Source organism: Archocentrus centrarchus, chromosome 2, assembly GCF_007364275.1.
Source record: "Archocentrus centrarchus isolate MPI-CPG fArcCen1 chromosome 2, fArcCen1, whole genome shotgun sequence".
Taxonomy (NCBI): domain Eukaryota; kingdom Metazoa; phylum Chordata; class Actinopteri; order Cichliformes; family Cichlidae; genus Archocentrus; species Archocentrus centrarchus.
Window position 1 is genome coordinate 26,632,555 of NC_044347.1, and position 144,179 is coordinate 26,776,733.

Here is a 144,179-nt window from a genome sequence, read left to right on the forward strand (position 1 = left end):
CTTTGGATGTGCGTGTCCTTCCTTTTTTCTTCCAGATCCTCGTTATCCCCTCATGACTGTTGGTTGCCAAAGAGTCTTCACGCTTGTGTGACCGGAGCCTTATTTCCTCGAGCCTACATCATCACCATGATAGTCATTCGGCCAAAGTGCCGGACAAGTTAACGCCACATGGTTAATGGTGTATGTCTATAAAACCTATAAAACCAGTTTTCTCTGTGTTTTTTGTCGAGATGTTTAATCTGTGTTTTTATTGTTTTCTACCTGCCCAGGGACCGCAGATGGAAATGAGCTGATAGCTAAATCTGGTACAATGCATCTTTTCCTTTTATGTGATTAATGTATTTTGTACTTGGTCCCTGAAAGAAATAAACTTAAAAAAAACATCTGTTATTTTCCCCTCTGTTTATGCGCCTGTCTGGTTTCTGGAATCTGGTTTTCATTGAACTTTGGTCTTTGGTATTTTGTTTGGGAGTTTTTATCAGCCACAGTAAAGGGCTTGGCTTTTGTTTATAAGTCTTATATTGGGATCCTCTCCACTCCACACATGACAATAGTTACACTTCAATCACATGCATCTTTCCAGTATATTACATTAATAAAAACATATTTGTTTTTCTCTACCTGACATAAACCAGCATCAGCTTAATATAGTGTCAGGACAGTCATTTAACATTAAGTCGGCTTAAAAAAATGATATCAAATTAGCTTACAGCAGTAAAATATTTTATACAAATGGGTAAAATGGTCAGACCCTGGGCAGAAATAACACCAAGTAGGCAAGATGTGGAATCTGCCGGTCTGCATCTATTGGTATTGACAACTACTAAAAAGAGAGTAGCTAAGGCTGCTTGAAAATGTCACGAGATCACTTTGTGTCATATTTGAAATCTGCGAAGTGTCAGCCCCAACTCTCTGCTTTCTTTTTCCCTACTGTCCCCCAAATGCTGCATTTTAATTCATCCAAATTGGATAAAGTTTGTTATTCTTCTCTGTGAAATATTGACCGAAGCCATTTCCAAGCTGCTTGTCTGGATTACTGGAACACTCCTTTTTATAACCGCAAAAATACACACAAGATTAAGAGAAGAGTTATGTGATTGTGATCTGATTTCAGCCATGTTTATATGTTTAGCTAACACTCAGAGAGAAAATTACAAGCAGAAATGGTGCTCCACTTTCAGGCCAAATCTGCTAAGGTTGTTCCAAAAACTCACTATAATTGTTCCTGGGGGTTTTTAGGGAATGAAAGGGTGCTAAAAGTTGTGAGCACTGATGTTAACGGCTAAATATATATTTTAAGTTTTTTGGCTAAAGTGTTAGCAAACAGTTTTTTTTTTTATACTTGAAGGAGATATGATGCAATATTTGAATGTGTGTTTCTGACTACCTAATAAATGCAAGTCTAGTATCCTCTTATCTTTCCTAGCCCCTTGGACTTTAAATGCTCCTCTGTCTGTGATCTTTGGTGATGAAGAGGCAGTGCACTATGGGTTTATTAGAGACTCTCTTGGTTGAAGATTGCTGCTGCCGTTGCATCTGATAATGACACAGGATGAAAGCATTGAGAGTACATTTCAAACAGGTAAATTACAGGGCCTAAAACTAAAACAGTGAGTTAGCCTGGGTCACTGGTGTGTATTCTAATAAAAACTCGTTAAATTCCACCTCTTTTTTTTTTTTTTTTTTTTTACAGACCTTTGTGATACATCTGCAGTAAATAACAGTATCTATTCAAGCAACAGCAAACCTATTCCGTCTAGTATAGTAGACGTGTTTAAGGCTGTAAGACCAAGATGGAAAAATACTAGAATTTGCCTTCAGAAAGTGCGTACATGCTGAGGTGAATCCATTATTACATCGTGGGCATTGTTTATGCTATGGTTGTAGAAAAGATCTGACTCCTCTAAAAAGCATGTAAAGACATGGGAAGCCGCTATTATATAAGCTCAAACTCGAAGACAGAGGATGTTTGATTATAACATTGATTTGGATGACTTGTTGTAATTACACTATAATTTATATAAAGCATTTGCTCTTTCAGTGTTTTTGAACATAACTACATGTCATTCTCCTGATTTTATTTTTTATTTTTTGTGGCAATTATAGAGATACCAAAAACTGCAGTACCTAGAGTGGCCACTTGAGTATAGCTCCAAAAATGCAGGGTTACTGTGGCTCCTCTGAAAAGAAAGCCTCAAATCAGAAGTGCCTGACTCCCTGGTATATCTTACAAAGGCAAATAGCCTGTAAGCTGCTCAGGGAATGACATCTTGCTAATTTAGAAGAAGTTCTTTTAGCCTGGAAAAAGAGTTTGTTGCCCTATAAAAAAAAAGCCCTCCATAAAGCTAGAACATCTTACTATTCATCACTAATTGAAGATAATGAGAACCACCCCTGGTTTGTTTTCAGCACTGTAGACAGGCTGACAAAAAGTCAGAGCTCTGTAGTATTCCTGTAACCTTAACTAGTGATGACTACATGAATTTCTCCACAAAAATTTTTTTTAACCATTAGAGAAAAGAAATATTGGTAAATGGACTAGTTCTTATATACTGCTCTTTTACTCTGTCTGAGCACTCAAAGCGCTTATACAACATGTTTACCCCATTCACACCAGCACTTTCACGATCAACTAAGCTAAGTGCTTTTACTATCTAACATTCACACTCTGACACTTGCGTCGGAGAGCAACTTAGGGTTCAGTATCTTGCCCAAGGAGACTTTGGCATGCAGCCTGGTGCAGCCAGGAGTCGAACCGCCGACCTTCCGAACAGCAGGTGACCTGGTCTAACCCCTGAGCTACAGCCACATATTCATGACCAACTCACAGACGTATCTTCATGTTGGGCTGCTTTCAGCACTGCTGGTATTTGTTCAGACTCTTTCTCTCTGATTGATCTTTCTGAGTTAACTTCAAACCAGCAACATGTTTATTAGACCCCATTCCTACTAGACTGCTCAAAGAAGTCCTTCTATTAATTAATGCTTCAATCTCAAATATGATCAGTCTGTCTTTATTAGTTGGCTATGTACCACAGGCTTTTAAGGTGGCTGTAATTAAACCATTACTTATTACTATCACTTGACCCAGCTGTCTTAGTTAATTATAGGCCAGTCTACAAACTTTTATGCCTGACAAACTGTTATCTTTGGCATATGTTCAACTAAAGAAATGGTAACAAATTAACTGAACTGTTTTTGCAACAGGTTGCCGGTAACAAAGTACCTAATGATGCAATTTAAAACTGGTTCGTTGCTAAGTTGTGTTTTATGTTGACACAACCCTGGTTCTTTCCTTGAGTTTAGGTGCTATTTTTATGTGTGAATGATTGATGGGTCAGTGTAAACTGGGTTAATAGACTAAAAAAGGAGGCATAAAAAATGGTCAGATACTAGGACCAGACTGAAAATGAGTGGAAAACGCAGCCACTTTCAGAAAGCCTGGAGAAATATTGCTCAAGACTAAGAAAAAAAGAAGAAAAAATCTGACTCCTTGGAAGCAAAATACAAAGAAATTGGGTTGTAAACATGCTTATTTGTGCTCTTAAATTTGGCATTTTAACATTAGTCTGCAGGGTTGACTCACGCTTGGAGCCAGCCTCAAGTGGCCACTAGAGGAAATGCAGTGTTTTGCACTTTTCAGCCTCAGAGGGAGCAGCTTGGTTAAACACTGAAGTATGTTAGAAAGAGAGCTCATCAAAAACAAAGCAGGCTGCCTTGGTGTGCGGTTTAAATGGAAAGATGTGACTCTATTCTCCACATCTGGAACCCATCCAGATATACTACATACAAGGGTGTGTGTGTGTGTCTGTGTGCGCAGGAAAACAGTTACAAAACTAGTTGGTCAGAATATTTGGTAGATGAGATGTTTATTTACACAAGCCATAAAACACATACATACACAGTTATGTGCTCAGTGCATTCAGTCTGATTTACAGTACAAAATTACAGACATCCAGTTAGGTAGCATTCTAATCTGACATTACATTTGCTGTCTGTCACACACAAAAGCTGGTACACATAATAGGATCATGGACGCACAGGCTATACACACACACACACACACACACACACACACACATGCTCGCACACACACACACCTCTTCTCAAAAACAACAGACCACAATAACATTGGCACACACAGAAAGCACACATACCCTGACAGGAAGCATTAAGTCTCTGTTGTAAACACTGAAAGTTTAGAGCCTGAGCTCAGAATCAGTAACAGATTAGCAGAGGCAATAAACTGCAGTTCTCACAACACAACAGCCAAAGCGCCTCTCCTTTCCCACACTGACACTTTCAAATTTATGTAATTCTTACTGAATCTCCTGCCCCCTACTTGTCACACATTCTTAGGAACATTTTCTTACATTTTACTCACATGAGGAACAAACTGTTTCCGTTAATAAACCCAGTCGTGCCAGTGAGTGTTTTTGAAAGGTTAACGGCTGGAGAGCACGCAGATGTTTGCAGTAGCTTTAGTTTCTTCCCAGATCCTTGATCCTTGTTTCATATTGACTCCTTTGAAAGACAGGGATGCAGTAAAAACTCCCCTAGGTGTTGTGTAATTTAACCAAGTGTAACGTTTTACCCTTAGAAAAACGGCAAAAACATAGTGGAGAAAACTACCTACTTTTTCCAGGAAACCCAGTAGTCATCTGATTTCAGCTGCTCAGTTAAAAGTGACGTCACTGTTGTGTAACAGTGGGTGGCTGATCACTAAAGCACATGACCTGTGAAAGCTAACCACACTATGACTAATGCAGTGTAACCTTTTTGAGAACCTCAAGGCAAACATGCATTGCAGATCTTTGCTTTAGCGACTATTTAAAGATTTATTTCATGATGGTCCCTTGTGAAAGTAATGTGGTTCAAATGGCATTTTACTCTTTATGTAAGTCTTTTCAGTTTTTCCAAATACCTTCAAGGTGAGTGTAATAAATCATGGGACACTTTAACCCCTTACATAGCACTCATTGAAATGCTAAGAAATTCAAATTTTCAACCATAATGTCACTGCAGGAAATTGTAGGACATTTTTTTTTTTTTTTTTTTTTTTATAGTTTAATTTTTATGATGCAAGCTACATATACAGTTCCTTAAGTTACAGGCAATTTTCAAACAATATTTCAGTCAGGATCATTATAGTCAAAAGAAAATTGACATTTCCATCTGCAATAATATACATCTGGCAGAATGGCTCAGTTCAGGGGCAGCCCTGCACACCGAACACAAAAGGTGAGGAAAGCACATGGACATGAATGTCATGGTAATTTGGGGCTTTTAATCATTTCTTTGAACTGTTCTTTCTCCAGCGTGGAATGATTGTTGAGCGTACATCTTTAAATGACTTCAAAAAACAAGAACTGGGTACATGAGTCTGAATTTATTTTGGGTTTCCTCTAATCCACACAGGGTTTAAAGCATACACACACCCCCACTTATATTTGGTTAAATGTTCCTTAGCAAGTTGAAGCTCAACCAGATGCTTCTAGTGTCCAGCAACAAGCTTCTAACATAACTGTGTCTGTATATTTGACCACTCTGGGCAGAATTGGTAGAGTTCATTTAAATTGGTTTCCTGGTCGAGGCATTCAGGAGGCCACTCCAGAAGCTTAATGTTAGCCTGCTTTATCCATCCCAAAACCAGTTTTCATGTGTGTTTGGGATCATTGTCCTGCTGGAAACCTCAACTGAGTCCAAGTTCCAACTGTCTAGATGTTGATTTGAGTTGAAGAATTCGGAGGTATCCATCCGCCTTTATTATTCCATCCATTTTGTGCAATGAACCAGCGTCACAGGCAGCGAAACAGCCCCAGAGCATGATGCTACCACCATGCTTGATAGTTGGCACAGTGTTCTTAGGTTTGAAATGCTCATCTTTACTCCTCCAAACAGAACTCTTGTCATTGTGGCCAAACAGTTCAGTCCATCTCATCTGTCTTTAACCCTTTAATGCCAGGCGATCGCCGCCAAAGCGCCCATTACTTGCCCTCAATAGCAGCGAACAGCTGATTGAGACATGGCTTATCAGCACGGAGTCGGCCGATGAAAGGACCATTGATCAGCTGGCTTTTTACCGTAACTCCACAACCGCTTGTCCTATAGAAAAAATGCAAACGGTTCCTGAAAGCCCAGAAATTGCACGTCACAGCCACATAGGGGGATTACAGTATTTGTTGCCAGAAGTCCACAAACGGCAGCACTTTTGAAGTATGTTGTGCCACGGCCGATGCATTTGGAGTAAAATGGTTAAAACCTTTCTCCGGTTTGTCCATGTGGGCAGCTGTAAATTTCAGTCAAGCGTGAAATTGTCCTTTTTGGAGAACGTCTTTTGTGGTCGGCACCCTCTCAGTCCATGGTGATGTAAAAATCATGTCACTGTGAACTGCGATGCTGGTGAACTTCCAGTTCATGGCAGGCTTGAGCCTCGGTGGTTCCTGAACATCCTAAATAATTTCCACTCATCTCAGGGTAACAGTTTGGGGGTTTTCTTCTAGACCATGCTAAGTGGTGACACATCTGAATAACTTGTACTGATGAACAATTGTTAGAAGTGATCTTTGAATCTGCAGATGTTTAAAAATGGTTCTAAGAGACCTTCCCAACTTGTGTAGCCCTACAATTCTCCTTAGATCTTTACTGAATTCCTGGGACTTTCCCATTGTACTGAGTATTGGTCAACCAATGAATCAATGAGTCTTTTTCTCCTCTTAAATAGAAACTACCAGTTGCAGTCAATCATCACAAATGAGAAGTTAATAAGCCTTGTCAAGTTAAAAGACATTGCAAAATCTTCAGCACTACTTATTAAAAGATGTGAGAATATTTATATATATTTGAGCCTTTACTTTTAGTTTTGACCCTGTGTGGATTTGAGAAAATCCAAAATAAATCCAAACTTGTGCATCCAGTGCTTGTTTAGTCATTAAAGATGTGTGCTGTGCAATTAAAAGCCCCCAAAAACCATGACATTCAAGTTCATGATGACTGTCTGTTAACTTCTGGCCACAACTGTATATGGAAAGCCGCAGCAAGACCCCAGATGGGACACATCAGGCAAAATTACAACAAATATGATACCATGTCTGATATAACACAGAAGGTGGAGCTGGGTAGAGGTGAGCTGCAAAGCAGCTTGCACATACATAGCCAGGCTAAAGTCCAATATATAGTACGGCATATTTCATATTTGCCAATTAGATGTGTTAAAGGGTCTCAAACTAGCTGATTACAGCTGGGATTACAGCTGCTAAGCTATATATATTCTTAGAGCTCAATAATTCAGATATTTATTGTATACATATATATAAAATGAAGATTAATGACGACTACTTGTTCTTTGTATTGTACACAAAGATGCATATGCGTGTATGTTTGACATAAAAAGTATTCCAAGTTCATAAAGTGCATCAAAAGCATTACAATAACCACATTTGATGAGAGCATTGATCCACTTTTACGTAACAATATAAGTAGCTTTAAATCAAAATGCAACCACAGGTGCATATGAAAACCTTTGTTAATAACATGGTGTATCCTGTATGCTACACATTCTACATATAAAATAAATACCATATCATTTTTTCGGGGTTGGCCACCCCTCTTCCTGAGTCAGTCTCTCCGGGCTTCCTGTCCTTTGACTTCTCCAACATGACTGCGGCAGCCCAGTTTAAAGTGTGGCACTCAGATTCGTAACCCAGACTTAATCTGTGTGCTACTGCAATCTTAAATCTACTCCTGACATTAAGATGCATCTGGTGGCTTTCCTCCAGCTATAAATGGCCCTCTCTATAGTAGCCATTGAATTTAAATACGGATCCCACCGCTGGATCTTTTACATGATCCCAGTTTATCAGAATGATCTCAGCTTTACATGAATTCCAGGCTTTGCTCTGACTCAGTACGTTGCCAGGTGAAAGTTATTCACCCCCTCATTATGTTTTTCCCCCTACTTTGTTCACATTCGCTGGCCCAGTAACGTGTTTTTGAATCAAGTGATAAATGAATACCTGACCCAACATCTCATTATAATATGGATAAAAGCACTTGTGGATTTTCTGTCACATCACTGTCACACCTGGGACACTGTCTTTCCCATCGGCAGCCTTTTCTGCTGGATTCATAAACTGACAATGCAAGCAGCAAAGGAGCCAAATGCTCCAGAGAAGTTAGTGTGCATTTAGCTGAAATGCAAGAAAAGTGTGGAAATGCCTGTAAATTGACAAGAGATGGCCCAAACTGACACAGCTGCTTTGAGGTTCTTATCAGTTGGACAGCATGGGCCATTACCCAGTGGAAACGCTGGTGTGGCCCGGCAACCCTCTGCAGCTTATGTGATCACACAGGAGAGCACACATTCGATTCTCATGTCCAATAAGAATAAATATCAAGTGACAACAAAGCACTGCTGCAGTCACACATTTTCTACAGAGTCGATATGCTCCATGTACAGTGTTGGCTGAGGCTGTTCTAGATAGGTGGCAGATTTCTCTTTAGCCAGCGGTGGGTTAAATACAGAAGCCCTCGAGGCTCCCAGCGGGGACCGGCACACAGAGGCCCAGCAAAAGTGCTGCACACCGGGGGAGAGAAGGATGAAGACCCAGGGGTCAACGATGGAGTTGATGGAGATGAAGCGGAGGGCATTCACCTCCAAGGTGTAATTCTCTTGGCCTGTGAGGTACACTCGGATCTGAGAGAAGAGAGAGGAGGCGGGGAGTGAGGACAGAGAGATTATGAAGATGATTAGCTTCCAAGGTACAGAGAAAGCCACATCCTAGCTAGCATCCTGGATCCAAATCAAACATTAAACCTTTCACAATAAAGCATCAGATAAAGAATGCAAACTGCTTACTGGAGCAGTAGGACAGTTTGATATGGGAGACTGAATTTAAGCCCATTTCAACTTAGTGCCGCCTGCTTATGACAATAAAAACAAATACACAAACACAGAGTACTGTGCAAAAGCCTTGAGCTCCCCTCATTTCTTTAAATTATTATTAACTATTAACTTAATCCCATTAAGTTCTAATTGTTTGGATTTCAGTCTGAATATATGACTGCTTAAAATAAGTTTTGCACACTAGATGTTAAAATAAAAGTTGCATAATCAACAACAAACACACTCCCTGACTTTATCCTCTTAAATGTAGATAACACTACCGTTCATCCCTGGTAATCTACACACAAGATATTTATAGTAACTCTAATGTTCTGCATCAGAGAGGATATCTGAATTACTCCCACACTGATAGCCATTAAGTCAGTTTACACACACAGACGGTAATAAAATTAAAGTCCAAAATGAGGATTGTATTCGCTATTGTTGTTCTACTGTCTGCACAGTAAATCCTTGCACTCATAGAAATGCCTGGCACTTTTAAGTAGTTTGATATAATCTCTTTTCAGTTGACCTGAGTGTGAGAGAAAGCTGAGCTTCATGTTTTGGACAGCTGATAAAGTCTGGAAAAAATCTGGACTAAAATCAGGGGTTAGCTAAAACTACATAAAGTAAGTTTTAAGTTAGCTAATTTGTGTTAGCCATCGAGTGCACATACTTTTTTAGCTCATCCCACTAATAATTCAAGAAATCTATCTACATCCATTTGTCTGTTCTTCGCCCATAGTGACAACCTTTAAATGCCACTATTTTTAGACAGGCAAAATATCCAAGTAATGCAGAGTTTAAGGTTGCCAGATGAGGATCTGTCTTATTTTTCCAAGGGTACTTAATGGCCTGTGAAGAACGCTGAAAATATTCACTGTTTGGATTTGGATCAACGGGCCAAATATTCAACACGAAAATCATTGCCTTCTTGTCTGAAAACAGTTCATGAAATCTTAATTCGTGTTTCAGGACAGAAGTTTCCCCCCTTTTATTTCTTTTCCATGTTCCTGGATGTGAATTCCCCTCCCTTATTTATTTTTGTTTGCATGAACACGATTTTCCATCAGACATGTCTAATATCTGCTTGGTTAGGTTTAGGTAATAAGTACTTCATTAGATTTAGACAGAACAAACCTGCACTGTTAGGTTCAGGCCATAAAACTACTCAGTTAAGTAATCACAGAGATCACAGTTTGGCTGTAATTCCATGGTTGCCAGTTTGGTGCATCCTCTTTGAAGAGTCTCAAGAACACACGATCCTTCCAAAGGATCATTTCAAGTACTGAGTCAGAAGACAAGAAGCCAAATTCAGAAATGCCTTTTCTGTTTTTGTAAGCTCACCAAATGGTTTTCATCTGCCACGGTCTGCAACCGCCAAACTTTTTCAAAGTATAAGGGAGTAAAAATCTGTGATGTGCCTTCTGGGCAATATTTGATAAATAACTGCTACACTACAAAGTCTTTGACCTCATGAGCTCTTAAATGCAGCTGCTTTTATTAGCACCCCTGAGGCCAAGAATGAGCGTTACACTGATGAGCTCCTCCTTTGCTACTGGAATACGCCGGTGAACTCGGCCACTGCCCTTATTGGCAGGAACGAGAAGCCGTAAATTCCCCCAGCAGATGGTCACGAGGTTGAGAACCAGCATGTTAATACAATCCGTGGAAGCTGTGACTAGTCTGCAGGTTTAAAAATGACTGCTGCTGGTCTCTCTGGGGGTCAGAGGGGAACAATAATACAGTTAAAACAGTCAAATAAAAAGGGAACATGACCTAACAGCATACATGCTCACAACATTCCCTGACACTGTTTCTATTATTCACTTCCTGCCCTCCACCCACTCTTTTCTCTTTCTCTGAAATTCTTTATCTCCATCATCTTTTAGTGCTTTCTCTTCTGCCCCAACATTTTTTTGTAAACTCCGTTCTTTGACATCTGTGAAAGGGCACATTTTTCAGAGAAAGTAAAAACGGCATCATTAGGCCAATTTCTTGCACCCTACACACACATAAGAACACCTGCTGCTGTGATGAAGCGTCCTCATGTTGTGATGTATGACATTCCTTCCTTAAGTATTAGTACAGATACTTGTGTTAAAAAAATACTCCAGTAAAAGTTGTAAAAAAAAAAAGAAAAAAAAAGAAAACACTGAATCGACTTTAATTTCCATTGCGAGCTTCAGGTTTTCTTTGTGTGCAGGCAGCTGACTGAGCTGCTGCTGCTGCTCCGAGGTTTACTGCTTTGTGTGGATTTACACAACTGAATTCAACAATCTGTAACTCATTATTTCCATCCCCTACACTGACGGTATACTGCTTATACTGTCTTTATGGTTGAATTCAGTTGATAAATCTAAGCATCATCAGCTTAAATTCCAACTCATCTCTGCTACACTTGACGTAACCTAACAATGAGCATGAACACCACAGCCATGTGCACCAGTCCAACACAGAGCTTAACTGTAAATTCACAGTACAACAATCTAACCTGCTTATCCCGCAATAAACTTCACATCATATACAGATTGAACATCCATCCATCCGTCCATCCGTCCATTCTCTTCCACTTATCCAGGGCAGGGTCGCGGGGGCAGCAGCCTAAGCAGAGAATCCCAGACCTCCCTCTAACTCGCCACCTCCTCCAGCTCACCTGGGGGGACACCAAGGCGTTCCCAGGGGAGCTGAGTGAGGTGCCCGGAACACCTCACACAAGAGGCGCCCAGGAGGCATCCTAGTTAGATGCCCAAACCACCTCAACTGGCTCCTTTTAATGTGGAGGAGCAGCGGCTCTACTTTGACCCTCTCCCAAATGGCTGCACTCCTCACTCTGTCTCTAGGATACTGCATGTAAGTTTTACATTTTTAGATTATCAAATACCACTGAGCAGTCCTTATCTTTTAAATATAACCCCTCTTTTTCCTCTCCTCTCCTCTCCTCTCCTGTCTTTCTTACATCTTTCTCCACCTCGGAGTGGAGTTATCTCACATTCTTTTCTCTCCCTGGGAAATGCATCAGCTTGACCTTTAGACACAAAACTGCACAGACACAGTTTGTGTGTTTGTTAATATCTGCTGAGCTGATAGAAACAATGCATTTGAAATTACCTGCCACTTTAAAAACATCGCTGTCTTTATGCTCTGAGTATAGCGCTATAAATGATGCATAAATTATATTTTGTATAAATTTCAACTCTTTATATGCAATAAGCCCAGTGATACACCAATAGGGTTGCATTTTGAGTGTTATTGTTCCCTCCATTTAGGCTCAAATCGGTTCGTTTGGAGGTGTGCAGTGATGGGAAATAAAAACATGCCGATGTGTTAAACCTAAAGTAATACGACCCTGTTTGGAAAATAAAAGGAGTAGAATGTACAGATACTTGTGTAAAAATGTAGGGAGTAAAAGAGAAATAAATACTGAAAGTACAGATACCAGTACTTCCCACCTCTGAAGAGAATACAAGATGCATGTTTTTTTTCTGTAAGTGAAAACACCAATACCATTTTAAACAAAGCTATATGGGATCATTACTGCTATTAGTGACAGATGTCACCATGTGTGAGAGACCGTGTTTGTCTCTCACAGCACCAACAGGAAATGTAATAAAAGTGTGAATGTGAAGCGTCTCTGATTGCTCGATGATCGGAGAACTGCTGTCATCTGTTTTGAGTTTCATTTCAAAGAGCAAATTGTTACACTGCCACAGTGTGCGCTGAGCATATACAGAGTGAGGCGATGACATTGTAATTTCTCCCTCATGTTGTCGTGCTGTTCTGTATTGTTTCTTTCGTTCTCTGCAAAAGGCTGCAGGCTGGCCTTTTCAGATTTTAAGACGATCATAGATAACCAGCGCCATATCACACACACACACATCTGTCCACAGTTTCACATCGGCAGAAAAATGTAATACGATCTCACCGTGTGGCTGTGTGTATGCGATATCCTGACTGTTGTCTCACATTGCCCGTTGGACATCCAACCAGTGAATATATACAGAAAGCACTTCATAAATTATGCATTTGTAGTATCATTGTGGCTTTGGGAATTTCACAACCATTTTGCAAATGTGAAAAATCTTAAATATTTATTCAAGCCCCACCCTCCCGAGCTAAAGCCACTACTAAAGAACTGCTCAGTGATTTCCATGATAAGCACTGACAATATCAGTGCTTATCAGTGAAAACGGTAGCAGTTTTATCACTTAAAATCCAGTGCAGTTGCTCAAACAAGGGATCTTTTATTTGAGAGCGAGACACACCAACTGCTGATTTTGAGCTTGCTACATTATTAAAGTTAACCCAGCCAGCCAAGTTAAAACAAAGTTAAGGAGTTTCTGCTAAAGAGCCGAGCCTTCAGCTCCAGGCCAAAGACTGTAAATAAAAGATGGTTACACGCAACACCGTGCCACCCATTTCAGGGTTTACACCAATGGATGGAGGCTTTGCAGACAGGTGACCACTAACCATGTGACGTTAACTCGTTCACCAGTTTGGACGTGTGAGGATCATAAGTCTTTTTTCACAACTAAAAGGAATAACAAAGCAGAACAATTTTAATGCCATTATACTTGCTGTGCACACATCCATCCACCTATGTCCAGTAATTATGGATTGTTTGCCATATGTCAAGAACACTAACAGTGATTAGGCCCTCTCTTGCTGGTAGAGGTGCATTTAAGGCCAACACAGTTCCACTATTCTGTCTGTGCATCACAATTTGGGGTTATAGCAGATTACTAGTGCTACATTAATTTGGTACAACATTAACAGCAGACTGCTACTGGTACAGCTCCCAAAATGGAAACTTTAAGACTCAATAAACTTTAAATGGGTCAGCTTTAGTGCTGGAGGACGGCACTTGGTGAAAGCACTGATTTTTTTTGACAGTACTTATAAACTGGTCTGTGTAGAAGACATGAAAAGAAGCAAAGTCTTTAGTATTGAACAGGCTCTTAAGAACCAGCTAAAGCAATGTGGGGAGGCAGACTGATATCAAATGTCTGCCTCTCCACAGATAGTTGTGTCTTCACATGCATCATAAAGAATGAATATAAAAAAGGAAATTATATTTGACACTGCACAAACTTTTAAAGGGACCATCTTGCTTTGCAAAATCACTTAGTGTGCCTCTGAACTGAAATATGGTAAAAGGTTTTCTACATCTTCCTGTGGATAGATTCATGTATGCCATTCATTTAAAGAATGATTTGATATATGGCTGAAACTAATGCTACGAAGACGTCAGCTTGCAATGGTAAAAGGTCTGGTGACTCACTGTCACATAAAGACGGCATAATAGCTGAACATGACTGGCACGACCATAACCACACAAGCTAACTAATCAGTCGAGGCAGCAGGAGTTGATCAACGTTTTGCATATTAAAATTTGTGTGTGTGTGTGTGTGTGTGTGTGTGTCTCTTTTGTTTTTTTTCCAATTGACTCTGAAGCTTGAGAGGCAGCAGGAAAAGCAGTAAACATGTTCTGCATACAGTGTAGACTTCAGGGTTCTGACTGCGTCCACAGCAGCGCACAAGTTTGCTTTCTGTGCTGGTCGGTGCTGCTGTGTGCTAACTACGGTAGTTAACACACTGCCTGAATCAGAGCCTCATACAACCCCACTTCATTAGAGTGAATTATCCCCAGCTGAGTGAGAACAATTTACTCAGAGAAGATCATCAAGTCATAAAATGTTTTTATAGATTAACACACACACACACACACACACACACACACACACACACACACACACACACACACACACACACACACACACACACAAACAAACAAACAGGTCACAGTGGTAAAAATACATTCTACTGTAGCCCAAGTACATTTTCTTCCTCTCTCGTGTCCTTGTTTAAGTAGAATTTTCAGGTATCTATACTAGTGTGTGGAAGGATGTGCTTCCCGGCTATTTTTACTATGCTGGATTGCGAGCCCGCAGCAGGTGATCGGTCAAAATCACACGGAGGTCCTTACTGGATTACTTTATTTGCCACCACCAGTGCAGCTACAGCTGTATTTAACTTTGCATGTGTGGTTTTGCAATAAATGCACACAACCAGATGACAGCTGCAACGTTAGCTCAATGAGTTGAGTTGATAATTCGTGCTATTACTCTGTGCTGCTCGTAGCGGACTCCGAAAGACTGCGACGGTGTGTTGCGTGCACCAAGGCAAATCCTGATTGCGCAACAGTCCGGGTGGAGTGAGGGGAAGCGAGTCAGGCAATACCTTAATGTGCCGGGCAGCCACAAGAGGGCCTTTTTTACAACTAGAGTATTTATTCTTCCGACAACTTTTTACTTTTACTCCCTAAATTTTTACACAAATATCTGTACTTTCTATCTTTTACATTTTCAGAGCACACTTGTTATTTTAGGTTTAACACGTATGAGGGGAATTATTATTTCACATCATTGCACACCTTCAGCTGCGGTGTTCATGGTCAGTTTGGTTACATCGAGTGTAGCAGAAATGAATTTGAATTTAAGCTGATGATGCTTATATTCATTCACTGAATTTAACCTTTATACTGTCAGTATAGAGGATGAAAATCAGCTAAGATAGCTTGTGAAATACTGGTTACATCTTGTTGAATTCAGTTCAACCACAAAGAGCAGTAAACCTCAGAGCAGCAGAAGCACATCAGCTGATCACAGCCTACACACAAAATCTACTGGAGCTCACAATAGAAAGTTGTGATTCTTTTCCCCAAGCAGATGCACTACAATGGATCCACCTGCTGAATCCCACTTTAACCCCTGATTCACTCATTTTTTTGTTTAGGTGTGGAGTCAGAGTCATCCTCTACAGTGTAGGCAACAAAAAAACTATTTTTAATTCCCTTTCACAGCTTGCATCCTACATAACAGATTCAAGCCGAGTACATTCATTAGAATTTGAATTTAGACTGGAGTAACATTTATATTTTCATATAATAATATTATTTTATTATTATATTAATATAGCACAAGGTTCAGTTATTTTTGCACAAAAATAGCTGGTAGAAATGTCCTCCAAAGAGCTACGTTTACTCTCTTACTTTTAGTACCTTCCTGAGCCTGTACTTTTTCACTTTTACTTGAGTAACAAAGTTGAATCAATACTTAAACTTTTAACCAGAGTATTTTTTTAAGCATAAGTGCTTCTACTTAAGTAAAGAATGTCTGCATATTTGCCACCTCTGTCTATTTCAAAGATTCGCCTGATGAGGCAGTGAAGAAAACTGATCCCAGTGTTCTTTACCTGCCTGCAGTAGCCTACACCTGGCACACAGTGTACAGCTGAGGACAGTTTGGTGAAGCAACAAAGTGAAAAAGATGCAAATGGGATGGAAGTTTGATATACAGCACCCCCGCTCCCACACTGTAAGGTGCTGTCTGATTGATTGATTCTCTGATTATTGATTCTCATCAGTACAGTTAGAGGTTGTGTTTCCATTTTTAAAGACAATAAAAAAAAGATAGTGTATGAATTGCTTGATGTCAATGGTTGCATGTGTGACTACTTGAGGGATGGACTTGATGATCACACAATGACTGCTAAAAGAATCAGACTCACTAAACACTCTCTGAAAGGCTCCGTTTGTGACAACACAGCACAGAAACTTGTTTCCGTTTTATATTGTAGCTCAAATTAAGTTAGCTACTCATATAATGCACAGTTTGGCAGATACTGAAGAGCTCAAGGCTATGACTCTGCATTTCAAGTCAGAGCTATAAGCAACAGCACACGGGACGGCGCTTTGTTGCATTACTGCTGTCTGCGACAAAGCGTGCATCATATCCTGCTGGGAAAGCTTCTGATTTCCCCTTCGAAGCTCAAAGAGACACTTAGAGAACCAATCTGGGCTTATTTGAATTAAAAACGTACTATCAAGGATTCTTACTACTCCCCAAATTAAAATTTTTATCTCATACGGCTAAATTGATTTTCACTTTCTAAGATAGTCAGAAATACAGCAGGCTTTATGCAAATGCATCATCGAACCAGAGGCTGTGCCAGATATTTGTCATATTTACTTGGGTGAGAGTGGCACGGTGGTGCAGTGGTTGGCGCTGTCATTTCACAGCAATATAGCCTGAGGTTAATTGGTGATTCTAAATTGCCTGTAGGTGTGAATGATTATCTGTCCCTGTTTGTTAACCCTGCAACAAACTGATCACCTGTGACAGGTGATAGCTTTGCCCCCCCCCCCTCACATTTGGAATTTGACATTTGGATGTTAAAAAGCAGCAGTCCTGCAAAAAAGCAAAAGCTGAGGACTGTATGATCACAACATCTAAAAATAATTTCCTGATCCTGATAGCACGTGCCCCCCGATTCTTCTGAGAATAGCCACAAAATACCATTCCAGTCCATTTGTGCATCTAACAGTCATAGTAAATGAGCATTACCTCCATCTTTTGAGCAATCATGGGTAATAGATGTCATATTTGTGTTGTTGTTGTTGATGTTGCAAATGAAATTCCTAATTACACTTGGAGAGCCAGACACCCCTCATTACAGCCTGAATCCAGATTGCTTCCTGATGACATTACTGATCAAATCCTGGAGGTCGCTTCCAGTTACACAGCATGCTGCATGTGAATCCTGAAAGGAGAACCTGCCTTTAAAACATAACTTCTGTTTGAAGAGGCACTTTGTGGCCTTGTACATTTGATTTGCTACTCACTGTTAAACTCAACAGGCTGAAATGTATATAAGACAAAAGATGACTTGAGTACAAATAGGTGAATCGGTATTGCAGAAATCATTAAAGTTTAACTTTATTTACAGTTTGTAAATATCTTAATACCTCAGACTTGTTTATTTTATCTCTCATTTTGTATTTCAGTCAGTGTTTTAGGTTTTTTTTATTTTTTTATTTCTACATTCCACCCATCTTCATAACTGCTTATCTAATTCAGAGTCACAGGGGTGCTGGAGCCTGTCCCAGCTGTAATAAGGCCCTTTCACATAGGAAGTGGCATGCACTGCGCTGTGCTTTATAACCCATTCTTTTCTATGGCTTGTACCACACAATAACGGCTTCCTGCTGCATCGAGCGAAGCATAGCGCATGCGTGCCAGCCGGGAAGCACTCGTGCAGGGGCGTGGTATTATGTACAGTTGCATGACCAGTAGAAGTGCAGAATAAAAGGGAGTGGGTGCATACAATACACATAAAGACCGCACAAGTACTGCCAGCAGCCATCTCAATATAAAATTTAGGCCGTTCACTGTTTAGGCTGTGAGAAAGAACCTTATTTGCCATTTTTAGGAATATCTGTAAGACAGTGATCGGATTTTCTTTTAAAGCCAAAGAACTGAAATCTCATCTGAATATCTGCATTTGAAAAACACAGAACTGTGCAAAAGCCACTTCTCATTTCTTTATATTCTGGTAGGAAAATGGGAAATAGGTGCAGCAGTTTATTGAAACATGCAGAACAAAAACAGATTTTGTACAATTCTAATGAGCTTGACGCTAAATATTTGGTAAGACAACCTTCATGTTTCAATACAGCCTGAACTCTCTTAGGCGAGCTTTCGTGTAGTTTCTTTAAGTAGTCTTGAGGAATAGCACTCCAGGCTTCTTGAAGGACAGCCCAAAGCTCTTCTTTGGATGTTGGCTGCCTTTTGTTCCACACTGCTTCACTAAGGTCCGGGCTCTGGGGAGGCCAATCCATGACTGACATCGTTCCATTGTGTGCTTGCTTTTACTACACCGATGATGCGTTCAGAATCATTGTCATGCTGAAGAGCGAAGCTGTTACAAATTAGATGTGTTCTAGGTGACTCAAAGGTTCTTGTGTAATCTGCCAACCCTCAGCCTTCCTCAATAATGGCTTTTTGATAGCCACCCTTCCAATGGGACCATTTCTGATGCGGTTTTGGTGAACAGCAAACAGATCAATCCAAGAGTCAGATGCATCTCTCACGTCTTTGGTGGGGTTTTTTTTCTCCTATTTCTGAAGGGTGTGACTTTCAGATACTGTTCATCTGCTGTAGAGGCCTGCTACTTCTTCTTTTGTCCTCCACATGCCAGTTTCCTCAAAATTTCCAAGGACACAGTGTACACCATGCTGAGGTATGCCAAGTTCTCAGCTAATAGCTCTTTGCAAATCACCTTGTTGACGCAAAAATATGTTATTTCTGATTAATTGTGATATCTTTGTTATTTTTCATAGATTTGTTTTCGTAGACTGAAAAAAAAAAGGTGAACAAATTGCGTTTTTGTGCACTTTAGGTGGATGTTAGGTGTAATTTGGTTCTTTGCTAAGTTGTCCATTATGTGTAGACACAACACTGGTTCATACCTCGAGTTAGGTACCTTTTTGTATGCTTGAATGATTCATAAGTCATATAAGGTCATGTTAAGCAGCTTAATATTCCTGTAAAAACAGTCAGGTACTGGGATTAGACTAAAAACGAGTGGGGAAGAGAAAAAAAAAGGCCAATAGTGAAAGACCTTCAGAGGCCTGGAGAACTATTGCTCAAGAACCCTATTAAAAATTACAAGAAAGTCTGACTCCCTGGAAGCAAAATATAAACACACGAGGAGTAGCTCAAGACTTCTGCACAGTACTATTAATGTTCAAAAAGACAAAAGATATGAATACTTTAGGAAGCCACTGTATGTCTACTATCATACAGTTAGTAAAACTATAGTTTAACATCTAGCGTTAAAATCTCTGGCTTTAAAATAGGCAGCTGCCTAAAATAGGCACCGATGCAACATTTCCTGTGTACAACTTAGCATCTCTGTAACCCACACTCTGTTACATTATTTATGAGAAGTTGCATTTCAGCAAAATGTGCACAGAGACAGTGTTACATATGTATCAGATTTCACACAATAACCCGTCGGTGGCATTTTGACACAGTTCTGATCAAATTTTCAGCAACTAGACTCAAAGCCGCAAAACAGTTTTATCTTTAAATCAGTAGCTTAGAGATTTCTAGATCAGACAGGCTGCAAAAGAGATGTTTACCTCAGTTCTATCAGTTATATCACTTCTCTAGTTGTCACTTTCCGTTAGTAAACATAGCTATAAAAAACTGGAAAATTGTTAATTTAGGTGGTGTACTGTTTCATGCTTGAAGAGGTGGTGCAGGGTGGTAGAGATTAGAAACAAAGTACTGTTAGCAAAATACATATCAGCGCCCCCCAAAAAAGTATCTAAAGGATATGAAAACATCCAGAAGGACCAGACTGTAAGCCATCATGAACTGTTGCTCAGGAGGTAGGAGCAGGTCATCTACTAATAATCAGAAGGTCCATGGTACGATCCCTGGCTCCTCCAGTCTGCATGCTAAAGTATCCTTGGACAAGATACTGAACCCCTTGATGTGTGAATGTTAGAACGCACTTAGGTGCAGAAAGTGTTTGCGTGAATGAGACGTGCTGCATAAAGCACTTTGAGTGCTCATGCAAAGTAGAAAAAAACGCTCTATAAGAACAAGTCGATTTACTATTTAACAACTCAGTAGCACAAAACTGCCTGATCAGGCCAGCCACACACAGTAGACAAGGGATGTTAAAGATGTGGCCTGGGGGCTGGAACCAGACAGCCAGAAGGATCAAATTCAGTCCAGTGGAGGGCTTTGCAAAGCGTGAAAATTTCAGTGAAGCCTTTAAAATAATAGTAATTTAAAATTTTTTAAATCAAACACAAACTATACAGGAGTACTATATAGTTACAGAAATTAAATAGTATTAAGTTTGTGGCTTTATAGACTCACTGCTAATCACAATCTGTTTTATAAACGGCCATTAAATGTGAAAGAGTCAAATGATATTTTTCCCTATAGGTTATCACACGTTAGTTTCATTGGTACGACACGCATAAAATCAAACTAGGACCTAAAGCATGTTTGACACCACTGCTGTAAACACACCTGGCAGTCAAGGCACAGAGTACAGCAGCACTTTTTTATGAGGCTGCAAGCATTTGTTAATTACATTTTAAGTGTGTAAATAAGCTAAAGCTGAAGTAAAGCAGTTATCGAAAGAGAAGAGATGTGCGATAAACTGGAACGTGTCAGTTATTGCTATTTATGATACTATCATGTGCATGTTTTAAACATAAACATACAAATTTTTCCCTAAATAGCACACTTATTGTGCTATTTATGTATATTGTGGCACAACTTAATAGCTGGAAAACTTTTTTTTTTTAAATGTGGTGATGCCATAATTTAGATCAAGTTGAAGTGCCACTCTGACAGAATCTTCCGTAACAGTAACATGTGACCAGCTGATCTGCAGATCAAATACTCCACATCAGAGGTGAACAGGTTGACCGGCCAGGGACCGAAATTGATTGATTTCCAGAGTTCTCAGCCTTGACCAATGACTGGCCAATCAGCTTCATGTATGTGCAATTACTACCTGCATGCGCCACAAGCACACGACGGTGCAAGCAAGTAGCCGCACGCACACTCAGTGTCACACATTTAGACGTCATTAGCATGGAAGAGCTTCACTGTGAGTGAAGACACAAAGTTTGCCAAAGTAGACCACCATAAAAATGTTTGTAACAACAAACCTACACACACTTAAATCACCTTCCCCCAGCTGAACACAGACATTTTAACTAAGCTAACAAAGACAAAATGGCTAAAGCTAAACATATCCAGAGCTCAGAGCCAGCAGCAAGCTAGCAGCCTCGGTATGAGCAAAGTTCCTGTAATGCAATGTCGTTTGAGGGAAATTGTAAAGTTTAATAATTTCTTAGAATATTTTAATTGAAGAAAAGCTGATTTGTGCTCATATATGGTGTGAGGTACAGTTGTGAGAGAAAATCTGAACTGGCTAAAATTGGTATCTGCAGGTCAGTAAATGAAATAAATCAGAATGGACCCTAGAAAATTGCAACTGCTGTATTTCTACTCTAAATCCAAAATTCTGTTGCATTGAGCTGGCTCTTATGGATTCAGCTCAACTAACTAAACTGATGCACCAAGGTTACCTGCAGAACAAGGCCACAGCATGCGTGTGTGTGTGTGTGTGTGTGTGTGTGTGTGTGTGTGTGTGTGTGTGTGTGTGTGTGTGTGTGTGTGTGTGTGCGTGTGTGTGTGTGTGTGTGTGTGAGAAATCTGCTCTCACTTACCACTAGGGGCAGTGTGCAGATACTAAAGATGACAGTCATGAAGACCAGCAGGATCAGGTGCTCCACCTCCTCAGCTATGGACATGACCTTGCGATCGCTGTTGGATCTCATGGCGACTGTCACTGAGCCATTTCTCTTCCGACGCTGGTACATCCTGTACAGCTGGTACATCACAAATCCGTTAAACACTATGATGGCCAGCACGAGCACCAGCATAATAGTGGCATACAGAATCGCATAGACTCGGTTGACTGGTGTCTCTGGGCTCATGTGAATGAAGCACCATGTGCCCGGGCAGTACTGCACATATTCACCAAATCCAGCAAAAGGGAGCAGACAGAATAAAGTAGACAGTAAAAACACCAGCAGGATTGCGATGTACGCACACTTCTTGGTGACATGCCGGTTGTACAGGTACGGGTAAGTGATGGCAAAGCATCTTTCTAGTGTTGTAGTGAAGAGGAGCAACATGGTAGCCAGGCTGAAGAAGGTCATACTGACACCAAAGTACCAACAAAAGCTCCAAGTTCCAGTAGACATACCAACCAAGGTTTGGTTGCGTGCATATGACACCTGCACTAACGGGGTTATCAAACAGGTCCCAGTCAGGTCCGTAATCACCAGTGACTTGATGAGAATGTGGAACAAGCCATGATAGCTCGTGCTCCCAGTCGTCATGTTCCTGCGTCGCCGGATTTCCAGGATCACCAGGGCAGCTACGTTGCCAATGATGCCTGCAGCAAACATGATGGCGCTGATGAGGGGGGTCTCATCAGGGCTAATGTGGCGAATGTCTTTGCATGTGATATTTGAGCCATTACATGCATCCATCCTGTTAATCCAAAAGGAAGAAAAGAGATCTGTGAGACTTGGACAACTAAAACATTCTTAACATGATCAAAGTGATTACTGAGAAATGTCTTGACAAAACAACCTACAGCTGAATTAATAATCAGCAAAATATTTAAATGGGAACTATTATCACTCTCTATTCCATTTTTTTTTTTTTTTTGTAAAAATAACAGTTTATATGATTGATTTTTAAGAAACCGGAAAGCCTTATAAAGCTTTAAATGCTCATTTCAACCTTTTATATTTTTAATACTGGACTTTACTAGAGTAACTTTGCATGATTTATAATTCCAAAGATTTCTCATTTATCTTATACTCGGTCAAGATACAATGTCTCAGTTCCTAATCTGTCTGAAGCAAGTTGTTTTAGCTCCCTTCTCTTTTAGCCCTGTATTGTTTTCTTCTGCTTATGCAGTTCAGGGTTGCAGTTGGGCTAGAGCCTATGTTAGCTGTCACATGGCAAGAGGCAGGATGCGATGCACCCTGGAAACATCTATCGCAGGACACAGAGAGAAAGGCAACCATTCACACATATGGCCAATTCAGAATTACCTATTAACCAAACATGCATGTCTTTGGACTGTGGAAGGAAGCCAGGGTACCCGGAGGGAACCCAAACAGGCATGAGGAGAACACACAAACCAGCCACTAGATTCAATCCCAGGACCTTCTCCTGGGAAACGACAGTCCTAACCACTGTATCACTGTGCCCCACATCAGGATCCAGCAGTATAGCAAAAAAAAAAAAAAAGCATTAATGATATTCCTGAAACTGCTAAAACGCTGTTCAAAACTGTCCAACACAATATTAAGACCTGGAAAGAGAGTCGTGAACCTCGATCTTTGAGGAAGAAATGTAGCTGGGGAAAAAAAATCTTGAAAGATTTCGAGCAGAGATTACCTAATCGTTTTGGGAAATCAGACTGTTAGAAAAAAAAACAAACTGACAACTGTATAATAGTGAAAGTAAAAACACTCCCACATGTTCACATGCACAATGCAAGAGAACTCAAGGGACTGAGTCTAAATTGCTACTTAGCCTTAAGAAGACCACTTATCAGTGACTATCAGTGATTATCAGTGATTATCAGGCTGAAATAGCGAGTGGTTCAAAGAACATGAGACATTATTTTCACACATTTTGATTGGCTACCCCAGAGTCTCCAGACTTTAACAACATTGAGAATCTTTGGGAAGACTTTTCATAGTGGTCCGACTTTCCCCACCATCAACACATCTTTGCAAAACAAATTACCGTATTTTCCGGAGTATAAGTCGCACTTTTTTTCATAGTTTGGCTGGGGGTGCGACCTATACTCCGGAGCGACGTATATGTGACATTTATAACACATGAACCAAAATACTCCAGCCACTTGACATCTCCATGAACTGCAGCTTTAAGGCAGTCTTGCGTAACCTGTGGGCGCAGTGGATGATGGACGGAGAGCACAGCTTAACGGCAACTGGGAGAATGCGCCACCCAACTTTCCTGGAAGTCATTGGATGGATCAAAAAAACATGGGCTTCAGTGACAACCAAACCATCCTGTTGGGATTCAGAAAGGCTGGAATAATTGGAACTGCAGCTGACGACGAGTCTGACTAACGCGACACAGAAGAGGAAGCGGCGCTTCGTCTACGGAGTGTACGGAATTGTTTAGAAGTGACACCGAGGATGAAGAATTCAATGGATTGATGGTTTGGTTAACTTGTTAGTATGTTCTTTATGCTATGGTTATCTGAATAACTTAATGTTACGTTAACATACCGAACACGTGTTCGTTGTGCGTCATGTAGCTGAATGTGCTACGTTAGCATAACGTAGGTGTAACCGTGTTCGTCCTGTTCTTTAATCCATTATTATTTTAAATTGCCGTTCAAGATGGAATTTCTGCTCTGGGTCTCGGATTCTATTAAGAGAAAAATACTTAAGTAAATGGCCTAGTTCTTATATATTATATATCTTTGAGTACTCAAAGTGCTTATACAGCAAGTTTGCATTCTGCTGCTCGCTTGGTTTTAATGTCCACTTTGACATCACGGGGGAGCTTGAAACTCTACAGCTCATCTGCTCTTAAACATGGGATCTTCACTGAAACGCTAATTCAATTCTGACTCAACTTCGGGGAATGCTGTATATGAGCGCCAAGTTCCAGTATTTTCAAATGGCTTTTGTTTGTTTATGTTCCACTCACAGGTCCAAGAAGATCTGGTGTCATTAGTCAAGGATGTTTACCATTCTCATCTCATTTCAGACTGTTTTGATTCAACGTCAATAATGCCAGTGACACATAGTGCACACTTGATGTTTGCACATCGCTATCTGACTTTATTGACCCCATACTTGCTGTGAACAGAGGAAGAAGACCCCCCCACCCTCATTACTCATTTTTAAGAAGTAAAGCATTTTTGCATATTTGCAAAAATTCCACTAGTGTGTGTATGTTTTGGAATTGTGAAACTCAATGTTGTTCCTCTTCTAGCCTCAGCAGTTATAACAGATATCAGCTGATACTGGACCAAAAAAAGAAAGAAAAATGCATCCCAAGCTCTCACACACGTCACAAATACGCACACAGTTACTTATATTTCGGCTTGCTAATTAAGGAGATATTACTGCGTTAAAAAACAAAAAAAAAAATAAATTGTTTCTCTGTCTGTGCAGCTGTCCCCTTAGAGAAACGTGGAATTCTCCTTAGTTTATGATTTTTTTTTTACTTTAGGCCTCCATAATAATATGACACATCATCTCCGTTTGCATGACTTTGTGTGAGTGCCTTCGCTTTTACTGGATGTGTAACAGACTCACTTGCTGTGACTGATGACGCCTGCTGGAGTTTAGGGCTGCAGATGCTCCTTAATCTTTTAAAGAGCCACAATAACAGTGTCATCTGTGTGCTCCAAAACACAGGTCAGGAGTCTGACAGATGTGCACAGATGTTGCTTCTTGCATCAAGTTCTTTGCAGATTTTTCATTAAGTCAGTTTTGCTGGAAAATTCTATAAAACTATATATAAAAAATATACATATAAACTTAGCACAGAAAGTGAGGAAATTTGCGTTTGGTCGATTATTATTCGATGATTATTTCCCCTTAAATGGAGCCACAATTTTCAGTTAAACCATAACAGGCCAGCTTACGTTTAAAATTCGATTATCTGGTTCTGGATAAGTTTCAAAGTTGGTATTTAACTGGCAAACTAAACTAATGTTTGCCACAGCCGACTACAGGCTCTCTGAAAGACTTCACCGCATTAACATTGTTCATTTCACGGGAAATTTTCACTCTGGCTAATTTTCCAGTTGTAGTTTTGCCGGAATGCCCCCAAACTAGAAAACAGCGCAACTCAGTAACTGTCACATCCGTGAACCTCCCTGCGGCAACACACATCCAACAAAATGAATTTCTCACCCGCTTTCTGAGCTGTCCTCACTAACGTAGAGATTTACCGTCTGTCAGCGTCCGGGTCGAGCCGTACTGCAGAAACAAACATAAACAGTATATCCCACTTTGTGGTGTGTTTCACTTAGAGCGCCGCTCTGGTTTTAAGGTGCTGCGAGGGCGAGGCGCGCGGCGCTGTGATGAGACGGGCATGAATGGACCCGGGAAAAGGGACTCGTTCGGTGACGTCACACCACATGGGTCCACCCACCCCGAGCGTACGTGTAGAGACGAGCCTTACCTTCACCTTCACCATCCCCTTCAGCTCAGCTGTAAAACAGACTTGGTTGTAACTTGTTTGGTTATCAAATTGCAGTTAAATGAAGGTAATTATGCTTTCGTATTTAAATTATGATAGAGATATTTATGGAAATGTCACCTTTGGAACACTTCATCGTTTTCTGTAACCAGAAGGTGGATCACTTCTTACCAGGGTGCATTGTCATGGTAATTTATGATGTAGATCTAACCTCCTCCGGAGCAGGTGAAGTTCCAGATTAGAGATCACCGCCTACTGACAATCACATCTCCGGGAAATAGCGTCGCCAATCTTGGGCGATCACCCCGATAGGCAACAGTAATGAATATAGATTCGTAGACAACTTTATTCCATTATTTATATTTTCTGCTGGCAGCAAATTTGATTGTTCTAAAAGTGTTAAAATATGGCAGGACACCTACATACTTCATATTACATGTATACGCAGACTAAGCCTATGTTGGAAATCTGTTTTTATATTTAATCTTTTCCCTCAAACCCTTGAACAGCACCGAGTCTGCAGCTGAGAGAACAAAAACTGAAACTGCTCAAAGTGTCAGTTTTAAATCTACAGGTCTTTTATTTACAGAGCGGCAGGGCAGTATAGATTCTCTGCTGGCGGGGGGATGAAGCGCAAACTGCGTCACAGGAATGTGCGTGTGTTAATTTTGTTGTTTAGAAAATGCATAAAATGTTGTTCCACTTGACTCTAATCTGCTGCTTAGTCTGCTTTACTCTGCTGGATTTGCAGCTGCTAGAACACACACAAAAATACCCGTTCAGTCAGATTTATTTCACTTTGTTCTGAAGGGACACACTGGAGGGATTTCCACGTCTCTTTGATCAGGCTGCGGGACAGTAAGATTTAATGATTAAATGGGCCCAGTTTAAAGTTTCAGAGCTTTAATGTCCTTAGAAATAATCACCAGATTAATGATCCACTCGGGCAGAAGGTGTCACTCATAGGGATCATTTTCTGTGGAAGAAAAGTCATACGACCCGTGAAACGCCCCTCTCAAATTGGCGAGATGCTGCCAACTCCACCCCATTCATGTGAACGAGCATGTGAACTCCCTGGATCCCTCCTGGCATCCTCCTCAGTTACCGATTCCCTCCTTTGTGTTCAATAAAGATTTTCAGAATCAGAATCAGAATTATTGACCAAGTATCGCTCACACATACAAGGAATTTGTTTTTGGTTACACAGATGCTCGCAGTGCACGAAAAATACAATAAAAACAATCTTATTCACACAGCTCACTCTCTCCTTACACACACATTCATACCCATAAATATAGAACACATTATAAACATTTAGCATGTGCAATTTACCTTGTAATTTTAAAAAGGTGCAGTTTGTGCAGTATAAATGGAATATAAATGATGGAGGCACTGAAACAGGTGATGGCCATTTTAAAACTTTATCTGATATCTTTGTGGGTCTGCATTCCAGTCCATTTGTAACAACTGGCCTGACCGACTCTTAGCACTGAGTACAGCAAGCTTCTTAAAATCCACACCTCATGATGACAAAAGGAAAAAAAATGCTTTACTGTCTTTTAAAAATTTTAAAAGACAATAAGCAGCTACTTTAGGGGGACATATTTTTTTAAAAATAATTGTATTTATTTATTCCTACTCTTTAAACAAGCGTACTACTACTGTGAAGTATTTATTTTAAAATGAAGCCTACACTTTTTTTTTTCCTGAAGTCCTTTAAATATTTCATTAAACAACTGAGAGAATCGCAGTCACATGACACTGAGTCCTGTTGTGTCTCCAAAAATGAGAACAGGGAAAAAAGTTATAATGTATCCTGCTTCCTGTGTGATAAAATGGCTTCATGAGATCGCCGGAATATCATGCATGTGTGTGTGTGTGTGTGTATCCTGCGTTTATCTGTCATGTACAATGTAACACCAAAACATTTAAAGCATGTGTTTAGACGGCAGCAATTAATGTTTGTTTTCCTATATTTGTTTTCTGTGTGGATTGCATCTTTTGGGTTTCTTTCCATAATCTCATAGACTTGAGGCTAATTCCTCAAAGATGAATATGAGTGTGTTTCTTTCTGGACTGTCCCTCATGACTCATAAAAACAGTGGACTTGTGGTGTTCTCTTGTTTTCTGAAGTGGCTATGACAGCTTTTGTGCAGGGAGGATGGCGCATAAAGGCACTGTGCAGCATCAGACTGTCTTTAGCAAAACTGATTTTTAAAAGCTCTATATTATAATAATAATATATAGAATAATAATGGTAGAATAAATGCCAAACAGGATCCTATAATGTGCAGCGATGGATGCTGAAAGAGTGCTTTCATAACCAGCCCTTTATTTTGTTATGGTGTTGCATTGTGCAGCATGGCAACACGTCAATGTAAGCACAATGGGGACATTCGGGTTCAGCAGGTGTGTGTGTGTGTGTGTGGGGGCGGGGGGTCTTTAGCCTTTGCTCTATATTTTATATTTCAGCAGGGCCTCTTTAACCTTGTCCTGGGCTCCCACTGAGAGCAAAATAACTTCCCCTTCTTCCTTTCATTTCCTGTAATATCTTTCACTTCCCTGACAACTTGTCTGTTCCCTTTTCATTTTCTGCCCTTCCTTCCTGTCCTCCTCTTCCTAGCTTTTTTCTATCAGTGCCTTTTCCATTATTTCCTTTTCCTTGTCATTTCCCCTGTCCTTCTGCTCTCGTCCCTTTACTTTGCACTCGCTTCTTTTCACCTTACCGCTCTAGATTACAACATTTAATCATAAATGTCAGTTTATAAACCTAATGATCCAGAGTTTTAAAGTAACTGACCCACCCGTGAGTTGACACTGATCCAGGTGAAGTGTTTTTTTTAAATGGTGCTGATCACTGTCTGTCTTTATTTAGAAGCAGTTCAGTTATTGATCGTCTTTATCCACAGGTTTTATGTCCTGCTGCTCTGGTAAACAGCCTTTGTTGAGAGCTTGGCATCAGTCAAAGTGCTGACAACTGCTGTACGTATTGTCGGGCTCTCATGATTTCTTTCATGCGCAGACACACAAATTCTGAGCCCCACTGCTGGGTGCGCTTTGCTGCGGCTCGCTAATGGCCCGTGTTTGAATCATTGATGAGTTCATATTTATTTTTTTGAATATTGAATGTCGCAGCTGAAGCCTGGGGAACCTGCATCCTGTAACTACACGCTGGAATAGTGAAAAGCAAAACTGAAGATGAAAACGGGATCAAACTTTCAAAATGACTCTGTTTATGTATTTATATTTATTTTATGGAGCACAGTTTTGTTTTGCTCTTACAGGGCAGACCGCAGCTTTAAAATATATTTGTACAAAGTGAGCCACAGTTAAAGCACGCTGAATAAATGAAATCTGTCACGCTCTGTGCCGGTTTCACTCTCTGTGCTTTGTCTTTGTCTCCACCTATAGGTTTCTTTGAGTAAGTACAAGCATCAACAGTGAGATTTCCTATCTGAAGAAAAGCTCGCTGATATGTACACTTAAAAAAATATTTCACTTTATAGACAATTTTGTTGTGTTACATCAGATTTAATTCAAATGAAACATCATTTATTTTTTGGCAGTTCTACACACAGCAACCTATACTAATGGTGAATAATAGGCTCCCCATCAGGTCTATGAAATTCACTTGATTATTGGACAGGGGCATTTCCATTTTAAAATGGGGGGCCACAATAACCCGTCAGTGGGAGCCACTGGTAGGACTTCACAGGAAAAGTAAGCTCGACACACACACACATCAGCACACAAGAGCATGAGGGGAGAGAGAAAGACAGAGGAAGAGAAAGGACAGCAAACCATACTAGAGGCTTGTGACCATGACAATAAATATTCTCATTAGCAAGCTGTTACTTTTTCTTGTTCTTTTTTCCCTTTATTTAATTTTTTTTTATCAGCTTGCCTGATATAATACTATGAATAGCCTGCAACGTTCCTTTAACACTGCATAAACCAGGGTGGTCAAAGTGTTTCATATTTTGTCAGCATTAAAAAAGTGGTTATTTTTCCTTAGGAGACCCTGACCTCTATCAGGAGCTCTGGGTCTTACATTCATGGATGGATGGATGGATGGATGGTGTTAACGACAGCTGACAGAGGTTAAGCTGATAGAAGCCAGATCATGCACAGAACCAGCAAAGAGAGAGATGAATGTTGATGCCAACAATAATATGTGGAAACGATCTGAGAGGCATGTCTGCTTTAAATTTATGTAATCTTTGTAGAATTGTGAGACAACCACTTGAGATTAGAATGATCCAAGTTATGTGTCCTGGAACATTTGTTTTCTTTCTTTTTCCGATGTAATATGTCACGAATGCTCAGTATGTTATTAATTTGATTGTATGCACGATCTGATACAAGTGTACGGTTTCATGTACAGGGAAAAATGTTTTGGTGTGTTTGTAAGATTTTGCAAGAAGGTTTTTTGTGAATGTAGGGTGTAAAAGTTCAAGAACTGTGATGGACTGGCAGCCTGCCCGGGTTGTACTCTGCCTTTCATCCTATGACAGCCAGGATAGGCTCCAGGCCCCCCAACACCCTGATGGATGGATGGATGGATGGATGGATGGATGGATGATGGATGGATGGATGGATGGATGGATGATGGATGGATGGATGGATGGATGGATGATGGATGGATGGATGGATGATGGATGGATGATGGATGATGGATGGATGGATGGATGGATGGATGGATGGATGGATGGATGGATGATGGATGGATGGATGGATGGATGGATGGATGATGGATGGATGGATGGATGGATGATGGATGATGGATGATGGATGGATGGATGATGGATGATGGATGGATGGATGATGGATGATTGATGGATGGATGATGGATGGATGATGGATGGATGGATGGATGGATGGATGGATGGATGGATGATGGATGGATGGATGGATGGATGATGGATGATGGATGGATGGATGATGGATGGATGATGGATGGATGGATGGATGGATGGATGGATGGATGGATGGATGGATGGATGATGGATGATGGATGATGGATGGATGGATGATGGATGATGGATGGATGGATGGGGTAGCGCGCACATGCTGCATTAAGCCTTTGCAAACAGCAGGTGGCACACCAGACTAAGTTTGTTAAGGCTTCACTCATGGCTTTCAGTGAGTGGATGATTTATTCTAAATATTTGTCCATGCAAAGAGTTACTGATTAAGACTGTATTCAAAAGGAGAATGGTTAAAGCAAATCAATAAAGTCTTCATCATAACTCCTCTAGTTACATTGTTATAGTCTCTGAAATATTCATAGACAGGGGTGTAGCAGCTCTAACTAAACTCAGGTAACTGGACCCAAAAACTTTTTTTTTTTTTTAGCATTTTAGGATTGGTGTGTGTTACTTGACACTCAGGAGCACATATGTGTGATAGTACAGCTGAGTTGCACCTGAGTTTATAAACGCACGTCACTAATCAAGTATCCCAGCTGATAATGTCACTTTCCACCCAAATGTTTCATCTCATCCAAAGTTGGCTTTATGTTTTCCTTTGCATAAACAAATGTGTTTCCATTACTAATGAATGCAGAACTGGCGCATATTTGTGCAGAAAACTGAAGAATTCAGGAAATACATTTCCCAGGGGAGGACCTCCAGATTTCTCACTTAATGTGTCTCCAAAAGCCTTAAATGAAACCTACGCCCATGAACCCCAAACTATTTAAGAATCCAGAACTTTTTTCTCACTTGTGTGTGTGTGTGTGTGTGTGTGTGTGTGTGTGTGTGTGAGAGAGAGAGAGAGAGAGAGAGAGCAATTGTGTGTAAAAAAAAAAAAAAAAAAAAAAAATACAGCATTTCTTTTTCAGTGTTGTGAAACAGATAGAGTTACATCCGGATTAAAAATGCTGTATTTGTCTATTCTTTAATATGAGCCAGATGTTTCCTCCAGCCCCAGCCTGCTGTCACTCACCCCGCCTTTGACCAATCACAGTGGGCATAAACTCCTCCCTCCTTCCCCGCGGAGTATGAGGGGGCTTGGTGGAGAGGAGGAGGAGGAGGAGTGAGCAAAGATCTCCTCTTTCTGAGTCCAGCTGTAGCTCTCTCCTTCTGCTCCCTCTCATAGCGGCAGCGCTGCGCGATCACTCAGGCTCTGCAATGGACAGAGGGGCGATGCTGGCTGCGTGCGTGCTGCTGTGCTGCAGCTGCACCGCGGTTACTGCCATCCAGAGGGCTGACATGTTTCCTTATGGCACCTCAAATGGAGATTCGGTTTTGGGAGAAGGCGACGATGAGACGTCCAAAGTGCTGTCTCTGCCAAAACCCTTATACTTCTACAACTCCCCTTTCTCCCAGCTATACGTAAGTATAAATATTCATTTGCATGCTGGTAATTAAATGCAGTTGAGTCTCTGAAGTTTCCGCTCCACATTTCTCAGGTGATATTTGCAGCTGTTGAATAATGTGAGCAGTAGAGCTGTGCTGCTGCTTCCACTGTGCTCAATGGAGCGATTCATTCACAGTTGAATGAAAAAGTCGGGACACTGACAAGAGCGGACATTGGGTTTATTATCATGTGCATTTTTTTTTTTTCCCCCATGAAGGACCACAAATTATTCCTGCTATGTTTGCGTAAGATTTCAACAATCCGCGCTCCTAATATTCCAATCTAAACTTTTCTCTGTGTGCGAATAAACACTTTCAACAGCTTTAATTTTCAGGCACTCAGCAGATGTCAGCAGATGCAGATGAACGGGCTGCTAAAACTGCTGCCAGCTCATTTTTCACTTTAACTGCTGCAGGAGCATCCAGATTCTTTGCTGAATAGAAACAGGTTGGAAATATCTATTACATGTAAAAGTGTTGCCAAATATGTACTTAATGCATCAGTAATTAAAGTAATTAATGTCCAGCGCCCCCTGCAAAGCAGCCTTCCTGTAAAGTAAGAGTAAACAGTGAAAATAAGTCGTTCCATCTTAAAAACAAAGCCCACTTTAAGCTCCTACTTGACTATATTTATTTGATAGCTTGCAGATCTGTATAAATAACACAAAACACAACCAATAATAAATAAATGATGTATTGTTATAGTTTGAGATCAGATAAAGTTTTTTTGATATCCAAGGAGAAACTCACAAACTGCTGTATTAAGAAAGTTGATGTTAAATTATCCTCATTTAAAATTGAACTCATTGCACTTGTACAGATATAAGGACTACTCTGAACTCTGACTCATTCAAGCTAGTCTAGGAGAGTCTGAGGTTAAAAGAAATATGGAGGTCAATATTTAGATTTTACTGTAAATCTAAAAGGATTAACCTTTATTTTTAATTAACAGCCTATTTGTAAACAGCCTGGTGCATGAGTAATAATAATTTGATAATGCCTACACGTTAGTTTAGCATCGTTAATAATCCATGCACATCGGTGTGGTGAGTACTTGGTCTCGTAGCTAAGTTTAAACAGCAGTATTGCACTATTTAAATAATACTGTCGCATGTAATAATACTCATCATGCATAATCAGTATTACCACTATTAATGCGTCCATCACTTTAATACAGCAGGTGGTTGGGACTTCTGTGCTCACAGTCAGGGATCTCCACTCTGACCGACATCACAGGAAGACAAGAGTTGAAAAAGCTGCTTGAAACTGATCCTTTGGCTGTGTACATATAGATATATATATATATATCTGCATATATACAGAATGGGGTCAAAAGTTAAAAAAAAAAAATCTATGCTTCTAAAAAGTTGTGAAATAGCATCAAATGGAAATACTCCACAACTTGAGTACATTTGTGGCTGTATGTGGTCAGAATTTTTCAAATGCATGATCGGGAGCCACACTGGGGCCCCCTGAGGAGTTTATGAGGAGAATAGGGGTTTATTATGTGGTTCCTGGAGTCCATGAAGGGGTTCTAGTGGTTTACAAGGGGATATGGGTTCATTAGAGGGTTTCTTGGGTTCTTGGTAGTATTCCAGATATTCCAAACTAAAGCTTTCTCTCCATTTAGGTGGCCACCAATGGCATTATATCAGCCCACGACTTGCCAATGGAGAAGCAATACGTTGATGACGGATTACCTACAGATTTCCCCGTGGTGGCTCCGTTCCTGGCTGACATTGACACGAGCGGAGGGCGAGGACAGATTTACTACCGAGCGACTGAAACGCCCAGCGTGCTCAACAGAATCACACAGGTGTGTCACGATTACAGCTTTAGGGCTGTGACCTCATAACAGGCTATAAAACACTGGCGAAAAAAAATACAGCTTGGGCCGTAATTAACTACAGATTTGGATTTGTCTCCATCCATCAGTTCAGCCCATTGTCTTTCATTCCTTTTTTTTTTAAATTTCTCCTCCTTTCCTCATTCATTCTTTCATCCATCTGCTCACCCAGGAAGTACAGCAGGGGTTCCCCGATGCAAAGTTCACACCCACACACGCTGTAGTGGCAACGTGGGAGAATGTCCCAGCGTACGAAGAACAAACACGACCCCCTAGCCCTCCAAACAAGGTAAGATATTTTGAGGAGACACCGGTAGTTTTATCATCGTGTAAACAGCCCATATATCCCCCACTAGTATGTTTTGGTTCTTGTGTGACACTTAATCCCAAATTCCTGGCAGTTGTGCATCACTTGTAATCACCCAGGAATGGTGGGGGTGATTTGTAATCCTCCTTCCCCTCCTAATTTGCCTCTTAACCTTTTTAAAGGGTCAGAGATCATCTTTAAGAGTCATCAAAGTGCCCCCCCCACCTCATTATCCCCTCCTCCAGTTCACACACAGGTAGACACAAACATGCCTCAACCATTACTCCCCTTCTTATTGTCAGCCAGTAATCATTTAACATTTGTTTGCCTGTTTCACTCTTTAACTCCTTTTGTTGTCTTTTGTGTGTGTGTGTGTGTGTGTGAGTGTGTGTGTGTGTGTGTGTGAGTGTGTGTGCATAATGTGAAATAACCACACTAACTTTTGGAAATAAAGGTCCCATAAAAGTCTCATTGCTGTCAAGAAGCTACAAATTGAGCCCTGGTTTTTTTTAATGCTGTATTTGTTGAAATTTTGGAAAGCTGACGCCATTAAAAGTATTGACCATCGACAGTTCCTGTTTGCTGTGCAATCATGAACTAAAGCATGATGACTGAGATTCACACAGGTTTAAAATGGTCAGTGTCAGAGCGGCAGAGGCTAAGAAATCCCGCCTCCCTGTATGGGACCAGAAACACTGACGGGGTTATTTGTTAACTTTGGAAAAATCCTCCACAGTCACAGATAGTACCAGGCTACCCAGGTCAAGTGCACTAAAATTGGTCGAATATCCCTTTAAATTGTGGCATATCTATTAAACATTTGTCTCTGTTTTCTTCATAATTAATGCCAATGATAATACTTTCTAAAAATCAGTCCAAGGAAATGATTCATAACTTAAAGACGTGTATTAAGAAGGGTTGCCTAGAGGAGCATTGGAGGCTTTGTTAAAATCCAACTTTGGGAGAGTAAAGCCAGACCTACTGTCAACTGTTGTTCCTGGTTTGTAGCAGTTGGGATGGAGGGATAAAGGGAGTGGTAGAGTTAAGGGAAAAGCCCAGGGGAGCTCTCCTTTTGTCAGCCCCTCTCATCTGTGTTTGTTCTCTTCATTACTCTCACAGTCTGGTTTCTTTTAGGCTTGTTCCTTCCTCCCTCCTTGATTGATGAAAAGCTCATCATGAAATAGTCTGATGGGGTGCCTGCAGCATTGAGCATCTCACCACATTTCTCAGGGAATGGTTGTGAGTGACCATTTCCCAAACGGAGAAGTGCTCTGAGCTTCAAAATTGGAATTTTGTCTTCAAGTCTCAGGTCAGCTGTTGACAAAATGCTAATTTAAGGTACCTCTTAAAGCACAAGAAGTGATGTGTTTTGTTATTCACGTGCTCTGTGTTGCTCTCAGATTGGAGTGCTCTGGGATTTGCTTCAGTGGGTCTCTCTTTAGGCTGATAGCATCTTCCTTTGAAGTGATTAGCCAGAGGTGCTGGGCGGGGTGTGCTGGGGGCAGACCGGTGTGTGTGTGTATGTGTATGTGTGTGTGTGAACTGATTAACCTGAAGTGTGTGATTGTCAGGGTGGGTATTGGGGGTGGGGGGTGGGTTAGGGTGCTGTTTCGGGGGGGAGGGGGCAGAATTTGTGGCGTCTGGAGGCCGGATGTGGGGGTGAAATAACAGGAAAGCAGAAGACAGAGTGAAGGCTCACACTCCTACTAAGCTGGGTTGTGTTTTCAAAGAAATCGGTCTTAGAGATACTATTATCAAAATTAGAAAAAATTACTTCTCTTAAAATACACACCCATACATCAACAAGCAGGGAGCTCAGTTTTGCTAACGAACAGAGTCTTTTCAGTAAAGACTGCTTTCAGTGTTGGGCTCCTTTAAGAAGTGTTGGCCAGGCTGCCTACATTATGAATATCATTAACACTAAGCAGCCTTTAGTTAGTAAATTGACTCAAAGTATTCATTAACTTAGTTTCATCCAAAGAATAAGAGCGCTAAAGTTATCCTGATGTTAAAGGAACAGGTTGACATTTGCAAAGAAACACCTGCTTACTGTCCGGCCATGAATTAGTTAAAAAAAATTTTAAAAAAAGATGGATCCATCTTATTTAAACTGGTAACCAGCAGATCTTAGCAACAGCAGCTAGACTCTGCAAGTTGCAACATCTACAGAGGCACAAGCGAACTAATTAACATGTTATAACTTGCTTCTGTATTAAAACCAAAGCAAAACACAGATCATCTTGATACTTTGTGCTGTACTGCTGTATAGAAGTCTTTATGAAAATGCTAAGATCTCATTACCTGGTGAGCTAATGATCTCTAACTTCAACTTTTATGACCCCCCCCCCCCCCCCCCCCCAAATCCCCCATTTAAAGTCAAAAGGATGATAAAGCAGATTAGGCTTTCTGGCCGACCTACCCCACGTTGACACGAGGCTGTGGTGTGACTCAGGCTGCTGAGGGCAAAGCAGGACTTCACTAACCAATGGGTGGTGTCCATCTTTTATATAGGTGCCGTTTACACGAGACGTTTTCATTTTGAAACGGTGTCGTTTTGATGCGTTTCGCCCTTCTGTTTACACGACAACAGAGTGAAAACGATGTGTTTCAGAAACGGAGTCCAGAGTGGAGCGTTTCAGAAACGCACCGGCTTGCGTTCTCGTGTAAACACTTGAAACCGGGGTGATCTGAAAACGGTCGACTCACACATGCGCACTATGGTTGCGACGGCCACAGTTTTTCGCGCACGTGCAAATTGATAAACAGTACTCGCGGATTCACGAGTGCTTCTTGTGCTTTTCTTGTGTTTTTACCGTTTTGTAATTCAGCGTTGTGTGCACCAGCGATCCAACCTCATCGTCAGTCCACACAAAACCTCTCACATTGGCCGTTTTGTAAGTAATGAACAATTTGCCGCACTACCTACTGTGTCACTCCACGCATGCGCGTCTTGCATAAATAAACTTTGCAAAGAGAAAACCAACGCCAACTTGTGGCCTGGCATGGGAACTACATCGTTTTCATCGTTTTCATCGTTTCCATCGTTTCACGTCATCGTGTAAACGCGGATCGTTTCTGAAACGCCATCGTGTAAACGAAAGGCTGAAACGCATCAAAACGACACCGTTTCCAGTGAAAACGGCTTCGTGTAAACGGCACCATAGAGAGTTATATATGGTTTTAGTCAGCTTCAATTCAAGGCTTAATTCATCAGTGTTACATAGATCAGCTCAGGCAGTGTGTGATGAGATGTGTAACATGACTTTCCTTAAAAGGACAACTTTTAAAAGTTATTGGTTAAAGAAAAATATTCCTTAGCAGCCGTCCTGACAGAGTTATTTCAGATGAAATATGAATTTACCATTACACTTCTTTCTTCGTTATAAATCTGTCCCCTGTAAGCTATTTGTGTGTTAAAAAAAACAGTTTGGAGGCTGAACGTTCTTGTTACTGCAGCACAATAGGAAGTGCTGTTGCCATTAGTGTTATTTATTATTTCTTGTGGCTCCTTGCAGTGACACAGGAGGCATCCTTGAAATATGTTCATCCCAGTCCAAAGCAGACTGACTGAACTTCACCTTTTATAACATGTTCTGCTTTCACGCCCTGGGATGGATTCTGTTTATTAGTGGACCAAAAGGGGGGGGGGGCTTGCCTCACTGTACTGCTCTGTAATGTCCAATAAAATGACTCAAAACGACTTGGGATCTCGTAACTAACAAGTACACATGCATAGCTGTCTGGTTTGTAGTTGCAGGTATTATGTTCACGTTGACAAACTTTTCAGGATCTAAAAAGCAGCTATGGTTAACCGCCATATGCTCTTGATTTGATCAATTAGGTTTGGAAATGCTTTGAGAAGCCCCAAAGCTGTACAGATATTTTTCATCTGTAAAAAAAAAAAAGAAAGAAGAAAAGAAAAAAGAATCCCTTTGACTACAAGTGGAGGTATAACACAAGTCACAAAAAGTAAAATTAGCGTAGAGATTTTCATAAAATAGTAAATCCTGACAGGAGTGCTCCTTGGCTTCAAGCCTGGGCTGTAGTGTGTGTGTGTGTCTGTGTGTGTGTGTGCCAGTTCCCACGCTGTGGGCAGTTCCGTTTCCAGCGCTCTGGTGAGGCTGGCAACTGGGCTGCAGCTGCTGTCTGTCTCACTCTGCCTGCTCGCAGCTGTGCTGCGGCCGACGAGCTAAAACACCAGCAACCAACAAACAAGTGTAGGACCTTTATCCTGACCTCGTTTCCTTGGGATGTTCCAGGCACAGCAGAGTGGGCTCCAGCTTTAAATAACTGTGACATGATTCAGAACATCAGCTACAGTGTGTTGAGTCATTGATTCAAAAGCCAGATGAGATGGAAAATCAACCAAACTGTCTTCAGTTTAATTTATGTGAGGCAAAGTAGACTCAACTGTCTCGAGAGTAGAGTAAATCAGACTACTAATAAATAAATAAAAAATAAATAAATACTAAACAAGCCTCGAAGTAGGATAAATTATTCTGAGTAAACTGAAAGAGTCACAAAATGAATTCTGTACAACTTGATAAGTGCGTGCAGCTTCTCTGGTTTATTCAAACTCTTATTAACTTAGTGTCAACCAGAGGTTATACACTGCTCAATAAAATGGTACTCAGTAGTTTGTGTGGCCCCCATATGCTTGTATGCATGCCTCACAATGAGACAACGGATGGTGTCCTGGAGGATCTCCTCCCAGATCTGGACAAGGGCATCACTGAACTCCTGGAAAGTCTGAAGAGCAACTTGGCAGCATTGGATGGACCAAAACATAATGTCCCAGAGGTGTCCTATTGGATTTAGGTCAGGAGAACATGGGGGTGGGTCAATAGTGTCAATTCCTTCATCCTCCAGGAAGTGTTGTGCACCAGGAGGAACCCAGGACCCACTGTCACAGCATCTGACAGCGGGTCCAAGGATTTCATCCTGATACCTAATGGCAGTCAGGGTGTTGTTGCCTAGCCCGTAGAGGTCTTTGTGTCCCTCCATGGATATGCCTCCCCAGACCATCACTGACCCACCACCAAACCGGTCATGCTGAACGATCTTACAGGCAGCATAACGTTCTCCACGGCTTCTTCAGACCCTTTCACGCCTGTCACATGTGCTCAGGATGAATCTGCTCTCATCTGTGAAAAGCACAGGGCACCAGTGGTTGACCTGCCAATTCTGGCATTCAAATGCCAATCAGGCTCCACTGTCATGGAACGGCGGTGTGGCAGGCAGGAAGTGGACCCCAACGCAGACGAGGTAGGTGAAATAAAAGTCTTTATTTGGGTGAGTGCAGAACGGAACCAGGAAGATAACCAGAACTGAAAACCAAGACTACAGGGAACTACAGAAGGGACAGGAAGTCAAACGGGGAAACAAGGACGCAGACCCGACACATGGAAACACAAGGAACTCGAAATAAACTGAGGACAAATACAAAAGATAACAAAAAACACTGGGCCACTGGCCCAGGACCATGACATCCACGGTGCCAGGCAGTGAGCACAGGGCCCACTAGAGGGTGTCTGGCCCTCAAGCCACCCTCATGAAGTCTGTTTCTGATTGTTTGGTCAGAGACATTCACACCAGTGGCTGCTGGAGGTCATTTTGTAGCTCTGGCAGAGCTCATCCTGTTCCTCCTTGCACAAAGGAGCAGATACCGGTCCTGCTGATGGGTTAAGGACCTTCTGCGGCCCTGTCCAGCTCTCCTAGAGTAACTGCCTGTCTCCTGGAATCTCCTCCATGCTCTTGAGACTGTGCTGGAAGACACAGCAAACATTCTGGCAACAGTGTTGCCAGAAACCTGAAATCCTCCGCTGTCGCTATGTTTTGTGTACATACAGAGCTCGTACCCTTTGTACACTTTGGCATCGCCCGGACCTTATTCTGGCACTGAGAGCCCCCCCACTTTTTTCCACTGAAAACGTTCTTGTGTAAACTTCGATTCAATTCAGTTGAATTCAATTTTATTTATATAGCGCCAAATCACAACAAACAGTTGCCTCAAGGCGCTTTGTAACGGGGCCTTAATGTTAAAAGGGAGTTCTTCCTTCCCACCATCGCCGTGTGTTCACTCATAGGGGATCGCGTGATTGTTGGGCTTCTCTCTATTCGAGTGCGCATGGGAGTTTGCCCAACCAGTCTACATGTGCTTTGTGGACTTGGAGAAGGCATTCAACCGTGTCCCTCGGGGTATCCTCTGGGAGGTCCTGCGGGAGTATGGAGTGTCTGGCCCGTTGTTGCGGGCCATTCAGTCTCTGTACAACCGCAGTGAGAGCTTGGTCCGTATAGCCGGTAATAAGTCGGATTCGTTTCCTGTGGGTGTTGGACTCAGTCAGGGCTGCCCTTTGTCACCGATTCTGTTCATAACTTTTATGGACAGAATTTCTAGGCGTAGCCAGGTGGCGGAAGGCTTCTTCCTTGGTGGCCTCAGAGTCTCATCTCTGCTCTTTGCAGATGATGCGGTCCTGTTGGCTTCATCGGGGGGGGCCTCCAGCTCGCAGTGGAACGGTTTGTAGCCGAGTGTGAAGCGGCCGGCATGAGAATCAGCACCTCTAAGTCTGAGGCCATGGTCCTCAGCCGGAAAAGGGTGGAGTGCCCTCTCCGGCTCAGGAATGAGTTCTTGCCCCAAGTGGAGGAGTTCAAGTATCTCGGGGTCTTGTTCACGAGTGACGGGAGAAGGGAGCGAGAGATCGACAGACGGATCTGGGCTGCTTCTGCAGTAATGCGGACGCTCCACCGGTCTGTCGTGGTGAAGAGGGAGCTTAGTGAAAAAGCGAAGCTCTCGATTTACTGGTCGATCTACGTTCCTACCCTCACCTATGGTCACGAGCTTTGGGTAGTGACCGAAAGAATAAGATCGCGAATACAAGCGGCAGAAATGAGTTTCCTTCGAAGGGTGGCTGGTTTCTCCCTTAGAGATAGGGTGAGGAGTGCAGCTATCCGGGAGGGGCTCAGAGTAGAGCCGCTGCTCCTCCACATCGAAAGGAGCCAGTTGAGGTGGCTCGGGCATCTGATTAGGATGCCTCCTGGCCGCCTCTTGGGTGAGGTGTTCCGGGCATGTCCCAGCGGGAGGAGGTCCCGCGGCAGACCCAGGACACGCTGGAGAGATTATATCTCTCGGCTGGCCTGGGAACGTCTTGGGGTCCCTCCGGATGAGCTAGAGGAGGTGGCTGGGGAGAGGGAAGCCTGGGCTTCTGTGCTTAGGCTCCTGCCCCCGCGACCCGGCTCCGGATAAGCGGAAGAAAATGGATGGATGGATGGATGGATGTAAGTGCTCATCACTATTTTTCTTTGAAGGTGTTTGCAAACTCTTTCACCCCCCCCTGCAGTGAAGCAGACAGACCTAACAGATGGATGATGTTACCACTTGCAAACCTTTCAGCAGTCAGCGTGGCCCTGAAAAGAAACATTTGTTGCTTTCAGAGACAGTTAAACGTCTGTGCTTGTGTCTGCTCAGTGTGAAGAGTGTGAGGAAACTCTTTAAGAAGGTGTGACACAATGTCTGCAGGGAGGGTGGACCCTGTGTGTGTGTGTGTGTGTGTGTGTGTGTGTGTGTGTGTGTGTGTGTGTGTGTGTGTGTGTGTGTGTGTCTGTGTGTGTGTGTGTGTGTAGAGAGAGGGGGACTTCTCACATTCTTACTGACCTCCATGGTCTTTGATGTGTGTTGGCTGCAATTTGTTGTTCTCCAGCTGTGAGTCTGTAAAGAACACAGAGACCTCTTTACACACTCGGTGAGACAGACAAACACACTCGCGCACAGAGTGGAGATGGGGAACAGCACAAACAACCGTACAGGACTGAGTTCAGCATTTTAGAAATGCACTTATTTGTTGTTGAAATGAGATCGTCTGTGCCACTCCAGCCGCTGTGAAGCTAGAGCAGGAGGCCAGTTAGCTTAGCTTAGCTTTTAGACAGCAAGCTGGGAAATCCAAATTCAAATCTACCATCCAGGCATTCTGCAGGTCACAGCTAATAACATGTCTGATGCAGTGTTTGTGTTTGTTTGTTTTTCTGATTATGAACACCTGTAGTTTAGGAGTAGACCACAGTGAGTCGAGCATGACTCGGGCCAGAGTATATATGGTTATGGGGTCTTCTTGCTTATATCAAAGAGCTGAAAGAAGCACAATTATTATGGTCATATGATGAGGCAGGAATATAATTTACATGCAGATATTTGTAGTTGGTGGTTTGTAAGCGAGGGTCTGACTACACCACAGTTGTATAATCCACTGCATTCAGTCTTTCAAACCTTTGTTGGAAATGGAGAAGGATGCATATGTGCTTGAGGAAAGGTCGTGAGACCGACAAAGTTATTGGGATTCAAAGTTTTTTTAAAATATAAAATACATTAAGATCTATCCAATATTCTTGAGATACTTCCATGTAAATACAAATGACTGTCACGTATAAAAATGGGCTCCCTCATGCTGCCAAAAAAGCTGGCACAGGACCTCTGGGGGTGTCTGCAATCCTGGGATGGATGATCTATCTGTTTTGGGATGTGGGGAACTTTGAGACCAGCTCTGGGAGAGACTGCTGCCACTGGGGGCCGTGATTTACAGCAATATTTAGGTGGACAGTACATATCAAAGCAACACCCACATGAATGTCAAGCCCCAAGGTTTCCTGTAGCACACACTTCATTGTTAAACAGGATGTTACTCAGCTGTCAGTGGTTTTAGTGTTGTGGTTATATGTGGACAGAGAAAAATAAAGTCTCTGAAGCAGGTTAAACTCCACCTTAAACTTACATTTTTTTGCCAACTTAACTTTGCGTCTTTGCTCTCCTTTTGCTTCTCGTCTTCTCCTTCCTCCCAAGGAGACGGCAAGAAAGCAGGAGAGAAAACTGCAGACATCTAGCTGGAGTATCCGGAAAGCAAAAAAAAAAAAAAAAGCATATCACGTCATGCTTCTCCAGCTTCTTCTCCTCCTTCCCTGAAGACAGAAAGCAGAAAAACACAAAGCCCCCTCCTCACTAATTACACAGAGGCCAGAGGCTACAAACTCCTCCCTGCCCACAAAGAACAAGGCTGTTTAAAGATGTTGATGTAAACAAGGAGGAGGACACACACATACATTCATGTGAGATGAATATAGGTGGAGGGACATCTGCACTTGTGTGTGTGTGTGTGGGGGGGGGAGGGGGGGGGGGGGGTGCACACATTGTAACTGGTGTCTGGATTGCATGTTGTAACATCATCCTGAAAAATGTTCAGACACACAGGAAGACAGCTGTGGAGATCAACATCTGGGCTGGGGGTTGAGAGCATGAGGTGTGTGCGTCTGTGTTGTTTTCTTTTTTTATGTGTGAGTCTATAGATAATCGGATTTTGTTCCAAAGGAAAACAACATGGGATCACTCACAGTGTTCCCTTCATTCACCAAATCTGTGTTTGTTCAACTGCGGTCGGGCAGTGGGCTCGGCCACCCCCGTACATGTGGGAGATGAGTTCTTCGAGTCTGATGTGCAAATGAAGTTCCCTCATTCATCAGTCCATGCGGATTCAATTCATCTTAATTCATCTTAATTTGTGTAAAATGGATGTTTTTAAAAAAACAGATTAAGTAGTTGTTGGTGGTGACCGCAAGAGGTGCTGGTGGTGGTTGTGTTGGGGAGGGGGTGGGGGGTGAAGGGTGAGAAATCTAAACGTGAAGCTCAGCAGACCAAAAATGAGAGAAGAGGAGGAGGAGGGGAGAGGTGTGAAGTTTAAACATGAGGAGTGAGTGGAAAAATAATGAATAATCTGAGGGAGGTTGAGCGATCAGCCATGGATCAGCCTCCCCTCAGCCTGGACCTCAGTATTACTGAAGCAGTGTGGGATTGTCCTGACAGACAGTGGAACAAAAGGCCCGAAGGCTACTTAAAAATTACAAGAAGGCTTGCCTGTCATACCAGATGTTGCCGTCCAAGCTTGTTAGAATTGCACAAACTCTGTATTTGCCTTGTATTTTCATTTGTGTCTGCACATGCTTTAATAAATCACTGCACCCATTTCCCATTTTTCTAGCAAAATATAAAGAAATGAGGGCTCGCTAAATATTTTTGCCACATTATCGCACACACACATAGAAATTTAACTACACATCACACCAACTCTGTTTTAATTCTCCGTTGCCTCCACAGGTCAATACATTCCAAGCTGTGATTGGTTATGATGAGGCAGACTCATATGTGCTCTTCCTCTACCCTGAAGGTGGTCTGAACTTCTTTGGCACACGGCCTAAGGTAAACTGGTTGTATCAGCATGGGTATTTTTCTACTGCAGCAGTTGTAGACATATTTAAAGTTACATTTATTTATATTACATAAAGCAGCTGTAAGAATTAGCCAGTTGTGCCAATCTCGCTTTTTCCTAGTTCCAGTAAGATACCATTATCTCGATTTCAGGTATCCACTGATACCAAGAACCAATCTGTTTTCTTTTTTCTTTATATTTAGATTAAGGGGGAGACTTCTTTGAGTATGAAATGCATAAACAGAGTTGTAAAAATAACAATAAATGGTATGAAGTTGCTACAAGAAAATGGTTATTGTGTTGTTTTATTTTCTAGGAGTCGTACAATGTTGAGATAGAGCTTCCAGCAAGAGTTGGCTTCAGCAGAGGAGAAATTGTGTATTTTTTCATCTCTCGAACTGAGGGACCTTATTACAGTCTCACCACTGATGAGCAGAGTGTTAAAAATCTCTACCAGTAAGTAAAAAAAACAAAACAAAACAGGTTAAGTCACAAAACTTTAATCTCAGAATCAAATGTGTGCAAATATTGACTTACTCCAGAATAGAAAAATATCTTAAAATACAGTTTTTTTTGTCAAAGAAATAAATAAAAATGAAAGTTTTTGTTAATGTGAATATTTCCAAATTGAGGACGTGACCAAAAAATCTTTTTTAATCTTCATTGTTTTTTATTTGCTTGTTTATTTTTGTAAAAAAAAAAAAGAAAGCGAATTAGCTTATTAGCAACTAGCTAACAGGCTAACAGAACAATGCAACAGTTTTCATTAGCTGTTAACTTTTTAGCAACAAACTTCATATATATATATATATATATATATATATATATATATATATATATATATATATATATATATATATATATATATATATACTTGCTAAATAAAATAAATGGTAAATGAATGTGTCTGTAGTAAGAGCTTGCAAATGTCAGCAGAGCTAAGACCGATCATAGCGTTTGCTAGCTGATAATGTACATCTTGCATTCTTGTCTTATTTGCCTTCACTTGCTTTGTTCCGCATATTTTCTTTAAAATGATGCTACAGGAAAAGCTTAGGACACTCGTAACAACAAAACGTGGGGTTTGGGGCGCACGTAAATGAACTGCATGCTTCTGTGTATGATATCGATGTCTGACTGGTTTCTTCTCCTCTAGGGTTGGTAACACTGGAGTTCCAGGCCTCTGGCTTTTCCACACCGGAAACCGTTATTCTTTTGACAACATTGTTCCCGCATCCATTAGAGGCCTTCCTGTTACTCCTCCACCTGCAGGATACGACTCCTATATGGTAATTTTGTTATTTGCTTGATTCACAACATATTTTTGTGAAATGTTCCTGTAGCACGTCTCTGCCACGACGGGTTCCCCACCACACACAGTCAGACACACCCCTGCTTTTTTTATTCTTTATGTTACACACTATGTTACACTCTCAAAGTTTTATTGTCATTTCAGATATATACAAATACATATTGAAAAAACAATGTTCCTCCAGGGAACATTGTGCAACATAAAACAAAAAGTGCAGGACAATACAGTACACAGGGCAGATACACAGTACAATAAATACAAAAAAACCCATATTAAATACAAAAAAGGTTCCTGTTCTAAAAAATTAATAAAAAAAAAGATGACAGGACTATGAACGAATGTTGGTCAGTACATGGTACGGAGTGAATGATAAGATAAGATAAAACTTTAATGATCCCACGACGGGGAAATTTGCGCATTACAGCAGCCCAATACAGAGAAAAAATGAAAAGGATGAGTAGGAACAAATAACTAAACTAAAAACTAAAATAGAATAGAATAAAATAAAATAGCAAAAATCTATACACATATACATAATCACTATATACATAAATATATATATATCAGTGTCAATACCCACATTTACATATACACACATATACACACACATCAAAACACTATATACAGATATCAAAATATTATATACATTTGTAGCCGGTAAGGTACACAGCATACACGGTATGCATTATATGGGTGAGTGTAATAAATAAAATGTATCTGACTATATGGATAAAGTGATGGCAGTGGAGGTAAAGTGTCCAAGTGACTCAAGACATTATGAAGTGTTGTACAGTCTAACTACTGTTGGGATGAATGACCTGCGAAAGCGCTCCTTCCTGCAGCGAGGATGTTTCAGTCTCTGACTGAAGGAGCTGCTCAGTTCACCCACGGTCTCATGCAGAGGGTGATGGGGGTTGTCCATGATGGCTGTCAGCTTTGCTAACATCCTCCTCTCACCCACCACCATCACAGACTCTAGAGGACATCCCAACACAGAGCTAGACCTCCACACCAGTTTGTCGATCCTGCTCCTGTCCCTTTCGGTGCATCCACCCCCCCAGCAGGCCATTGCGTAGAAAAGGGCAGATGCTACCACTGAGTCATAAAAAGTCTTTAACAGAGTCCTGCAGACACCAAAGGACCTCAGTCTTCTCAGCAGGTGTAGTCGACTCTGGCCCTTCTTATACAGGACGTCTGTGTTTGTACTCCAGTCCAGCTTGTTATTGAGATGAACACCCAGGTACTTGTAGGAGACCACTGTCTCAATGTCCTTTCCCTGGATGTTCACCAGTGCTGTAGGGGGTGGCTTCCTCCTGAAGTCTATGATCATCTCCTTCGTCTTGCTGGCGTTGATTTGGAGTGCGTTGTTCTCACACCAGCCGACAAAGTCACTGATGACCCCCCTGTATTCCTGGTCGTTCCCATCTGATACGCATCCGATGATGGCCGTAACATCTGAGAACTTCTGTAGGTGGCAATGGTCTGAATTGTACCTGAAATCTGAGGTGTACAGACTGAACAGGAAGGGTGAGAGGACAGTGCCCTGTGGCGCCCCCGTGCTGCAGACTACTACATCAGACACACAGTCATGGCACCTCACATACTGTGGTCTGTTGGTGAGGTAGTTGATGATCCATGCCATACATGATGTGTCTATGGAGGTTCTCAGTCATCCAGGTCATAGTAGTCCAGAGGTACATGATGTATGAAGCATTCTGATATACGTTTAGCAGTGTGGTTATAGTAGCAAGGTAAAGTGTAAACAGAGTTAAGCCCAAAATGTAAGAAGTTGTGCAAATTTCAATATTGTAAGGATACAGTAATACAGTCACAGTAATGCAATAAAGTAGCTGTATGCATTAAAGTTACATGTCATCTGTGTGCCTGTCAAGTCCATCATTGTGTGCTTGTATGTAGGTCTGAATCCATTAGTTCAGGTTAGAGTTCAAGAACCTGATGGCTCGTGGAATGAAGCTGTTGCACAGTCTGGTTGTGTTTGTGTGCTAACTCCGGTACTTCATCCCAGATGACAGCAGAGTAAAAAGTCCATGTGATGGATATTTCACAATGCTGAGAGCTTTTCAGATGCAGCAGTTGTTAAAAATGTCAGTGAGAGATGGATGAGAGACCCCGATGATCTTTTCAGCTGTTCTCACTACACACTGTTGAACCAGGCAGTGATGCAGCTACTCAGCATGCTCTTGATGGTTCCTCTGTAGAATGTGGTGTGGATGAGAGGTGGCAAGTGAGCTTTCCTCAGTCTTGTCAGAAAGTTGAGATGATGCCCGGCTTTCTTGGTTAAGGCAGTGGTGTTGAGGGACCAGGTGAGGTTCTCCGCCAGGTGAATTGGTGTGCTTGATGATCTCCACACCAGAGCCGTCAATGTTCAGTGGAGAGCGGTCACTCTGTGTTCTTCTAAAGCAGTAGTTCTCAAATCCAGGCCTCGTGGCCCAGTGTCCTGCAGGTTTTAGATGTGTCCCTGATCCAACACACCTGAATCAAATGGCTGAATTACCTCCTCAGTTCTCCAGAGTCCTCCTAATGACTTCTATATTTGACTCAGGTGTCTTGAAGCAGAGACACATCTAAAACCTGCAGGACACTGGGCCACGAGGCCTGGATTTGAGAACCACTGTTCTAAAGTCAGTGACCATCTCTTTCGTTTTGTCCATATTAAGAGACAGGTTGCTGACGTCTGTTAACGTTGCATCTCCTCCCTGCACTTTGACTCTTTGTTTTTGCTGATGAGACCAGCCACAGTTGTGTTATCTGCAAAATTTACGATGTTATTAGGTCTGTGCATTGCTAGACAGTCATGAGTCAGTAGTGTGAACAGCAGTGTACTGAGAACACAGCCCTGTGGAGCTCCTTTGCTCAGTGTGGTGGTGCTGGAGGTGTTCTTGCTGATCTGGACAGACTGAGGTCTCCCAGTCAGGAGGTCCAGGATCAAGTTGCAAAGAGAGGTGTTCAGGCCCAGCAAGCTCAGCTTTCCAGTCACGTGCTGAGAAATGAACAACATCCTGACATGTGCGTTTTTTTCTGTCTAGGTGTGTGAAAACCAGATGAAGTGTGGTGGCTATTGCGTCGTCCGTTACGTATACAACTGATGCATACCACAGTCGACCCCCCTCACCTGGCGAGACAAAACGGCCCCTAGTCTTTTGTTCGAGTCAGTCTGCTAATCTTTACTCCTCTGACACTTCCATGGTTTCTCCTTCCAGGAAACCACCACCCCAGAATATGATGAGTTTGAAGATTATGAAGAGAATCCCTTTGACCCCAAGACCCAAGAGGGAGAAGATGATTATCCTTTAACAGGGAAGAATCCTGAATTCCAGCCAGCACCTGCTGGTGGTGACCAATCAATTTCCCTTCTACCTCGAAGTTCTGATGGCAGTGACAATATACTGTTGACCTCTGAACCTGGGTATGGTTTAGAGCCAGCAGACAGGCACTACACTCCCCCTAATCCTGCACAGACAGTCCCAGAGGAAGGTGCTCAGCAGCCCCAGGAACAGCAGCCACATGTATCACTGAAAAACAAGGCAAGCAATCCAAATGTTCAAAACAACTGTAATATACACTCACCAGCCACTTTATTAGACACAACTTGGTAGTACTAGGTTGGAGCCCATTTTTGCATTTAGAACTGCCTTAGTTAGATATGAAAAAGGGCAAATTGAACTGGCAGTGTTGCCAGGTGTTAAAATTATTTAAAACTGTGATCACCTAAAAAAAAAAAGCACTGTGGTCATATTGGAATGCTGTTTTGGAGTCAATGTCTTGTCAACAAAATGCTGACCAAACTGCAATCGTGATATCTACTGTATACAATATGTAAAGTATGCGCAGATCATAGCTTTCTGGATTATAGTATCTGGAGAGAATTACAGCTACAGGCTTGACTTTCATTGCTCTCAATTTATCTTCCTCTGCAGCCACCGCTGGAAGTGGTGAATGTGCACTCCCCACATAGAAATGCACCACCTCTTTCCCCTGGAGTCCATGTGGTCAGTGTGGATGAAGAGGTTAATCTTGACACAGGAGGTAAGACAAGAACAATAGCTATGTTTTTTTTTTTATCTTATCAGCTAACTTCATACTAAAAGAAATACACACAACAGTCAAATCAGTATTTGCTACCTTTAAATTTTCACTGGATCTCCTAGATGTACTTTCCCCACAGTTTTTCAAGTTACTTCACAGGTAGGTTGTTTCAAGCATCTTGGAGAACTTGCTGCAGTTCTGTGGATTTAGATTGATGCAGCATCCTCTGTCTTCACTAAACACAAGACTGACTCCATTATATTAAGACATGGGCTATGTGGGGACAAAACTATGTGTTGCAGCACTCCTTGTTCTTTGTGTGGGTAAAGATTGTTCATCATGATTCTGCTTAGGCTCCTTGTCATGCTGCAGATTCAAACTTATCCTTGAATGTATTATGTGATGGATAAGAAGCTAAATATGTAAAGCGACACTAACTGTTTAAAATGGTTATTATAGAGGAAAGGTATCTTGGGACCTAAGTAAGTGAGGTGTCCAGTTTGAATAGTTCTCATATTTTTGCTAAAAGTTGTTCTCACTTACAAGTAATTACACTAGAGTGACTGTTGCCTGCTCCACTCTGTGTGTAGGAGAGGTTTGCTCTGATACAAAGTTGTTTGGCTTTGTGAGCAATTCAGTTCAGTTCAACTCAGTTCAGTTCAGTTCAGTTCAATTCAATTCTGGTCCTGAAGAGGGGCCTGAAAGCTGAAGGCTCTGCCTCCCATTCTACTCTTAAGCATCCTAGGAACCACAAGTAAGCCAGCAGTCTGAGAGCCAAATGCTCTATTGGGGTCCTATTGTACTGTGAGGTCTTTAAGATAAGATGGGGCCTGATTGTTCAGGATCTTGTATGTGAGGAGAAGGATTTTAAATTCTATTCTAGATTTAACAGGGAGCCAATGAAGAGAAGCCAATATGGGAGAAATCTGCTCTCTCTTTCTAGTCCCTGTCAGTACTCTAGCTGCAGCATTTTGAATCAGCTGAAGGTTTTTCAGAGGAGCTTTTGGGACAGCCTGATAATAATGAATTACAATAGTCCAGCCTAGAAGTAATAAATGCATGAAGTAGCTTTTCAGCATCACTCTGAGAAAGGATGTTTCTAGGCGCTTGGGTGGCTTGGTGGTGAAGCCGGCGACCACATGCATATGCAGCGCGAGTTTGAGTCCCGGCCTGTTGCCGGTTTGCCCCTGTGTCTTTCCCCCATTTCCTGTCTCTCTCTCCACTGCCAATGAAAAAAAAAAAAGCTGCTGTGGCCAAAAATGCAAAAAAAAAAAAAAAAAAAAAAGGATGTTTTAGAAATATTGTGCAAATGCAAAAAAGCGGTCCTACATATTTGTTTAATATGTGCATTGAAGGACATATCCTGGTCAAAAATGACTCCAAGATTTCTTACAATGTACCTGGAGGCCAAAGTAATGCCATCCAGAGTAAGTATCTGGTTAGACACCAAGTTTCTAAGGTTTGTGGGGCCGAGTACAAGAACTTCAGTTTTATCTGACTATAGAAGCAGGAAATCATCTGCATAACAATGAAAATGTGTGCAATTCCTTCTAATAATACTGCCTAAGGGAAATGTGTATTATATAAATAGAATTGGTCCTAGCACAGAACCCTGTGGAACTCCATATTTAGCCTTAGTGTGTGAAGAAGACTCCCCATTTACATGAACAAATGGGAATCTATTAGATAAATATGATTCAAACCACCTTTAATACCTATAGTATGCTCTAATCTCTGTAATAAAACAGTATCAAAAGCTGCACTGAGGTCCAACAGGACAAGTACAGAGATGAGTCCACTTTCAGAGGCTGCAAGAAGATCATTTGTAACCTTCACTAATGCTGTTTCTGTACTGTGATGAATTCTGAAACCTGACTGAAACTCTTCAGATAAACCGTTCCTCTGCAGATGATCAGTTAGCTGTTTTACAACTACTCTTTCAAGAGTCTTTGAGAGAAAAGGAAGGTTGGAGATTGGCCTAAACTTAGCTAAGACAGCTGGGTCAGTGATGGCTTTTAAAGAAATTACAGCCACCTTGAAAGCCTGTGGTACATAGCCAACTAATGAAGACAGATTGATCATTTTTAAGATTGAAGCATTAATTAATGGAAGGACTTCTTTGAGCAGTCTAGTAGAATTGGGATCTAATAAACATGTTGATGGTTTGGAGGAAGTGACTATTGAAGTTTACTCTAAAGGATTAATTGAGGAGACAGAGTCTAAACAAATACCAGCAGTGCTGAAAGCAGCCGAACATGAAGATAAATCTTTGAGACGGTTATGAATATTTTTTCCTCTAATGGTTAAAATGTTATTTTACATACATTAATGCATTCTCATACTTCTTATTAAGTTTAATTGTCACAGCAAAGTGCTAAACCCTTATACTAACCCTAACCTAAACCTAGCTTTAACCCTAAAACCAAGTCTGAACCCTGTTTTAAAGCCTTTTAAAGGTTGTCAGAAAAAAAGAGGGCTTCTCAAGATTTCTAACTAAACAGTCACAAAGACAGCTGGGAAAATACACACTATTGTTTTTCGATGTTTTAATGTAACTTTATTTATTTATTTCTCTTTGGATTCCTGTGACAGTGACTTCAGTCACACACACCGTGTTTTGATGAATCATTCTCAAGAAAACTGCAACCCAAAATGTGCCAATTCTACGCAGCCACATTTTGAACAGGCACAGTCAGCCACCCACACATTCAGAGGGCGTATTCTTATAGCTGTCCTCTTTTCATATCGGTAACTTTATGAATGCCTGCACGTGACATAATTAGAGGACATCTGTACATTGTAGCTATAACAAAATAACCTTGGGTACACTCTCCAAATGTGCGCTACACTATGAAATAACTTTCATGGAGCCATCAGGGCCAGCTGCTTAGCAGCAACCAGGACAATACTGCCGTTGTGCTGTGCAGCTACCAGGTGTGTGTGTTCACACTCCCTCCCCTTCAGCTACTCCCACAGGATTTTTGCCATAAATAAGAATGTGTTCTCAGACAACTTATGTAAGGGTCAAGAAATCTGTGTGTGTGTGTAAGTTCATCCTGTTAGGTCAGTTTGGGAAAAGAAACAGATTTTTGAAAGAAGGCTAAGAGATCTGTCAGCAAGGGTTTGTTCTATTAATAATTTTTTATGCATGTTTTTAGAAAAACAAGATATCTTTCTTTAGGCTGACTATTTTTAGGTTTTAGTATATAGAGTTGTAGTAAAGGTGGAAAACTACAGGACGGGACATGGAGCAAAGTCTTGAAGCAGCATCGCAGCTGCTGAGGCCATTTTAGGCCATGTCATGGATGGAAAAACGTTGTGATTTTGGAGAGTGGGTTTCCTTCAAAGAATTGTTAGTGCCCCTGTTAAAAATATCCTGTAATCCTGTTCTTTAACTGTGTGTGTGTGTGTGTGTGTGTGTGTGTGTGTGTGTGTGTGTGTGTGTGTGTGTGTGTGTGTGTGTGTGTGTGTGTGTGTGTGTGTGTGATGACAGACTGATGTATTTTTATCCCAAATCTGCCATTAGCCAAAAACAAAAGGAAGAAAGTTAATGCAGTCACTCAGCAGTTATGAAAGCTCCATGTGATGTTTTTTGTTAAGTTACTTAAGCATGTGAAGCTGTGGTCAAACATGAGCAGCTCTAATAAGAATAGGCAGTTAAAGTCTCATATGACCTTTGAGTTTGCACAATTTCACGGTTTTGAGAATTTTTATAGAAAACATCTGAAGTAATCAGCAGTTTTCTTGCTGACGCAGTTATTTTTTTTGTTCATTCAAAAAAAAATAAAATAAAAAGCAGAGCGCATTTTCCCTGTTTGTCATAGAGGCTTTTAAGAAATAAGCAGTCTTTTAGGTTAAAGTCTGTTTAGAGTCTTAGTCAGAACATGTATATATACTTGTCTCGTCCCGGCCACATCAAAGGACTGTTTATTACTTGGTATTGAGGTTTAAGTTAATATTTGGCTTAGGTTAGGGCTGAGGTTAGCCAGTGAGTGGTGAGGGTTATGGGACTGGACAATGTATCATGTCAATGAATGAAGATGTGCACACGTGCAGTTCAGTGGACTGCAGCAGCTTGGTTTTCTTCCCAAGTACTGTCTTGCTGTGTGTGTGTATGTATTTTTTTCTGTCTGTCTTTAATATTCTTCCTCATTTTCATGTTGTTTGTACAATGTATAGAGAGACAAATAAAAGACGATGTAAGTGTTTAAACAAGTCAAATTAGCTGACAGAAAGCACTCATTATCACTCATCTCATCATCTTACCATTACTGATTTCCACGTAGAAGTCATAAAAATAATATAAATTTATAATAAAGATCAATGTAAAATCTTTGGCATGACATTTGCAGACAACAGTTTTAGTCTGTATTTGCATCTTTCTGTTTCCTGCTATTGCTTTAAGGGCCCCTTTATCCCCGCCGTCCAGCACCTGGCAAATGGCGCTGTACGACAAAACTGAACGTCACATTTTTACCAACATTATGCTGATATCAGTACAGATATCAGAGGCGTCTTCATTAGGATAATGAGCTTAAATGCAGTGTATTATATGTGTATTACCTAATCTTATTTTCTCTCTCTTTCAGTGATTCAGTATACTACAGAGAATAAGGAAACATGTGCCAGGTTTGTAAAGAGTTGACATGACATTTAATCCTGATGTTGCAATTATCAGACCTTCTCATGCCTACGCTGACAGTAATAGCATAAGTGCATATCAAAATAAAAGCATTTCCAAAATTTGTCAAACACCGATGACATTTACAACTGGAGCAGTAAATGTATTTTCTCTCTTTCTCCTTCTCATCTAGATTCCAGCAGCAGTGCTCCCAGAATGCCTTTTGCTCCGACTACGCCACAGGCTTCTGCTGTCACTGCCGGCCAGGCTTTTATGGAAATGGACGCCAGTGTCTGCCTGACGGTTAGATCTTAACTGTTTCTAAATGCTGTGCACTTTGTTTGTCTTCATACATGAAAGTTGTTCTGCTCGTTCAGGCGCCCCCCAGCGTGTTAGCGGTAAGGTGAGCGGCACTGTGTCCGTGGGATCGACTCCAGTATCGCTGAACAACATTGATCTCCATGCCTACATCGTGGTGGGAGACGGGAGAGCCTACACTGCCATCAGTGAGGTACAACTTGAAAAACACCACCATTAATTGCATGCAGGTTATTCATGTAGATTGATGTAGAGTTTTAAAAAGCCTAATAGGAATATCATGAGCAAAATACGGTTTCACTTGGCCGAGCGCAGCAACAACAGTCTCAGAAGGGTGGATTCAGATAGCCAGTGCTTCTTATATAACAAACTTAAGAAACCGTTCTGGTCAACTTCCCGGGTGGGGCAAACTTATCAGAGCTGGAGATCAAGGCTTAACTTAGAGTCATGAAAAAGAAAGTTTTCACAGGACTCCTGTAATCCTGAGGAAAACTAAGCATACCCTTACTACTGCCAGAGGAGTTAAGAGGCTAATTTGTGGCCAGCTAATCAACCCAGCTATTCAAATGCACTTGATTCATTGACATCGGCGAGTATGAGCACCTCTGCAAAAGCAGGAGTGTTGGCAGTTTTCCACTCTGGAGCATTCAGATGTGTTAACACAGTGTCACAGTCTTCCCGGGAGTCGACATCCCAGCACATTCACCCCAAGAGCTACGTCTCAGACTCTACAGGCCTCATGTTAAAGTTCATGACAGTAGAATTATAAGTATGGCTTTTTTGGAAGTGCTGCCAGGAGAATACCTCTCCTTTCTAAAAAGAACATGGCATCTGAACAATTCACAACAATGTTCTTTAGACAGACAAGTTTGGTGAAAACCAAGGGCAGCATATCAGCACAAACACCTCATACCAACTGTCAAGCACGGCGGTGGAGGAGTGATTATTTGGTTGTTGTGCAGCTACAGGACCTGGGCACCTTACAGTCACAGAGTCGACCATGACCTCCTCTGTAAGCCAAAGTATTCTAGAGTGAAATGTGAGGCCATCTGTCTGTCAGCTGAAGCTTGGATGACATTCAGTCATGCACCAGGACAATGTTTCCAAGAACAGCAGCGAAACCTACGACGACGATGGCTGAAACAAATGAATCAAGGTGTTGCAATGGCCCAGTCAAAGACTGAAATGTTGTGGTGGGAAATTATGAGAGCTGTGCATAAATGAATGCCTGCAAATTTCAGTAACTAAAGTAAAGTTATGAGGATGAGTCAGCCAAAATTCCTCCACAACGATGCAAGAGACTAATAAAGCAATACAGAAACCAATTACTTCAAGTTATTGCTGCTAAAGGTGGTTCTACAAGCTATTAAATCATGGCATGTACTTAGTTTTTCTCAGGAATCTAAAAAAGTTCCTTTTCACATGACAACACACTATTAGGTGGTGAAGGGGTTAGCAGGGATCAGTTTACAGATACAAAGATCTACGCATGCTCAGAAAAGCAAAGATCTAGAGTTACATGTTAGCCTTGTAAAGAACTGAAAGGATTGTTTTTAATGGGAAAACTTCTAAATATGTATTTTTTTGATGAAAAGAGCAGTTAGTGCTAAATGACAGACTAATAACACACTAGAATTTTACTCACCAAAATGGAAGCACAAACTTTGGTCGGTATTGCACAGCAAACCTAATATTTGTGAGCTAATTCTAGTAAAACACCACAAACATGGTCAAGAGGTCCAGTTCAGTGACTCTAAGGCCCCGTTTACACGACACCGTTTCAAAATGAAAACGCCGTCGTTTTGATGCGTTTCGGCCTTCTGTTTACACGACGATGGAATGAAAACAATGTGTTTCGGAAACGGGGTCCAGAGTGGAGCGTTTCAGAAACGCACCGGCTTGCGTTCTCGTTGCTTGAAACCGGGGTGATTTGAAAACGGGTGACTCGCACATGCGCACTATGGTTGCGACGGCCACAGTTTTCCGCGCATGCGCAAATTGATAAACAGTACTCGTGGATTTACGAGTGCTTCTTGTGCTTTTCTTGTGTTTTTACCATTTTGTAATTCAGCGTTGTGTGCAGCAGCGATCCAACCTCATCGTCAGGCCACACAAAACCTCTCACATTGGCCGTTTTGTAAGTAATGAACAATTTGCCGCGCTTCCTACTGTGTCCCTCCCCGCATGTGCGTCTTGTGTAAACAAGCTTTGCAAAGAGAATACCAACGCCAACTTGTGGCCTGGCATGGGAACTACATCGTTTTCATTGTTTCGCGTGTCATCGTGTAAACGCGGATCGTTTCTGAAACGCTATCGTGTAAACGCGGCCTAATTAACAGCGATGAGGCCCAGCAGACACTGACTGGCTATAGCTGCCTGTGCACGCATTCCCCTAAAGTTAACCCATGCCAGTAATTAAATAGATGAGGTAGAAGAATCACTGACAGTATAGCTCTTATGAAGAGGAAAACTATTGTACAAACCATAACCTTTTTTGTATCAGGCTTTAAACCTCTCAGTGCTGTTCACATGGGCGTTTTGATATGGGGCCTTATGAGCACTGACTCACTTTTGCAGTCAGTCCATTAGGGGAACTGGAGGTTTTAGTGCTTCAGTACTTTTTTCAACCACAGATTGATGTCTTGCATTATCTACCTGAACTTAAAGTAAACTTTATGTCTATTGATCAGGTACCAGAACCACTGGGCTGGGCGCTGATGCCGGTTGCACCAATTGGAGAGCTGTTCGGATGGCTGTTTGCTTTGGAGCTGTTCGATAGCCAAGCAGGATTCAAAATCACAGGTAAACATGTTTGTCAGTGTACAGCTTATTGCCTTGTACATCTTGACGCTTCTGCAGAGACACGAGGGAACTCTTTTATGGCAAGGACATTGTGTGTCTGTTTCTTTGTATGTGTGCGTTTCTGGTCTCCCAACCAGATGTAGTGTCTCCAGGGATGTGATGTGATATCAGTCTTCCACCTCCCCTCACTAATGAGAAACAGCTGTGTGGATGTGTTAGTGTGTAACCACTGTAGACACTCCACTTTTTCTGAAATGTAGTTTCTGCATGTTTGTGTCATTTAGAAACCAGCAAATAAAAGCTGATTGAATATTTGTGTTGCAAGGTGCTGAGTTCACTCGCCACGCAGAGGTTGTGTTTCACCCTGGCAACCAGCGCTTGTCAATTATTCAGACTGGCCGTGGCCTAGATGACCACAACCACCTGACCGTGGATACTGTAGTCAGCGGCAGTGTGCCCTTCCTTCCTCCTGGTGCTGAAGTTAACATGGACCCCTTCAAAGAGACCTACCAGTACTACCCCTCTGGTAAAGCTACAAACCAAACAAGACAAAGGATGAACAGTAGAACATTTTATTGACCATTTTGTTACCTAAAACGACTCCCTCTCTCTTTTTGCAGTTGCAACCTCCACCTCTGTTAGGGAGTACTCAGTGGTTACAGCAGACCGAGGGTCAGAGTCCGTCTCTTTCCAGCTGAAACAGAATATCACATACCGCGACTGCCGGCACAGCAACCAAGCCACCAGCATTGAGACTTTGCAGATCTTGATGGACCGGGTGTTTGTCATGTATGTGAAGGAGGAGCGGATCCTGAGATACGCCATCACCAACAAAATCAGCCCAGTTGGAGGTGAGACAGACCAAGTCTGCAGAGATCGCACGCTCATTACAATTCAGAGTTGTTTGGTAATGTATTTACTATCCTGCTGTTCTCGTTAACCACCTTTGGACATAAAACCCAGCTTGATACAAGGTTAAGAAAAGGTATTTAAGAATAAGGGAGTCTCATAATATTTAATATCCATACAATTCCGGCCACTGTTGGCTAAATCAGCGTTATGTGACTGTGATTTGGTGCTGTCCCGCTGGAGTATTTCATGCTGGAAGTGGAAAATAAATTTCCCTGTGTCTCTCCTCCTGGATGCTCATTTGCAGCTCTGCTGTTCTGTCTGTGCCACTGCACGATTAGCACTTAACGTGGAGCTGTTGGATAGCTCTACATGGCTGCAACATTAAGTACCTGTGTACTCAACTCCAAATCTTAAGCAATGTATGAAGACAGAATACTGGTATTCACACTTAAGTACTCTTCTTAGTATTTATTGCCCGGCAATGAAGAAGAGTAACATTAAAATGTTAAACTGAAAATTGAAAGGATTGTGCTCGCTCCTGAGTGCCTTCAATCAATGCTTCTCGTTTACTCCCAGTGTGTAGGCTGAAATTTGGTCGCCATGGGAATACAATGGCCCACATCAGCAGATTCATGAAGGGATTGTTTGGTTTCAGGATCAAATCTCTGTCCCTGCCAACAGGGACAAATTGCAGGCTCACATTACAAAATACTGTCTTGAGTGGATAAGCTTGGCTGTTTTATCTTTATCCACCAACATTATGAACTACATTACAAGTGTAGCATAGTTAGAGCTAGCTAGCAAACATCTCTGTCATATCTGAGTGGAAACAACAGTTGGCTTAACAAATTACCTCATCAGCTAATTTAATCCATGATACTAAATCTGTCATTGGCTAGGATACTATTTCCCAGAAAGTATTCCACTCTCTCTCTCTGTCTCTGTCTCTCACACACACACACACACAGGCACACACACACACAATGTGTTAAAAAAGAAAAAAGGCCACACCCCTAACTCAGTTATCCAGGTGGATGGGTTTGAGGAAAATTAACCACACTCAGTTGTTACGAGGGGGGGAAACTATCTACAGAGGCCAAAGGCATTTTTTTTTATAGCAGGCTGTAAACGTGGTTCTTACTGCTGTAAAGTTACCCATTTTTTAGACTCTGTGGGCTTTAACTCCCTTTTGGAGCTAGCTGCAAATGGCACGTAGAGGAACTGCAGCCTGGGAGGTTGCCCTTTGTTATAATACCAAATGTTATAGATTTAACCATCAGTAAATCATCTAATCGCACAAATCAAAGACATAATTAACATTTGCTTTCTACAGTAATTGCCAGCATGAGGATGGCTAGCCAAACAGCCGTTATATCAGATACATGAGATATGGTATAATAGTGTAACAGTACAGTCTATTTTATGTGTCGCCACTGTTATGGCTGATATACACTTGCACATGGTGTGAAAATGCAGTTCAATAATAACGATGGTTTTCTGAGCTAATGCAGAGATTTTTTAAATTTCTTCTGATATACAAACTGTTTCCCAGCAAGGGGTCATAAAAACATGTACTATATACATGGACACAGTCCAGGACACAGTACACAGGCAGAATGCGCAGATTTAAAAGATTTGTAAAACATTTAAGAACTAATTTTTGTTCATCAGCATTCACAAACTGGCCTTGAACTGTTCTCAGTCCTGAAACAATTTGCAGCATCAACAAAAACATATGATTTGAATGGCTAAATCCATTCCAGACCATCCCTGTCATGCATATTTTATGGGCCTCCAATTGTGTCCATTTGGTACAGCTTTCCATATGGACAGTGTATGGAAAGCCGTTTTCACCCACCGCAAACGTGTTCCTGTGCAGTCCTCCAAAATCCCAACTGCTCATTGCTGAAGGTGGATGATATTATCTGCTGTCAAATGCTAACTGGTTGGCAAGTGGGCTGTAACGGGGAAGGCAGCTACAGTGGAGTTCACCGGGAATGGGAGAAGCATGAAATAAGAAAAAAAAAACAGTATGAAAAATACAGACAGTGACTGAGTGGATACTTGTCACTGTTTTCACTGCTCTCTGCAGGTAGACAGGCTGTCAGCATCTGTCGTTCATCTTCAGTCAGCGCTTACACTGACAAACGTGACTTTTTCCCTTCCAGAGCTCGTGACCAGACCACCTATTAATTGTTTCAGGGTTGCCACAAACCTCAGCCAAACCACAGTGCAGGGTTGGATAGAGCATACGTTTAAGGACACATGCTGCATTCTGTGGAAGGGGATGATTATAGCTTGAAACCATAGAAAACAATGTTATAATGTTGGCATTTCACTTCATTGTCTACCAAATTGTGCAAACACACTAGACCACTTTAAAGATCATTTTAACCGCAGTTTGCGTCACGGCTGGCTTTAAGTTTTTGATGAATGCAGCTGCAGATGAATCCGGACGCGTGTTAACACAGTTGTGTAAAGTGAGCTGGTCAAGCAGTGAAAACAGCAGAATTTAATGAGAGCTTAGCATGAGGGAAAAAAATCTAGAAGCGTGGAGAGAAAACATCCACCTTACTGCTGGACTCGGTGCTTAAAGGTACTTTATTTTTCCAGAGCACAAAACCAAAAACCACAAACTTTGCATTTTGACCAGATTGGTTTGGTTCTGCGGCATCAGGACTTGGACAGCGGTTTCTTAGTCGAGCGTCCCCAAGCTTGTATTCAGGATCACGTTTCTGTGGTGACCGCAAATTCCCACTGGCTTGGTTTGCAATCTAACATGAAGTGGCTGAGAATTAACAGCTCAGAGTCCATAGGTCTCAGCTGGTAAAGTGTGGATGCCTGCTCTAGGTTGGGGAGAAGTGGCTGCTTCAAATGGTAAATGGACTAACACTTTTTTACATTTTTTTATACAGTGCTTTCTATCTAACATTGGCACACACATTCACACTCCGCTAAATATATTGGGAGCAACTCAAGGTTCAGGATCTCCTTAAATTACAGGCTGTCTGAATGATGTTCAAAAAACCATGTGGGTTTTATTGATAATTTTTATTGATAATTAGGAAACATTCTGGGGGAAACCTGGTCTCCCTGAGATAACTGGCTGAGATGAACCAGGCTGAGGAGCCTGGTTCAGCCAGAGGTTTCTTCCTGTTACAAGGGAGTTTTTCCTTCCCACAGTCGCCATTGTTGGGGTTTTCTTTGTGTTATTGTAGTGTCTTTACCTTACAATATAAAGCAACCTTAAAGTGACTGTTTTTGTGATTTTATACAATAAAATAGATAAAACTGAAATGAATTGAATAATGTTGAGATGATGATGGTGATTTAATAGATTTCCCGCTCTTAGCTATGGCCACCAGCCGTGGGTTCTGACCAAAAGAATAAGTGGAAATTAGCTTCCTCTGAAGGATGTCTGGCAGATGGGGAGGAGATGGAGCTCATTTGTTTGGTAGAGCCACCTCTTCTCATTTAAAGAAGCTAATTGAGGTGGTTCAGAGACTCAAAACTGCAGACAGAGAAAGTGGTGGAGAGAAGATGTTTCTTTGGTGGCTTGGGAGCACCTCAGTGTCCCTCCAAAAAAGCTGAAGGTCATGGCCTGGGAGAAGGAGATTTGGGCATCTCTGCTTGGACTGCGGCCCTCATGACCAGGTATTAGATAAGTGTTACAAATTGAACTGATGGATGGAATTTAGGTACCAAAAGTTTTTGTTGTAAGTTAAATTGTCTTCTGCAGCTTTATATTTTATTCTATGACATTAATATAGTTTTACTAATACAGGGTGACCCTCACATTAGCTGCTGGTCAAAGTGGAGCTACCTTTGGCTGCTTTAGTCCCAGAATAGTTCTGTATGTAGTTAGGTCCAGTGGTATCCAAGTTGGATGTGTTAGGGGAGTATGTGTGTGGCTCTCAGGCGTACTCCTTCCTATTTAAGTTTTTATGGTTGTTAAAGCTTTACAGCACCCAAGTGAATGGTAAATCAAACACTTTAACCTGAGAATGAGAGGGTTCTCGTAGCTAGCTGAGCACAGGAAGAAAAACGCGGCTTTTAGGGGAGTTATGTTATATTAGACGAAAGGTTTCCTGCAGATTTCTCCAACAGCATTTAATTTTTATAGCCGTCACCATCTCTTTCTTCAAAATAACTGAAGAAAAGCTTTTACAGATAAAGAAATGTAGCACTGGACATGTGCCGTGCTCTCCTTCTGTCAACACGCAGCAGCTGTGCTGCCTTTACCCACTCCTATCTGATGAAAAGCCTGTAGTGACAGTTGGATACATGACCTTGTAAGATGACGGGAACAAGAAGCCTGAAAAAGAGTTTGAGACAGAGAGGATCCCCCCCCTCCTTCCTCCACTCACCCACCGCACACACACACACACACACACACACACACACACACACACACACACCACCCTGTTTTTGGATCCAGACCAGATTTCCATCATTTGGATGTCAGCACACTGCTTAAAAAGTTTATGATGACATATCTCACACATGTACGTGCTCACACACAGTGATACACCCAGACCACAGCTGGAAGAGCTTTTGGGGATGAGGGATTTTGTAAACATGGGTTAAGTGCGAGTCTGTTACACAGAGGACCTGTGGGTGTGTGTGTGTGGGTGTGTGTGTGTGTGTGTTGCACTTTCTTGGAAATAATATCCTAGCCAATGACAGATTTTCTTGAGTGGGGGTTGCCAGGCAGAATATCTGTCTGGTGATGTCATGAAAATTGTGGAAGAACAGACACTGAGCTGACAGGTAAAACAGTGGTTTTATAAGGTTATGTATACCAGGCACATCAATGTCAAGCCTAAACATCCAAAGGCACTTTTGACAGCTCACTTGCAGCAGCTGGGCTCAGCATGTGTCTCTACTCCACCAGCATATACCCCACCACCATCCCCTTATTCAGCATTTTAACTCAATCCAGCAGTCAGAATTGCTCCGTCTGTTCATAATGGCGTAATTATTTTAAAAGCTCAGACATTTCTTATAGCATGTTTGCCTCTACCGATAAAAATTTACTTGGAAAGCTGCCCTGCATTTCTGAGTTAAATGTGAAACTATTACTGAACTCTGACTGCTAACAGTAACTGAGTAAATCATCTGTGCTGTGGCTGTCAGAGAGCCGTCAGTAAAGGCTGATATCAGATCAAATTATGTAACACTGGGGAACATTAAAGAAAAGCTTTCTGTAATTCTCATAAAGGAGGCTGTTACAGGCCATCTGTACATCAACGGTTCACTGAACAAATACTGAAAAAAATGAAATGGTCATAAATCGTTGCATTTGTCCCGATCAGGCTGCAGCTGAATAATTAGGTTTAAAATTTTAGTGCAAAATTAGGAATGAACTGCCTGTTAATTGCCTTCATCTTTTAGACCCCATGGCTGCAGTTCATTTTTTGTTTCCAGCCTCACTCTGTTGACATCACTATGGATTCATCTGGGTGGTTTTCCCCTAAACTGAGTGCTGTTTTCAACTCGATCGCCCACTCAAATCCAGGTCTTGGTGCCTTAAATGCCGCACTGTCAGAACTTTCAGGCTTTTTGATTTGTCAGTAAAAGTCAGTGATGATAGAAAGATTATCCGATGCTGCTCGAGAGTGGGCCTTTGGATTTTAAAGTGTCTGGTGCACCTTCAAATACTCCCATGTAAACCCAGTTTGTTTGTGTATGTGTGTTCATGTGCATGTGGAGGAGTTTTGTGAAAAGCAGCAGGTGGGAAACTGCAGTCACCACTTTGATGGTGTGTGTGTGTGTGTGTGTGTGTGTGTGTGTGTGTGTGTGTGTGTGTGCGTGTGCACGCTCTTCTCTCAATCATTCTCTGTCTCTCTTTAATTATCCCTCAGTCCATGTGAATCTCACCCTCTCATCTCCCCTTCTTTACCACCACATTCAGACTTTGCAGGGCCTCTCTCTCCTCTCTCTCTCTCCCTCTCTCTCCTCCCCCCTCTCTCTCTTCGCCCTCTCTCTCTCTCTCTCTCCTCCCCCTCTCTCTCTCTCCTCTCCCTCTCTCTCTCTCTCTCCTCTCGTCCCTTCTCTCTCTCCCCTCTCTCTCTCGTCTCTCGCTCTTCTTCCCCCTCTCTCTCTCGCTCTCCCTCTGTTCTCTCTTCTCTCCCTCTCTCTCTCTCTCTTCTCTCTCTCTCTCCCCCTCCCTCTACTGCCCCCCCCCCCCCCCCCCCCCCCCTTCTCTCTCTCTCTGATAACGAGCCAAAATTGCTCTCTGGCCTCAGGAGATGAACGCGAGCTGCATCTGTGTGTTTGGTTTTGTTTACATGTAAGTGTGTTGTTGTTTATGGTGTATGATGCGCTCTCTAAGATTAATCTCTAAGATTATTAAAAACAGATATTACAACAGTTGTGATCATGTGTGTAACTGAGCATATTTTGACAGCCCGACCAACTGGAACAGAATAACTGGAGTTTTCCTTGAAAGAAAAATGAAACTATACAGATGGGAATATTTGAAGAAAGCCACAGTAATATGAGGTATTTTGGAGAAATATTTACATTACATGACACCAAAGTTAGCCATCACAAGTGGTGAGATCTTTTTAATTAGACCAGAATAATTCTTAGGATCATTCCAACAGTTAGAGCGGTCTTCCAGCAGTGCCGTGATGCGCTGTATCCTGCTGTTGAGAAGCACAGAGCATAATTTAACTCTAAGCATATTTATTCATCTTTAACATTCCTTCTTTTTTCCCATGGTTTTCTTGACTCTGTTGTTTATTTTTCTGATTTTCCCCAAATTAGTCAGAGGTTTGTTTTCGAAATTGTCTGAGCCATGCGGCGGTATCAAGAAGCCCTGAACTCACATCCGCTCACTCATCCCTCTGTCTCTGTGTCCACCCCCCACATATGTGTCTAAGCTTGTCCATGTGATGAATATAGAGAACATAAAGGGAGTCGCTACCTAAGAGGAAACTGTCCTATGGGAGTCTGGAGTGATCTCACATGTGTGTTTGGTTATCTTGTCCTGTAATCATTGCTCTAATCACTGAAGTTTCAATGAATGATCCAGACCTCAGCTGATCTCAGTTCAGGGCATTTGCTGTGTTGCAGAGTTTCCACAACTGAATTCTCTTGTAGCTTATTTCTCTTGTTACACCGACTTTAATAATGTTGTAATTTTTTTTTTTTGTCTCATGGAGTTTATTGATTCAACAGCAATCTTTCTTCTGATTGGCTGTCCCTCACAAACAGAAGGTCTGACCAGCAAGTGTATATGTTCATACTCACAGCCAAAGCAGTTTGACTGAGATGACCATGACAGGGATAGCTTCTCTCTATGACATCATTCAGAGCCATCCATCCATCCATCCATCCATCCACTTATGCTGTTCAGGGTCAATGGGGGGGCGGAGCCGATCCCAGCTGTCGTAGGGCGAGATGCAGGGTGCATACAGCCTGAACTCTGAAATTTACAATTATTCATTCATATTGATTAAGTCTGTCCTCATTATTTGAAGCTTTGGGCATAATTAATAAGATCATCCACCCTGGCAACAGTATATATGTATAATATATAATAAATCCCCTTTAGATACAATTCTGAGATACTTTGGCTTCATTATTTTATTTTACACCGCTACGCAACTACATTTCAAACCTATGTGTATTTTCAATAAACCCAAGAGACACTGGTTACTACTACATGAAAGTTCGTATAGAAAAAGTGCCGTACGTAGGCTTGCAGTGCAGAGATTAAACTAGTAATTTCTTACAAACTGTTCCATGTGGTTCGAGCCTCACATGTCAAACATGTTTTACAAGAACAGCTCTAGGAGAACATTTCATTTATGACTGTACATGTGTGCAGCAGAATTAATAGATTATTTACCCTACCTTCCTGATTAATTAGTATTAACAATAACAATATATCAGTCAGAGGGAATATTCCACATCACATAAACATTTTTTTTCCAGAGAGATTACTTTTGGCCTTTAGCCTTTATTGGCGGGACAGCAGGGAGAGAGTGGGGGAATCACATGCTGTAAATGGCTGGAAGCCTTCTGCGCTAGCATCATGGTCCGTGGGTTACCTGCTCAGCTGAGCTACACTGGTGCCCCCACATTATAAAAAAAATGTAATTTTTAAATTTAATTTTATGCATTGTGATTAAAAACACAAATCTTTCTTTTTCCATCCTTTTTGCCATTTGCAGTGGACCCTCCAGGCCCTGAGCTGTTCAACCCCTGCTATGCTGGGACCCACGACTGCGACACCACAGCCCAGTGCATCCCATCAGAGGGCCAGGCTTTCCAGTGCCAGTGTGCTACTGGCTATACAGGAGATGGACACAACTGTTATGGTATCTATCTGTGTCTGTTTATCCTTCTGTGGATAAGCACACAGAGCAAATCCTTTTCTGGATATACTGTGTGGCAACAAGGCAGTTTATGCACATTTTAGAGTGCTTTCCCAGCTTTGTTTAGTCTAATGGTGCCTCTGTGACACACAGAACAGCAAAAACCAAGGCAGTGTTTCTGTGTTTCATCAACCAGTCACACTGGCCACAGTCCAGCCAGTGTAGAGGGGTCAATACAGACCGGATGAACAGAATCATCTGTAATCACTCTTTTCTTTTCTTTTCTTTTCTTTTCTTTTCTTTTCTTTTCTTTTCTTTTCTTTTCTTTTCTTTTCTTTTCTTTTCTTTTCTTTTCCATCCTCCCTCTCCCGGCTTCTTTTCAAGGTTAGTTTTCTAGTTAAAAGAGACTTCAGGACATCAAGCTGGTGTGTGGTCTGTCATTAGCCCAGCAGCAGGTCCTTCTCTCTTGCTGACAGCAAAGAAAGCTCAGCTAAAGTTCTCATGGATGGGCTTCGGTGTGCCTTTCTGCTCAAATGATCTCTGTGCTGTTTGTCCTTGACGTTGCACAAGACATTTACAATCATGTGAAAATAAAGTTTGCAGATCTGGGGAAAGCTAATTTACACTTCAGCTTGTACAGCCACCTTTAGGAGCAATAACTTAAAGTAATTATTTTCTGTATGACTTTGTCAGTATCTCATGTTGTTGTGGAGGAATTTTGGCCCACTCTTCTTTACAGCGTTGCTTCAGGTCATTGAGGTTTGCAGGCATTCGTTCATGCACAGCTCTCTTAAGGTTCCACCACAGCATTCCAATCACATTGAGGTCACTGTAGCACCTCGATTCTTTTTTTTTCTTCCAGCCATTCTGTTGTAGATTTGTTGGTGTATTTGGGATCGTTGCCCTGTTGCATGATCAAAGTTTGGTCCAAGCTTCAGCTGTCAGACAGAGAGCCTCACGTCTGTGGCTGCAAAATGCCACAGGACCTGGCATTTTGTGTGCTTGACAGTATGAGTTGTTGATGTGCTGATCTGCTGTGACTGGTTTTTGTTTTGCCAAATGAGGCGCTGTGCATTATGGCCAATCAGCTCCACTTTGATCCATTGGTCCAAAGGGCATTGTTCCAGAAACCTCTTGGTATCTCTGCAGTTTGTCTGAGCATTGTATGGTCTGACCTTGAGGTAACTTTGTTGGGACATTTGCTCATGTGAAGATTGTGGGATTGTGCAAACGCACACCTGAATGTTCCAGACCAGCAAACTACCCAAACCTCTGCTTTTATAGAGGAGCTCACACTGGATGATCAATTACTCAAATGCATTTGATTAGCAGCACCTGGCTGCTATTTACCTTCTTAATTCCTTTGGAAGCATTAACCATGTACGTTTTTCACAGGACTACACATGACTATAATAACACAGCCAAGAATCTACGTGTGGGGGGTACATGTCAGAGTAAAACACACAAACATACACACAATGTATACATTAAAAGCACCAGTAATGAGCCCTAATTACAGCTTTTGTACATGTTGTCAAAGGGATTCCTGGTTTACAGACTTGTGAGCTTGTGAGTCTTCCTTTCTTTGTCTCCCTCTCTGCAGACATGGATGAGTGCGCTGAGGGTTTGAGCACATGTGGGGATCATTCTGAGTGTGTGAACCTGGCCGGTAGTTACCGCTGTCAGTGCCAGAGCGGCTATGAATTTGGCTACGATGAGCGTACCTGTGTTGGTGAGTTTCACTTATTTTAAAACATAATGATATTATAATGACTCCTTCTGGAAGCGAGAGTTGAAGGAAAATCAGGGACCAATGAAAACATTAGGATACAACATCTGGGCACCATGAACATCTGTGCAAAATGTTCTGTAACAATCCATCCAGCAGATATTGGGATATTTCCCTGGATAAGGGAAAACTTTTACCTGTGCTGACACTGGTAATTGGAAAGCCAGTGGATCACATCAGTTATTACAGTTCACCCTAGAAACCAAACCTACTCTGCCTCGTTTCCTTCTCTTTTAGCTCTTTTGCTACCTCCTACGTAATTCACTTCAATTCAATTCAGTCTTATTTAGCACCAAATCACAACAACAGTCACCAAAGGCAATGTAAGGTAAAGTCCCTACAGTAATACGCTAAAACTTTCCCCATCTCCCTCTCAGATTGTTTCCAACTGCCTTCTATCAGTTTCATCACATCATTAGCAACAAGTGTGAACAATTTTCAGCTGTGTGTAAGAAATGAAGTGTATTGTAATTGTGTTTAACTCTTGCCAAGTGTTATTACCAGTGCAGTGTTTCCTTTACATAAACTTTACTTGGGGGGGACACAAATATATTTGGCAACTAATTTTTACATTTTTTATTTCATGTTTTATCTGACATCATCAGTCATTAATTTATTGTTGGAAACCCCCTTTTTTTTTTTTATAAGCTCTTATTTAGAAAGTTGTAGCTACTTGCTGGCTGGCTGGCCAGATCACTGGTGTGGTGGCGCTCTGAGTTACTCAGCTGCTTCACCAGAAAGAGTCTAGTCCCTTGGTTGGACTCCAGCTCCCTCGTCTTGGGCTGCAGCTGGCAATGCGACCTTTTTCTGCTCTGGAGATTTGAAGCGAGCTGGAGGGCCGGTCAGACCAGAACCTGCAGCAGGTGCAGAACAGATTCATGCGCAGCTACGCCAAGTTCATCAAGGCTGCAGAGCAGAACGAGGACTTCTGTCACCAACAAGTGGAACTGGAGTTCAGATTCAGAGTCCCCTATAAATTTAATTATTTTGTAATTTATTTAAGAAACGGAGTGATTCTCCTTTTATTCACTCACGTGTGCTTATTCACACATATCCATCACAAATGCAGTCCAAAGTCCATCACCGTGTTAAATGTGTTTGAGTTCTGCAAAAAGAGGAATTGTGCCTGCTGTGTGTGCTGAGTCACCCTGTCTGTGTCCACATATTGTAACTTTAATGCAAATCAAATTGTAATCAAATACATGCACATGTATATTTTATGTCAACCACATCATTGTTCCATTGTTCCATTTTTCCTTTCCATATTTTGTCCTTTGTCAGCTGGATTTATTGCGCCCCCCCCTGAGAAGTGCTTCGGAGCATGTTGTCCTCCAAGTTCCAAAATGGGCTGAATATTTGGAAAAGACCCACTTGTTTGTCCAAGCTATGTAGCTGTAACATTTCTTCCTTCACAGCTGCAGAACAGCAGAGGGGAGGATAGATGAGAAATGTGAGAACAGGACTAATGTGAGAAGGAGAGGGTGAGATTAGGCAGGACGGGGGGTGAAGGGAAAGACAAATGGAGCAATGGCACAATGCTTTGGAATGTGTGGAGGAGCAAGGTCCTGCCTCTGTGTGTGTGTGTGTGTGTGTGTGTGTGTGAGTGTGAACTTTTGATGAACTTTCTTTGAGTTCCCACCCAACAAATAACACTTTAATGTAATACTTTACATTAGATTGGGATAATCACACTACTGATAAATCACCACTGGACTGAATAACATCTAATCAGCAGCCAGGCATTATTTTGTGTGTCAGTTTTTAGTTGGATTGGAGTTTCTGTATCCCAGTTTGAGCACACTTCTGTCCAGTTGTGGCTGTTAACTCCTTTTTCTCCCTCTGCTTTGTTTTTTTTTAGATATAAATGAGTGCAGCTCTTCTCCATGTCACATCAGTGCCAGATGCATTAATGAAGAGGGATCATTCCAGTGTCAGTGCCAGCCAGGTTTTTATGGGAATGGTTTCTACTGCTCCCAGCAGGAAGGTCAGTAAAACTCCATGGACATTGTGTTCTGGGCTAAATCTATTCAACCAGTGACTTTTAAAAAGATGACCCCTGTACACCTAATTTGGCTGAAAGGAAAATTATTTTTTCCAGGTCTAATATACATGCAGCATTCTTCCTGACACAACTCCAAGGGGGTGTGGGGGGGTTTGCCAATATCTCCAGCTAGAACTGAACCAGTGACCTTTCACTTACCAACCAAATGTGTAAACCACTGTGCTGCGGAGCCACACGCATGCACGCTTCAGGGTTAAAATGATGTTCAGTTGTCATTGTGTTAAACATGCAAACAAGTGTCTTTGGGGTTTTTTTGTTTTTTTATTCAACATTTAGCTCTAAGGAAACAGTGCCCACTCCACAGTGTTTTTTTTTTAATATAATAAGACGTATTAATGCAACTTGGATACTGTATATCTACATGTAAATGATGTTTCTAAAGGGATTACATCTTACTGTGTGTTGCATGTTGAGCTTATTTGTGTGTAACTCTGTCGGTCAGAACTTCACAGCGTAGGTGGTTGAAACACTGACAAAACTGGTTGTAGTATGATGGTCAAAATTGCACCATAGACATCGTCTCTTGTAGCTCAATTAATGCTGCTTATTTTATTTGCTTTTTGCTTTGTTTTTTATTTTTCCCAATATCTTTTTTCCTTCCAATGAACCAGAGCGTCCTAAAACTCACTGTGAGCACCACAGAGACAGAGTGACGACCACCAGTCCAGATGGATATCCTATAGTTGGCGCATATGTACCACAGTGTGATGCTGAAGGACAGTACATACCTCAACAGGTGAAACTGTGACTATTGATGTATTTATTGAGTAAAGAGTTTCTTCTTTGGGTTTTATTTCTAACCTCTTTTGGTTCTTCTTAAAAACGGGTACCAGCAAGCCAAGCCTAATGTGGCTCTGGCGGTTGCCAAAGCAAAAAATGTTTGTGTGGGAGGAGTTCGGTGAGGCCATGGAAAAAGACTTGTGGACAGCCTTGAAGTGATTCTGGCAAACTGTCTGGCGACTCAGGAGAGGAAAGCGGTACTCTACTCATACAGTGTATAATGTGGGTGGGGTGCTGCTGACTTCAACTGAGTCAACCAGAGTTGGGCGGTGGAAGGAATACTTCGAGGACCTCCTTAATCCCACTGACACACCTCCTGTAGCAGAAGCTGAGTCTGGGGACAAGGGGGATGAGTCGCCCATAATGTTGGACTCAGCCAGGGCTGCCCTTTGTCACCAATTCTGTTCATAATTTTTATGGACAGAATTTCTAGGCATAGCCAGGTGGCAGAAGGTTTCCACCTTGGTGGCCTCAGAATCTCATCTCTGCTTTTTGTGGATGATACAGTGCTGTTGGCTCCATCAGGTGGTAGCCTCCAGCTCACACTGGAACGGTTTGTAGCTGAGTGTGAAGCGGCTGGTATGAGAATTAGCTCCTCTAAGTCTGAGGCCATGATTCTAAGCTGGAAAAGGATGGAATGATCGCTCCGGCTCAGGGACGAGTTGCTGTCCCAAGTGGAGGAGATTAAGGATCTTGGGGTGTTGTTCACGAGTGATGGGAGAAGGGAGCCGGAGATCGACAGATGGATTGGGGCTGCGTCTGCAGTGATGCGAATGCTGTAACAAAGAGAGACGGATGCAAGCGGTAGAAATGAGCTTCCTCCGAAGAGTGGCTCATTTACACCCTTAGAGCAGTCATTCAGGTGGGGCCCAGAGTAGAGACGCTACTCCTCCACCTCAAAAGAAGCCAGTTGAGGTGGTTCGGGCATCACTCTAGGATGTCTCCTGGGTGCCTCTTGGGTGAGGTGTTCTGGGCATGTCCTGTCAGGAGGAGGCCCTGGGCATGATGGAGAGATTGTATCTTTTGGCTGGTCTGGGAATGCCTCGGTGTCTCCCCGAATGAGCTGGAGGAGGTGTCTGGGGAGTGAGAGGTCTGGGCTTCTCTGCTTAGGTTGCTGCCCCTGCAACCTGGCCCTGGATAAGTGGAAGAAGATGGATGGATGGATGGAGGGACTAAGAATATTTTTATTGTCTTTATTTCAGTGTCATGGTTCAACTGGCTATTGTTGGTGTGTGGACAATAGAGGAGAGGAGAGAGCAGGAACCAGGACTTCACCTGGTGCAGAACGTATAGACTGTAATAGACCAGGTAAGATTGTTGATTCTAGTGACCTCTATATCATGGAGATTGTTTTTATGCAGGTTTATTTGCTGTTGGCACAACAAGATGTAGATTGGTTGTTTTCTTTTTTTCCTTTAATCAACCAGAGCGTCCTAAAACTCACTGTGAGCACCACAGAGACAGAGTGACGACCACCAGTCCAGACGGATATCCTATAGTTGGCGCATATGTACCACAGTGTGATGCTGAAGGACAGTACCTACCTCAACAGGTGACACTGTGACTTTTTATGTATATATTGAATAAAGAGAGTTTCTTCTTTGGCTTCTATCTCTAACTACTTTTTGTTCTTGTTATGAAAAATGCAATTATTGTCTTTATTTCAGTGTCATGGTTCAACTGGCTATTGTTGGTGTGTGGACAGTAGAGGAGAGGAGAGAGCAGGTACCAGGACTCCACCTGGTGCAGAAAGTATAAACTGTGATAGACCAGGTGAGACTCGATTCTAGTGACCTCTACATCATTGAGATTGTTTTTATGCAGGTTTATTTGCTGTTGGCACAAGAAGATGCAGATTTGCTCTTTTCCTTTTTTCTTCTAATGAACTAGAGCGCCCTAAAACTCACTGTGAGCACCACAGAGACAGAGTAACGACCACCAGTCCAGACGGATATCCTATAGTTGGCGCCTATGTACCACAGTGTGATGCAGAAGGACAGTACCTACCTGTACAGGTGAACTGACTTTTTATGTATATATTGAATATCTCTAACCTCATTTTATCCTTATTAAGAAGAATGGGTATCAGAAAGCCAGGCGTAAAGTGGCTCCAGCGGATGCCAAAGCAAAAATTTGGGTGTGGGAGGAGTTTGGCGAGGAAATGGAAAAAGACTTTTGGATGACCTTGAGGCGATTCTGACAAACCATCAGGCGACTCAGGAGAGGAACGCGGTACTCTAGTATAATGCAGGTGGGGTGCTTCTGACTTCAACTAGAATTGGGCGGTGGAAAAAAATACTTTGAGGACCTCATTAATCCCACTGACACACCTCCTGTAGCGTAAGCAGAGTCTGAAGACAAGGGGGCTGACTCGCCCATCACTGTGGGTGAGGTCACTGAGGTGGTTAAACAACTCCTTTGTGACCGGGCCTCTGGGATGGACGAATTTGCCCTGAGTTCCTGAAGGCTCTGGATGTTGTCAGGCTGTCTTGAATGACATGCCTCTGCTACGTTGCATGGAGATCTGTGGCGGTGCCACTGGATTGACACACTGGAGTGGTGGTCCCCATCTTTATGTTGGGGGACCGGATGGTGTGCTCCAACTATTGGGGGATCACGTTCCTCAGCCTCCTTGGGAAGGTCTATGCCAGGGTGCTGAAAAGGAGGGTCCGTCCGTTAGTCAAACCTCGGATCCAAGAGGAGCAATGCAGTTTTCAGTCCTCGTCACGGAACGCTGGACCAGCTCTTTATTCCCGTGAGGATACTCAAGTGTGTGTGGGAGTATACCCATCGAGGTTGTGTTTTGTGGACTTGGAGAAGGCATTTGAGAGCATCCCGCAGGATATCGTATGGGAGGGTGCTGCGGGAGCATGGGTTATCTGGCCTGTTGTTGTGGTCCATTTGGTCCCTGTACAACTGCAGCAAGAGCTTGGACTGCATTGCTGGTAATAATTTGGACTCGTTTCTGCTGGTGTTGGACTTATCCAGGGCTGCCCTTTGTCACCAATTCTGTTCATAATTTTTATGGACAGAATTTCTAGGCATAGCCAAGTGGTGGAAGGCTTCCACCTTGGTGGCCTCAGATTCTCGTCCCTGCTTTTTGCGGATGATGCGGTCCTGTTGGCTTCATCAGGTGGTGGTCTCCAGCTTACACTGGAATGGTTTGCAGCTGAGAGTGAAGTGGCTGGTGTGAGAGTTAGCATTTCTAAGTCTGAGGCCATGGTCTTGAGCTGGAAAAGGATGGAGTACTGAAAATGGACAAGTTGCTGTCCCAAGTGGAGGAGTTTAAGTTTCTTGGGGTGTTGTTCACAAATGACGGAAGGCGGGAACAATTGACACACAGATTGGGGCTGCGTCTCCATTGATGCAGACGCTGTAGCCAGTCAGTTTACATCCCTACCCTCACCTATGGTCATGAGCTTTGGGTAGTGACCAAAAGAACGAGATCGCGGATACAAGTAGCGGAAGGGTGATTGGCCTCTCTCTTAGAGACAGGGTGAGGAACTTGGTCATTCAAGAGGGACTTGTATTAGAGCTGCTGCTACTACACTTTGAAAGGAGCTGGTTGAGGTGGGTTGGGCATCTCACTAGGATGCCTCCTGGGTGCCTCTTGCGTGAGGTGTTCTGGGCATGGCTTACCAGGAGGAAGCCCTGGGGTTGATCCAGGACATGCTGGAGATTGTATCTCTTGGCTGGTCTGGGAATGTCTCGGTGTCTCCCCGAATGAGCTGGAGGAGGTGTCTGGGGAGTGAGAGGTCTGGGCTTCTCTGCTTAGGTTGCTGCCCCTGCAACCTGGCCCTGGATAAGTGGAAGAAGATGGATGGATGGAGGGACTAAGAATATTTTTATTGTCTTTATTTCAGTGTCATGGTTCAACTGGCTATTGTTGGTGTGTGGACAATAGAGGAGAGGAGAGAGCAGGAACCAGGACTCCACCTGGTGAAGAAAGTATAAACTGTGATAGACCAGGTGAGACTCGATTCTAGTGACCTCTACATCATTGAGATTGTTTTTATGCAGGTTTATTTGCTGTTGGCACAACAAGATGTAGATTGGTTGTTTTCTTTTTTTCCTTTAATCAACCAGAGCGTCCTAAAACTCACTGTGAGCACCACAGAGACAGAGTGACGACCACCAGTCCAGATGGATATCCTATTGCTGGAGCCTATGTACCACAGTGTGATGCTGAAGGACAGTACCTACCTCAACAGGTGACACTGTGACTATTGATGTATTTATTGAATAAAGAGAGTTTCTTCTTTGGCTTCTATCTCTAACTACTTTTTGTTCTTGTTATGAAAAATGCAATTATTGTCTTTATTTCAGTGTCATGGTTCAACTGGCTATTGTTGGTGTGTGGACAGTAGAGGAGAGGAGAGAGCAGGTACCAGGACTCCACCTGGTGCAGAAAGTATAAACTGTGATAGACCAGGTGAGACTCGATTCTAGTGACCTCTACATCATTGAGATTGTTTTTATGCAGGTTTATTTGCTGTTGGCACAACAAGATGTAGATTGGCTGTTTTCTTTTTTTCCTTTAATCAACCAGAGCGTCCTAAAACTCACTGTGAGCACCACAGAGACAGAGTAACGACCACCAGTCCAGATGGATATCCTATTGCTGGAGCCTATGTACCACAGTGTGATGCAGAAGGACAGTACCTACCTCAACAGGTGACACTGTGACTTTTTCTGTATATATTGAATAGAGTTTCTTCTCTGTTTTTTTTTTTTTTTAATTTTATTTTGTAACCTGTTTTTGTTCTTCTTAAGAATGTATTTATTGTCTTTATTTCAGTGTCATGATTCAACTGGCTATTGTTGGTGTGTGGACAGTAGAGGAGAGGAGAGAGCAGGAACCAGGACTCCACCTGGTGCAGAAAGTATAAACTGTGATAGACCAGGTGAGACTGTTGATTCTAGTGACCTCTACATCATTGAGATTGCTTTGGCTGTAGCTCAGTAGGTAAAACAGGTCACCTACTGATCGGAACGTCAGCGGTTTGATTCCTGGCTACTCCAGGCTACGTGCTAATGTATCCTTGGGCAAGATACCTAACCCCAAGTTGTTCTTTGACGCAATCGTCAGAGTGTGAATGTTAGATAATTAAAGCGCTTGTATGAATGGGTGTGCATGGGTAAATGTAAATGTGTTGCATGACTGCTCAGACTGAGTAGAAAAGCGCTATATAAGAACTAGTCCATTTACCATTTTTATGCAGGTTTATTTGCTGTTGGCACAACAAGATGTAGATTGGTTGTTTTCTTTTTTTCCTTTAATCAACCAGAGCGTCCTAAAACTCACTGTGAGCACCACAGAGACAGAGTAACGACCACCAGTCCAGACGGATATCCTATTGCTGGAGCCTATGTACCACAGTGTGATGCTGAAGGACAGTACCTACCTCAACAGGTGACACTGTGACTTTTTATGTATATATTGAATAAAGAGAGTTTCTTCTTTGGCTTCTATCTCTAACTACTTTTTGTTCTTGTTAAGAAAATGCAATTATTGTCTTTATTTTAGTGTCATGGTTCAACTGGCTATTGTTGGTGTGTGGACAGTAGAGGAGAGGAGAGAGCAGGAACCAGGACTCCACCTGGTGCAGAAAGTATAAACTGTGATAGACCAGGTGAGACTGTTGATTCTAGTGACCTCTACATCATTGAGATTGCTTTTATGCAGGTTTATTTGCTGTTGTGTTGGCGCAACAAGTCATAGCTCTTGGCCGATTTTTTAAAATCATAATTTCCATAAGGCATTGTACTCAGATGTGTGAATCACCTCCACTGGCTCCTTTCAATGTGGAGGACCCAGCGGCTCTACTCCGAGTCCCTCTCCTCACCCTATCTCTAAGGGGGAGGCCAGCCACCCTTTGAAGGAAGCTCACTTCCACTGCTTGTATACGTGACCTCATTCTTTCGGTCACTACCCAGAGCTTGTTACCATAACTGAAGGTAGGGACATAGATTGACCACTAAATTGACAGCTTTGCAGTTACATTCAGCTCTCTGTTCACCACAACAATCCGTCTGCCAATCTTACAATCTCCTCTCCCCTCACTCGTGAACAGGACCCCAAGATACTTGAACTCCTCCACTTGATGTAGTAGCTTGTCCTGGACTTGAAGTGGGCATGCCACCCATTTCTAGCTGAGAGCCATGACCTCAGACTTAAAGGTGCTGAGTCTCATTCCCACCGCTTCACATTTGGCCTCGAACCGGTGGACGTTGGAGGCCACCACCTGATGACGCCAACAGAACTACATCATCTGGAAAAAAGCAGAGATGAGATTCTGAGGCCAGCAAGGCAGAAGCCTTTTGCCACTTGGCTACACCTAGAAATTCTGTCCCTAAAAATTATGAACAGAATCAGTGACAAAGGGCAGCCATAGCGGAGTTCAGCACCCAGCGGAAATGAGTCCAAATTATTGCCGGCAATGCAGACCAAGCACTCATTGCAGTTGTGCATGAATTGAATGGCTCGTAACAATGGGCTGGACACCCCATACTCCCAAAGCACCCCCCCCCCCCCCCACAGGATATCCTGAGGGACACGGTCAAATGCCTTCTCCAAGTCCACAGAACACATGTAGACTGGATGGGTGAACTCCCACTCACACTCGAATATCCTTGAGATGATAAAGAGCTGATCCAGCGTTCCGTGACCAGTTAACAGTCTGCCAATCCAGAGGTACTTCCCCATATCCCGATGTGGCATGTCAACCAGGACAGCCCCACAACATCCGGCTCTGGATGTTAAGGAACTCATTTCGGACCTTATCCACCCCAGGGGCCATTCCCATTACATTTAAAATGGACAGTAAAGCAGGGTATGCTTGTAGGTGGGCTTACTCTGTGATTAACATGATACTATCCTATAAGCATGCAGGGTCCTTTCTTCCCTCAGTTGTCACATCCAATTTCAAAACACCAAGACTGCAACAGCCAAATCGCTCAACCCAAAGTTGCAAAACAAGACCAGTGGTTAACATTATGATGGCTAAGTCCATCTTTTATAAACAATTTGTGAACCTCATTAGGAAATTTATTATTTTATTTCATTTATTATTTCACGTTTGGATCTGTGTATAACCCACAGGGGAGTTTTTAGTCATATTCCCAAATTGAGTTTGTACAGATTCAGTAGTTTGCAGCCTTCAAGAAAGTCTCATGTTAGAGTGCTACTTGTCTGTCTGTATTTGTGTGCATCCACACAGTTGCCATCACAGTTTGCCAGTCTGCAGATGGAAACCTCATCCAGTTGTTGCTGTTTTCTAAACCGCTATATTTAGTGGGTAGTCATGCGGCTGGACATTAAATGGAAGCGAAACCAAGTGATTCATAAGCCTAAATTGCAGCATGCTGGCTGCCACTACAGTAAACGCTACTGGAAAAGCTAACCCCACATAATTGTTTAGCTCATCTTTTTCTCTCAATGGAGAACTGTTCTCTTTCAGATGTCATCCTCGTCTCCCTCGCACTCTACAAACAGTCCAGCCTCACATTTGAAATTTACAGAGAGAGAGTGAGGCCAGTGTAAACATTAATAGAAGCCAGAAGTGCTCTGGGGTTTGGTTTTAATGCTCTCCAATAAAGTGAGTCATTAAAGGGATTTTAACATGGTAAACAAAAGTAAGATGTGTGTACATGTGTGCCTCTTTAAACACTAACACTGCAGTATAAACTCAGCAAACTATGAAACATCCTGAGAGTATAATTGAATAAATAATGATGGATTGCAACAGAATAAGATCAGACTTGTAATTTTACAAGCATGTGAGATTATATTTAGCCATACAAATGGGAATAATGATGGGTTGCTTTTGATTTGGCTTCCCCTTAGTTCCTGTGACTCCGACACAACGCCCCGAGAGCATGTGTGAGCGATGGAGGGCCAGTTTGATTGAGCACTACGGTGGAAAACCTGGCCCGCAGCAGTATGTACCTCAGTGTGAGCCAGATGGAGAGTTCAGGTACACAGCACACATGCATCCACAAGAGCAAGTTCTAAAGAAAGAAATGCATTGCTCTTTAAAGTTATTCTACTTTTTCCAATTCTCTCAGTCCAGTTCAGTGTTACGGGGAGACCACCTACTGTTGGTGTGTGGACCAGAATGGACACATGGTTCCTGGTACCAAATCAAGTGATGCTGTCAAACCTGCATGTAAGTAATAAACATCACAGATACATGTGATTGTACTGTATTATATAATTTTTTTCTGTCACTAATTGCGGCGCAAATGTTTTTATTCATCCAATCACATCCCAGGCATCTCCTCAGTGGCACCGCCTACAGTACGTCCATTGCCCCGCCCAGATGTCACCCCTCCCACAAACACTGATGTCACACTGCTATACGCTCAGGGACAGAAAATAGGAGCGCTGCCTCTCAACGGGACCAGACTAGATGGAAGCCGAGCCAAAACGCTTTTGACTCTACATGTAAGAAATGACCTCTGACCTGACCAAATTTGGTGATGGGAATGAGAGACCACAGCAGGAAAAAAAGGCAGCTGAGCTCAGTGTCTTTTCTCTGACTGTGACGTGTTCCAATCTTTAAGAAACCGTTGTGTGAACTGATGGAAGTTCAGTTATATTTAGTAAAGCCAGCAAACGTAACTGGAATTTAGCACTGATGTAGCTTATGTTGGTGTGTGTGTGTGTGTGTGTGTGTGTCCAGGGTTCCATAGTTGTTGGTATAGCCTATGACTGCAAGGAGAACAAAGTCTATTGGACAGATTTGTCTGCAAGAACAATCAACAGAGCTTCAGTGGTTTCTGGCGCTGAGGCTGAGATACTCATCAACACAAGTAAGATTTAACACCTTTGCTGCTTGTTGCTGTAATGGTTGTTGTGTGATGTCTTAAATGATCTCAGTGTTTTCTCTGCTGTCTCCTTGCTTCTGTAGATCTCGTCAGTCCAGAAGGTTTGGCAGTGGACGTCAAACGTAGGCTGATGTTCTGGGTGGACTCCTCTCCTGATGTGATTGAAAGAGCCAACCTGGACGGCAGTGGGAGGCGGACCCTGTTTGACACAGACTTGGTCAACCCCCGTGCCATCATAGTGGTTTCATCCACCGGGTAAAACCATTTGTTCATCCTTCTTTGTTTTCACTCATTGTCACTCGTTTAACGTGCATCTGTTATGCTAATTTCCAGCTCCATATAGTTAAAAACAAAACACCTTTGGCCTTGTTGCTGCCCCTGAAGATGATCCACTGTCCCTGAACCCCAGAAGGAGGCACACATAGCAGTATTACAGGAGCCTCTTTTAAAAAAAACACAAAGAACACCAATTTACAGTCATCTGCATGTTAATTCTGTGCTCCCAGCCAGAGCTGTGTGCCTGACATGACCACACTAGGGATATCCATGCTCAGTTACATCATACAGAGCCTAGAGCCGCCTGAAACAGAATGTTCAGAGCAGTCTGAGGCCTCAGCAGTGCCAATATTATATGGAAAAAAAATACAGAAAAGCATATAAGGTCCACTTTGAGGTGAAGCAAAGTTGTTTTGACATGTAATTACAATCTGGATTTGCAGACATGCAAGAAACAAACAAGTGCCCACACACTATCTTGTAACATCCTGGAGGTGCTCTGCTGAGACAGACCTCACTGGATCCACAGTGATTTTACAGCAGAAAAGGGCACGGGTGGTTTTCAGTCTGTGACTACGAGAGTCTTTAACAGGCGATGACTCAACGAGGCCTGTATCTAATTCATTAGTACGATGCAGTTTTTTTTAAAAGCTATTTGGCAGTAAGGGGGCTTGTTGAGTCTGGATTCTTGGATTAAGACTGTAACCAAAACATGGCTGCATCACGATGAGACTGGCGCTCGTAGAAAAGTATGGGAATGAGGATTTTTTGGGTGGAGTCTCACTTTAATAACACATGATTGCTAATTCTATCATAAGTAATTTTTAGTGCTCTTTCTGTGGGTGTTGCAGCAAACAGAGCCAAGAAAACTGTCCTGAATTTATAGATGCTATTAATCCTGGACACACACACACACACGCACGCACGCGCAGGATGAAAGCAGGAGGCATTCATTGGTCAGCACTCCAGGAATAACATCTGCTCTTCATCACTGCAACTAATCACATAATCAACAGTTATGTGTGTGCGCGTGTGTGCGTGTGTGTTAATGTGGTTGTTACAAATGATTAAACACAGCAGTAATAACCCTGATCATAAAACTTGAAATGTTTGCTGCACATTATTGATTTGACAGTTTATTTTTTCTGAGTTGAGAGTGTGTGTGTGTGTGTGTGTGTGTGTGTGTGTGTGTGTGTGTGTTCAAAAATGAACAGGTTCTCTGATTTCCTGAGCCTGCACATGTTCCCCTTACAGACATGCAAAGCACGCACACCTAACGACACATCAAAATGACACACACACACACACACACACACACACACACACACACACACACACACACACACACACATTATAAAAGCATGTACACGTATGTAAACGTGTCACACATCTGCTGCCCCACATCTTCATCAAATTCATAAGCACATGGTGTGTGCGTGTGTGTGTTAGCTGAATGCTCATGTGTTGTATTAACTGTAGTTCATAGAGGACTGCTCACATGTGCAGCATCATCTGCATTGTCGTGAGCAGCCCACACACACAGTGTACAGTGAAAACACTGTAAAATATGCAAAATCTCTGTGGTCATCGTTACAGTAATGTAGCTGGGACAAAGCTGAAGAGGGCTCGTCCTGCTCATTTCTAGCTCCCTATTTGTAATCTTGGACTGTACTACAGTAGCTTTGTTTGACTCCCAGTTAAAATTAATCCTTATTTATCTCATACTGGGCCTTGATGCAGTTTGTTCCACTAAAACAAGCCATTTTAAATTCCTTTCCCCTTCATTTAAGCTGACTTTCTTCTGTTTGGCTGCTCCTTGTACATTTTTGAACAGCATATGGGTGGAGCTTCTGCTCTCACAACCAGAACTGTGTGCCTGAGATGACCATATAAAGGAAATTCCCTATTTTTGACATAGGGATAAATACACTGACCTCATTATTTGACACTTTGGCCATGTTTAATATTAGCATCCAGCACTGGAACAGTATGTGACATAAAGAAAAGCAAAAGTAGATTAAGAAACATGCCGAGTAATACACCCCCCCACCTCCGCGTCTCCCTGCAGTACTCTGTATTGGACTGACTGGAACAGAGAGGCCCCTAAGATCGAGAGTTCATCAGTGGATGGTCAGAACCGGCAGGTGGTGGTGTCTGATGGGATCGGTTTGCCAAACGCACTAACGTATGACTCTTCTTCTGGACAGATCTGCTGGGCTGATGCAGGTAAACGCGGCTTCTGCTGCTAATACCACGTTCATCACAATTGATCACCTGATCCTTGTTTTACTGCCCCAGGCTTTTACAGTAACAGCTCGATTTAAGGCGTCTCTAAAGAGTGTCCAGCTGTCAGAGAGGCAGTGAGTGATCTTCTGTTTTGCCTCTCAGCCTATATATGGCCATATCTTGCTTATTAAGCCGAATAATCTTCAGTTAAAAGTCAAGACTCAGACTAATAGTTTTGCAGGTATTCTTTTATTTACCTACGTCTGTCCCAAATACATGTGTCAAGACCACTTTGGTTAATGTTATGACATTTGCAGTAAATTATACTTGGACGTATAACTCTGTTCTGGGACCTACCTGCCCTTTCATGTGCACGTGAGAGTCTGACAGAACAGAGTAGCCATAAATGGCATTCATTAAGTTAGCCGCGGTGTGAACAGAGCTGGATGGAGGTGGGTTGCAAAGCGGCTTGGAGATGTGCAGCATCTGTGGCAGGATGAAGCATCTCAGGTAACATAAACTATATGAGATTAACCAATTGGATGTGTATCCGCTGACACCGAGATCCTTCCCCAAAAACCGACTTGGACTGAACATCAGGCTGTCTGTTAGCTCAGACTGCCATAAAGACTGGAAGCATGCTTCAGCTGTAGCCACCCTTGATTCATCTAAATGTAAAGAAAATATGCTGTGATCTACCAGCACCTCCAACTTATTGGATTTAGTTTTTCTAAATTTATGGAACAATAGTTATTTAAAACACATAGTCGCTGTTTTATCTCATTGTGTTATGCATATCAGTACAACCGACAAAGGCAACCGAAAGCCCAAAATCTACGTTTTCTTGAGCTGGTAATGATCCATGTTGTCTTCCTGTGTCTGTCAGGTACAAAGCGTTTAGAGTGTATGTCTCTAGATGGTTCGGGTCGAAGAGTGATCCACACCAACCTCAACTACCCGTTCAGCATGATCTACTACAGGAACCACTTCTATTACACTGACTGGAGGAGGTAGTCTTCTTCTCCCTCTGTTTGTACTCAGGTCACACTGCTGGTCACTATTCAGTCAGCTGATCAGTGTGTAGCCCTGATGTCACTCTTCAGTGTCCTCTGATCTGTGCTTCACAGGGACGGCGTGATTGCGGTGGGCAAAGACAGCAGTCAGTTCACCGACGAATACTTACCTGAGCAGCGCTCTCACCTGTACGGTATCACCATAGCAACCACCCACTGCCTACCAGGTGAGATATATTGTGCAAATAGAGTCAGTCTTTAAAATTTGAAGGAGTCATCCATCCATCCATCCATCCATCCACCCATCCATTTTCTTAACTGCTTACAGGGTTATGGGTGGGGGTCCCAGGGTTTATTCAACATCATTTACTGATTCACTTTGGACCATTTTATTGCGAAAACAACATTTTTTGTACTTCAGACACCCCCAGTCCAAGATATTTTGCGGCTGCCTCGGGGCAATGTTGTGCAACAATTGTACAAAACAACTGAGAAACTTTCTAGATCCGAAGACGGCTGTAAGAGAAATATAAAAAACATCAGAAAATCTTCCAAAAAATGTCAACAAATTATGAAACAAAGAACTGAAAAACACTTGAAACACATTTGCATATATGACTCGATGCAGGCTCAGGTTTGAATTGCCCAGTGTCATGGCATATAGATTCTCATGCTGTGAGACATTGCTGTCACTCTGTGTGAAACGTCAACAAACTGTGCTCACAACAGATGTGCACATTACACTTTATACACATCACCGTTGGGGTTCCTGGGCACGCTGCTTCTTCCCTTGCTGCCATGTTGTTATAGTTGGCCAGTGTGATGTAAGCTGATTTGGACTGGGAGCTGTGGGTCTTCTTCCTCTTCTCCTCATACTTTTGAGATATCTCAGCACTGGTTCGCCCTTCTTCTTCTTCTGCTCTTTATTTGGATTTGCTCAGACTTTGTGCAATTTGGGATTTGAATGCGTACAAGCGCATGTGGTTGCTTTTTGTCGTCCCATTCTCAGCGCAATCCCATCTGTAGATCAGCCAGCATGTCAGCACTGCCGTGTCTGACATGCTGAAAGATGTTTTATTTACAGTTTATCCCGTTTTAAATATGATTACTGGGGCAAATGTTCTTCCCTTCTTCTCACATCATGTGCTCCAGGGGCAAGTACCAAAGTCTTGCTAAATTTAGTAGCTGAATCAGATCAGAGCTCAGTATGAGCCGTTTACATAAAGTAAATAATAAAGGTTAACCAAACTGGTTTCTTCTGTGCAATGCAAATGCAGCCTCTGCTGTAATCACAGCTCATGTTTGATGGCTCACACAGCTGGCTAACACCCACCACCCCACAGCTATATGTGTATATGAGTGGTGACTTCACATACACCCACGAAATAGGAACAGTGATTGCGCAGCTGTCTGCGACCCTCTACTTGTGACCTGCGTGTGTGCGAGACCAAAGAACAAAGATTACACAGCTGTGTGCGACCCTCTACCTGTATTTTGTGCGCGTCATGTTTGATGTGTTGATGTCTGCAGATGGCTTCGAGTCTTTTCAAAGCCTCGCGTTAAAGTACAAAGTAGGCCCGTAAACACAGGATAAGCCCTAAAGTAGCACCTTGGCAAATGTCGCTGTTAAAGTTACACACATCTGCAGCGCAACATCTCGTCACAATACGTACGTTTGTGCGTGGGATTTTAAAAACAGTCAGACGGATGACTATCACTGGCGTGTGCTGCTGTAAAAGTCACATCCTCCAGCACTCAGACTAGATTACAGTCGCGAGCTTTGAAGATGATGATGTGTGGTGTAATTGTGGCCATGATGACAGCTCTGAAACTCATGTGCTAAAGGTATGGGAGCTGCTTGTGAGAAGCTTAAAAGCTGTTATCGTGCATAAACACACACACACACACACACGTTCTTTACAGAGATCATTCTCAGTCGCTTGCAGTTGCGAAGTGGGCGGCTGTTTGTTCTGTCATTAGGGCACCGCAGCACCTGAGTTTTCATCATCACATGTGGATTCACACAGGAAAGGAAACCTTTAACTTCTCATTTCCACTTCTTGAAGTACTTCCACTGGAAAATTAGATGTTTCTAAGTGGTGAGCTCTTTTTTTTTTCCCTTGTGTCACAGGGAGCCACTAACGACGGGCCTGCAGCCGCAGAGTCCTTTTTGGTGCTAAAGTTCTGAGGCGATTCATGGACGGAGGGCAGGTCCGGCCCCTCTGGTGTCCCTCCGGAGGAAGGACACTCGGCAGGGAGCAAAGATGTCTTCCTACAGCCAGATCAGCAATCAGAGCAACTTTACAACCCATTCCAACCCCAGTATCTCACCTTAATATAACCCAAAGTAAATGATTTGTAAATTTGTTTTATACCTCATTTCCAGCTTTTTTCTACTGTATTTTTGTATTGTCTGAGTCGTTTTGTTTTTCTATTGAATAAAGCTGCAGAACAATGAACTCGAATGCTAAAATGTATGACTGCAGTTTTTTTTTTTTTTCCCTGTTCTTTAAAAAGCCAAAGAATAACAACTTGAAGCTTTTTCTGTTGGGAAACTTAGCATCGGGTTTCTTTTTGATCAGCCAACATCATCAAGTTCAGCAGTCATGCTAATTTGCATTCAGAGTGGTGTCTGTGTTGCGCTCAGCAGCAACTTCTCCGGTTGCAAAAAGTCAAAGTGTACAGATGTCGATGAGAAAAATGATCCCAGGACAAGCTTGATGGATGGCGCTGTTTCAACATGACATCAGAAGGTTTCACTGCAACTCAAAGCTGTAGTAAATCCAAAAATGGACGTACCACTATCCTTTCAACCCCTTCTCTTAAAAACATGATGCAAACCACCAGAAGAATGTTTAGCCCACAGATGACACTGTCTGGCTGCAGCTCCATGGAGCCCCTTTCATTCTGGACTGTCTTGTGAGCGCTCTGTAAGAAAATAAGAGGAGGAGTTCTCAAAAATGTTACAAGTTCTCTGTTGCCACCCTTTAAAAAAAGAAAACAACCCTCATCGTGCAGCACGCAGAGTCCCAGTTTCTCAGTCACATCCACACCTTGCTTGTGGTTTCATTACACCCATGGCCCACTCTAACCAGTGGGTCATTTTTTTATAATCTGATATTTAAAACACAATTGGCTGCTTGATGTGCTTTTTTTGGAGGTTATTAATTTCTGCTGTACTGTCAAAAAACAGCAAACGTCGGCCACACAGAAGCACAGGAGTCAAACTGTGTTCAGCTGGGTTTATAGTGTTTTCCTCTCACACCCCAAAATAATCATTTCTGTCCATCTGTAAACAATATTTCATCAGAAACAAATATAACAGTCAGTTTGAATATTGCAGAAGAGGAGACGGTGGCAGATTTCCAGAAGCTTTAAACTCGGTTACTGAATAATTCATAGAAACCATTTTTATTCATTTTTTCTTAGATTAAGCTTTAAGAACTTATCCATGCTGCATGTCCACACTTTTATTTATGAGATTCCCAATTGAAACAGTCCAATCTCATGCAACAACAGGAAAAAAAAAAAAAATACAAACTCATTTATGTCCCTCAACCAACAAAAGGTTTTTCCTCTCAAAATCAAATCAGGTTTAGTCCCACACTCCCTCCGCTGTCCTCGGCGTCCTCGCTCTCATCTGCCAACCTTGCCCAGCCGGTGGTCTGTCTTGGGGTCGGCTATGATGGCCTGAACAGCTACGATGGCCTCGTTGATCTTGGTCTGCAGCTCCCTCAGCTCCTCGATGTGCAGCAGGCGCAGGATCTGAGCCGCTTCGTTCAGAGTCGCATCTGAGGAGAAAAGACGGATTTATTTTACTTTTTCATAGATGGAAATGTGTCGACACTTCTGTTTGCTGGTGATCATGTAGCTGTGCTCTTCTCTTGTTTAAAAAAAAACAACTCACCTCCAGTGTCAAAACCCAAGATGTGCTTGTCTAAAGCTACTGGAACACCCTGAAGGAAAAAAGAAAATAAAGACAAGTGAGAATCAGGTTCAACCCGAGGACACAGTCAGTAACTGAATCTGAATTTTGATCCCTGCTGAAATCACGGCTCTAGACTTGTAGCTGTCTATACATAGAAATCAGGAAATCTAAAAATGTTAATTTTGATGCATATTATGTACACGTGTGTCTTCACTTTACCTCTTTGTTGTGGCTGGCTTTAGCGATGGCTTCTGGAGAAAGTCTCTCCTGGATCAGAATACGAATGGCCTGGAAGTCGCAAAGGAAAAACACACCCAAACTGATTTCATGGCAAAACGCTTCTTAATAATTTGAGATAATTCTAATACTTCAGACTTGCATTAAATCACCCTAAATATGTTTAAAAGCTTAAATGACTTTCTATTGTGAGAGTCCACCATTTCTGTTTATCTCAGAGTCATCGGTCTGCCCGTTAACCTGCATTAGGAGCACGAAGAACGGCTTTATTCATGCTGCCAGCGTACATGAAAGGCATTCTAAGGGCTTTTATTGTGAAGCAAATCATACCAACTTCTTCTCACTCTGTGCCCAAACAGGCTTTGCTACAGTATTAAAGTGCCCTTTAGCGTATTCTCACCTTAAGCATAACCAGGTAGTCATCATGTCGTTGTATCTTGAGGATGTTGGCCAGAGCTGTAACTCCTGCTTTGAAATCTGGAGAATTACCTGGAACCACACACACACACACACACACACACACACACACACACACACACACACACACACACACACACACACACACACACACACACAGTGACGTCAACTTTTATCCCGGGAAGATGCAAAGAGGGAAAGAACGAATGCCAGGAAGGAGAGAGCTCGAGTAGAAGCAGCAAGTCTAAGTTTTACTCACTGTCGAGGTTAATGAGAGGGTCCACAGCTTTATCACTGTTACTGGAGGCTGCCAGGGGCTGACAGTTCTTGTACTTCTCCACTGTGATGAGATACACAAAACACACCCATGATAAACTGACTGACTTGCATGGCATTAAAGGGAGCTATCAGTTATGAGTAAGAGAGTAATGATGCTGCTATAAATGGGGACAAATGAGCTGGTGCCCAGGAGACAATATTCCTTTTATAATGTCTCCATCTGCTGGTCACCACCAGTATTTCAACTAGTGACAGATTAAATGCCGTGCTTATTTATTGTACAGCATTTTTGTCTTGTGACACCAATAAAATAAAGCACTGCAGCTATAGTTACTCTTTCAGATTCTCCACTGACCTCACCCTACCATAAATAATTTCTTAAGATTTCATATCAGTGATTATCAGGGAAAGATAACTGCTTTAGATGCTCTGTAAAAAAAACAAAAACTTAAGAGGTTACTATCTGCACACAGAGGTCCATGAGATCTTCCAAAAATTTAGACTTTTTCCAAGGAACTGATTGTCCAGTAGGTGGTAGTTTTGTACACGTTATCGCTTATCCCAAACAAAACTAAGAGGCAGGTTAGGTGTGCAGCACACCCACAGTGATGTTAACCACCTCTGTATAACTGTAAACCCAGGGTTAAACCTCAGGGTACCTCACTAAACCTGTGCTCTGTGGCACAGCTCTCTGCACCTACTGCATCTAGCTGCAGCAGATAGGGGCCCCTCCCCCTATGCAAATTAAAGTGAACTGAATGAAACATCGTACCATTGTCTCCATATTCATACCGCACAGCCAGGCCCAGTAACCAGTCTACAGCCTCCTTCCTCTCGTCGACTCCAAACGGACAGTTCACATCCTGCAGGTACTGCACACAGAGAAAGGAAGCTCAAACACAACTCATTCGGCTCCTGATATTATATAAGAAATGCAGTTCTATGGTAGAAGTCAGTGTGGGATTCCCACTAATAGCGTCACTGATGCTCATCCAGCAGCCTCACCTTCTGGTAGGCTTTGGGCCACTCTGAGCTGGGGATGTTCCTCAGGTTTCCTCTGTCTTCGATCTTATAATGTCGAATCTTCTGGTCCTCCAGCCACACAATGCAGTTCCGAAACTGGGTCTCATCTGAGCAGAAATGAGAGGGGCTGCTGATCAGCACACGCCACTGATACTACCACCAGCAGCTGCATGTAGCCAGTGAGTGAAGAAGTAAGTCAATAAATCCCAGCTTTCATTCGCAGGGAGAAGAAGCTGCAGAGCCACATCTGCTGAATCACACAGCACCAGCTACAGGACGCAAACTGTTTGCTTTGGCACCAGAAGTTACAGCGTTGGAGTTCACTGCTATGACTGCGGTAACCTGATAACTACAGCCCGATAGTGAACCCCGATACCAAAATAGCATATTCAATTTAAAAGCATTTGTTTATTAAACTGCACATTTATCACTAACCAACTTTCTGTCCAGTTCAATTACTTCTAAACAACCTACAGTTAAAAACTAGCAAAGATGATTAAAAGTGTTGAATGTTGAGAGGTTGTACACCGTTACATTTGTCTCACAGTGAGAAACAGACATTTTCTGTTGTATTAAATGTGGCAGCTCTCTGCCTCTCTGACAGGACACGTTAGCCGGCTCCACGTTCAACCCAACGGACCAACTGAATTTGATAAGTTTATTCTTACCTGTGCAGTCAAAGCCGTTCGGGTTGTGATAATCTAGAGCGACCAGTTTTCTCCGAAACATTTCACTCTGTGTTTAATGTGCAAACCAACACTTTCGTTAGCTAACAGTCACAGGTCCACTTTGATTTTCTGCTAGCCTTCGTTATGTGGCTTCGCGCATGCGCTGACGGAGAGCCTACAACTTCCTGTTATAGCTATCAAAATAAAAGTTTTCCACACGGACCACCACTAAAAATAGCTCGTGCAGTAAATTATCAGATTAAAAAAAAAATCAGCCTAGATCAGAAAAAGGTGCATTTGTTTTTTACATCAGGTCTTTCATTTGAAACTGCTAACATGCCAGCATGTTTCTGTAATTGTACTTCTAAATTCCACCGTATAAAAGAAATCTTTTCTCATGTTGCCAGCTTCATTAATGTAACTTTGTTTAACTCAAAATATTTTACTTCTGATTTACATTAAAAAGAGAATGGTAAATGGACTAGTTCTTATATAGCGCTTTTCTACTCAGTCAGAGCACTCAAAGCACTTATACAACCTGTTTGCATTCACCCATGCACTCCGATTCATACAAGCACTTCCATGTTTCTACTAAGCTAAGTGCTTTTTTTTTTAAATTAACTAACATTCACACACATTCATACTCCGACAGAACGGTCGGAGAGCAACTTGGGGTTAAGTATCTTGCCCAAGGATACATTGGCATGTAGCCCGGAGTAGCCAGGATTCGAACCGCTGACCTTCCGATCAGTAGGTGACCTGCTCTACCTACTGAGCTGCAGCCACCCCAAGATGACCAGTTACCACTACACATAGTATCTTGCACGGTTATTGGTGATTACTAATTACTGTGAATGCTGAATATCGTTATGCATGAAGCACGACCTAAGTTTTTTTTTTTTTAGGTTTTTCAGAAAAAAAAAACTGAACCAAATATTGAACATTTAATGATTTAGGCAAAAATAGAATTTTTGTTAAAAAATTACTTTTAACATGATGGCTTATGTTATTTACAAACTTCCATATAATTGATCCAGCCTTGACCAAACAGGTGATATTGGTGAACTGCTCCCTGCCTTCTGTTTCTTTGCTAGTTTAACATTCACAGTCAATCATCACACAGTAACAGGAAAAAAAAAAACAAAACTCTGAAGACTTTGGAAAAAAATGACAATTTTATTACAGATCACATTTTTTAAAAAAATGAGTCAAAACCATCCAAGATGATGAAAAGAAGACACAAAAAAACAGAAGGTGTTGGTTTATGTGTTTATGTTCAGAATGGCCTCATGCGTGTGCTCAGGGGCGGTGCTCTGTTGGGGGGTGTGATAGCTATATCCAGGTAGTCTCCAATCTGGAAGCGCTGAGACTGCAGCGTCATGGAGTCATCTGCACCTTTTCTGCCGGACACGGTACTGCCGATCTCTTTCAGCCTGAAGGGGGGGTGGGGGAAGAGAGGTTATTAAAGATGCGATGTACACAGCACACTGCATTTTTTAGCTCTGTGAATCCAAAGTCTTTGGTGTGATACTAACTTGTACATTTTCCCTCTGGGATCTGGGTAGACAATGGCAAAGCTAAAGTAGGTGCCTTTTTTCCTGGCCTCTGGATACACTTCCTTCACCAAGCTAGTCAGCTCTTTCAGTGTAGCATCCATCCTGAAACACACACACACACACACTCAGAGAGCAGCTCCAGCATCTTCATCTTCCATTCATGGAAACCAAGTACTAGGACTGTAAATGATGTGACCGTTAATCAATGGCTGAATGGACTAATTAAATTACTATCCCCATTATGAGAATCATATTAAACTGCTTCACTAGTTTCATGTCGCATCTCCACATATAACCTAAACTTGCAACGTAAGTATCTGGAAGTCCACGAACACACACAAGTTCATGCCTGGACTTCAGCACTAGGGCTGGGCAACATAGCCTCAAAATTATATCACAACATTTCAAGAAAATCTGCGATAATGATGCTTCTGATAATATAGAAGAAAAAGAAATTTTTTTATTGATGCTGCAGCTAAATCAGCACTTAACGTGACTGCATTTACAGAGACACCCGTTTATCTCGTCTCCCTAACTTTCCCCGGAGGATGTTTTAGTCTGTGAAAAGCTCCACGGTCACCAAATCAACGTGTAAATGTTGCTTTATGCTGGCAGTGAGAAATAACTCCTGGTGAACGTGCGTCTCTTTTGCTCTTCTGCTGCATTGTGCAGCATAGAGGGTGGATCACACTACCCTAATGGGCGTGTGTGTTAACATCCTCTTTCACCCCAGCAGCAATGCTATCGGTGATCAGCGATGACACAGGGGGATGACTGGATGGAACAAATCACCTGACCCTAAACAGAATCAAAACTTCTGCTGTTTTACTTACTCAGCGTAAAACCCCGGAGAACGTTTGACTCAGGTAAACACGCGCCAACAAAGATACAGAGTGACGCGTCTGTAGTCTTACCATGTGTATATCTGCAGTTCGCTGGAAGGAACATTTCCTCGAGCAAATTCATCGACTCTGTGGTGTCTCCCACTGTTAGTGGTGAAAACTCGCAGCAGAAGGGGGCACGTCTGCGGCAAAGAAATATTAAAATAATAATGAAAAGAAGACAATAGAAAAACAATGAGAACATCTGACATAATATAAATAAAACAACTGATTATTTTAACTAACCCAGATGTGTATTCAAGGTTCAAGGTTTTTTTATTTGCCATTTGTGCATGAACCAAGGTCTAGGCACATTGGAATTTTTTTTCACGCAGGTCTCTCTCAGTCAACCAAGTATAAAAAATAGAGCAATAAGTATAAGATATAGAACAAAAATATAGAAATTAAAAGCAATATAGAAATAGACAATATAAAAAATTAAAAATCTATTCTATAACAAGAATCCCTACACAAAGGAACCACAGGGATCCTATCTATGTACTTTACTAGTTTTATTTTGAAAAATTTTCACGGACCATATGGTATGCCACAAACTACACTGCTCTCTAGTGGCCACATCGAGTAACTACCACTTTTTATTTTTGTTGCCAATACGCTATAAAAGGCACAGTTGGATCTCATTACACTTTTTCCCACCAAGGCAACCAGTGCAACCAAACTAAACAGAAGCCTGCATTACACAGCAGGATCTGGAGTTATTCAGGTTACTTAAAGGTTAAGGCTGGGTCTTCTGTTTATGTTATAAACTAAAGATAAACAGGTATGAAATCAAACAATTCAAGAAAAATGTGTCACCTCTCCTGGAAGAGTCCGAACCTCTGTGCTGAAATATTAAAAGTGTTTTTAAGAACGAATGATGCCTTTGTCTTATTGTAGTAGTTTCCTAGAAGCTATGTCTATGCTATTTATGCTGTAACACATGATCCTAAAACACCAATTTGTACTCGGTGGCATTATATCAAATCTGAAAACAGACTAAGCCTATGTATGAATTTAAACACCACCAATGCTGCAGCTGAAAGAACAAGGCTTATATTGTTTTACATGCATCTAAACATTTATTTAGTGGCATAACAGTTGTAATCCATCAGATGGCCAAGGCCACCTCTTTTAAGTGATCACACTCAAAGCTAGATTGGGAACCTGTTGATAAAAACCATTGTGTGAGTGCTTAGCCTGATTGCCAGTGTTAGGGGAAGTGAAGCCAGACAAGGGAAAGCTATCCTGAGAATGTTGAACTTGCTTCATGGAACAAGGCTGAGGCCTGCAGTCAAAACATAGAATTGAGAGAAAATATGTGGTGGCACTGCACTCAAAACTGTTTTACTGCAAGAATAAATTGGATTTAACTGAATAACAAAGGTTTTGTTTGCTTTGAGTTCAATCCAGTCAGCCTCTGCTGAAAGATGTACGGTCTAGCTACACTATATTGCCAAAAGTATTCGCACATCTGCCTTCACACACATATGACCTTGAGTGACATCCCATTCTTAATCCATAGGGTTTAATATGTCATCAGCCCACTCTTTGCATCTATAACTGCTTCAACTCTTCTGGGAAGGCTTCCCACAAGGTTTACGGGTGTGCTTATGGGAATTTTTGACCATTCTTCCAGAAGCACATTTGTGAGGTCAGACACTGATGTTGGACGAGAAGGCCTGGCTCGCAGTCTCCGCTCTAATTCATCCCAAGGCGTTCTATCAGATTGAGGTCAGGACTTTGTGCAGGCCAGTGGTGCTCAGTCATGTTGGAACAGGAAGGGGCCATCCCCAAACTGTTCCCACAAAGTTGGGAGCATGAAATAGTATAAAGCCAGACTCATCCATCAGATTGCTAGATGGAGAAACATGATTCATCACTCCAGAGAACACATCTCCACTGCTCTAGAGACCAGTGGCGACGTTTTTAACACCACTGCATCCAACGCTTTGCATTGTACTTGGTGATGTAAGGCTTGGATGCAGCTGCTCGGACATGAAAACCGATTGCAACAGTTTTGCCTTCAGATCTATCTTAAGACTGCAAAGCGATTTTTATTTGATTAAACAAAATACTACACAAGTGACGTAATATCTGAAAGTTAACATATGACAAATTCTTGAATGTTAAATTTAACAGGAAAATTGAGTTAAATTAAGCGGTAAATACTTTTGCTTGGAATTGCCTACACTGCCATACGTTACTCTAGCTAGCCGTGTGCTTTTGCTAGCTATGGACGTACAACAACATTATGATTCTATTGCTTGATTTTTACTAGTCCACGAGATAAAGGCTAAGTCAAAAGTTACTAATCAACTGCAGAACTGTGCCATGTTGAAACGCTGTTTGCGGCAGCAAAATAAAGCGTCGCAGGGACTGATCAGCCTGCACGCTGTTAATCATTAGCACACTTTCTCCTAGCCGGCGACTCGTTTATTTTAGCGCATCAAATCCTAAACACAAAGCACATATGCAACTTCAGGGATTTTTCTTTCAAAATTGCGTCAGTTCCGAACAAAAATTAGCCAGTCTGCACCAAACTGGTAAGTTAGCATTCAGGGCTAATCCAGGTTAGCTCGGAGCTCATCACATAAAACCCGCTGTTTACCTTTTCTCTGTCGATGGGCTTCTCTGGTTCTTTCTTTATTTCCTCCTGTGTGATCCGCGACTCAAGAGCCATTGTTATTTTATTTTTATTTGTTTACTAATTTAATAATTCAGTTGCGTTACTCCTGCCTCCGTGCCTGGATACTTCAGGCAGACTGCGACAAAAAAAACGAGGCGGAAAGCCTCTCATTTCCGTTTCCGGCCTTCGTTCGTCTACTGCGGAGCCACTGAGGGAGTTACTGCCACCTGCTGGTGTCACTTGTCCATTAGTGTTTATTGTCCGAGTGTATTTTCCACCCCTCTAACGTCTGGTGGAAAGACTACAAAAAATCTACAACACCGTTACATTATTCAGGTAATAATCAAATATACTGCCTATACTTCAAGTTAGGCAGTATATTTGGTGCAAGCAAAAACTACTTAAGTACAAAGTACTATTTTTAGGAACATGCTTTTTAAACGTGTATTCTAGTGCATTATTAACAAATATCCAGTCAACATGTTCAGTGATAATATTTAAATAAATTTATCTTAAACTGTAATAAACTCCTTCCGGTTTCACACACACACTTGAGTCAGGAACTTGAATCCAAATCCCTGTTTACTGCTCGAATTCGGATGAAAATGATTTATGTGAAAATTATCATTTTTGTGTATTTTATTTAATTGTTTTTGATTTTTTTTAAATTCTACTTTTTTTTAAACGATGTAACATCTGTAAGTTGATGTCGGTTGTCATCCATAAAAGGAAAAAATAAATCACAGCAAAATGAGGTCAAAAACACCTGAAGTAGCCTCGCAGGTGATGTTACTGATGTGGGAAAGTTGTCCACACTTCGAAAGAGTGGCTGATCTAGGATCAGGCAGCCAAGTCCTCCTACAGAGCTGAAACCTGCTATTCAGTCACATGCTGCTCTCCCCCTCACTGATTACACGATGTGTGGGTGAGCGTGTGTGGATTTCTGGGTAACATATACGTGAGCGTTGTACAGTGCATCTTTGTACAGTATGTGTGTGCATGTTTATACAGTGTGTTTGTGTGTGTGTATCTCAACAGTACCCTTCTCTGTTCTCCTGCAGACAGGCTGATCTGGAGCTACTCTAACAATCAGCTCTGTTTTACCTCTCTCTCTTTCTCCCCACCCATGTGTGTGTGTGTGTGTGTGTGTGTGTTATCAGATTGGACAGTTTGCCAGCCCCCCCGATTTCACCTTGTCCTGATTGAAAGATCAAACAGTGGCTCTTTGAGTCGGGCCCTGACACTGATACCCATTCATTGATATGCATCAAGACTAAGTGTCACTGTTATTCCCCTAATGACTCCATTACAATCACTGACGCCCTCTCTGCCTCAGCTCTTGTTACTGCTCATCATGCTGGGTCATGTTATGTGTAGTTCTGCACATGAGATTCCAGCCGGGACATCTGCAGTTCTGTCTTTGCTTCATTTGTCAGCTTTTAACAAGCTGGTACCTTTTTTTTTTTGTTTTGCAGAATTTTTGTTTTTTCTAGTTTATATCCATACCTCAGCACTCTAACTGAAGCACAATATGTACATAACATGTCAGAGCTTCTTCACTTCAAAGCATCCTTACTGTAAACTGAGGAAGTTGTTCTTTTTTCCCCCCACACATCAACAAACAGTGGGGAAAGCTCATCGGTCACGGCCATCAGCAGCACACAGAGCCGCCCTGTCCTGCAGGCCGACTGCTGCCAAGTTGTGGTTTGGACCTGAAAAGCGGCTCTGACTCTACCTGTGTCAGCTTACAGGCGCAGAGAAGTCGCACACACATTAAAACGGGACTTCGTACAGCTTTGTTTCTTTCTACTCTCTGATTTCTACACAGCAGGTGAGGTGTTGTGTATGGTCCACGAAGCAAAGTTTATTCATTTGGGAAAGTCCACTTTGTCAAAGAAAAAGCAACATGGAATTCTTGTTGTAGTTACTTCCTGTCTTATTTTGGTAACACACCTTTCCTGTGTGCCCTTTGTTGTTTCACTTCCCTCCCTTGTCTGTTTTCCCTCCTAAGTAACTGTGTGACCTGTATTTATTAGTCATATTCAATTAACTGCTGCTTCACCTGTTCTTCACAGTGTCCTCTGTTTCTCAGCCAGATCCACCAAACTGTCACCAAAGCAAGCATGTTATGCCAAAGTGTTTATGAGTATAAAATATTAATGATGAGACAAGGGATCAGGACACAGATCAATAAAACAGACACCGGAACGCAGGGACACAGGGATGACAAGAAGAACGAAGGGAAAGAGGAATTGCATGCAAGTAACTATAACTAAGAACAAGACTCAGAAAATTATAACAAACTAAGAATCTTAAAATAGAGGCAACAGAAGAAATTCAACAATAACAGAACCTCAAGGAACAGAACACAAAACACTGGGCAAAAGGCCTCAGGCCATGACAGGCAATCAGCACCAAACACAACATATGATGAAGCTAATGAAAATTTTATTAGTTTGAAGTTTTGGGTCCTAAAACTTAGCATTTGATTGGACTTTCAGTCTGATAGAATGACATTCTTCTCCTTAGTGAGTAAAGAGGACACGGCAGATGACCCCCCCTCCCTGAGCCTGGTTCTGCTGGAGGTTTCTTCCTGTTAAAAGGGAGTTTTTCCTCCCCATTGTCTCCAAGTGCTGCTCATAGGAGGTCGTTTTGATTGTTGGGTTTTCTCTGTATTATTGTAGGGTCTTTACCTATAATGTGAAGCACCTTGCGGTGACTTTTTGTCGTGATTTGGTGCTATATTTGGTGTCTCCTCCTTTGATGATGCATCTCAGTTGTTCAATCGAATTGAATTCAGTTTTATTTATGCAGCACCAAATCCCACCAGACAGTCACCTCAGGGTGCTTTATATTGTAAGGTAAAGACCCTACAGTAATTACAGAGAAAACCCAACAGTCACAAGGACCCCCAGTGTCATATCTGCCGATGACAGAAGTTGTGGTTGATTGTAGCTGTTTGTGAAATAAAACTGAGTTTTTCTCTTTACTACATTTCTGCAAAATAAATAAATAAAAAATCTGAATCCCTCTCCTCTGCTGCATCTTCCTCCAAAAATTTACAATGGGGCTGTGAGGTTTTATTTTGAAAATCATCACAGGAAGCTATCAGATAGCGACCTGGCTGCCTTCACGCTGAGAGGCGCATTTTTGAGTTCATGCAAAGGAAGCAGGAGCTGCAGGTTTGTGTTTTGTTCAGTTTATTAGGCTGAGAGTTCCTTTGAAATGTGACTGATGTAACAGGCTGTGTGTTTGTTTTTATGCTCAAAAGGATCATGTGGAATATTTTCCTGCAAACATCCTGACACTGAGGACACAAGGTGAGAAAATACTTTATCTTTTCAATAAAACAAAACAAAACAACAATCCTAATCTTAATTTGTTTGGGGAAAGTAGTTTTAGGAAGGACACAAAATGTTTCTTATAATTTATTTTTTACTTTATGACAAATCATTTCCAGCTGCAAACACACCACTTAATAAGCATATCATGTAAAGTATATCCCAGGTGTTCTTTCAATACTGTACACATCATTTCAATAATCAGTGGCTGAATGAATCAATCAGTGTGAAGTGAATGGTGAAGCTCAGTGAGAACCTCAGCAGTGTGCCTGCACAGTGTGTTCAGTGTGCTTTTAGTTGAGTGGGCTCAGTTCAGTGCAGTCCACAGTGGGCAGAGAGGTTCATCGGTTCACATGAATGTCGGCGCTGGACTTTCTCTCCTCCTCCTCTCACTTTCATTCCTTTTCATCCCTTCCTCTTTCAGACTTGTCTTTTGTTCAGTGTCGGTCTCCGCTTTCATCTTTTGCCACTGACTTCCTCCTAAATGTCTGAGATCTGCGCACATCTGCCAGATGTTCAGATCCTGTAAAAGAAACGGAGAAAGCAAAAGAGTAACACTGATGAATCCAGCCGCTCCTTAGTACAAATATTCCCATTCCCTTGTCACTGTCCTTTCCCCCAGGATGTCTTGGCCTGCCCTGTACGCTCAGCTGGTCGGGGCGAACCGTCACTCCACCAGCCTGGGTAAAACCTGGCTCTCTGTGCTTTTTATTTTCCGGGTCATGGTGCTGGTTGTTGCTGCAGAGAGCGTCTGGGGGGACGAGCAGTCTGACTTCACCTGTAACACACTACAGGTAGGAAATACCTGTTTTTAATATCTGAAGCTTGTGGGATGCATGTCATGATGGCAGTTATTTGTTAAAGTGTTGAAAGCAGATTAATGGACCTTTTTTCACAGATTGGGAAACTTTGCCTTGTCTGAAGAGACTCGATTTCTGTTGCAACATTGCAACATGATAGTAGGATCAGAATTGGCATAACCAACATGATACACAAAGAGAGAGAATTATGGCTCTGTCCCACCTTGTATCAACAGTTCAGGCTGCTGGTGTTGGTGCAATTATGTGGGGCATTTATTTGGCACATGTTGGTGTCCTTATTACCTGCTAGGGTATAATGGCTAACTATGTCCATCCCTTTATGACCACAGTGTACCCATCTCATGATGATGCGATGAGATGGGTACACTGTGGTCACGCCAATAGTCTCCACTGTCACCAACAGAGCTCCTTTGGGATGATTTGCAGATGCAGATTTGCATCATGGATGTGTAGCTGACCGATCAAAATCTCTGAGGAATGTTTCCAGAACCTTGCTGAATCCATGCTACAAAGAATTAAGGCGGTTCTGATGGCAAAAAAAAAGGTCCACCTCAGGACTAGCAATGTGCGAATAACAAAGTGTAGTTTTTTTTTTTTCTTTTCTTTTTTAGGGTGATAAGGATGAGTAGACAAGGATCAACAGGTGGTGCAGTTACGGTGGCCCTGAGAGGTCAAATGCACTGCAACTTAAGAAAACACCAGCAAGCAGAAAAAATGCTGCAAAAAGCACATGAAACACAATGGATTTTGAATAAAGCACAATGGAAGTAGAAAAAAATCTGAATCTCTCTATGGATATCTAGGTTTTTTTCAAACCTTTGCTGGTGAACTTTTGAACTCTCTGAAGTGTAGATCCCATTTCCAAGTCAGATCAGAAATTATGTGACAGACCGCTTAGTATGCAAGAAGTTCACGTTGCAATTTCTCACTTTAAAATCAATAACTCTCCTGGAACTGGTGGCCTCTTGGCTGAATTTTATAATTTTCTGATGGGCTAGCTCCCTTTCTATTACATCATGGAGTTCTCCCAGCAACTTAACTCAGGGTCTAACTTCTCTAAGACACACCTCTGGTCACTGATACCTAACGATTATGAAATTCTAGCATTAATTCTTGCCAAAAGATTAAAATATATTTTGGACAAACAAACAAATATCATAAAATTCATTTAGGATATTTTTGCTGCACCACCCCTTTTTTTTTTTTTTCCCAGCCTGGCTGTGAGAACGTCTGTTACGATCAGTTCTTTCCCGTCTCCCACATCCGTCTCTGGTGTCTTCAGCTCGTCTTTGTCTCTGCACCGACGCTCCTGGTTGCCATGTATGTGGCCTATCGTAACCACAGAGATAAGAGGAAGCTCCTTCAGGTGTGTGGGCTCTTTTATGTTTGATTAAAAAAAAGTTTCATGTAATGATATCTCTAATGTCTCCCAAATTTTCTGGTGCCCATCCGTTCTATGCGATGACATAACTTGTGTCATGTCATGTTTGTGGGTCATCTACCAATCGAAAGGTCAGTGGATTGATCCCTGGCTCCTTTACTCTGAATGTTGACGTATTCCTGGGTGAGATGCTGAACCCTGATTGAGGCCTGCAGTAGAAAGCTCTTTGAGTGCTCAGATTGAGTGGAAAGGTACCATATAAGTACTGGCCCATGTAATCCTGTGTAACAGAGTTCTGGCAGAGCTGGCTTCCTCAGCACAAAGGGCCTGGATGAGGAGCTGGAGACTCTGAAGAAGCGAAGGCTCCCGATCACTGGTGCCCTCTGGTGGACATACGCCTGCAGTCTCGTGTTCAGGCTGCTGTTTGAAGCAGGATTCATGTAAGATCAGTGCTTCCTTTTTCTGGCAGTCTCACGTGGCTATTTTGGTTTGATGATGATTGATCTGTGTCTCCAGGTATGCCCTGTATGTGGTGTACGATGGCTTCCAGATGCCACGGCTGGTGCAGTGTGATCAGTGGCCATGTCCTAACCTGGTGGACTGTTTCATCTCACGTCCCACTGAGAAAACCATCTTCACTGTTTTCATGGCCACTGCCTCGTCTATCTGCATGGTCCTTAACGTGGCTGAACTTGTATATCTTGTCGCCAAGGCTGTCAACAGGTAGAGTATTAATCAGACCGTCAGGTGATTAATCAGCTGATTGATGCTTATATTGTTTCTGTTACTTTGTCAGTTTTTGAGGTGTAAATTGTGTATTCCATATGCACTGTCTAGTTATCTTGTACAACATGTGTCCAGGCCTGTCAAAAATTTTAGAGCTTCATCTAAACAAATGAGGACAAAATTATTAATACCCCTATGAAATTTAGAGTTTTGTCAACAGAGCAATGGATTTTCAACATAGCATTTCTAAACATATTAGGTTTCTTTAGAAAGCATAAATTATTTTTATTTGCACACAATGACAGAATTATTTCAGGAAAAACTAAAGTTGCCAGGGTCAATGTTATTAGCTCCCTGAAAAACTGACCTTTCTATTGAACCACAGCACAAACCACTGCTGAGCAATGATGTGGTTGAACTTTGTAAAATCGAGTTAAAACTGAGGGTTAGCTTCCAGTTTACTCACAGTAGAAAAACCTCAGCAGTCACCTGAGAAAGCGTCATCAACAGTTTAGACTTGAGAAAAAGAATTACTGATGCCCACGAAGCAGGAGATGGACATACAAAGTTATCACAGTGTTACCAAGTATCAAGAACTGGAGAAGTATTAGGAAATTTAAAGAGAGCCACACAGTGCAGAACAAGCTTTCAAAGACTCTTGAAAGAAAACTAGTGAGAGACGTGTCCAAAGACCCCAGAACAACTGCCAAGACACGAGTGAATAACTCAGCCAAGCCAGGATTGTAGTCTCAAAGAAGACAACCACTAGAACCCCGCACAGGAACAGACTGTGAGGTTGCAGACCAAGAAAAACTCTACTTCTGCACAAGAGACACCTTTGAGCCAGACTGAAACATGCTAAGGACAACTTGTTGAAAGATTATGTATAATGGAAGCACGTCCTTTGGTCAGATGATAAGAAACTAGAAGAAGGGAGAAGCTGCAACCCAAAGAACACTGTTCAGGGTCACATATATAGAGACAGGGTACACCCTTTACTGGTCGCCAGCCTGTCGCAGGGCCAACACAGAGAGACAGACAACATCCACACCTATGGGCAATTTAGAGTTTCCAATTAACCTAACCCCAGTAAGTACATGTCGTTGGACTGTGGGAGAAAACAGGAGTACCCAGAAAAACCCATTCAGACACAGGGAGAACATGCAAACTCCACACAGAGAGAGGGAGAGGCCTGGGCCAAGATAGAATTGAACCCAGGCTTTCCAGATGGTATTCTAACTGTGAGGCAGCAGTGCTAACCACCACGCCATGGGAGTCCCGGACGCTTCAGTGCGTCTGGGACTGGGAATCTCGTCAAGATGGAAGGAATCATGAAGAAAGGATGCGTGAAGTTTATGGAAAAAAACCCCCTCAAAACTGGTTCTGGGTCATCGCTTTGTCTTCCAGCATGAAAACAACCCAAAACATGCATGGCTCCTGGTGGAGAACTTCCTCCAGAAGACCAAAGTCAGTGTTACTGACTGACCTGCACAAAGCCCTGACATGAATCCCATTGAAAAGCTGTGGGGTGAACTGAAGACCGAGGTCCATGCTAGAAGATCATCAAATCTGGAGGAGCACTGACAGATTCGCTGAAGAACAATGGACTGCGATTGCTCAGTCGATGTGTGTGAGACTTGTCGAGAACTGCAAACAATTGCAGGCTGTTGTCCAGCAAAAAGTACACTTTACTACTGACATCAGGGGGGCTAATCATTTTGATCCTGGTGGAATGGTGGTGTCAAATAATTTTGTTTCTGTGTGTAAAATAAAATAATGTAAGCATCCAAAATAACGCTAAGATGTTTGGAAAAGCTGCATCCCTTTAAAAGATAAACTTTTGTAAGGGGACTGATTATTTTATATATATATATATATATATATATATATATATATTTTTTTTTTTTTTTTTTTTTTTTTTTTTTTTTCCCAGGGGTCTGTGTGATCAGAGAGAGAGGAAATCATGCAGCAAAGAGCGGATGCGGAACAGGACCAACCAGAGGTCACTTGTTTCAACCTGAGAACACAGCAAGAAGACGGAGGGTGGAGAAGAAATTTATAAAAACATTTTTATAGACTGAATAGATATGAATGACTCATAAATGTAAATACAACTCACAAATTGGACATTTTCTATGACACCCTATGATTGTTGAAATGTAAAAATCAAATGGTGGAGAGGATGTTAACATCTCAACATGTTATTTGAAAAAAAATATTTAAATACATCAATAGATCAATAGATACATAATTGTTTTTTTTTTTTCTTTGTTTTGTTTTTTGGTTGATAGTACAGCTGTGCAGATAGTTGAAAGTCATTTAATGGGAAACAATGTGAAGATTCTAGCAACTACCTATATACTATGTACACAGATACAAAAAGTTGTTTGCATTTTTCATAACAATTTATTGAATGTAAATTCACTTACAATTTCTCATCAAACTTCTACAAATAAAGTTTAAGCCTTAAATAAAGTTGGTCTCAGTGTTGTTGGTTTGTAGTTAATTCTAATTATATTTTTGATCTTGTTTCAAGGGAAAAAACTAACTCACGAATTCATTTGCTATGCAGTGAAGTGCTGACTGTACTCTGCTGACCCCTGCTGGTGAGCAGTGAGGACTGCAACAAAGGGATAGTCCCTGAGTGACACAAAACAAAGTCGACACTTATGAATAGGTGGCATCACCCCACAGTTTTTAATTGTTTAATTGAGTCTTTAATTGTTAAGAAACTACAACAAAAACTTGGTTACTTGTACAGAAATAGAATGAACTTTCCTACATTTTGAAGGCAAAAAAATAAATAAACAGTTGGAAGTTAATTTTGTCTTTCCTGGTGACATTTAGTCTCTGTGGATGCTGTTTATCATTCTACCCTCAAGTTTATTACAGGTAACATTTACAGTATGCATGATTGGATCTTTCATGAAACTTAGATAGCCCTCTCTGTTTAAAAAATGTGATAAATGGGTTATATGTGATTGTGTATCAATAAAGCTTTCATTGGGTGGATTTCATCTCTTTTATTCTAGACTGGCGCTCTGGGCGAATGGCTGGCTATGACTGCAAGGCTTTCATGACTGTAACTTAATAACTGCTTTTAGTCTCTCTATTTTCTGTGTTTTTGTCTGCACCTTTTTTGCATTTGTATATTGTTTTATTTGATTCCTTTTATTCTGTACCTTTCATTTTTATCATGCTTCCTTTATTGTTTATATCCTTTTAAATCTTTTTTTTTTTTTTTTTGGTCTGGTCAGAAATGTGATGGTTGCGCCGCACATACACGCGTACGCGCGCGCACTCAAACACATACCTTTCCTCCACCACCACCACCACCACCCCTAGTGCGCCCCATGCGCGAGGAACCCCTTGTGTGACAGTGGCGGATGGCCTTGGCCACGCGGGACGCAGCCGCTGTGCCTTCGCGGGACAGGTTCCACACGCGCCCTTTTTTTTTTTTAGACTAGACTAGGCTCGCGTACTTTTCTTTTTCTTTTTTGTTGTTAACTCTCTCTCTCTCCGTAACTCTCTGCATTGCTCTCTGTGTCTCTCTCCCTGCCCCCCCTCCCCTCTAATACCAATCTCACCCACTCCTCTCTCGTTTGCCTCGAGAACACCCGTGGGACGAAAAGAAAAAAGAAGGCGGAAAGAAGAGAGGAAGCGCGGTGCCGGGAGGGAGACGTGTTTCAGAGGAGACCGGTAAGCAGGTGCACCGTAGAGTGATGCTGGTGGCTGAGGTGGGAGGGAAGAGGGATTATCATCCTTCCATGTGCTGGATTATCGGCACCTCTCATGCTGCGTTCACATCCCTGTGGGAAGGACGGCAGACAGGAAGCCGCTTATCCACAACAATATCGTGCAGACTAATATAGTCTTTGATATAAATGCAGGTTCTGGGGTTTTAGATAAAGTTTTGATACTTTACTTATAAATAAAAAAAATTAAAAAAGACTCATGGACAAGAAACTAGTGGGAAACAAAGGCTGTTTTGGCGGAAATAGCAGTGTTTAAACCTGGATCTGGAAATCAACCTGTAGGAAACCTACATTTTAATTTTGGTAGTTCAGGTGTAAACTGCCATTGGTCGGTGAAGTAATGTTAATGTATGACTTGCTGTAGAAAAATGGAAGAAACAAGTTGCTGCTCCTAACCAGCCAACCAGCTGTTGAACCGATTACATTTCCATGCTCACTTTTAATGATGGGTGGTTTGACTCATCGTGCTACTTTCCTGGGGTCCAAAACGTGGGCATTCCTGAGGCCATCCAGATTTACCTTCTTATTTAAGAAGCTGTAAAATCCTTCTTTTACACTTTGTTTGAACTCTTTGTGCCATTTGTTACCTTCACTCTCTTTGATGCACGTCTATAAATCTGTACACATATACAGTGCTTTTATGTATCTTAGGAAGCTTTAGACCCATTGATTCACTTGCATGTACAGTAACTTATTCACATTTTTGGCAGTATCATTACATTTTTATGTATTTATCAAAAAAGCATCTGAAGTATCCTGACAAACTACATTTAACCTGTACTTTTACTCATTACTCTAAGAAATATGTGAAAGAAACTATGTAAACGTTAAGCACTGATCTAACACTAACGTTTCTGGATATGCAGTATGATAGTCGACTAACTTTGTAGTGAACAGAGCTGCCTTTTGTTGTGACTGTGCAAATCTTAAAAAAGGGTTTCGGGGTGCAAATGGCAGGCCAAGAGTTAACGGTTTGAGCTGTTTTAGCACAAAGACCTCTGATCCATCAAAAGCACACAGCAGCCAGGACAATATCCATCTGGCAGCTTCCCTATTGTCTGCCGTGGCAGATGGCATTTCATCACGTCAACACATCATGTACATGTACACATACCACTGTTAGACTGGTGAATTCGCAGTCATTTGTCAGCTGAGAATATGTTTCAGATGTAGGGTGTCCAAAAAAATCACATTATTTATTTATTTATTTAGTGTCTCTAAGCAATTTTTTAGGAACAGTTAAATTATGACCACGGCATTTCCTTCCTGTCTGTGGAATTTCAGTTATTTTTTTCACTCAGTTGATTTACTTCTTATCAGACACAGCTGTTACATTTTATACTGGAAGTAAATTACACAGTGGACATATACAGGAACAGTGGACATTACTGTAACTTTACAATGTGTGTATAGGTTTGTGTGCATTCATATCAGTGAATCCCAGGCAAGCATTTGCCCCCATCAGCATTCCTGGGATGTGATGAGTTCGGCATTCAACAGCGACAACCTGTTATTCACTCACTTCACTTCCCACAGATGGCCGTCCATTGTCCGCTAACCAGCCAGTCTAGCATCACACACACATACAACTGCCAGTGCACACAAATTTGGCACATCCACAAGCAAATGAGCTTGTGCTTCATGATACGCTTTATTGCCAGAAGTATGCGCTCGTCTGCCTTAACATGCATATGAACTTGAGTGACATCCCATCCTTAATCTGTAGCGTTTACTATGATGTCGACCCACCCTCTGCAGCTATAACAGCTTCAACTCTTCTGGCTTTCCACAAGGTTTAAGAGTGTTTATGGGAATTTTTGACCATTCTTCCAGAAGCACATTTGTGAGGTCAGACGCTGATGTTGGATGAGAAGGTCTGGTTCGCAGTCTTTGCTCTAATTCATCCCAAAGGTATTCTCTCAGGTTGAGGTCAGGACTCTGTGCAGGCCAGTCAAGTTCTTCCACACCAAACTTGCTCATCCACGTCTTTATGGTCCTGCTTTGTGCTCTGGTGTGCAGTCATGTTGGAACAGGAAGGGATCATCCCCAAACTGTTCCCACAAAGTTGGGAGCATGAAATTGTCCAAAATGTCTTGGTATGCTGAAGCATTAAGAGTTCCTTTCAGTGGACCTAAGGGGACGAACCCAACTCCTGAAAAACACCCCCACACCACAATCCCCCCTCCACCAACCCAGACTCATCTATCAGATTGCCAGACGGAAAAGTGTGATTCATCACTCCAGAGAACACGTCTCCACTGCTCTAGAGTCTGGTGGCAGCATGCTTTACACCACTGCATCCAATGATTTGCATTGCACTTGGTGATGTAAGGCTTGGATGCAGCTGCTCGGTCATGGAAACCCATTCCATGAAGCTCTCTACACACTGTTCTTGAGCTAATCTGAAGGCCACGTGAAGTTTGGAGGTCTGTAGTGATTGACTCTGCAGAAAGTTGGTGACTTCGGCGCACTATGACCCTCAGCACCCACTGACCCCGCTTTGTTGTTTTACATCGCCTACCACTTCTTGGCTGAGTTGCTGTTGTTCCCAAGCTCTTCCACTTTGTTATAAAACCGCTAACATTCGACTGTGTAATATTTAGTAATGAGGAAACTTCACGACTGGACCTGGACAGGTGGCAGGTGCTTAGTTTTATAGACCTGTGGCCATGGAAGTGATTGGAACACCTGAATTCAATGATTTGGATGGTGAGTGAATACTTTTGGCTATATAGTGTAGCTTATAAAACTAATAAAAGCATGTTGTCTCTTCCTTTCAGATATAGATTTGTTCTGATCTCTGGTCGATGGATTTATCACTGAAAGCTCAGCAATATTTTAGTAAGTCAGCTTTCTTTTTCTTTACTATAAAACAATCCAAACTGATTTAAAATTTTATTGTGCAGTCTTTTCTCTTCTTGCTTTTAGCATGTGGTGCTAAAGTGGCTACACATTCTGTGCTCAGTTGATGAAAACTTTATGGACAGCTGCTACGTTTCTTTCATATTTCATGGTGAAACACTGTCACCAAGGTTTTAATGGGAGGAAATTAATTTCCAGGTATTTTCAAGGCAGGATACCACTCGAGATATCCCTACAATTATTTCGTATTAACAGAAATTGTCTATGGAGCCATATTTCTGAATATCTAAATATTATGTGAACAATTGTGTCATACATAACCACTTATGGTTCCAAAGATTCTAGGCTAAATAGTCTATTGATGACTAGCCTTAGATCTCACTTGTGTTTGACACACAATAAAGGAGTGATAGTAGTGTTGTATATTTTTATGCAACACAAAAGGCAGCTAATTACAGGAAAAGAAAGCAAAGGTTTGGCTTAAAGGAAACAAAGAGAACAGACTGACATAGATCCAATGAGTTCTTGGACCATACCCATCATGGAAAATACACTCACCGGACACTTCATTGGTTACACCATTCTAGTACTGGGTTGGAGCCCTTTTTGCCTTCAGAACTGGCTTAATTCTTTGTGGATTCAACAAGGTGGTTTAAATATTCCTCAGAGATTTTGGACCATATAAACATGGTTTGCCATGATGACACATATACACACATGATCAGACGCACAGACTCAAAAGGTAAAACAATATCAGAAATTCAGATAAAACCACTAAATGCTGACTTTTACATTGTCTTTGTGGTACTTCAGATTGTTCTTTAATTGACTAATGGGCCTTCCTTTGTTGTTAATCATAGATTCTCATGTCTTTCTGCAGGCTAGAAAACTGAGAGAAGCATGGGTGACTGGAGTTTTCTAGGGCGACTGCTGGAGAATGCTCAAGAACACTCCACTGTGATTGGAAAGGTGACTAACTACTGATAAAAAAAAAAACATGAACTATAAAATATGCTAGGCTCATTTCCATCTTCTCATACAAGATTATTGCTCCTGCATTTCTAACCCTCATGTCTGTCCAACCCAGGTTTGGCTGACGGTCCTCTTCATCTTCCGAATTTTGGTGCTGGGTGCAGCAGCTGAAGAAGTTTGGGGTGACGAGCAATCAGACTTTACCTGTAATACACAGCAGCCTGGTTGTGAGAACGTTTGCTATGATGAGGCCTTCCCCATTTCCCACATCCGTTTCTGGGTGCTGCAGATCATCTTTGTCTCCACACCCACCCTCATCTACCTGGGCCATGTGCTACACATTGTCCGCATGGAGGAGAAGAGGAGAGAGAGGGAAGAGGAGCTCAGAAAGGCTGGACGGCACCAGGAGGACCTTGACCCTCTCTACCACAACGGAGTTGGCGATGGAGGAGGTGGTGGGAAAAAAGAGAAACCCCCAATTCGTGATGAACATGGAAAAATCAGGATACGCGGGGCTTTACTGAGGACCTACATCTTCAACATAATCTTCAAGACTCTATTTGAAGTGGGCTTCATCCTGGGACAGTACTTCCTGTATGGCTTCCACCTGAGGCCACTTTATAAATGTGGCCGCTGGCCCTGCCCCAATACTGTGGACTGCTTCATCTCCAGGTAAGAAAGCCTTTTTGCCTGATTTCTTTTGGTCCTCGGGTTATTATTCTTCATTATACTCCATACATCCATCCATCCAGGTAACATTAATTTGTGCACCAGCCAGGTTAACATTTACAAAGACTATTTAATACTTATATTTTGTTGAAACTAGAGCTGTACTGACCTCTTAAAATTCCTCACGGAGTGTTGTTCTTTGTTGTGACCGTAAACTACTTCAGGCCCTGGTGAGGGGAGGGGCTATGTGCCTACCTGTGAAGTTGTGCATCACCTGGAGGCACCACAGACGGCACTGTTGGTACTGATACTGTTGCAAATATAATACAATAGATTTTTTATTTTTTTTGTATCTATTACTATCTGAGAATCAATTGTTTTGACAACCTTAGTTTCCAACTGACTCTTTAAAAAAAAAAAAAACAGTGATGTTGCAGTTAAAAGCTACACACATATCGTTTTGAAAGAGTGAGGCTAAAGCTAACTAATATTGTGCTAAAACAATACATTACATTGGACTAAAACGAGTAAAGTTTGCTATGTGATAGGACATGTTTTGTATGTCATACTGTATATAGAGCATAACTTACAATAATTTGTTTAAAGATTAGGGTGAAAGCTTCATTATGTGTGAAAAAGAGGATGGTTAAAGCAGTATATAAAGATGCACCCACTTCCAAGTTTCCCCTCCGAACCTGCCAACACAGATTTTTGCCGAATACAATATTCTTTCTAAAACTGTAAATGACAGCATATACAAACAAAAATCTACTTTTTCTTCAATATAACATTTTATTTTCATATTCTCTCACTAAATGAGTTACTGTCCCGTCACGTTTATCTGACATATTTTACTTACCAAATACAGTCAGGTGCAACAGATTTATGCAACAACACCAATGTCACGTACTTACATCATTTTCCAGTATGTTTATAACCTGACAAGATAACACTGACCCTTTTCTCTTTTTCACTTGTTGCTATAATTTTCCTCCTCACTGCTTTGATCCTTTGACTGCTCATACTGAGGCTTATAGTGAAGCTGCTGCCTTGTGGCTGACTCTGAGCTCTGGGTAGGTTTAGGTTTAGTGGCTTTGTCTTTGTTAGCTTCTTTAAAATATCTATGTTCAGCTTGGTGTGGGTGATTTAAATGTCTGATTAGGTTTTTGAGGTGGTCCCCCCACAGTTTACTTTGGCGAACTGTGTGGAGTTTGCATGTCCTGCCCGTGTTTGCATGGGTTTTCTCCATCTACTCCAGTTTCCTCCCACAGTCCAAAGACATGCAGTTAGGGGGGTTAGGTTAACCAGTGATTCTAAATTGGCCATAGGTGTGAATGTGAGTGCGAATGGTTGTCTGTCTCTCTGTGTTGACTCTCTGATAAGCTGGCGACCTGTCCAGGGTGTACCCTACCTCTCGCCCTATGACAGCTGGGATAGGCTCCAGCCCCCCTCGGACCCTGAAAAGGATAAGTGGAAGAAAATGGATGGAGGGATGGATGGATGGATGGATGGATGGAACTTTGTGTCTTCACTCACAATGAAGGGCTTCCATGCTAATGACATGTTAGCTTGTGGCTGTGAGTGTGTGTGTCTGTTTGCCTTGTCTGTTGCACGTGCATGAAACTAATCAGCTCATAATCAGGCATACAGGAGGCTGACAGGCTTGTCACGGTCTGGGCTGAGCACACTGAACATCAGCCATTTTGGGTCCCTGGCAGGTTGATTGGTGCATTGCTGGGAATGCTGGTATTATGCTAAAGGGGTGAAGCTACTACTTAAAATTGTGCTAAAAGTATAAGGCAAAGGCTACATATCAAGCTAATTAGAGACTAAGGCTCCACAATTCTGTGCTAAAACAATGCAATAAAAACTCAATAGTACGATTTTAAAAGAGTGAGGTTAATGAACATAAATTACATTGTACAAGAGTATATAATAATACCTTAAAAACATTAAAGGGCCCAGCATGACCAAAGCTTACAATAATGAGATCAGTGTATTTACAAGTAATCAATGTGGGTCCAAATCTCAGACTTCAGACTGCTCGTAAAACTCAGTATCAGACAGGTTTTTTTTCTACTTCTGGCTCTGTATGATGTCAATGAGAGCAATATCCTTAGCATGGTGATCTCAGGCACACGGCTTCTGCAGTGCGCACATAATTTTCAGGTTTCTTTGTTTGCAAGCGGCAGTAAATGTGAATAAAGTTAGGGCTTAAAGGGATGCCTTGTTTCAAAAAGTGGATGAATTTAGTGTCTACAAAAAGTGCAGATTCAAGGTATATGAGGATTATTTTGAACTGGCAGTCATGCAAAGCTACTCCAGCAGAGCTGTTGAATGAAAGTATAGAGTTGGACCCCATTTGAGGTCAAACCTATAAGATTCTGTATTTACAGGGTAAGGCTGAAGTTACATGGAGTGCTAAAAGAGTACAGTATGTATGAGGAGTCAATATCCTCACCATCTTATGTGAAGGACATGGAAATAAAGAATCATTGTTACTGTATAATGAAGTATATTGTATAGTGCAGGGGTGTCAAACTCAATCATAGGATGGACCAAAATTGAAGACACAGTCTGAGTCGCAGGAAAGCAGAATTGAAAATAATAATTTTAATTGGTAATATGAATTTGAATGGCCAGAATACAGCAACTTATTCCTCAACATATTACATAAAATATAAAATTATATTTTTCTTCAAAAATAATACCAGGAAAATGAAAATATTTCAAGCTGATGAAAATTTGCAAATCTTTCAGGTGAAAACTGTGACGTGAATTTCTGCCCTTCACAGTCGGAAAAACGCTGGTAAACTGCGCAGTTTGTCCAGCTTGTCAGCAAAAAGCGCCGCTGCAAACACAGCGGTGGAGACCTGGTCTGAGTTTTTTTTTTTTTCTTTTGGGCAATCACACGCGTGATCACGCCGTCCCGTTGCTGAAGCTGCAGGTTTAACGTGTTAAGATAGTTATGTCGCAGAGAAAGGCCGACTCACACATCCATCTTTCATCCCAAAGCCCGGTTGAGCCTTTTGCTTTACTTTTCATGAACTTAACAGATTTCCTCAGGTAGCTCAGTGCACCTGTGTGATAAGGCACGTCACCAAATTCAGAAGCTTGGCAGCTGCTGCAGTGCATTGTGGGATTTATAGTATAAGTGACGGGAGGACTATTTAATAATAGCTAAATGAAATGATCTCGCGGGCCTTTAAAATTATATCGCGGGCCGGATGTGGGCCTTGGGTCTGACATATGTGGTATAGTGTCATGCTAGTTGCTCACGTCTATGAACACATTGTTTAAATACTGTACTTGAATACAATGTAAATAACATAATCAAAAATGAGACACAATAGATAGATTTATGTAAGTTTTTTTGATTTTTCATGGAATATTTTCTTCTCTTTTAATGTTGCATTTCCTAATTTACCATTATTGGCGCTATTATACACTTGGTGCCATTTGATAATCACATCTTTTTTTTGCTCCTCTGTTGCCCTAGGCCCACTGAAAAGACAATCTTCATCATCTTCATGCTGGTTGTTGCCTGCATCTCTTTGGTCCTCAACCTGCTGGAGATCTATCACCTGGGCTGGAAGAAGGTAAAGCGGGGGGTCACCAATGAGTTTGCACCTGACAGTGAGTCACTGATGCTGGCTGAAGATGAGCCCGCAGACGCAGACACAATCCCTGAGCAGATCTCTCCTTCGGTGCTCAACTGTTTGCCTACATTTGGGAGTGTGAGTGTGCTGGGGGGCGGAGCAGCTGAGGGAGGAGCCTATAGCCCAACAGAGTCTTCTCCTACTGTGATCTCCTTAAACCCTGCCACCACCCCTATGCCTGCCGGGCTGAAGATGGACGGTGCAGTGTTCCACCCAGACGACTTCTTGTTGGAGTCCGCTTCTTTTTACAGCAATGATGCGAAAGTGAGCCTTGGAAGCCAAGGACAGCTGGTGGCAATGGAGCAGAACTGGAACAACATGGCGCTGGAGCTCCACAATCTGAATGGAAAAAATTCCTCCTATCCTCCTCCTCTTCCCTCTCCCCCCACCTCAGCCTCCTCCTCCCCTCACGAGGAAAAGACCCCACCACCTCCACCAGAGGATCAGCATTCTACATTTCCCACACTTCCTCGCAACACCCCTCTTTCTTCCCTCATGCCAGAGGAGACAGCAGCAGAAGAGGAAACTACTGTCAACACAGCACCTTGTAAGGTCCTACACAATGACTTCACTGTGGTAACCAGGGCGGAGATGCATCAGCCTCCTGCTGCTGTGGGGACAGGCAACCGTAAGCCAAGTCGGGCCAGCAAGAGCGGTGGCGTCCGAGCTCGCCCCGATGACCTGGCCGTGTAGCTAAAGCGCACACTCACACTTTTACCCAACGATGCATACATGCTCCATACACTGAGAGAGCCTACATATGCATTTTTTAAAAATATGCACCACAGCGTAAAACCACATAGAAGCATGCACTCCAGCGTGAGACTGTTGACTGCAAGAAACAAACAGATTCTGCTGGAATTGGCTGCTTAGTTTAAAGTCAGCATTATGAACCTGAAACAGGGACAAAAAAAAGCAGTATTGTTATATGGAAGGCACCATCTTGATGCCCTACCTAGATATTAGCAAGTGGAGTATGTCCACATTAGTTTCTTAACATGTAAGCTCTCAGTTCAAAGGAGGTCTAAATTGTTTAATGGCCGTGCACATGGGGGTCCATTTTTAACAACCTTCTATTATTTACCAACATATAAAAGCATCCAGATTATTTAAATTTTATTTTTTATAACTTATTTTAGAGGCAAAACTCAGTAGGAATTGGTCTTGTTTGCAACTTCATTTCGACTAATTAAAAGGCCTATTGTGATAATGGCATTAACAAGCATTCAGCTCTCTATGAGAAGGAGATTAGAAGATTAATAGCACTCTGGTGTTAGTATAATAAGTATGGAGCTAAATACATTGGGCTAAGATTAGTAAACTGACTGGGCACAGAGGGAGAAAGCTACCACCTCATAGCTATTAATAAGCAGCTCCAAAATATATGTAATGCAAAATGGGGAAAAAAATTAAGAGACTTCTTTTGTGCGGGTTTGTTTCCAAGAAATAGCTACAGTATGTAACTCCCCACTGGAAACACAAGCAGTTGTCTATATTTAATTTTGTCCATGACTCAAACAACCCAGATGCAGCATGCCACTCACTATTATGCCATGTTCATGTCCTATCCAGAGACTGTATGTAAAAGATGGAAGTAGCCACTGTCATAGCCAAAGAAACTACATCCACGATTCTTATATAGGTAAGGTCTTATCAGGCCGTGGCTGTCAGTTCAAGTTAGAGATATCAGGAATTACTTATAGCCATGCTATAGCCCACTGAGAAGAAGTATCACTAAACCACACTGGACAAATAGGACCAGATCCGGAACACTCCAGAATGCTCCGTGGCAGATCCAGCTTTATAGATCTGCCACATATCCGTAATGTTTCCAGAGAGAATACGGGAAGATCTGATCTGTCACAGATGTTTAAATGGATATTATCCGGATATGTAACGGATGTTCGTTCAGAGTTTGGATTTTTCAGGGTCCAATCTTGTCTGTTTACAGAGAAATCTCCAAAACGGATCCGTCAAAGATCCGGGGCGCATTCATCGCGATATTGTCCGTATCTGTGACGGATACAGCGGTATCATACCTCGGATAGTACTGTATTTTATGGCTTTTATTCCAGCGCCAATACTTAGCAAATTTAAGGGAATCAAATTGTGTGGCTGTAAGCTAGTAGTAGATGTAACCAGCAATTTCAGCAATCATGGAACTTTGTACTGTTCTCAATCTTAGTAGGCATATTTATGAATTTTAATTGTTAGGCTACATGTTCCCCTCGGCTTCCAGTCTTTATGCTACGCTAAGCTTAACGCACAAAATTGAGTCTTACTGATCTTCTCATTTCCAGGTTGACTTGCAGAAAGTGTGATACAGCACCCAAAATCCACTGATTAAGTGGTTATCTGTCACAAAGAGAGAGCTGAAGGAGCCAACTTTGCTGCTACTTACTGTTCTGGCCATACTTAGAATAATACAGGATGAGAAATCGATACGATATTTAAGATCACTGCACACATCACGTTCAAATACACTCACCTACAGTATCCATACAGGGCTATTGTGATGATGATGATGATGATGATGATGATGATAACTGGACTTACTAATAAGTTTTTGTGTATAGCCAAAACAGTGCTTTATTCTTTTATTTTTAATCTTTCTTTCATTTCTTTCCTGTGAGACATCAGAGGAAAAGTTTGCACTTTTGTTTCATTATTTTTATTTTATTTTATTTTTTTATGATGTGATGGCGGAGCTGAAGAGTCATGAGTGTGTAGAATTTGTCCATCTTCGTGTACGCTCTCACACAGCCTGTGGGTTTTAATGAATAGGGTGATGCACCAGCATTAGGGCAGAGCAGGCGACAAAAAGCAGACCACCCAGAGATGCAGTTCTGAGTCTTTACAGGCTGTGCGTGTCTTTAGGTATCTTTACAGTGTTTCTGTGTTTGCAAAATGATATCTCTGCAGTTACATCAGGGTAAACTATATAAATATGTAAATATATAATAATTAACAACATTAATATGCAAGACAAGACTTTATACAGAACTGCCTATGTTTTTAAAAAGTTTGTGTCTGATCAAGCTGCAAGTTTGAATGACTTTCACAGAGGAAACCAAAAGTGCTTTAACATTTTTACTGGCTTTGACCTAGCTAGTCACTATGCAAAACAAGACTTGAGGCGACTAATAAGACACATTTCAAAGTTTAGGTTTAGCAGCTTAAAAAAAAATCACCTTCTTTCTGCTGATTGTGTTTGCAGTGTATTACAGAAGTATTGAGTTCCCTTCTTGCTCTTCTGTATAGGAGGAATCTTAAGTTAATTTCTTAGATGAGCTGTTGATGATGCTGTAGCTTTTAGAGTTTTTTTTTTTTTTTTTTGAGAAAAAAGAAAGATATATTATCTAAAAAGTGTTCATTTTTATTTTGCTGTTAGCACTTAACAGACATCCCACATAGGAATGTTCGTTTTTGTCCTGGTTTTCGATTAAATCCTGCCAGATTAAAAAAAAACAAAACAAAACACATACTTCGGAGCTCAGCTATAAGACTTAGAGTGCCTTAAATAAATGCTTATATACTTTAACAAAATATGAATAAATATCAATAAAGAGATTGAAGAGCAATCTGCATTCATAGCAAATTAAAATGGTTCATATTTCAGTGATTTAAACTTTTAGGTTAAAAGACGTGGCCAAGTGAACAAAGTAAACTCAATATTAACAATAAAGCTAACTTCTAAATTCCCAGAATAATTTGAATGTTGCAATGTTTGTGCCACAATGTCAAAAACTGTACATAACTACAGTGATTTTCATGAGAAGATCAGTTACATTTGCATTTAATAAATACATTATGGCAGCCAAGGAGTAATTAGCTTAGAAACAGGAAAGCAGACGATAACAGTTAATCTCATGACGTTAAAAATGCAAACACACAGACAAACAAATACACACATTCATTTGCAAGAATGTCATGGCAATTTGGGGCTTTTAATGATTTCTTTGAACTGTTCTTTTTGATTGAATGATTGTCGAGCATACGTCTTTTATGACTTTCAAAAACAAGAATTTGCCTTCCCAAACCCCTGACCTCAACCATATTGAAAATTTGTGGTCTGTGTCTGAAAACCAGGTCCATACCAACTAATTTAAATGAACAAGGGTGCAAGGGTGCATTATCTTGCTGAAAGTGGCCACAGCTATCAGCGAATACCATTTCCATGAAAGGGTGTATATAGTCTGCAACAGTGCTTAGATAGGTGGTATGTGTCACAGTAGCATCCACATGGATGGCAGCAGAACATTGCCCAAAACATCACACTGCCTCTGCCGGCTTGCCTTCCTCCCGTAGTGCATCCTGGTATCAGGTGTTCCCCAAGTAAGTGACGCATATGCACCCGGCCATTCGCATTACATAAAAGAAAACATCAGACCAGGTTGCCTTATAACATTGTCCAGTTCTGATGCTCACGTGCACATTGTTGGCGCTTTCAGTCATGGACAGGGGTCGGCATGGGCATCCTGACTTGTCTGCGACTATGCAGCCCCATGTGCAACAAACTGTGATGCACTGTGTATTGAGCTACAGTTACTCATCTGGTGTATCAGACCACACGAGCCAGCCTTCGCTCCCCGCGTGCATCAGTAAGCCTTGACCGCCCATGACCCTGCTGCTGGTTCACCACTGTTCCTTCCTTGGACCACTTTTGATAGATACTGACCACTGCAGTTTTGGAAATGCTCTGACCCAGTAGTCTAGTTTTCACAATTTGCCCCTTGTCAAACTGACTCAAATCCTTACGTTTGCCCACAGTAACTTTGACCTCCTAATGCTCCTATTACCACTGGAACCACTTTGGACTTTACCTTTCACATCTGCCCCAGTTGTTCCTTCAGCCCCTGTTTTCTCGTGCTCCTTCTTCCTGATGTTGCTGTCTGCTGGGATTGACACATTTATCACAACTGCAGTCTTCTGCTCCTTGTCAACCACCACTATTGTCTGGTTGGTTGTCCAGCAGCTGCTTGTCCGTCTGCAGCTCAAAGCCCCACAGGATCTTAGCCCTGTTGTTCTCAGCCAACCTTTGGTGGTGCCACCCAATAGGACTTGGGGACCTCTAGTCCATATGTGGCACAGATGTTGCTGTACACTATCCCAGCCACTTAGTTGTACCTCTCGCTGTACTCTCAGTGCAAGCCCCAGCTTGCATCTCACATCCTGCAACTATGTGTTGGATAGTCTCTGGGGCACCTTTGCACAGTCTGCAATGTGACTCCTGTCAACTGTGGCTCCTTCCTCTATGGACCTGGTGCTTAGGGCCTGTTCTTGTGCTACCATGATCAGAGCCTCAGTATTGTCCTTTAGGCTGGCCTTTTCTAGCCACTGGTAGGATTTCTTAATTCCTGCCAGTTCCTCTATCTGTTGATGGGATATCCCATGCAGTGGTCGTCCACGATAGTTCCTCTTCCTCCTGACCTGTCTGTGTTCAGCTGCTTGAAGCATTCTTAGAGTAAATCATCTTGGGGGGGGTCATCTTCTTCATGTATTTGTGAATGCACCATGTTTCATCCTGCACCCTCCCTCTTTCTGCTCAAAGAGCCTCATTATTAGGAACAGTACAGCCCGACCTATTATTCCAAAGATGGTAATGTTGCCACTACACTACACTATCCAGCTTATATACAGTAACAGTAAAAGGTCTGGGCACACTTACCCATTGTGTGTCCAAACTTTTGACTGGTACTGTATATATCAAAATAGACATGCAACAAGTTAGATGTTCATTTTTGGCATGAAGTAATGAACTTCATGATAGTACAAACAGGGAGAGGCGGTAGCTCAGGAGGTAGAGCAGGTCACCTACTAATCGGAAGGTTGGTGGTTTAATCCCTGGCTGCTCCAGTCTACATGCCAAAGTATCATTGGGCAAGATGCTGAACCCCAAGTATGAATGTGTATGAATGTTAGATAGAAAGCCGTAGAAAGAAGTACTTGTGTCAGTGGGTGAATGAGACATGTATAGATGTGCTCAAAGTAGAGTGGAAAATATAAATGCTATATAAGAACCAGTCCATTTATAAACTGGACCTCTTTTCAGACGCAAAATATGTCACATTGCTGGTTTCATCAGCCTGTAAAAGTGATGGCATCCTGTCATTTAAATACAGGTAACTTAGGGTATTTTTGTAATGGCTTCTTCCCAACATAATCACAACAGTGAATCAACGCAGTGAAGGAGAGTGCCACAGGACTTGCCAAATATTTGCCATTTGCTGGAGATTGGACATTCTTCAAGTGACATTTAATGTGTTGGTAGAATGCTGGCTTAAGGATGGGAGAAACTATACTCTGTTACATTTGTTGTCTCACTGTGTGCTGAGCTTCTGCTGTGATGGTGGAGATGTTGATGTCAATGACATTTATTTCAAGTGTTTCTGTTCTCCTTGGTCTCCTCCAACATTACCCACCTCTGTCCTCATATACTCACTGTGTGTGCAATTTCACTTTCACTGAAGTCTGTCCATGCTGGCCAAAACTCTTTGACATCTGCTGATGCGGATCTATATCTGTGGGAATCTTGAATCCAACTACTAAACTGTGTAAACCAACAAACATAAAACACAAGGTAATAAATTAGGAGCAAGGTGCCGTGAAAGGAACTTTTTCTATATACATTTTATTTAGAGCAACTCATTTTGTAATGCATAAACTAGGACCTGCATAAACGCTGTTGGGGGATAGTTTACATGTCTGATCAAGTTTGGGTGATAATAAACTGCAGCATGCCATGGACTCTGAACCACTTAATCTATACTTAGAAAAGAAGTTGTCAGCTGTGATGTGTTAATTTAACCTAAGCTATTTACCAAACCAAAGAAATATGTGCCAAAGAGATTGCAATGCGTGATGGACACTAAAAACCACAGCTCCAACCAAAAAATCACTTTTACAACCCACTGATGAAAAATGAGAATTCCAGAAAAGACATTATGTTGAAGTTTGTCTCTAAATGATGACTTTTTGAAACACGCTTTATTTATTTTTATTGTGCAAAATTTTTTTTTTTTAGGCTTGTACCAAGCTGTTCTTAGTATCTTTGATATGTAGATAAAGTTTTGCACAGTTAGATAGATATGAAGACATGGACATATTTAGAGAGAAGCAAAAATCAGAGTTTGTTGTATAAAGAGGGATATTAACATATTTTTGTTTTTGTGAAAATAACATGAACATAATTAGACTTGGAATGAACAAGAAATGAAAGTTGATATTTTTCTGTCCTGAAAATGGCTGAGGAGATATTGGTTCCAGCTTTTACCCATGGAAGTACCTTGAATCAAAGACTTTCTGATAGGAAATTATGGAGATTGTATGATGGGATTGTCATAGTATCCACACAAGCAGGGACATGCACACTCCCACTTGGTAAAACTTAACAGTAAACCCTGTTGCTACTCCCATTATAAAATGATTGTCTTTGAAGAGAAGTGCCTTGTGTCTGTTGAAGAACATGTTGATGTAAATGTTTATTTACCTCAGATGTTTATAGAAATGTTATTCAATAAACATTTTGTACCATACCTATACCTGTTGTTTGTTTTTGGATATTCAGCTAAAATCCTGATTTTAAAACTACTCTAAAAATTAACAGGACACTTGAACAATTTTTGCTTTGATGTTTGGTGTGATTTTGAATCATCAAACCCTCAAAGGGTTGATGAATTTGGTTTTCACTCGCAGTTGTTACATTATTTTGTTGCCAATAAATTACACAATGTTTGTCAGTAAAGACATACATTTTTGGGTAAGGACACATTGTATTTTTGTATCTGTATGCCATCGCGGTAGATTTAAAATCAAGCAATCAAGATGTGACTGAGATTCAGACTTTCAGCTTTAATTCAAGGTTTTTAAAAAAATATTACCCATCTGGTCAGTTTTGCAGCATTTGGCTGAATCTGAGCAGAGAGTATAGCCCTGTACACTTCAGAATGAATCCTGACTTCTATCAGCAGCCACATCATCAATAAGTACTAGTGACGCAGTTCCATTAGCAGCCACACATGCCCATGCCATAACATAACTATGACAGAAACAGAAAATTTGGTATACTTCAAACCATAACTGTTCCATTCCTTCTCCATAAGTTCATCTTCACATCATTCTGGTACAAGTTGGTTTCCAGAACACTTTTTTTTTCTAGGCTCTTTTTGACTTTTTGACTGGCAAAGTCTTATCCGGCCTTTCTGTTCTTGAGTGTAACCAGTGGTTCGCACTTTTGCCTTTATATTTATTGTATTTACATTCATGGAATCGTCTCTTAATAATTGTAGATTTTGTCAATTACATGTCCACCTCCTCGAGAGTATTTTTGACGTGTTGTGAAGGGTGTTTCTTAACCAATGAAAGAATTCTGTGATCCTCCACTTTGGTTTTCTTCTGTTGTTGCTGATCTGGCTGGAGCATTCTTTCTTCTTAAGGATGTACCAGCTTGTTGATTTGGCCACTCTAAAGTTTTTGCTGTCTCTCTGATAGTTTAATTTTGGTTTTTCACACTGACAGGTTCTTTCACTTGCATTGAATTGTTTTTTTTTTCCGAAAATGGCTTCTCCATTAAAAAGCTATGTAATGCAAGTTCCATCCATCCAACTACACAATTCATTTCGAGCCTTTGAAAATGTGTGACTGTATAAAAATGGCTGTAATTTCTAAAAGCTAATGCAATACTTTTGTATTAACACTGTAAGCCTACACTTCAATCACAAGTCGATTGGTTGATTTACAGTATGTATACAGTACTGTATAACCCCACCACCACTAATATTTTGTTAAATGTCTCTTTGCAAGTTGCATCTCGACCAGATCCTTCCAGTATCCATCAACAGGCTTCTGGCATAATACTGGCTGGATATTTGACCACTTGTCTCGGCAGAATTGGTAGAGTTAATTTAAAGAGCATGGTTTCCCAGCATGGACCTGGCTTTTAAGTGTAGTCCACAAATTGTCAACAGGATTGAGGTCAGGGCTTTTCATAAAGCTTAATGTTAGCCTACTTTATACATTCCAAAAACAATTTTTAATGTGTTTTGTTCCTGTTGGAACACCCAGTTGTGTCCAAGTTTCAACCTTCAAGCTGTTTGTTTGAGGTGATGTTGAGGAATTTGGAGGTAGTTGTCTTTCTTCATTATTCCATCCACTTTGCTCAATGTACAAATACCACTGGCAGCAAAACAACCCCAGAGGATAATGCTACTGCCCCCATGTCTGACAGTTGGTACACTGTTCTTAGGTTTGAAATCCTCACCTTCACACCTCCAAACATATGTACTGTACCTCTTGTCATTGTGGTCAAATACCTCAAGGTTTGTCTTGTTTGACCATAAAACTTTTCTCCAGAAGGCATTTGGCTTGTCCATGTGGGCAGCTGCAAACTGAATGAATTCAGTCAGACTTAAAGGTGTTGATTTTGCAGCAGGGGCTTCTTTTTTTGGTTGGCATCTCCAGTCTGTGGAGATGTAAAACTTGCTGCACTGTGGGTAAACGTTTAGTTCTTCCAGACCCTGTCAAAATTGTGACACATCTGAATAACTTGTACTTATGTACAGTTGTTTGAACTGATGGTCTTGGCATCTACAGTTGATTAGAAATGGCTCTGTTAAGCTTCTTTAATGGCCTTCTCAAAGTCCTGACCTCAACCATATTGAAAATTTGTGGACAATGCTTAAAAGCCAGGACTGTGCCAGGAAGCCAACCAATTTAAATGAACTCCTCCAATTCTGCCAAGAAGAGTGGTCAAATATCCAGCCAACATTATGCCAGAAGCTTTGCTGATGGCTACCAAAAGCATTTCTCTAATCGGTGTGGATTAGTGAAAATTTAAAATGAATTCAAACTTGTGCACCCAATTCTCATTTTCTAATTTATTCAAGATACCATCATTCCACCCTGGAAAAAGAAGAGTATTGAACTTAGCTTTCCAAAAGATGTGCTTAATCACAGTTAATTCATGATTCAAAAAGGGGGACTATTACTTTTTCAGATAGGTTTGGATAGTTTTAATAAATATTTTAATAAATGAAATCATCTTTTAAAATCTGCGTTTTGTATTTACTCAGGTCATCTTTAGTATTAAAATTAGAGAAGTAAGAAAGAAACCACGGCACTGTGAAATCCACTGCAGTGGTGTACAGAAGTAAAATTACAAAAATGATATCATTGTCCAAATAATTATGGACCTAATTGTATGTCAGCTGCCGTGTGTTCTAGCCCAGTGTTATGGCAAACAGACATGAATTATTATCATTACCTTTGTGTTACAGGCATGATTTTGAAACTACTGTCTTTCAGAGGGAAGTATGTTTGATGTTTGCAGCACATATATTGTTCAGTGAGGAGCTTTTCAGTTACATCATCCGACTTGACTGCAATTTGTGGTTAAATCAAAGGCTATTGTAAACTTACAAAGAAGAGCTGTTGATGTAGCAAATGTCAAATACCTACAAAGTGCTGAGCCTTTGTTATTAGCTTCCTATGCTACGTTAGCTCTCTCGCCATCAAACAAGGCATAGCTCCTGACACGTGGTGAAGTAAACAGCATACAACTGAATGGAAAAGACTGACCCACTGACACCAATATAGCTTTTTTTAAGTGCAACCCTAGTCTAAACCTGATCAAGTCATTTTCTTGCCTAGCTTTAAACTATAATTATTAACTCAATTAAAATAACTCAGTTGATGTGTAAAAATATGTGCCATCAGGAATTTGAACTGCGCTCTCTGCTGAGTGGCAAAATAATTCACTCCACTAGCAATGCCTCCACCCTCTAAATATTGACCTTTTTTTTTTTTTTTTAATTTAAAGTGGAAAATATATGTATGAAACATGTAATATGAACATGAAAAAATATGCTTCATAGCCTTTTCTCTGCTCCCACTGTTGGACCCAAATTTCCAGTTGTGGGGGGAAAATATAAAAAACTGGGAATTTATTCATTTGTTTCATCCCATGAGGATCACACATGTACTCTTCTAGGCTCTTTTTAATGTAGCACAGCAGTGGGCTGAGTGTATAAATGTTCATCTGATCCATTATTGACACTGTGTTAATGTAGTAATAAAGTTCTTATTTTATTATTATTTTGTTAGCATTAATCAATAAATTAAACAAAAAACATCATTATTATTTAATATGTAACAATTCCACGTATTGTACTGTCTACCAGGCACGTGTGTGTGTGTGTGTGTGTGTGTGTGTGTGTGTGTGTGTGTGTGTGTGTGTGTGTGTGTGTGTGTGTCCCAATGGCCTCGCCCATTAAGCTGTGCTTAGGCCAGCACTTCCTTTATGCTAGCTGAAAGTCCCAGGGATTTTGGCTGGACAAAAACCTCTCCAGGGAGAGAAAAGGCCTTGAATGCCTGCTAATGCTATCCCGACCTCTGGACTCTTGCAGGCTGGTGTGTACGTGTCTGAATGGTCCAGTATAGATACAGACAGTATTTTAAATACTTTGTAATAATGAGAGAAAGCAGGAATAAAAATAACAATCATTTTGTGTACATATATAAGCAATAAAAGGAAGATGGAAATGCAAAACCTGACTTTGACGTTGCAGAGAAAAGAACAAAAAATAGTGCTTTTTTATTTTAAAAATATTTCAAGAAGCTAATAAAAGGTATCATCTAATAAAAAATTCATTTGTCATATGAGAACATGGACATATTTATAGTAATCCATAGTCTTATGATTAATTCCATCACTTCTATTTAAAAGGTAAATGTTACTTAGTCAAGTTAGTTCCACATAGTTCTGTGAGGCCTCTCTGCTTGGACTTCATTCTAAACTGCAACGTGCAAAGATGTGATCTAAATATCCAAATGGCTAAATCTCATACACACACATACACACGCGCGCGCGCGCGCACACACACACACACGCGCGCGCGCGCGCACACACACACACACACACACACACACACACACACACACACACACACACACACACACACACACACCTGTGGTATCTGTGGTGCTTTCTCCTTTGATAAAGACAACATTTTGATTTTGACATGACAGCTTGCACTGCTCATGGTCTGATTTGGGGTTACGCCAAAGATTGTGCACTTTGGTTTCTCAAAAGTTGAGGTGAACTAGAGATCATGTGAAGAAATTCATTTTAAAAACAACACAACTTACAAAAGCTCCATTACACGCATTATTGCTGCCCTTGTGCATTTGCGCAGTCCATAGGCTATTTAAGATGGTGGGGTCAAACTAAAGGTTCCTAGTTTTCACACTAAAGGAGCACTTAAGCTAACCAGAATGGTATCTGGGCTGACCGATGAGCCCTTTGGAAGGCAGATGCACTTATAGGAGAGGCATTTAGCGCACTCAAGTGGCCCCTTGGTTGTGACATCAGAGGAAGTGTCCCATTTGGGCACAGAGGCAATGGCTGCAAACAGTCTGCATGATCTGTTTGTCTGACCTGATCCCTTTTAGTCAAATAATATTCCTGCACAGGACTTTTCATACCGGAATATTCAGTGTTGAATGAAGAAAGCTACAAAATGACCGACAGAAAAGAAGGGTATAGTTTATTGGCGTCCATGTAGCAGCATCATTTCAGAAAGCTATGGGAAAAAACATTTTAGGATCATGGCATTTATGATACTTCAGGGTTCATATCAGTACAACAACAAGAAGTCACACTGCTCATTATGATTAAAAAGAAACAAGCCACTGGGACACAGCTTTGTTGGGGAATATGCATGCCTTTGAACAGTAGGTCCTCTTGTGGCCAAACTCTGACATTACTTCTTCATAGCTGATTTTGGTTCACCTCAGTTTCAAACCTACACACTCAATGTATAGACACTCTGCTTATGGTTGTTTAATGATAAAACTTTTCCCATGATCGTCACTGAATTGAATAATTGAATTTATTTACCAAACAAAAGTCAAACTTCACTGCAAGACATGAGAACTTTTCCAAAAACTGACAAGTCTATGATCTAAATTTACCTCACTTCCTCATTTTCTTTTTCTGTCTAATCCTGACACCCCATCATTTCTGACGTGATGTTTTGAGCAAAAGGGGCGATCCTGCTCGTAGCCAAAGCCATGGGACTCTCATAGAAGTAATACTGTGAGCCCTTGAACACTTTAATGCCATCTGGACCGCACAGACCAGCATCGATGTCAGACAAGGGCAAGGACACGTCTCGGGTGATGATCCTGGGTGTGGCAGTAAGGTCAACATCACGCATCCTGTTTCCTTTTGGAGGAAATATGTGTAAATATTAATGTTAATCACTTGTGCAAAGACAAAGCTAAGCACCAATTTTTCTCTATAAAAAACAAACTAGAAGCACTCAGTAACTAACCTTGGAATATATGAACTGTGTGTTGATTGGGACAGAGGAAAGCAGCATCCACAGTTCCTTCGATGCCCAACTCCTCCCTGACGGTTTTAGGGTAGCCTTCAATCAGGGTGTAGTGGGCATCAGCTTTATAGATGTAAACCTGATCACCCTGTAAGTGTTTGTCAGAACGAGGGGATTTTAGTTTTAACCTCAACAGAGAAATTGGGAAAAGAAAAATGGCTACATGGGTGTCTACCTTAATCAAGTATAGTTTGTCAGTGTAGGAGAAAGCAGCATCCACCCCGTTTGTCACTTCTTTCCATGCTCTGGTTATTGGAAAGGCGTGAAGGCCATCACGCCTGGAGTCCAGACGCATGTAGATAGGCCCTGAGTAGATTCAACTTGTTCTTTATCACAGCTTTACAGCAAACTGAAACATATTTCTCCAAGAACAGGATCACATATTGGTATTTTGTCCTTTTTTTTTTTTTGCTAATAGTTGGATGAAGTGCTCCCAAATCCGTATCCCACATATAAAGCCTGGATCACAACACCATTAGCTCAGCTTAGCCAACGGGGAAAGACTAGGAGGAAATAGTTAGGCTGACCCTCACCAAAGCTCCAAAAAGAGGCAGCACCTCTAAAAGTTACAATTTGTTTGTTTACTCTGTGCAAAAACTGAAATGTAAAAGAATCAGACTCCAGCGGCTACAAATAGCTAAATGCCCAATGCAGACTTCAATCATCAAATCCAATAATCAACACCAAATCAGAGTCAACAGCAGAATAAGCTGTTGGCAGAGAAGATTTGGCAAGTTTTTCATTGGTGCACCCGTCATATTTAACTCTGCTGCTCAACCCACAAATGCATTTTCCCTACAAACGTGGTTCCATTTAAGGGCCAATAAGCAGGCTTTTCAACCGTGTTGGGTTTATTGCCAAGAAGCATTGTTACAACAAAGAAATAATCAATCAAACACAAATTTTCTTTCTTTTGTGCTCAGGTTACATAGCGAATCCTAGCAGTTCCAGATGTTCATGCTATTTTCACTTTCAGTAGACTAGTTAAAAAAAATCAGGACCTGATATTTGTGGGATAGTCGATGTTTTTCTCCAAGAATGAGTGCTGTAAATCCTGGAAATTTCCCTCTCCTTGCTCTCGATCATCAATTTATTAATGTCACACGAGCAAATTATACATTATGAAAAGATCTGTCGACATGAAATCGGAACAGTATGTTTTAGAGTTGTCTATCAATCTTGCTAAGAAAGAATCTCATCAAATTTGGCACAAACATTCACTTGGACTCAAGAATGAACTGATTAAATTTTGGTAGTCAAACTTCTCTGTGACAAAACACCTTTCTGACCACATTTCTGTTACAAAAGCCAGACTAGCTCTTTTATCCAGTTTTTATGCTAAGCTAGGCAAACTCCTGCATTGCTTTTATACTTTATACATACAAGGTAAAAAGTTATTTGTTACCTTGTAATGTAATTACTCCTGCGTTACTTTAATATTATTGCTTTTAATCTTACCCGAAAAGAAGTAACTTCTGCCTCTGTTATCCACACTGATGGCATCTAGTTTGACCTCGCTGCATTTAGGAGGTTTACGATCACCTCCATGACCTGCAGGTAACACACAAAGATTGCATCTGGCTGAAAAAATACTTCAAAATGAATTTCTTTCTATTTCCTAAACAAAAGAATATCCCAAATTGCTTTTCTTAATGAACCTACCAAAGTCGGCGCACTTCATGAAGTAATTGCGGGCGTCCTTTGGGTATGTGCCGCTCACTTCTCCTGAGATTGGGTTGAATCTGGTGAAGTTGTGCCCATGGAAACAGTAGTAGTGCTCCTGCCAGCGGAAAGCAGAGGTGCAGACAGGCAGGTGGTGCCACGTCTTGGTCTTCACTGTCTTTGTGACTATATCATAAATGAACACATCTTGTCCTGCGGAGGGAAATGACCATTTTGAGGGGATCACCAATCATCACAGTGTCCTTATTTATGTAATGTGACCTCATTATATCACAGTTCACCAACAAACTAAACAAAAAAACTCATGCGACTTTGGACTTACTGAGCAGTTTTGTATCAGTAAATGCTGACATACCTTTGAAGAACAGAACAGAGTCAGTCATGCACTCTCCTTGAGGACACTCCACAGCAGCATCCAGATCTGTTGGGACTCCAGGAAAAGCCTCCTGGATAGTTTTTGGATACCCGGCCTCCAGAGTATGGTTGTAATAGCTGAACACCTGGTTATTCTGGATAAACGGTTAAGAATATCTGAATAAAAGGTAAAAAGTGTATTTGTCTCGTATCATAATTGAAAGTATACGTGGATCATACCAGGAAGAAGAAGATGTGATCGTGGACATTCTGGTCCTCTTGGTTGTGCATCCGAAAAGCAGCATCAACATGGCCGAGGTGGTGATGTTCGTCCAGCTCCTTGAAGAACATCTTTGAGGGATGAGCTGGGCCATGAAAACCCTTCCACAGGTGGTCACCTGAGGAGAAAACACCACAGATGCAATTTTATCTGTCTTTCTTTCTCTCATAGATAGATAGATAGATAGAAAGATAGATAGATAGATAGATAGATAGATAGATAGATAGATAGATAGATAGATAGATAGATAGATAGATAGATAGATAGATAGATAGATAGATAGATAGATAGATAGATAGATAGATAGATAGATAGATAGATAGATAGATAGATAGATAGATAGATAGATACCTTTGAAGAAGTACGTGTGCCCATTCTCATCAGGAGTGATGGCGTCAAACTCTACACCTGCACATCGGTCTGGCACAGCAGCATCGCCGTCTTTATTCCCAGGGTAAAATTAACATACTTGTTATATGTGAATGTGACTGTAATATTCAAAGAGTATATCATCAGGCACTCAGTAGAGAATGCCTCTGAAACTGAGTCTCAGCTGTTACGTAACTGACAAATTATGTACAGTTTATGTATATAAAACAAACCTACCCTCTGCTGCTGAGTCCTGTTGGTGCCTGTGGATAATTTCAGAAAGTTATTTTTCTACATTAGGTTAAAAAAAAAGAGTTGTGAGTCAGTGACAAAGCAACAAGAAAATATGATGACTTATCACTCTTAAATTTGTTCTATTGATCCATCTGGTGAACTTTGTGATCCAGTAAACAACGTTATGAAATGAATGGAAGGTGACTTTTCCACCACATAAGAGAAAATCCAGAGATTACTGCAGAATCTAAATAGTTGCAGACTGATTTTTTTTCATTTCTGTGAAAAAAATGCAGTTATTTGACCTCAATAAAGAATCTGCTCACAGAGAATTTGTACCGCTCAGTTGTTGGAAATACTTTTAAAAGATAAAGCACATCCTGTTGCCTTTGAAACCCAGATAGCAGGAAAAACCCTGCCAACAGGAATCGCCTATTTTCAATAAAAGGTCTGAAAAATAAGTGGAGCTCATTAACACTCACACAGGTGCTGCGTTAGTGAGGGCAAGTGCCAGTCCCAGAAGCAGAGTTGTGGCGAACAGCTCCATGTTCCTCCTCGTGAAGTCCTGTGATGTGGAGTCTCACTCTGGAGTGGAGCCGAGCTTTATTCTGTGCTGTGTACGTGTGGGTGGACAGGTTAGGAAATTCTGTGTTCCTGTGTGTGTGTTTGTGCAGACAGAATGATGAAAGTTTTGTTGTTGCAAAATAAAGCTGCAACACGATCATTTACCATTGTGCATTCTACTTTTTATTCTTCCTGAATCAGAGTGTGTGCAGACCAAACTATATTTTCTATGTCTACCTCAAGATAAAAGTTTGGTGCGGATTGAAAATGTAATTATCGATATGTCTGGTTAATATCTTACCACTTCCAACTATGTTTGATGATTGCGAGTTGGTCAAATAGAAACTCCCTTTGTTCCACTTGCAGTGTTTGGTGAAAGACCTTTCTGGAAATACGGAAACTTTGGACAGTTTGTCCACTAAAGAAATACCTGAAAGCTACTGAGCAGCCCTTGAAGTACTTTGGTACATACACTCCAGAAACAACAAAACTGTTTGAAGTAAGATTTAAGTGAAAGTTTAATGTTATTAACTGAAAGAAACTGACAGTACAAAAGGCATCCAAACCCGGCCAAGCTTAAGCCAGCTAAACAGTTGATCGACTGAATACAAAAAGAGATTACAGTGAGATTTGTCACGATTGTTTGATTATCTGCATGTTTTGCAATGTGAGAATGATGCACACAAAAAATCTAAATATCACTCAGGAACACACAATTATCAAGAATTACAGACCCCTGTGCTGCACTGTGATGACATTAGAAAGGTTATTTTCAAAGCATGCTATGTTGCTTGGATCTTCTGAACTGAGAACTGAACTGAAATGAGGAAATAAAAAGTGGCAATTTCTACACCACTGATTATGACTCTAAGTTATGACCCTAAACCTAACTCATTTTATCTTAAAACCTCTTTAAGACTATTTATATTTGTCTCTATCTCTCTCTTCACTATGCACTGTATTTACTTGTACTGGTAGATTTTAATGCAGTGATTCATGCTGTCTGACACTACCACGTGGCCATCAGGTAGGAGCGCTAGACCCCTTGGGCTACTTAGATTATCAGTCACCAGAGGCCAGCCAACTCCCTTGGATGGGTAGATAAGAACACGGTGGTGCTGCTTGCCCCAGTCTGTCACCAATACATCCCCATCGCTGTCAATACAGAGGCCCCACGGGCAGGTCAGGACTGGCCCCAGGCCAGAACACACTCCCAGGATTCGGATAGTGTTCCAGCCTGGCTCCAGGACTCGAATGCATGGGACACGCCCAGTTTCATTGCCTCGTTCTGATACTGCCATGAGCCCAGTGGTGAGACAAGCTGCCACCAAGTAGGGTCTGTGGTACCCTGTCACCACCGTGCGCTCCAACCTGGCTCCTGTTTTGGGGTCCAGTTTTAATGCTGTTATAGTGCCGCGCTTGATGTCAGCAACTAAAAACTCATCTTGACGGTTAACGGTGACCCCTCTCGGTGCATCCAGCTCTTCATTGGTGGAACCGATCATTGTGCCTCCAAATGTTTGTAGGAGCCGTCCGTGACGGCTGAACACCAGCACAGCTCGTTCAGCAGCGCAAGTTAGTGCGATGAGGCCCTTTGAGTTCACAGCCACGTCAAAGTAGTTGCAGATGCGGGACGACCTCTCGGATCCTGACGGAGACACCTGTTGCACAACATTCTTCTGGAGATCCGTCACTTGAATTCTGGCATTACCACAATCCACCACAAATAGCTGCCCCTTGGCAGTTGCATGGACACCACTTGGAAGGTTGAAGTCAGTGCGGCCTGATCCTTGTTTTCCAAACTGTTTGACTAGATAAGCTGAATCTAAGGCAGCTGGACCACCCTCTTCCTCCAGCTCCCTCAAACCAGACACAGCTCCCTCTTTCATATCCTGCTGTGTTTCATTGACTTTATATAATTTGTCACCTTCAATGGTTGACATTGACAGAGATCTGCTCACACGATTTAAATGTAAACCCTGTGTAACCCGAGTCTTGGCTCTTGACTGTCGTTCATCAAAGTTTATGGTGTTCCTTTCGGATTCTGGGCCGTTTCCTTGGCCTTGCTGATGAGTTGAGCTCTCAGAGACAAGACACATTCTGTTGACCTTTCTGACTCCACTGTGCTCAGTCTTGTCATCACTAATTAAAGGTTGCAGTTTACCATAAAGTTCAGCTGTGGATACTGAGCGATAATGTTCTTGCTTAAGGGATCCGTTTACAGGAGTATTCACAGTATAAGTGTAGCAGAAATCCTCACTGTTCACTGGGGATGGAGGGCTTTGACTGTCCACCGAGGATTTGTTTGAAAGGCCTTGTTGGGAAAGAGAAAGATGCCTTGTAGAAACATCTGCCAGACTGTGCCTGGAGAGTGAACCTTTGTGAATCTCTGAAGATATTGCCACATCACTTCTTTTTTCACCAATTTCTTCAGGAGGGCAGGATGGTTCCTTACAAGAGACCAAGACAAGTGCCTTTTGCTTTCTTTTACCTTTCACTGTATTGCGCTTCTTTGTTCCCTTTGGTCTGCTATCAGAGTCATCTCCTTCAGATTCTCCTTGACTGGAGACAGGTGGGATAGCCAGGAAAAGGTCTTGCCCCTGTGTATCTGAAAACACAGATTCCACTTCCTCATCTTGGGAAGACTCAGAGACACCACGATATCTTGGTATGGGAGAGTTGGGAGATTTGAAGTCTTCCTCATTCTCTGTAGAACTAGACAGACGTAGTTTCCGGACAACACGCATGTTCCCACTATTTGTCTTACTGCTGTCCTCTGGACTATACCTTTGTCCACTTCTGTTTAGTTGAGGTTCCTTTCGAATTTCAAGAGGGGAAATGTTCGAAAAATGTTTATTTCCTGAGTGCAAGGCACACTTCTGTCCTTGAACACTGCAAACACCAATGGGGTAGGTCACACCTTGCTCACGAACATCAATTTCCCCTAATCTTAAGGACTCGGACTGGGGGCTCGGTACAAAACTGACTCTTTTAAGTGTCAGGGAGAGTTCCCATGGTTGGGTGACCTCTGCCACGCCTCTTTGCAGTTGATTTTTGTTGGATTCCCCAGCTGTAATGCCCCATCTTTGTATCTGTTCCTTTAGCTGACCAATTTTTCTAAGTTGCTGATCAATAAGTGACTGCACAACTCTCACTGCCGCAGCATTCTCTCTCTTCACTTGACTGAGGTGCCTCTGGGCATCTCTGTGGTCCTGCTCAACCTTTTCGAGAAGGCGACGCTCCTCTCGCTGAGCTTCAATTGCAGCGCTGTCCAATTCGCGGTTCACCGTCTCCACTTGGGCCTGCTGTCGCTCCCTGAGGTTCAATAGCTCTTGTTCTCCTTGCTCCAGATTAGAAAGAGCCTGTGTCACCCATGGAGGCGGCGAAGTAAGAGATATGGAAGTAAAGATGGACTCCCGTGGGGTTCGGGATAGTAGAGGTGGGGAGGTCACATCTTTCAGTTTTGGAGTGCTATGTGTCAGCAGGGCTGAGAACCCAGGAAGGGCTCTTCTTTCAGAGTGAGACCTCATCAGCATTATGTTTGATAGATTTCAGCAGTCCTCTTTTTATTTTTCACTCCTTTATATTTCTGTAAAAAAGTAAAAATTATTCATGTGAATAGAAAATGCACAGAACACATTATAAAATGTAGCAAGTGTGGAAGCAGACTTAAAAAAAAAAAAAAAAAAGATGCCTAGCCAGGAGAAAAATGGCACAGCACTATAAAGGCTAAGTATTGTATGTCATAGAGACATTTTGGTTCTCACCAACACAGTCATTCTGTAGTGTTTCGTCAATGAATGGCACAGTCATGACCTGTCTGTTGCTGTTATAAAACTGGGACACAGATTTTCATTCGTTGCAACTTTATCCATCCCACACAATATCCAGTTTCTCACAAGACTCCAAAATACTCTCAGGTAACCACCTGAGGTCAGCAATGTAATCAGACTTCAACTGTGCTGGAAGAGGTTGATTACAACAATAAATGCCCCTAATAGGATGCTCAAGCGTACCTTATTTCTCTTATCTGTTGCTATTTGTGATTTTAAATGATTCTTAGATGTACACACCGCGTCCAGTATTTTGCTTCGCCAAGTCACCTCTCTTAATGTCACTCATCGTGAAATCTTAGCCTCAAATAGCTTCTTCCGAATGAAGCACAGGTGCCCCATTGTAATCCTCTGCTCTTATCTGCTCAAGGCATTGAAACTGAACTCTGTCTTTCATCACTGACACAAGGTATGCGAGACACTGCCAGAGAAGGGTCAGCGCTTTCAGCAAGCCTATGCTGTTTATGGCCATTTATAAATGGATCATATTCTGAGCTGGCAGTTGCGGGTAGGGGCATGCACTGTATATGTTAACAGTGTAGACCTGGGTAGACAGTTCTGCGCTCACCGGGACCAAACAAAAAAAGGCTTTTGCAAGGATGAAAGGGGAGGTGTCAGTTTACCTCTGCATGCTCACAATAAGGTCCCGATGGAAATGTGAATTCCAGCTTTGAATGGATAAACTCTATTACCCATGTTTTTCTGTTTTTTTTATGTTAAAGATGTTATCTGTGAGTGACTTGTTCTACACGTTCCAGGTCAGTTGAAATATTCTTTTAAAAAGAACTCAGAAGCAGAAAAGCCTGCGACACATAAACTGAAGTTTAATCAAAGATTACGTTTATGCACATGTGGGTTATGAGATGTGCTGCTTGTGAAGAGGCATTAATCTATTTGTTAAAATGAAGGAAATTAAAGGTTACATTCAGCAAAAAAAAAAAATCCCTGTCACTTATCTGGAGCGAGGCCACTGACTTCTCATGTTACCCCACTTTCATGTTGAATGAGAGGCGGTAGTTGCTAAGTTACCAAATGGCCTTTACTCCCTACAAAGTAAATGATGCCATTCATAATTGAGAAGATTATGCAGGATGTTTGTGAGCATTACCGCAAACTAAACAAGAGTTACAGAGTGGAAAGCTCAGCACAGGTGAAGACTCATACGCCCTGCAGTCAGGTCAAAGGTCTGCAGTCAGACACAAACGGCCCCTAAAAGCCATCATTTGCATTTTTTGTATTTTTTCTTTTATGTGTATATTAGCCATAACAGGATTTTTTTTTCTAAGACACAACATTTTAAAGGTGAGTATACAAAAAAAAGTTAGCAATGTTAAGGAGGTCCTACCTGCATCCAAGGTGCGCACTGCTCCTTCTGCTGCTCCCTCTGCTCTGACCTGCAGCCTCCTGCTCCTCTTTCCTCCTCCCCCATTCACCCCCCCCCCCCCCCCCCCCCCCCCCCCCACCAGGCCTTCTCCCTTCTTTTTTTTTTTTTTCCATCCTTGCATTCTTCACAGGGGCACTGTTGTGTTACTGAGCTGCACTGGCTGATTATAAAGGGGTATGTAACTCTAGCATAACTATTATTAATGTAATAAACTTTAGCATAAACATTTGTTATAAACGTTAACAGAGCGGACCTTGTTGTTTCATGTTGAATATTTTGGGGAGTTAGTGGTATTTACTTTTCTCTCAAGGTTGAAAATTTTATGAGAACAACTGCAAAAACACAAAGTTACTGCATGAAATATGTAAATCATAAGCTAAGAGGCCATATTATCTTAAAACTTCATTCTGAATATTTTCACACTCACGCTCTCTGTCAAGCAAACTAGGACATAGAAACCTCTTTCCCCCCAAACCAAAGAAACTGTAGAGGAAGAGACTGACTGTAGATTATAATGTGTGTTATGTTGCTTTGCTTTGATCCTGCTGGTACGTTTGTGAGGATGCATATTCTCTCAGAGAAATCATCTGCTATCCACCTGCTGATCTGAGTTGGGCTTTAGCAGGTGAGGATGAAGCTCTAAAAGCATCCTGAGGCTGACGGCTTTTCACATTCAAAAATGAAATCAAGTGGCCCCAGAAAAATACATTTATTCAGGTTTAATCCTTATTGTTTTGTATATATTTGAATAATGAAATCCATGTAAATTTGAACTGCTTTGTGTCACATTAGAACTCTGCTTGACTGGATCTTGGGTCCGAAAATAGCTGAACAATATATAAGTTATATCACAGGCGCTGCTAACAGCGGCAACTGCCTTCAGCCAGTTAATGTAAATGTCGGTTGTTTGTGCATCACCTCTCTTTCAATAGGTTTACACACACAACATGATTATATGTATTATGTTTAACTCATTGAACCACTAGATGTCAGCAAATACAAAGCAGACTGCCATACAACTTAATACAATTTGTTCTTCCAAATTAAACACGTCCAAGAAAACGATGTATCTTATTCTATAGACGGAGGCTTTATGAGAGCTGAGTGTCGAGGCTTCACCTGAAAACGTATTTTCTTATTTTAGAAACCTCAGTTCTGTTACCAAACCAGGAGCCAAAACTCCAGGGGTTTAGCCCACAGCTGTATTTCAGTTTTACACTGAGCATGGAGATATTTCACTACGTAAAGAAAGATTAAATCATTTTCATAAAGGAATTTAATTAGAGTAATTACTCTGTAGATGTTTTTATATTAAATAGCTTGAGCAAGGTCATTTCCCATCATATAGTATTTTACGGATAGCTGACTTACCAGCATCTCTGCACAGGAAACTCACGTTTGGAGCCAATTACAGAATCACACTTACGTCCCTTACTATTTTTGTTGGTGCTCCCACTAGGGCGGCAGCTTTGGAAAACCGCAGACATTCATTTCAAATAAGTATACATGATGCAAATCTACAGGGTCTGCTTCTGCTGTCAACAAGCCTCAATCCACGTACGTTCAACAGCTGCCTGTCGATATTCAGTTGCATTATGGGACTCCGCTTATCTAATTACCATTATTAAAAACCAAATGATGGCACGGGTTCTGTGGGCGGAGACTTAAGACCTCTCAGAGGTAACGCTTTGCAGAAGGAGATACTGGAATGATAATGTACCTGAATTTGTCCTCAGATTTTTTAAAAATATATATTATTGTCGGGATACTTCTGCTTTTTTTTTTTTTATTTATTTATTTATTATTGCAGATAGTTTGATTAACAGTTTCTAAAACCTGTGGAGTAAAACGCTGGTTCAGCACTGAACACACATTTAGGATGGCATAAAAAAAAGGTTTCTTCTGATTAAGACAGTTAGGGATTGTATTGTATAAGCCTTTGAGCGGTGTAACAGATTCCCGCTTCTTATAGGATCCAGCATCTTCTCACCAATTATCATCACCCACACACTCACACGCACATGGACACACGTACACGGAGTGTTGCCCCCTGGACGCAGATGGGTCCTGAGCCATCAGTGTTGCTGGATGTCACACGGGGTCCTACAGGCTGCCTGGCTGGTGGTGTGACTGATTATTTCTATCTTCCGCTCTGCCAGGAGAGATGGAAAATAATATCGGCCTAAGGTGGCGCTCCGTTATTGATATCACTGTTAAAACTCTCCAATCCAGCTGCTCGCCTCGCCTGCGACATCACTGCAATTAAATCTACACGCTGCTTCCAGCCCGTGTGTGTGGCAGAGAGTAATGGGCCCAATAGTTACTGTAACAAAACAATACTGTGATTCAGCATGGCAGCATAACAACCACATATATATATTTATCAGTGCGATATATGACAGAGAAGTTAATGGGTTATTATTAGCACTCTCAAAGCAATGGCAGCGCCACAGCAAAGCAGGTATGAAGTGGACTTGTTGCAAACAAACAATTAAAAAACAAGTCTGTAAGCTTTCGCAGATGGAACTAGAAAGATGGTCAAGAAAGTCATATTGCACTCTTCTTCTCCACTTTGCATACAGCAGGCAATATTAGGTGATGAATATGGTAATTGTCCTCATTCTAGTGGGACTATCTCCTTTCAGAGGGGAAGATCTGGTTCGACTGTTAGATTCGATTAATTCCTCTTCATGCCACTCCTCATTTTTGTGTCCCCCTCCACTCTTACCCCAACACCCCCCCACCCCACCATCCTCTCTAACATTTTCAGGCCTATGATATTAGGGGAACAATCGCAGAAACAAAACGAGCTGGAACAACCAAGATGGGAACAGATGGCACGTAATTGCCTGGTGGAGGAAGCCAGGGAGTCAATTTTTACCAGTCCTGGGGGAGTTGCAGTTGCAAGGAGGAAAAAAAAAAAAAGTGCAGGTGCATTTGTTTTGATCAGCTATGGCCTGAAGGAAGCATTTGAAAAATATTCATCACACGCACATTAGGGAGAGGAATTTAACAAAAGCTTTGCGGGCGAGACCTGGGATGCAATGGCAAGCTTTCATCAGGGCAAAGAGGGAGATGTGTGACTGAGTCAACAGCAGCAGATGCATCACAAATTAATATCATACTGAAGTGTTGCAAAAACTGTCAAACTTTCAGATGGGAGCAGTCTGTTCTAAAAATTTTACCAACCAGATTTGAGGGTTTATTTCTCTGTATATATATGTCTGTTTAGATATTTTTGGAAAATCCTAAAAAATAAAAATAGTTTGTATGCAGTATAAATATTTATGAGAACTCTTTAAAATCGTAGAAATTCTTATTTGATCAATCTTAAGGAGTAATAATGATCCTACAAAAATGTTTCCCTCAGCTCATAAAAATTATGCCAAAGGCATTATTTCACTCTCTTCCCACAAATAATGTTTTCAGTACTCTCAGTCTGGTAGAACAACATCAAATTAATTTCTATATATTCAAAACTACGTAACATACCATATATTTGTGTGTGTATGCTGAAATTGAGCGCATTACTAACAGTATAATAGCAGGCTGATGGAAATCCCATTATTTACTGACATACTGGAGGAAATGAAAATGCCAGTTTTCAGTTTTATGGACATATGTTGATATATTTCAGTCATATTTCTTTTCCAGAGTTAGAGGAGCTGCGCTAACGGTTTTGCACGGCTAGTATGACACTACAGCTAGCAGTCAGTGAGCTTACTTTAATTATAAAATTCCCGCCATTTCTACTTCTAATTAGCCACACCAATAAAAACACTAATATCTTTTTCATTATCTGCATATTATTTCTAATTTGTGAGCAAAAATAACCAGTTATGATTTACTTGCAGAGACTTGCTGACGTTTTCATGCTGTTTTAGCTATTAGCTAGCAGTAATAATATGAACGATTGCTATCCTACCATTTGACCTAAATATAACTTAAATCTTTAAAGTCTACAGTTGAGAACCTTTTATTACACTATCTAATTCATCTGTTTCCAGTCTTTATGCTAAGTGACGCTAACCAGCTGCTGCACAGGCTTTATGTTACATTTTATGCTAAAAATGGTGTCAACCTTACAGAAAGCAAAGAAGCATTTTCCCCTAAATGTCAAACCAAAAATAAATCTAAAGCAAACTATACTTTTATCATATCAAACCTTTATCATATTTTAGGTTTTATTTCTATGAAAGTCATTTGTTTCATTTCAAGGGATGCGTTAACCTAATCAATCTGATGCGAGTTCTGCATAAATTTATACTGCAGGTACTACAAAGCTGGATAACGCTTATTTGTCTGCACCCACTTCATCCGTGGACATGAATCAGTCGCATGCTGTACAGTACTGAGATGAATTCCTTTTCCTTGGTCCTCTAAGCTCTGACCACATCTGTTCAATTACCAGCATGGAAAGTGCATTACCATTGGCTTTGTTGTTGGAGATGCTTGATTTTCTTAGTAAAAAGCAGATGAATTTATAATGTTGTGATCCCCTCTGTTGTGAATCTCTTCAGCGAACGGAGGCCCGGGATCAGAATGAGCATTTTGATGAGCTATAGGCCGTCTCTTCTTTTTACAATCCCAAACTTGCGCAGCCTGGCCAATATCAAACTAATAAATTACAGCCCCCGTCTCCCACATAACTCACTGATAAATAAAAAAAGGGTCTGCCATAGTGTGCAGCTGTGACCCAGAGTTACCTAGCAACAGGTCATGCCCAGACGTGATGCACAAGGTAGAGATACACCTCTAAGGAGAAGGAGAGGAGGGAGGGATGGAGGTGGAGGAGATAGAGAAGCAGCAGTAGGGAGGGAGGGACGGGTCTCATCCTCACTTGCTATGACCCTTGACAGATAGAAAACGCACTGAGAGGAAACGGCGCGTGATTGACAGGGATATTTGAGGAACCTGAGACTCCTCGGTTTCTCCATTACTGTTTTCAGGCTGGACTGTGAGCTGTCATATGTCTGCTAGAAGTGTGCAGAAAACACTTGTAGTTTTACAAGGATGACAACTCCTATCATAATATATCTGAATAGACATTCGACTACGGGAGAGACTGAATTCATTTGTATTCTCTACAACTCTAGTTGATGTTTAGCATAAAGAAAACAATCAGATTATGCTCTTCTTAATTCCCTCTAAAGAGTCCCCTTGTCTCATCTTCTATCTTCTATTGCAATACCACACACAAAGAAACACATTTGCCACACCGAAGTACACAATGAGCGTTCCAACCTCGATGCCTGGAGAATTATCTGATGAAAACCCTAACTGACAGGCCTAAAAAGATTGAGCAATAGCACTAGAGACGCACAATCACAGCGGTGTACAATGTCTTTGCCAGAACAGTGCGGCATGGAAATGAGTGCTCAGTCCAACCTCCCCCCTGCTACCCCCCCCCCCCCCCCCCCCCCCCCCCCCCCCCCGCCAAACCACCCCCACCACACACCCCCACCCCACCTTCTCCGCCCTTCCTCTGTTGCCTGTGCGACAAACCCTCAAGGGGACTCTGCAGCTGTGTGGGGTTAGCACATGGTCGAGTTAGGGGCCACACACACAAACACACACACACATACACTCACAACCTGACAAATACAGCCTTTGGTCTTTGTAAATATGGAATATTTATGCTACATTCTTCTTCTACTACTTTTTTCGGCTGCTCCCTTCATCACACCCTGTGGTCTTCTTCTTTTCCTCCTGCCTGGCAGCTCCATATTCGGCACCCTTTTCCCAATATGTCCACTGTCAACCTTGCCTCTTTAACTTTGTCTCCAAACCGCATAACCTGAGCATTAATTTCTAATTTCTTGTCCATCGCTGTTGCTCCCAATGAAAAGCTTCAACTCTGCCACCTCCAGCTCCACGTCCTGTCTTTGTGTCAGCGCAAATGTCTCCAATCCATACATCATAGCAGGTCTCACCACCTCCCTTTCACGTTTGCTGCTCTCTTTATGTCACAAATCACCCCTGACACTCGTCTGTACCCACTCCACCCAGCCTACACTCCGTCTTCTGTCTTGCTTTCCTCTTTCATTTACGTTCTCTCCAGTGCATACCTCCACTCCTCCAGGCTCTCTTCCACCTGCTCCCTACTATCACAATGCTGTCTTCAAGCATCATAGACCATCTGACCTGATCTGATCCTGTCTGATCACCACTGCAAACACGAGGGAGCTCAGAACAGATCCCTGATGCAATCCCAACCCCGCTTTGAACCCATCTGTCACTCCTACCACACACCACACCGCTGTCTCACTGTCTACTTACAATGTCCTGCACCACCCTCGCATACTTCTCTGCCACCCCTGACTTCCTCATGCAGTACCTCAGTTCCTCTCTTGGCACCCCAACATATGCTTTCTCTACATCTACAAAAATACAATGAAGCCCCTTCTGACCTTCTCTGTACTTCCCTTCTAAACACTCTCAAAGCTAACGTTGCATCTGTTGTGCTCGCTCTTGACATAAAGCCATACAGGTGCTCACTGATCATCACCTCTCTTCTTAACCTAGCTTCAACAAAATTTTTCCCATAGCTTAGTATGTCCCATAGCTTAGTATGTATAGTATGACTCATCAATTTTATCCCTCTGTAGCCACTACAACTATGCACATCACTCTTGTTCGGGAAAATCAGTACCAGTAAACTTCTCCATCCCTCGGACACCCTCTCAGCCTCAAGGATTGTGTTAAACAATCTGGTTAAAAAGTCCCTCTCTCCCCGACATCTCCATACCTCCACAGGTATGCCATGTGGACGAACCACCTTCCACTCTTCATCCTCTTTATACACACTGACAACATTCAAGATCACCCCTTCAATTTCCAGCTTCAAACTCATGATGCTGTCTGACGCTCTCTTCACCTCCACAACACTGTTCACATACTCTTCCTTCAAGATTGCTCCCACTCCATTTCGCTTCCTAGCTACATCATGGCAGAACACCTCAAATCCACTTCCAGTGCTCCTGGACTTGCTTCCCTTCCACCTGGTTTCCTGCACACAGAACATATCCACCTTCCTTCTCTCCATCACATCAGCCTGCTCTCTCCCTTTACCGGTCATAGTCTCTACATATAAAGTCCCTACTCTCACCTGCACATTCCTACTTTTCCTTCTTTCCTGCTGCCTCTTAACATGCCTTCCCCCTTTTATTTTCCTTGTCTTTGGCCAACAGTAACAGAGTACCACTGGCACCCTGTTGGCCGACAACACCGGTGACAGATTTTATGTCAGATGCCCTTTCTGATGCATAACTGCAAAATTAGAACTAATTAAAAGGATAACCTGTTAAGATAGCCCAATATTAGACTGAAATGTTCACTCGTCAGATTATTGCCTTCTACAGTATGACATTGCTTCCACTAAAACTGATTTCCACGATGAAGGAACACCAACATATTTGCCTGAATCCTACATCCTGTAAAGTCTCCACCAGTGCGCAGCAGTAACCTAACATAGTGGTTTGGCAGTGGTTTTAAGACTGAGGAGTGAAAATGAGAACAGTTTAGCATCTTTTTTTCATTTTTCCTTTAATAGCGATGGCTCTGGGGTGCTGCTAACAAGTGAGCACTGGTCATTTGAAATATACCTGCCGCTGCACACTGCTTAACGACGTTAATCCTGCCATGGTGTTGATTGGATAATTATTAATCCTCCTGCAGCAGTCTGGTTTTTTTTAATCAGGAAACCACTGGTTCATTCCAGATGAATCACACA

The 144,179-nt window shown here is 41.8% G+C and overlaps 7 protein-coding genes across 8 annotated transcripts; 3 read left to right on the top strand and 4 right to left on the bottom strand.

Annotated features, from left to right (window-relative positions):
• Positions 1-3,852: 3,852 nt before the first annotated feature.
• ptger2a (prostaglandin E receptor 2a (subtype EP2)) lies at positions 3,853-26,404 on the bottom strand. The gene is made up of 3 exons (XM_030752009.1): positions 26,253-26,404; positions 21,990-22,821; positions 3,853-8,695 (listed from the first exon to the last, which is right to left on the bottom strand). The coding sequence occupies exons 2-3, from the start codon at positions 22,818-22,820 to the stop codon at positions 8,420-8,422; spliced, it is 1,107 nt and encodes a 368-aa protein (XP_030607869.1). The 5' UTR covers position 22,821; positions 26,253-26,404; the 3' UTR covers positions 3,853-8,419.
• A 6,196-nt stretch (positions 26,405-32,600) lies between these two features.
• nid2a (nidogen 2a (osteonidogen)) lies at positions 32,601-87,009 on the top strand. Of its 2 annotated transcripts, XM_030754080.1 has the most exons (38): positions 32,601-32,876; positions 34,531-34,716; positions 34,919-35,035; positions 45,189-45,290; positions 45,617-45,756; positions 46,457-46,589; positions 49,834-50,157; positions 50,551-50,659; positions 55,249-55,288; positions 55,474-55,583; positions 55,658-55,791; positions 58,289-58,400; positions 58,726-58,926; positions 59,021-59,251; positions 67,436-67,582; positions 69,183-69,311; positions 71,227-71,352; positions 72,042-72,166; positions 73,413-73,518; positions 73,638-73,762; positions 73,878-73,983; positions 74,101-74,225; positions 76,074-76,179; positions 76,297-76,421; positions 76,537-76,642; positions 76,760-76,884; positions 77,009-77,114; positions 77,499-77,623; positions 77,738-77,843; positions 80,057-80,186; positions 80,278-80,378; positions 80,484-80,656; positions 80,895-81,024; positions 81,123-81,294; positions 83,384-83,541; positions 84,428-84,551; positions 84,669-84,781; positions 86,686-87,009. In XM_030754080.1, exons 1-38 carry the CDS (start codon positions 32,673-32,675, stop codon positions 86,694-86,696), a joined length of 5,043 nt encoding a protein of 1,680 aa, XP_030609940.1. In that variant the 5' UTR covers positions 32,601-32,672; the 3' UTR covers positions 86,697-87,009. The 2 variants fall into 2 exon arrangements, with proteins under 2 accessions (XP_030609940.1, XP_030609947.1); XM_030754087.1 differs by lacking the exons at positions 74,101-74,225; positions 76,074-76,179; positions 76,297-76,421; ... (3 more) ...; positions 77,499-77,623; positions 77,738-77,843.
• A 937-nt stretch (positions 87,010-87,946) lies between these two features.
• Positions 87,947-91,280, bottom strand: rtraf (RNA transcription, translation and transport factor). Its single transcript, XM_030750717.1, has 8 exons — positions 91,107-91,280; positions 90,421-90,545; positions 90,188-90,287; positions 89,396-89,476; positions 89,120-89,208; positions 88,702-88,770; positions 88,462-88,510; positions 87,947-88,345 (listed from the first exon to the last, which is right to left on the bottom strand). The coding sequence occupies exons 1-8, from the start codon at positions 91,165-91,167 to the stop codon at positions 88,191-88,193; spliced, it is 729 nt and encodes a 242-aa protein (XP_030606577.1). The 5' UTR covers positions 91,168-91,280; the 3' UTR covers positions 87,947-88,190.
• Positions 91,281-92,262: 982 nt separating this feature from the next.
• On the bottom strand, positions 92,263-96,335 carry sap18 (Sin3A-associated protein). The gene is made up of 4 exons (XM_030750905.1): positions 96,152-96,335; positions 93,577-93,686; positions 92,642-92,764; positions 92,263-92,539 (listed from the first exon to the last, which is right to left on the bottom strand). Exons 1-4 carry the CDS (start codon positions 96,221-96,223, stop codon positions 92,383-92,385), a joined length of 462 nt encoding a protein of 153 aa, XP_030606765.1. The 5' UTR covers positions 96,224-96,335; the 3' UTR covers positions 92,263-92,382.
• Positions 96,336-99,455: 3,120 nt separating this feature from the next.
• LOC115794770 (gap junction beta-2 protein-like) lies at positions 99,456-104,484 on the top strand. Its single transcript, XM_030750421.1, has 6 exons — positions 99,456-99,489; positions 100,133-100,304; positions 101,545-101,697; positions 102,004-102,152; positions 102,229-102,435; positions 104,372-104,484. The coding sequence occupies exons 2-6, from the start codon at positions 100,134-100,136 to the stop codon at positions 104,457-104,459; spliced, it is 768 nt and encodes a 255-aa protein (XP_030606281.1). The 5' UTR covers positions 99,456-99,489; position 100,133; the 3' UTR covers positions 104,460-104,484.
• A 5,471-nt stretch (positions 104,485-109,955) lies between these two features.
• LOC115793722 (gap junction alpha-3 protein-like) lies at positions 109,956-115,048 on the top strand. The gene is made up of 3 exons (XM_030748838.1): positions 109,956-110,024; positions 110,143-110,699; positions 114,196-115,048. Exons 1-3 carry the CDS (start codon positions 109,956-109,958, stop codon positions 115,046-115,048), a joined length of 1,479 nt encoding a protein of 492 aa, XP_030604698.1.
• An 11,823-nt stretch (positions 115,049-126,871) lies between these two features.
• Positions 126,872-131,283, bottom strand: hpxb (hemopexin b). Its single transcript, XM_030754178.1, has 10 exons — positions 131,149-131,283; positions 130,670-130,695; positions 130,415-130,504; positions 130,024-130,181; positions 129,785-129,938; positions 129,409-129,621; positions 129,205-129,297; positions 127,922-128,052; positions 127,687-127,834; positions 126,872-127,577 (listed from the first exon to the last, which is right to left on the bottom strand). The coding sequence occupies exons 1-10, from the start codon at positions 131,211-131,213 to the stop codon at positions 127,351-127,353; spliced, it is 1,305 nt and encodes a 434-aa protein (XP_030610038.1). The 5' UTR covers positions 131,214-131,283; the 3' UTR covers positions 126,872-127,350.
• Positions 131,284-144,179: the final 12,896 nt, after the last annotated feature.

Coding starts and splice junctions, on each gene's coding strand:
- ptger2a (XM_030752009.1), bottom strand. CDS start 22,820: ATGGATGCATGTAATGGCTCAAATATCACATGCAAAGACATTCGCCAC. Junction 8,696..21,989: donor TCTGCACACTGCCCCTAGTG/GTAAGTGAGAGC, acceptor CTCTTCTCTCAG/ATCCGAGTGTACCTCACAGG.
- nid2a (XM_030754080.1), top strand. CDS start 32,673: ATGGACAGAGGGGCGATGCTGGCTGCGTGCGTGCTGCTGTGCTGCAGC. Junction 50,158..50,550: donor ATGTATCACTGAAAAACAAG/GCAAGCAATCCA, acceptor CTTCCTCTGCAG/CCACCGCTGGAAGTGGTGAA. Junction 50,660..55,248: donor GGTTAATCTTGACACAGGAG/GTAAGACAAGAA, acceptor TCTCTCTTTCAG/TGATTCAGTATACTACAGAG.
- rtraf (XM_030750717.1), bottom strand. CDS start 91,167: ATGTTTCGGAGAAAACTGGTCGCTCTAGATTATCACAACCCGAACGGC. Junction 90,546..91,106: donor GAACGGCTTTGACTGCACAG/GTAAGAATAAAC, acceptor ATTTCTGCTCAG/ATGAGACCCAGTTTCGGAAC. Junction 89,209..89,395: donor CCCTCTCATTAACCTCGACA/GTGAGTAAAACT, acceptor GTGTGGTTCCAG/GTAATTCTCCAGATTTCAAA.
- sap18 (XM_030750905.1), bottom strand. CDS start 96,223: ATGGCTCTTGAGTCGCGGATCACACAGGAGGAAATAAAGAAAGAACCA. Junction 92,765..93,576: donor GAACTGCAGATATACACATG/GTAAGACTACAG, acceptor TGTGTGTTTCAG/GATGGATGCTACACTGAAAG. Junction 92,540..92,641: donor CCCAGAGGGAAAATGTACAA/GTTAGTATCACA, acceptor CCCCCCCTTCAG/GCTGAAAGAGATCGGCAGTA.
- LOC115794770 (XM_030750421.1), top strand. CDS start 100,134: ATGTCTTGGCCTGCCCTGTACGCTCAGCTGGTCGGGGCGAACCGTCAC. Junction 100,305..101,544: donor TCACCTGTAACACACTACAG/GTAGGAAATACC, acceptor TTTTTTTCCCAG/CCTGGCTGTGAGAACGTCTG. Junction 101,698..102,003: donor ATAAGAGGAAGCTCCTTCAG/GTGTGTGGGCTC, acceptor CCTGTGTAACAG/AGTTCTGGCAGAGCTGGCTT.
- LOC115793722 (XM_030748838.1), top strand. CDS start 109,956: ATGGGTGACTGGAGTTTTCTAGGGCGACTGCTGGAGAATGCTCAAGAA. Junction 110,025..110,142: donor ACTCCACTGTGATTGGAAAG/GTGACTAACTAC, acceptor TGTCCAACCCAG/GTTTGGCTGACGGTCCTCTT. Junction 110,700..114,195: donor GTGGACTGCTTCATCTCCAG/GTAAGAAAGCCT, acceptor CTGTTGCCCTAG/GCCCACTGAAAAGACAATCT.
- hpxb (XM_030754178.1), bottom strand. CDS start 131,213: ATGGAGCTGTTCGCCACAACTCTGCTTCTGGGACTGGCACTTGCCCTC. Junction 129,622..129,784: donor CTCTGTTCTGTTCTTCAAAG/GTATGTCAGCAT, acceptor TTCCCTCCGCAG/GACAAGATGTGTTCATTTAT. Junction 127,835..127,921: donor ACAAACTATACTTGATTAAG/GTAGACACCCAT, acceptor AAACACTTACAG/GGTGATCAGGTTTACATCTA.